At 39.5% G+C, this 132831-nt stretch overlaps 5 protein-coding genes across 12 annotated transcripts in view; 1 reads left to right on the forward strand and 4 right to left on the reverse strand.

The window, feature by feature from the left end:
- Window positions 1-45689, reverse strand: part of tanc2b (tetratricopeptide repeat, ankyrin repeat and coiled-coil containing 2b) — a 215130-nt gene extending 169441 nt beyond the window's left edge. For 5 of the 6 annotated variants that reach the window (XM_053639923.1, XM_053639925.1, XM_053639924.1 and 2 more), the window contains exon 1: window positions 45465-45689. The gene's annotated coding sequence lies outside the window, so the exon portion shown is untranslated. Of the gene's footprint in view, window positions 1-45196 lie in introns of all 6 variants that reach the window. The other variant, XM_053639922.1, reaches the window with a different exon arrangement.
- Window positions 45690-54681: 8992 nt separating this feature from the next.
- cntd1 (cyclin N-terminal domain containing 1) lies at window positions 54682-61479 on the reverse strand. 3 transcript variants are annotated; one of them, XM_053639368.1, is made up of 7 exons: window positions 60885-61479; window positions 60568-60643; window positions 60288-60468; window positions 59574-59736; window positions 59299-59443; window positions 58357-58453; window positions 54682-56022 (listed from the first exon to the last, which is right to left on the reverse strand). In XM_053639368.1, the coding sequence occupies exons 1-7, from the start codon at window positions 61081-61083 to the stop codon at window positions 55921-55923; spliced, it is 963 nt and encodes a 320-aa protein (XP_053495343.1). In that variant the 5' UTR covers window positions 61084-61479; the 3' UTR covers window positions 54682-55920. The 3 variants fall into 3 exon arrangements, with proteins under 3 accessions (XP_053495343.1, XP_053495345.1, XP_053495344.1); XM_053639370.1 differs by lacking the exon at window positions 54682-56022 and adding an exon at window positions 56412-56604; XM_053639369.1 differs by lacking the exon at window positions 54682-56022 and adding an exon at window positions 57013-57527.
- On the forward strand, window positions 61458-65503 carry LOC128616681 (cytochrome c oxidase assembly factor 3 homolog, mitochondrial). Its single transcript, XM_053639371.1, has 2 exons — window positions 61458-61704; window positions 64505-65503. Exons 1-2 carry the CDS (start codon window positions 61506-61508, stop codon window positions 64609-64611), a joined length of 306 nt encoding a protein of 101 aa, XP_053495346.1. The 5' UTR covers window positions 61458-61505; the 3' UTR covers window positions 64612-65503.
- A 1892-nt stretch (window positions 65504-67395) lies between these two features.
- Window positions 67396-119947, reverse strand: wnk4a (WNK lysine deficient protein kinase 4a). The gene is made up of 19 exons (XM_053640400.1): window positions 119043-119947; window positions 94611-94783; window positions 94293-94513; window positions 94020-94177; window positions 90936-91024; window positions 90262-90481; window positions 86104-86470; window positions 84193-84356; window positions 83951-84024; window positions 82597-82732; window positions 80145-80261; window positions 74630-74803; window positions 72887-72935; window positions 72659-72748; window positions 70231-71063; window positions 69954-70050; window positions 68666-69398; window positions 68353-68558; window positions 67396-67553 (listed from the first exon to the last, which is right to left on the reverse strand). The coding sequence occupies exons 1-19, from the start codon at window positions 119559-119561 to the stop codon at window positions 67417-67419; spliced, it is 4557 nt and encodes a 1518-aa protein (XP_053496375.1). The 5' UTR covers window positions 119562-119947; the 3' UTR covers window positions 67396-67416.
- Window positions 119948-127241: 7294 nt separating this feature from the next.
- The window catches only part of vps25 (vacuolar protein sorting 25 homolog), a 6924-nt gene continuing 1334 nt past the window's right edge, over window positions 127242-132831 (reverse strand). The window contains exons 3-6 of the mRNA XM_053640506.1: window positions 131310-131363; window positions 131087-131175; window positions 129489-129564; window positions 127242-128066 (exon numbers count right to left, since the gene is read on the reverse strand). Coding sequence (XP_053496481.1) covers window positions 127954-128066; window positions 129489-129564; window positions 131087-131175; window positions 131310-131363 — 332 coding nt within the window. The 3' untranslated portion in view covers window positions 127242-127953. The remainder of the gene's footprint in view (window positions 128067-129488; window positions 129565-131086; window positions 131176-131309; window positions 131364-132831) is intronic.

Raw genomic sequence — 132831 nt, forward strand, 5'->3', positions numbered from 1 at the left:
ATCGTCAAAGCTCTGTTGAGATTTATGAACCTCTGACTTCAGTTGAATCATCTTTGCTGCTAGGTCCTTAGAAACTTCTTTCTTGTTATTTTTCTGAGTTATCATTGGACTGGATGTGGGTGTTAGTGACTAGCAAGCTGTTTAGCCTGGGGGGCTTAAATCAGATTTTCAGGGATAAATCTGGCAGCTAGCTGAGCTCACTGTATTGGTACTGGCATCACTGCACCACAGGGGGTATCTTAGTCAGACATTGTGTCCTTACAGTGGTCAATGCTGATCCAGCCTCTGGCTTCCAAAGGTTTCGACACTAGATGCACAAGCGTGGGTCTTGCAACATCGATCGTTTGTCTGACTATTTCAGCTAACTTGATCAGCAGACTGATCAGAGAAACAGCGCATGACAGCCACAGAAGTGAAATGCTGAGATGAGACAACCCCAAGGTAGAAACCTACCCATCAGGGAGAACGAAAGGTTAGCGGAGAGAAAAAAAAGTACCCTGCAATTTCATAGAGATACCAAACATTGACGTAAGTCAATGAGTTCTGTAGCATGCTTGTAGTGTATAAAAATACACTCACCAAAGTAGGCAAGAGGAAATGAGAGGACACCTATCCCCATCTTTGGAGGAGAGCACACCTGTAACTCAGGCTGCTAAGAGGATAGAGCTATCCACATGTGGTCCGACACGTTTACAAGGTGAGAAGAAGAATGGGAAAGATGGCTGTATGACAGCAGCATTTATTGTAAATTTTGTGTCATACACCAGTAGTGAAAAACAGTATGTGTGAACACAGACAAGAAGGTATCCAAGTGAATCTCACTGCTCTTTCTTAGTTAGAAAAAGAGAAATAGAACTGAATTTTCAAGATGTCAAGAAAGTGGGCAAGTTGACAGAAAATGTAGTAGAAAAGCCAAAAAACTGTCTGAACATTACTTAAAAGTAATTTCTTTAATATAGTCAAATGCTTGCTCAGCATCTGGCACCAAAGCCAACATTTCGATTGTGAGAAGTGGTCTGATAGGCTGATTTACAAATAACAACCTATTTTGTTTTTGTGCCGAAAGGCAAGCAGACTGTCAGGCACAAGAGAAACTCTATAACATGATGCAACGAAACAGATTTTAATTCATCATACTTTACCTTTGTGATAATGATCCTTTGAACACAAACACAAATTTGAACACAAATCCAGTTCTAATTGAGACTGCAAAGATATTTGTCATATATAAACATCTTACTGTACATACTCAGCAAAAAAAAAAAAAAAAAGAACCGTCCTATCACATTCAACTGCTTTATTTACAGCAAATTTCTTAACATGTGTAAATATTTGTATTAACATAAACAGATTCAACAACTGAGACATAAACTGAACAAGTTGCACAAACATTTGACAAACAGAAATGGAATAATGAGTCCCTGAACAAAAGGGGGGTCTATAGTAAAAATAATTATCTGGTGTGGCCTCCAGCTGCTTTAAGTACTACAGTGCATGTCATCCTCATGGACTGCACCAGATTGGTCAGTTCTTGCTGTGAGATGTTACTCCACTCTTCCACCAAGGCATCTGCAAGTTCTCCATCACGTCTGGGGGGATACACACGGTTACATGTAATTTTCCCCTGCGAGGACGATCAGCTGTCCTCCTGTCTCCCTGTAGCACTGTCTTAGGCGTCTTACATTACAGACATTGCAGTTTATTGCTCTGGACACATCTGCAGTCCTCATGCCTCCCTGCAGCAGGCCTATGGCATGTTCACGCAGGTGAGCAGGAACGCTAGACATCTTTCTTCTGGTGTTTTTCAGAGTCAGCAGAAAGGTCTCTTTAGTGTCCTAACTTATTGTCACTGGGCCCATAATTGCCTACCCCCTTAAACTGTTAGTGTCTTAAGGACTGTTCCACAGGTGCATGTGCATAATTGTTTATGGTTTATTGTACAAGCATGGAAAACATCATTTAAACCCTTTCCAAAAAAGATCTGTAAAGCTTATTTAGATTTTACAAACTTATCTTTAAAATACAGTCTACTGAAAAGGGGACGTTTCTATTTCTGCAGAGTATATTAGCTGAAAACAAAGTATTGTTTACTGAAATCAGGTATATAATTCATCAAAGTCCAGCAACTGACTGAGATTGGAAATGTAACACATTGCAGGCAGAGGCTTGTGAATGTAATATTTATTCAGGCTTATCCAAGGCCCATGGTCATTTCCAGAGCAGATGAAAGATCACAGACCAACATGAACACATCTATAGTCAAAGTTAAAACAAGCTAGGAGGCTAGGGTCAAAATTAAGGAACCCCAGGCCCTCATGTACAAAATGTGGCATAGATTTCATTCCAAATCTTTGGATACGTTAAAAGAAAAGCACAAACTAAATCACACACACACACAAAAATCATGCTATGTCCTATGTACAGCTCCCTTCCTAAACCCCAGCAAGAATAAGGACATGACCACATGCACTAACTTTATGTCCTATCAAGTTTTGTCCCCATAATACTCTATTATAAATTAAAATGTATGCATGTAGACAAAGGTCATCTCATAACTCAAAGCAATGGTGTGAAAATGTTACTTTTTATTAAAAAAATAATAATAATAAAAAAAAAAGCAAATACATTCTTCCACAATGCCTCTATAGCAACATGACTGCAGTTGGTATGCACACTTCTTCAAATTTGCTCCTTAAAGTTCCTCATATACGGTACACAGTATGCATGGAAAATGATGTGTACTTTTCAGTTTTGTGCAAAAACAACATTTATACATTCAGCTTCTGGAGAAATTAGTAGATGGCTATGGACTGTGGTTTAAATAAGTGAGATTCTCATATGAAGGAGTATGTTTACACACAGATTAACAAATCACTGGCAATCATAATTCCATTATGGCCAAAAAAAAAAAAAAAAAAATGCTGGTGATTTTAGAACACATTGGTAGCATCAAAAACCAACTTTCATGCATTAAACTGTAGTCATGCTGCAATAGAAGCATTGTGCAAGAATTGACCTGCTTTTGATAAAAGGTAGCATTATCACACCATTGATGTACAAGAGATCTGTGATTCAGAACAGCTTTGAGGTATGAGATGGACTTTGTCCACATGCACATGTTTTAATTAATAATAGAGTATTATGGGGACAAAACTCAGTGGGATATAAAGTTAGTGCATGTGGTTATGTCCTTATTCTTGTTGGGGTTTAGGAAGGGAGCGCGTTTCTGAAAAGCTGCAATGATCTTGTCCAGTCACGTGTCTTGGTTTCCAGCAAAAGTAATTACTAAGATAATATAATTTAACTCATAAGTTTAACTCATAAGTCAAGCTATTTGGCTAGTTAAGTGCATTAATAGAGACTACTGGGTAGGGTTAGGTGATCTGGCAAGCATATATCATATCACAATTTTTGCAACCAAACTAAATTTCTCTATTGATGAGAACATAAACTCAAAGAAAAGAAATAAGGGTTATTCCATCTCAAGTGGTTCAGTGCAGGTTGGTCAATGTACGATTGTAATGTGCTCTAGAGATCAGTTTTTGTTCCAAGGAGCTAGGCCCATAAGATAACGAGGTTTCCGTAAACTGCTGTATAACAAAATTCTGTTTTGTGCCATGAGACAAAGATGGCCATCATAAAAAGAAAGAAAAAAAAAACTGGTGCTTTTGCATTATCAATATATAGAGGTAATCACTCAAAAAAAAAAGTGGAAAAATTAAAAAATGGTCAAGCAACCAACTTTGCAATCATTGGACCACTTGAGATGGAATGGCGGATAACAGAGACACCAATTATTTCTAAAATGTATATGGATGGCATATTTACAACTGCATTAAATGGAAAGGCGATTGACGTGTAAGTAAGTATTTCAATACACTACATGGACAAAAGTTTTTGGACACATGACCATCACACCCATATGTGCACCATCTCCAAAATATTGCCACAAAGTCTGAAGCACCCAAGTATCTAGAATGTATGCTGTAGCTTTAAGATTTTCCTTCAATGGAACTAAAGGGCCCAAAACCTGAGCACAAAAGTGCACAAAAGTGCCCAAAAGGGGTAGTGGTGGCTTGGCAGTTAAGGCTCTGGGTTACTGAGCGGAAGGTTGGGGGTTCAAGCCCAAGCACTGCCAAGCTGCCACTGTTGGGCCCTCTCTGCTCTAGGGGCGCTGTATCATGGCCGACCCTGCACTCTGACCCCAGCTTCCTAACATGCTGGGGTATGCGAAGAAAAGAATTTCACTGTACTCTAATGTATATGTGATCAATAAAGACTCATTATCATTATTAAAACCTGTGCACAAAGTGAGCTCCATGGTTTGCCAAAGCTGGTGTGGAAGAGTTCAGGCATGCACAGAGCCCTGACCTTAACCCCACTGAACACTTTTTGGATGAATTTGAATGCCAACTACATGCCAGGTCTTCATCAGTGCCTGACCTCACTAACAATCCTGTGGCTGAATGAGCACAAATCCGCACGCTCACAAATCTAGCGGAAAGTCTTCCCAGAAGAGTGGAGGTTATAATACAGCAAAGGCATACCCAACTTTGGAATTGGATGCAATAATATGCAACAAGCACATATGAGAGTGATTGTCAGGTGTCCACAAACATGTATCCATATATTGTATATTTAAATGTTCATATTTAACATTATTAAAATAAGTAATTCATGTTTCATTGTTTTAATTGCAGTTATCTCGAATTCTGTGTACAGCTGAGGAATGGCGGTGTTAGGACAATATTTCCAACTGAGAATGAGAATTTTTCCCAACGTTTTCTACCTAATTTATTTTTGGCCAATTCCTACCCACCAGTCAGGTCTCCTCTTTCATACAACTGCTACCAACTGGGGAGGGTGAAGGCTGTCACAGCCTCCTTCGAGACACAAGAAGCCAGCCAACCGCATCTTTTCAAACTGCTGCATCATGGGGCAGCATGACACACTTGGAGGAAAGTGCTATCCGCCCAATTCTGCATGCATGTGCTTACAGACGCCCACAATTTCCTAATGTTGCTGTGACTGACACTAGCCAATCGTATGTCTTCCTTCCCAGACCAGGGACAATTTTGCTCTCTTGGACTCCCAGCCACAGACAAACTCGCAATCTACTGACAATAGGGTAAAAATTTTCTGCTGTGCCACTTGGGAGCCAGATTTTGACTGTTTGGCTATTATATCATTGACCAGGTAGAATGTCACATCAGTGGTGTCTTTCCAGTGATACTTGTTTTCTCATTAGGAGTGCCTGTTTCAAATGTATCTGTTATTGTTGTTTCTGGCAGTGGTGCTGTGGCACGCACATGTGCTCCCAACTGTATGTTATCTGGTTATTTGGCACACTTTTTTTGGGTGCGTCCTTGGTGATTAAACATGTTTGTCATGTTTCCTCAACGTGCCAATCTTGCCTTTGCATATTTTGCAAACAACCGACGTTTGCACCATGTCAGTTGTGTAAAATAGAGAGTTTCCATATAATTGATTGAAATTTCTTAGGCACCAACTCCTCCATGCTGCTGTGTTAACAAACAAAATAAGGAAGAAACATAAGCTACAGAGCTGCCTACGGTTGGTTATTATTGGCGTGTTTGTGACCAATTTGTTTAATATTATGAGGGTGCTCATCTCTCTGTAAAATCATCTCATGGAGAAATTTTAATCGTTCCTGATCTAAAATTGTCATATCACCCAGCACTACTACCAGGTAAGAAACATAGTCTTGATGCTCTCCTAATAATGACCCTGATGTACCTGTAGCATATTATTATGGCATTTGGTTAACATTTCAGGAATGGGCTATGGTGTTCTCTCTTTGCATCACACATAAAAAAAGATGTCTTCTATTTGGCTTGTCATCCATCCATTTTCCATACCGCTTATCCAACCCAGGGTCACACACTACAAACAATTTGGAAATACCCTTCATTCTACCACATGTGTTTTTGGATTGGGGAGGAAACCAGAGTACCCAGAGGAAACCCCCAAAGCATAGGGAGAACATGCAAACTCTGCACATACAAGGCAAAGGAAGGGATTGAACCCCCAACCCCGGAGGTGTAAGACAAACATGCTAACCACTAGGCTACCGTGCCTCCCTAGTGGGAGGAGTGTACTATAACCCCAATTCCGAAAACGTTGTGACACTATGGAAAATGCTCATAAAAACAAAGAGGAGTGATTTGTAAATGTACTTTGACTTGTATTTAAACAAAAAATGTATCAAGACAAGGTATTTGATGTTTTACCTAATCAACTGCATAATTTTTTTTGAAGATTTATTTATTTAAAACATTTATTTTGAAATTGATGCATGCAACGTGTTCCAAAAAAGTTGGGACAGGGGCAATTTAGGACTAATAGCAGTGTGACAAGTTGAAATAAGAAGGTGATGTGAAAAAGGTGAGACAATCGTTTAATCATAGTATATAAGGAACCTCCAAAAAAGGCCTAGTCCTTCACGAGCAAGGATGGGTCGAGGCTCGCCAATCTGTCAACAGATGCGTCAGCGAATAATCCAACACTTTGAGAACAAAATGCGCGTGATCTTCGATCGCTCAGACGTCACTGTCTTAAAAACCGTCATGAGTCTGTAATGGATATCCTGACATGGGTTCGGAAATACTTTGGTAATCCTTTGTCAGTCAACACCATTCACCGCTGCATCCACAGATACAAGTTAAGGCTTTACTATGCAAAGCAGAAGCCATACATCAACACTGTCCAGAAGAAAACGTCGACTTCTTTGGGCTCGGTCTCATCTGAGATGGACAATAGCACAGTGGAATTGTGTTTTGTGGTCCGACGAGTCAACATTTCAAATAGTTTTTTCAAAACAGCCATCGTGTTCTCCAGACCAAAGAGGAAAAGGACCATCCCAGCTGTTAACAGTGTCAGGTCCAAAAGCCAACGTCTGTCATGGTATGGGGGCATGTCAGTGCACATGGCATGGGTAACTTGCACAACTGTGAGGGCAGCATTAATACAGAAAGATATGTACACATTTTGGAGCAGCATATGCTGCCATCCAGAGCAGGACAACAGTAAACCACATTCCCCCAGATTACAAGCTCATGGTCGTGTTAGCAGAGAATGCGGGTACTAGCATGGCCTGCTGCAGTCCTGACCTGTCTCTGATTGAGAATGTGTAGCGCATTATGAAGGGCAAAATAAGGCAACGAAGGTCTTGTACAGTTGTGCAGCTGAAGAAATGCATAATGGATGAATGGGGGAAAATTCTGCTTGCTAAACTTAACCAACTGGTGTCTTCAGTCCAAAAAACGCTTAATAAGTGTTATTGAAAGAAAAGGTGATGTTACACAGTGGTAAACAGTCTATTGTCCAAACTTTTTGGAGTGTGTTGCAGTCATCAGATTTGAAATGAGTGTATATTTTCAAAAATAAATTAAGTTCACAAAGTAAAACATCAAATAATGTGTTAATAATATGTTTTCAATATAGTACAGAGTGAACTGAATTTTCAAATGACTCTTTTTGTTGTTGTTGTTTTTGCATTTACCATACTGTCAACTTTTTTGGAATTGGGGTTGAACTACAAATAATGTTATAGAACAGTTTCACTGCAGTGCTTCATTCCGTTTCCTCTCTGTTTAAGCATCACAGCATGCTCATGATACTGGATTAAAAAAATAAATCAGTCAGTCATGCAAGCTGAGTAATCCGTCTCGTCAAAATAGCCCCCATCGATGTCCAGATTGTACCTCGGAAGATGTGTGAGAGTAAACAACGCTCGCCTAGTGAACCTACTTGCCCAGTCCAGGAGATGATGATTAATAATCTATTAGCCTGGACATGTTGTGGATTTCTCCACCACTTAAAACATAATAAAACTAATCAGAAGGAACATATGTAAGAGGAAGTAACCATGAGAATCAACCTTCTTGATTCCTCCTTGATTCCTTATCGATTCCTTGATCCTATGTCATAAACCAAAGACTAGGAGGCATACAGATCAAGAATACAAATGCATCCTACATAGAACTCTTATTTATTTTAGCAGAAGTCTTGCTTTAAAAATGGCCATATGAGTACTCATGTGATGAGGAGAATCTTGTTTAAGCTAAAACATCAACATTTAAGCATGTGATTCGCACGTGCAATACTGTTTTGTTTAATATTATTTCAGTGTAATCACAGATCACTAAATACGTTTTAGAGTGAGACTTCAGAGCGCAAGAACATCTTATTTCATAAATACATTTGTTGTTGATTCATCTTGTCCTCTGGTTTCTGTTCCTCACACCCCTTCCTTGCTTCCTCAGAGGAAGGAGCTAAGAAGCCTGACAGGGAAGCCAACAAAGGAAATAAGAAGGCGCAATTAAAGATTCTTTTTCATTATGTCTGGTTCTTAATATCAAGAACGTGGAGAACGGACTTGATTTCTTACCTCTTCAACAGTTTGATATTCCTAAATAATCAACAACTGCATTATCCAGTTACCTCTCCTAGTTTTTAAATGCGATATTTACTGAAAATAAAGATCTAAAACATGCAATGGTATGGAACAGGTTTGACAGGAAGCGTTCCATCACGATGTTGTGAATAAAAGATGCGTCAGCAAAAAATGCACCTTCATGTCTTAGATGAATCAAGAACACGTTTGAGTCATTCTCAGGACTACCGATCTTATCGTTAATATGAGAAGTATAAGGGAACACAAATTTATTTACAGTAAATGAGACATACAGAAAATTGGTGAAACTAAATGAAGATTTATTGTGCATAATACAGTGTTTATGTAATATTCTTTCCTGTTGCGGCCCCCATTTTCACCATGTCAGTGCAAATATCACACTTTGCATTCTCTGCTGTTGGCTGTGTAAAGTACTCCCAGAAGAGGGTTTGTTTTCTGTCCAGCCATCTAGCAGAATAAATAAAAGAAAATACCTTTCAGTTAAAATCTTTACAATTTGATTTTCAATTTGAATTGCATAATTAATTGGTGCTGCTTTAATCCAATAGCCATTGAATTGGCGTCATTGCATTGGATTGGATCTGATCAAAAGTTATTGGTGGTAGCTCAGTGGTTAAGACATTGGACTTCTGATCAGGTCATAAGTTCAAAACCCAGCACTGCCAAATGCTGGGCCCTTGAGCAAGGCTCTTAACCCTCAACTACTCAGTTGTACAAATAACATCAATGACACTCTGGAGAAGGGTGTCTGCCAAATGCCATAAATGTAAATTAATTAAAGACAAAAATAATATGTATACCACTTGAAGCATTCATTGTGTCGAACTATTTCAATTGCTTTTGTTTGATTTGTTCATCACAAACAGCTGAAAGTCTGTACATTTTGACAATAAACCTGATTTGCAATGGGGGTTGAATAATTTTGACTGCAACTGTACTTTAGCCAGTAACAGGTTAATTTACATTTTTAACTTAAGGATATTATATTTATTATATTATATATATATATATATATATATATATATATATATATATATATATATATATATATATATATATATATATATTATGATATTATATATTATTATGTTGATTTACATTTTTAACTTAAAGATTTATAGGATATTATTTATGTCTTTATGTATTATTAAAGCTTTATGTCTGTTGTGTTTTGCATGTCTGTCCCTTTGTAAAAATACTACAGTGATCGTATCGTTAATATGGGCAGTGGAAGTAATCATCCCATGAATGCACAAGAACAAACTAAAAATATATCTTGAGAAACAGTTGTGGTCATGTAAAATCCTCGCTTCATTTTCATTTCCATGACACACCAGGTGTGACCAATATGCAGAATGAATAAAATAAAGAGAATACAGGGAAGTGGATTTGATGGGCAAAGCCAGTGTGTTTCCTTTCATTCTGTTTCCCAGGAGCAAATTAGCTCATAGCGAGTGGTTCCACAGCTGCCTCCTGACTGCTGAGAGCTACAGCACTGACTGGGGTTCTCTCTGTGATGTTACAGATCATTTGAGGACGTGTGTGTGTGTGTGTGTGTGTACTGCTGAAGTTTTACACAATGGCCTTGTCTCCTAACAACTGTGTGGCAGGTCACGTACCTGTGAAAGCGTGTGCAAATGTGGGTTCAGGTGTCTGGGGGTATATGCGCTGATCCTAAACATCCTGTCAGTACCTGCTGAGTTAAACTGGGTCTGCAAGCCACAAAACATTCTCTCTCTCTCTCTCTCTCTCTCTCTCTCTCTCTCTCACACACACACACACACACACACACACACACACACACACCCTCTTCACTAGCTCCTGCAGTCTCAACGTCCTGTCACCAGCCATCCTGTCACAGATCAGTACGTACGTGTGTGTGTGTGTGTGTGTGTGTGTGTGTGTGTGTGTGCGTGAGAAAGAACACAGGTTCTTCCTCAGTATGTATTAATAGTGGCAAAAGTGCAAGTCATTAAGTCTCCCCTCGTCCCTTCCTTCCGTCTCTTTCTCTCTCTCTCTCTCTTTCTCTCTCTCTCTCTTTCTCTGAAGGGACTGGGTTTAATGGGCTTATACTTCCACTCCATTAGCCAAACACTGTCTTAAGAATTACTGTGTGTGTGCGTGTGTGTGTCTGCGTACATGTCTCAGCCACCGCTGTCACTCCACATTATGTCGCCTCTTCTTCTGCAGTCCAGCCAGACTTAAATTTAAGCAAGAGGACAGCTGATGTTGAATGGTGCAATCCTGATCCCTAACTGCATTCATATTGCAAACCAGAGCTTATGAAGCTATGAATGGCTATTATAAATCTCTATTATATTCACAACCACCACAATTCCTGCCTGCCTGCCTGCTGAGCCAAATCTGTCACTGCATATTCGTTTTCACCTCACTCATTTCTTCGGCTCAGATGGCTTGTTCTAAAATTCTTCTTCTATTATTTCTCACAATTTCTATAAATCATATTTTACAAGCAGCGTATTATTCCATCCTTTGTGCTAAAATTCTGGGCTATTTACATAACCCAATAGCAGGGTTGAGTGGGTTGGGTCATTTTGCTGGCTGATTTCCTCTAACGTTAACCCAACTTTTGATTACTTATGTAAGTAATGAAACACTTTGAGGTGTGCTATTATTGGAAAATAATCAGTGATTGAGTGGCCCAGTGTGACGCAGAATTACCCAGGAGTTTAATATTTTCCTATAACTGCAGCTACTGAAGTGTTTTATTCTCTTACACCACACCAATTTGTCAACGATTACAAATTTAACATCATACTTTTTATCCTTTTATATTTATATTTACTGTTAGCTAGTTCCTGTTATCATTTACAGTGATAAATAGCCGTACCGTCATCAAATGATTTCCTCTCTCTTGAAGCTAATAAGAGAAAAACGCAGCTGTCATGTTACTGAGAAAATAGAAAGCGCAACATTCTCTGTCCTGAAGACTCTCCTATGGTGAGAAACTCGCTGACCATTATATGTTGACACTGGAGACTCCTTCCATAAATGTTAAATAAATGTCTACGTAAAAAATAAGACTTCACCATATCGATAATTATATATTGTACATTTCAGGGTTTTTTTTGTTAAATAATAAATTTTTTCTGTTTGATATTAGTCTTAGGACGTTTTCACAACTGGCCCGTTTGGAGCGTTTGTTTCGGAACCTAGTGCGTTTTTTCTTATGGTTCGGTTCGATTAGACATACATGAACACAGCAATCGTGTTAAGATCGTCACCAAAACAATCAAGATGACCTCTTTCAGGCCCGATTGCAAACGTACTCTGGAGTGGTTCGCTTGTGGTGAGAAAGCAATCCAGTCCAATGGACCAACAAACCAACCTGTATAGCAATGCATGATGGGAACTGCGTTACATAAAAAGCATGTTTGTTTTGCTAATGGCTCACAACATGAATCATGGTTTAACTTGGACCAAAGATGCCTCATTGGAATTTGGTCTGACGAACATATTTCTTTTAAAAAATAAATAAATAAATAAATAAAAAAGTCTGGCCTGCTCCCTGAGAAGGGAAGGAGACGTTGTGTTTAGCATAACACTATGGGAGCGCATCTCACGCGCGACCAGCATCTGAAGCTTGTGTAAAATCATGCCTATTTATAGGCCTGCCATGATCAGGTGATGTGGCAATTAAGCGCATCGCGTGATATAAATATGGCACCTGTGAACCGCGCCATCAGCCTCTATTAACTGAAGCGAAGACACAATTCACAGGCCTGCCCTTGTATGATAAAGCTACACAATGTCTTGTTCCCTTCTCAGGGAACAGGGTTACATGCGTAACCCAGACGTTCCCTTTCAAAGGGAACTTCAACGTTGTGTTTAGCATAACACTATGGGAATGAGAATACCCACTCCATCATACCAAGGGTATGGGCTGTTCAAAAAGACCCAAGCCCGAGGGTCACTGCAAGACACTCAAGCCCGAGGTGGAATGAATATCCAGGCTGTAATAATGAATGAATGAATGTGTGTGGCGTAGACCACCCTGTAGCAGCACACACATCCTGTAAGGATACCACTTTGGACAAAGGCTTCGTGGAGGCGACCACCCTAGTGGAATGAGCCCTTATGCCCAGAGGCGTAGCGAGACCGCGCACCTCATAAGCAATAGAGATTGCTTCCACTATCCAATTAGAGATGCGCTGCTTTGACACAACATCACCTCTACTATCGCCGCTAAAGCAGACCAGCAGCTTCTCCAACTTACGCCACTGGCCAGAGCGGTGGACGTAAGTACAGAGGGCCCTTACTGGACACAGCAGGTGCATTCTCTCTTGTTCCGATGTGGGGAATGGAGGAGGGCAGAAAGCCTACAACACCACAGGGTGGGCAGCCAATGTAGGCACCTTAGGAATATAATCCGGCATAGGATGCAGGAAGGCCTTGACTAATCCAGGGGCAAAGTCAAGGCAGGAAGGGGCAACAGAGAGAGCTTGTAGATCTCCTGCTTGCTTGAGAGATGTCAGGGCCAGCAGACGAGCTACGTTTAGAGTCAGAAGCTTCTCAGAGGTTGACTCTAAGGGCTCAAATGGGGCCCCTGACAGACCTTCCAGGACCACAGAAATGTCCCAGGAAGGTATGCGTGGCCTACGGACCGGCCTCAGCCGCCTGACACCATGCATGAACCTCGAAGTTAGAGGATGTTGCCCCACAGAGGCTCCATCAACAAGGGCATGGCTGGCCGAAATGGCGGCCACGTAAACCCTGATTTTAGAAGGAGCCCACTCCGCTGAGAAATGTTCTTGTAACAACTCCAGGACTGTAGCTATTGCACAGTTCCCTGGGTCTAACTGATGTTCCTCACACCACAAGACAAAAAGCTGCCACTTGAGTGCATACAATTTCCTTGTGGATGGTGCTCTAGCGTTTAACATGGTCTCTACAACCTCAGTTGTGAGACCAGAATCTATGAGCTGGTGCCCCTCAGGGGCCAGACCCACAGTTTCCATAGTTCTGGCCGAGGGTGATAAATCAGCCCTCCTGCTTGAGACAGTAGATCCACTCTAAGGGCTCAAATGGGGCACCTGACAGACCTTCCAGGACCACAGAAAGGTTCCAGGAAAGTATGCGCGGCCTGCAGATGGGCCTCAGCTGCCTGACACGACGCATAAACCTCGAAGTTAGAGGATGTTGCCCCACAGATGCTCCATTAACAGGGGCGTGGCTGGCCGAAATGGCGGCCACGTAAACCCTGATTGTAGAAGGAGCCCACCCCACTGAGAAATGTTCTTGTAAGAACTCCAGGACTGTAGCTATTGCGCAGTTCACTAGGTCTACAGTGGATCCCTGCAGATGGGAATCTCCCAAGGAGTGCCATCTAGCAGGGATATTATCTCTGAGAACCATATTCAAGCTGGCCAATAAGGTGCTACTAGCAGCAGACATAGACTGTCTTGGCGAACTCTCGCTAGAACTTGTGGGAAAAGCGTACAGATGTGACCTCTGCCACATGTGCGCCATGGCGTCCAGCCCTAATTGTGCAGGAGGAGTGAGGGCGAACCATAGCGGGCCGTGTTTTGTCTCCTCGGAGGCGAACACATGCAGTCCCACTTGGCCAAACCTCACCATATGGACTCCACCACTTGTGGGTGGAGCCACCAATTCCTGGGCCTCAGCCCCTGCCTCAACAGGATGTCTGCCCCCATATTCCCAGAAGGTACATTGCACTCACTGACAAACTTTCCTTCTGAGCAGAGAAGAATTAGTTGCACCTGCCTGAACAGGGGGCACGGACATAATCCTCCCTGGTGGTCAATATATGACACCACCGGTGTGTTGTCTGTAAACACATGGTGACCTCTCAATTGAGGAAGAAGGAATTTCAGTGCTAGAAATATGGCCCGCATTTCTAGGCAATTTATGTGCCGCTCCAGATGAGGGCCGCACCAGGGACCGTGAGCTGGACAGCTGTCTAAGACCGCGTTCCAGCCCGTGAGGGAGGTGTCTGTCATTACCGTCTTGCGCTAAGGAGACACCCCTAGAGTGTGACCCAAGGCTAGAAACTGAGACTGATTATTCTCTGATTAGTCTCCCAAGATCCAGCTTTATCTTGCTCAGTGTTGATAGGATTGACCCTATGCATGTTGGGGATATAAATGCCTTCATCGTAGTAGAATCCTTATAACCCCTATAACAGTTGTCCACTGCACTAGGGAAAGCATGCTTTTCTGAGGTTCAACCTGAGCCCCAAGCTCTTCATGTGGGCGTGAACAACATCTCAATGTTAAACCACCAGTTCCCTGGATCATGCTAGAATTAGCCAGTCGTCCAGAGTGACATCCATGCACTTTGTGAAGGTGCGAGGGGATAAAGCTATCGTCACAAACCAGTCCTCAAACTGAATCTGTGGAACGATAAGTTTGTTTGTTTGCTTGCTTGCTTGGTTGGTTACTTAACAGCTTACTTACTTACTCGCACACTTTGAACCCAGTTTCACTCAGCTCAAGCTTCAGAGACCACTGGTAATGCTGTCCGCATGCACTTAATTGGCATGGTAGGCCGATAGTCATTAGTGTGAGAGACTGATTATGTTTTGCTAATCAGACTGAATCTTTGTCAGCAGTAGAATGATGAGATGATCCTTCTTCTATCACAGAAACAAAGTAATGAAAAATACAGAGTGATGTGTGTGGGAAGATACAGAGGAGGGGGAACAGGCCTCTTCTCAAGACAGACTCTTCTGTAATATCATGTAAAAAAAAAACATGCTTTCGGAGCACAGTGCAGTCATGACTGAGGTTCCTCATGTGGACAGAGGAATGATGGTGTTTCAGGAACATGTGACAGACGTTATCTGCGTTCACCCATACTGCACTGAGTCATTTCTCACTGAAGCCACCCAAACATCCAGTCATCACAACAGACGAGCAGCGAGAGAGGAACAGAGGTGGGGATGATTAAAAAGTGAAAAAAACTGCACGGATGCAGAACAAAGAAAAAAGCCTCTTGGTGCTACTTTGAGTCACTTCTTCCTGGAAAACCAGTCCTATGATCAATTACACACCACCAAATCTAAGGAATTAAAGCTCATCTAATCCCCGTAAAAAGAGATGTCACTAGTAACTCAATCACTAGCATTGCATATGTGGGTTAAAAAGCCATCGAATACTCGAGTTATAGCAATACACCATTTTTCCATATTACAGGCTTCCTCCGAGATGGATTTATTCATCTTCAGTAAGCATTTTATCCTGGCCATGGTCGCGGTTGATCCGATGCCTATCCTATGAATATCCTATGAATCCTATCCTGGGCTTGAAGCAGGGACACAACCTAGAGTATACACACGCACACACACACACACACACACACAAAATAGCATGTAGGTACAATTTTGCATAGTCAATCCACCTACTGGCATGTTTTTGTGAGAGGAAAATGGAGAACCCTGAGGAAGCCCACGCAAACACAGGGAGAACATGCTAACCTCTACAGAGGATCGAACCATGTGTCCTGGAGCCGTGAAGTGTGCTCCACTTTGGCGCTTTGGATTCCATAATAAAAAATCATGAACGTTTTTTTTTTTTAAAAGGTTTGTACATTTTATATATATTCTTTTAAACCCCCTCAAATATCATAGTAATACAAGTATTCAGACTATTTGGTATGACATCTCATTTCTGTTCGTCCTGGAAATGCTCACCTGTGGTAATTTAATAGAGTAAATTAGAAGTGTAATTAAAAGAGCACTTGAATTATTCAGGCTGCTTTAAAATATTTAGACAATTAGGCTTAAGCAATCCTATACACTGGTTAAACGACACAAACACAAGAAACAACTGAAAGAACATAGAACTAAACCGTACATCACAAAGATTATACACATCCTATCCGATATTTTTAATTTATCCTTTCATCATTATGACGGGATACAGCATTAATACAGTTTAATACAGTAATTAATACAGTAACAGCCTCTAAGTCATGTATGAATATTCTTTAATAATGTTAATAGCTAAGCATCCTGTTAACTCATTGTGTTTATACAATAAGTTTGAAAACCCTTCTGTATTTTTAATACAAAAGAAATGCACATATTGCGACATGTTTCACCTGTGTTGAAACACAAGTGTTCATAACTTAAATTAACAACTACTCTTATAGCATAAGCCACAGTCGTTGAATGAAACAACCTTTTGTGAGATCATCAACATCATACCCATTTGATTTTGATCATGTTGGGTCTAAGCAACTTGTTAGTTGTCCTAACTGTGAATTGCAATCTGTCCCAAATTTCTTTAATAACCTAAAGTTCAGGTTAACCTACATTTCATATAACAGATGAAAAGATTTATATTAATACTGCAAGTCATGATATTAATAAACCAAACGAGTTAAGATATTAATACCTACATAGTACCATTATTAATAGATCTTTCGATAGGACTCTGTTAATGTATCCTGTGTTTTCACTGATATCACTGCAATCTATGCAGTTACCCACAATGCAACACACTTGTAACTACTTGGCCATTTCGATTCCCTAGCTAAATACCTAATGGATTGGTCCTGTCATGCATGCATTTCTAAATATATTACATTTAATTATTTTTATTTTTTTTAAATAATCGTTCCATTTCCTTAATAAAACACAACATAAAATATCCATCACTCCAGGTGATCATTTAGAATCGGAATCATTTTATTCACCATAAACATTACTAGGAATTGTTCTTGGTGTTCGGTCACAAAATTATACATTCAACACAGTTTACAACATACACGTAACAGACGACACAACACAACACAATTACTAGCCTAAACCAAATATTGAACCTTAAGCAGAAACTGGTAGACTACGTTGTAATTTATATAACAGTTCGCATCTGAAAGCGGTTCAGAGTGCATTAAACAGGGTGGTACAATCGTGATAGTAAGTAACAATAGCAATGATGATATACAATCATGGGAAAAAGAACGTACACCCTGTTTCAATTACTATCAGGGTTTTTATTTAACAGGGCCTAAGTAATAATTGTGTTTCGGGGCCTAAATAACAATTGTCCTCACCAACTTCTATAAACAAACAAATAACCTCAGATGACAATGAATGAATAAATAAATAAATAAATAAATAAATAAAAATGCAACAGATTTCAGTATGTAGTCTTTTTCCCCCGCAAAAAAGTAAACCAACATTCATAAATCAGGTGGGGAAAAAATAAGTCCATCCTTCCGAGATGTGGAATTTGTGTAGGGAAATCAAAAGTGCACGTTTCTGGTATCACGTAAAAAAGGAAACACTATTATTTCCTTATGATAACGGATTAGTATATTATGTGTTAATGTATGTACTGTACATTCACCATCCTGGACAGTTGAAGACTGGAAAGAGACCAGGTGAGTTTTTTTCTAATCTTCAACTGTCCAGTTTAGACAGTCTGTGCCCATGATCGCCTCAGATTCACGGTTTTGGCTGACATTAGTGGAACCTCATATGGTCTTCTGCTGTTGTAGCATTCACGTCAAGGTTTGATGTTTCGTGCATGCTGAGATGCTTTTCTGCTCACCACGGTTGTAAAGAGTGAATATTTTAGTTACTATATCTTTCCTGGCAGCTTGAACCAATTTGGCCATTTTCCTTAGACCTCTCTCATCAGTAGGGCATTTCCACCCACAAAACCGCCCTTCTGGTACCAACAACCATGCCCCAGTTAAAAAGTCACAGAGATCACACTTTTTCCTCATTCTGATGTTTGATATGAACATTAACTGAAGCTCCTGACCTGCATCGACATGATTTTTTTTTTTGCATTGTGCTGCTGCCACATAACTGGCTGATTAGATAACAGCATGAACGTGCCGGTGTACAGGTGTTCCTAATAAACTGGACAGTAAGTGTATTATTTAATCATTATGAAATCAATGCTCAAATAATCAACAGTAAACCAGTTCTTAAAGCATGGTTGCTTGTGTAAGCTGAACAACACGATGATGATTTTGACTAACAAAAGAAATCCACAGGCTACAATAGGTCTATGCTTGTGAGCTTGACTATACGAGGGTGTGAAAAGTTTAAGTCAAGTCGATTTGACTTTCCATTGTGCAGGCTACTTGTTTAAAAACCTGCAGATATTTTATTTGCAAGTAAGGACATTGGAGAAAGAGCACAACAAACCCTATAGGCTCCATATATTTTTTTAATGTAGAACATTACATTATTCTTTTTTTTTCTCGGAGAGGAATTTCAGTGTGTGTCCAGGACATCAGCCCAAGAGGTTTACAATGCAGTATACTTGCAACACACAGATTTGCAAGGCAAATAATGATGAAATAAGCTCTGCTTGCCTGGGGCCATATTCACAAGCCACAACGGCATTGTAACTTATGATCTTATGAATGTATTCTTTATACTCCGTGTGGGGAAAAGACAGAGACGAAGAGTAAGATGGAATGTCACAGTTGGACAAAGACACCCTTCAAAACTCAACCCAAAGCTTAAATGCTGAAGCACCCATTAAGCCTACTCAGTAGTGTCTGAACACACACACACACACACACACACACACACACCCCCCATTTATTGTGCTCTTTTATGATGAGCTTCCAGAGGGACTTTCCCAGAGAGCCTTTTGTCTTGATAGTTGAGACAAGTTTATTGTCTGGCTATCCCCTAGCCAATGACTAAAGATAAATGATGACCGACTTCTTCTTGTGTGTGGTATTAATTGTATTAATGAAATTGCTAACTCCAAGTTGTGTACAAAGCTAACTTCTCCGTTCAGTTAGGTAGGGCAGTAGCTTATAGATGCATAGCTACCATAAGAGATGTGTACAATTGTGTTTGTACATTACATATTTTTATTCAGTATTTTAGTAGTGTTCTCTCATATCACACATTCATTATAAATAAATGAATAAATAAATAAATACATAAATTATGTAATCAACAGTATAATATGCTGTATATACTGACCATGTGGAGTGCAACAAAAAGTTTTTTTTCCTGCCCAGTTCACCCAAAGTTTATTCTGATACATTTGCCCTTTCTTGCTACAAACTATAGTTCATGAGCTCAGCAGTCAGAAATTTTTATGGATTATTAGTTCAAATGAATTACTGTGGACATTGTGTCCTCCGGCCTTCACTCAGCAGTCATAATGTCACCACTCCCATTCTTTGGGTACGTTTTTTACAAAGATGGTATTATAAGTTTGGTGGTTATATAGTTATATAGGGAGATTAAACCGGTCTAAGGTTCATTTATTATAAGAAAGAATGAACTGGTGATCTTAGGAACACCAAAAGTTTGGAAACACCACCGAAAAACAACTGTAGTGCATGACAGAAGAATGTTTTTCCTGGTGAAGAAAAACCATTTCACAACAGTTAGCTAAATCAAGAACACCCTTCAGGAGGTAGGTGTATCTGTATCAAAGTCAACAATCAAGAGAGTGCTTCACCAGAGTAAATACAGAGGGTTTTACCACAACACGTAAACCATTGGTATGCCTGAAAAACAGGAAGACCAGAATACAGTTTGCCAAAATATTTTCTTTAAAAAGACAAAGATCAACTGCAGCAGAATGAGGAGGAGAGAAGACTTTGGAGAAGAGAAAGAACTGCTCATGAACTGAAGCATAACACCTCATCTTACGGCATGGTCATGTATGGCTGCCAGTGGAACTGGTTCCTTTGAAGTGTAGTGAGCTATATAATCTGCTCAGATTCAGCCAAAAGCTTTAAAACTTATTGGATGGCACTTCACAGTGCAGATGGACTGAAGTATACTTCAAAAGCAACCCAAGTCTTTTTCAAGGCAAGAAGTGAAATATTCTGTAATGGCCAATCACAAAGTCAAACACCTGACCTGAATCCACCTGAGAATGCATTCCACTTGCTAAAGACAAAACTGAAGGCAAAAAGCCACAAGAACAAGCAGGAAGTGAAGACAGCTGTAGTTAAGGCCTTGGTAGAGCATCACCAGGGAAGAAACCCAGCACCTAGTGATGGTCTATGGTTTCCAGACTTCAGGCATCATTCCTGACTGCAAAGGATTTGCAATCAAAGTAATAAAAATGACAATTTAATTTATGATTATGTTATTTATCTGCCTGACTATATCAAATTTCTTCATCAAGTCTGTTGAAACATAGCAGGAGGGGTGGCATAGACTAGTCAACTATCACACACTCTCCACCGCTGCTAACCTGTCAGGTGGTATTAAAAAATGAAACAGATGGTAAAGAAATGCAGCTACTTTAATTGTTAGTCTGAAAATATTTCTGATTCTAGGGACAATTGCACAAGACTATGCTGGAAAAAGTATATAAATATATATTTTTTTAATTTGTTTTAATGGGCGGTTAACACTTTGCATGAAGTAGAGAGGTGTCCTGAGACAGGGGTTTTAAGAATTGGTGTATCCTTAAATAGTGTAACATAATATGATTTATAACTTTGCATATTTATTGCACTGATGTATTTACTTTCGTCATTAACAGTGTACAGTAAGTTCGGCGAATTCTTTGCTGCATGAATAAAACAACCTAACAATAGCGATGTCCTGAAAAGGTTTTTTCTATAACTATGGGACAACTAGTGGACTAAATTACTGGTTGACTAATACAATTGATAGTCATGCAACTCCTACATAGCAGTCAGTCTAAATAACAACCCTATCTATGTGGGTTTGGGGTTTCAGTGCAATCAATACAACTTGAAGGTCTTCATTCATTCATTCATTCATTCATTCACTGGTCAAGGTCGCAGTGGATCCCGGAGCCTATCCCAGGAAGACTTGGCCCAATGAAAGAATACACCCTGAATGGGACACCATCACTGAACACCATGCACACATATTGACACACTCATTCACAACTGTGGGCAATTCAGCATACAGGCAATTCAATCCACCTGAGAGCATGTTTTTGGGATGTGGAAGGAAACCGGCAAACCGAGTGGAATCCCACTCAGACATGTGGAGAGCATACATAAACTTGATCTGACCTGCAAATGCACAGAACAGACAGTAACCCAAGATCAGGATCAAACCAGGGACCCTGGAGCTGTTCTGCTGCACCACCATGTCACTCTGAAGGATCTTCAAACCACAATAAATGATGACTGATTATTATCCAGAAGTCAAATTAGTCATTAAAATGGTGTCTCACAGGCCCAAAATATTGCAGGAACAAATCATCAAAAACAGCATTCATACTTACAATGCAAGGGGGGGTTGTGGGGGGGCATAACTATTGATTTATTTGTTTGTATGAAATTTTCATTTATATCTTTCCTTCTGGCAGAAAAGCTGTTATGTATTATTGTTGGAGAGCCGTATAGATGAGTGAACACTATACGTGGATATGAACAGCTTTTCTCATCATATTTACATGACCAGAGAGGTGTGATACTCTGCAGCTTGACTTGTGATTTCCCTTTCACTGAACCATGCCTAAAGCCAAACACTTTCTCTCTCATTGCCCTGATTCTGTTTTTCAGTACATTTGTTACTGATTGAGGGCTTTTGTAGATTACATTTTTATGGATGATGTAAAAATAACCAGGAGACGCAAACAGTGATATTTCTACCTGACAGCCTGGCAATAATCCCAGGGGTCCATAGCTAGTCATTCCATTATTTTTACATTTTGGTACATTAGATATTGCAGTGGTTCTGTTATCAGATTTATTATATTTATTGAGTTGATATACTGTAATTATTAGCCTATTTGACTGCTCACTTAATGGATTTACTCCAAACCTCAGTAGTTCAAACGCAAGGTAGTTTATAAATAAAGTAGACCTAAAGGTAGGATAGGCAAAGCTTTTCATAAACATTTTTTGTTATACTGGTTGAAATTCTCTTCACATTCTGATAGTCATCCCTGCCTGCCCCTCAATCAACCACACCCTCACCGTACAACTTAGCTCAACAACACTCAAGCCAACGAGGACAGCCAGAAACCTTGGGGTGACTTTCGATGACAACTTGACCTTTACAGATCACATTTCAACACCTGCACGATCCAGTAGGTTCATTCTGTACAACATCAAGAAAATCAGACCCTATCTCACTGAACAAGCTACACAGCTACTAGTCCAGGCTCTTGTTATCTCAAAACTGTACTACTGCAATGCACTACTCCCATTTGATGGAGCTGGCTGGGAGGTAGCCAGCTCCATCAAAACCCTTCAGATGATACAGAATGCAGCTACATGCCTTCAACCAGACCAAAAGAACCCATGTCACACCCCTCTTCATCTCCCTCCACTGGCTTCCTGTAGCTGCTTCTCAATTATTACCCTGATGGTGGAAATGGGTATTTTCAATGCTTTTGCTATTTCCTTATAGACACTTCCCATTTTGTGAAGCTCAACAACCTTTTGCCGCACATCACAGCTATAGTCCTTGGTCTTACCCATTGTTAGGAATGGCTAAGGAAATTTGGTGTGTGTTACCTCAGATTTATACACCTGTGGAACAAGAAGTCATGATTGAACAATTTCCTGTTCCTAGTCACCAAAGTGTACTAAAAAATTTTAAATATCAATGGGAATATACTCCAAATATATTTTTCTCATATGAATTCATAGGGTTTCCAATAATTGTTGCACATCTATGAATTCATGTTTTATATATATATATATATATATATATATATATATATATATATATATATTTATATTTATATATATATATATATAAACCCGTGTTTTGTTTGCAATTGTTTGATATCCATGAGAGCAGAGTATTTTTGTGAATTGTTTAACAAAAGATCAAAAGGTTAAACAATACAGACAATTTTTCATACATTTGAAATCAAAATGTACAGAATTTCAGCTGTTTGCAATGAACAAATCATACAAAAGCAACTGAAATAATTCAACAAAATGATTGCTTCAAGTGGTTTCACCAAATTCAACTGAAAATGCAACTTTGAATGATTTCTCCAGTCTCAAAATTATTCAACCCTCTTCATGGCAAGCATCTTTAGTACTTAGTAGAACACCCTTTTGCTGTTATGACTTTCTGCAACCGAGATGCATAGCCAGACACCAGCTTCTGGCAGCTTTCCTGAGGAATCTTAGCCCATTCCTCATGAGCAATGGCCTCCAGTCCAGTAATATTCTTGGGTTTGCATGCTGCAACCGCCTTCTTCAAATCCCACCAGAGATTTTCTATGGGGTTCACGTCAGGTGACTGATGGCCCTGTAGAATCTTCCAGGACATTTTCTACAACCATGCCTTGGTGGAATTTGAGGTATGCTTGGGATCACTGTCCTGTCCAATGATGCCCAAGCTTCAGCTTCCTCACAGACGGCATGATGTTTTCTCCTAAGATTTCTTGATACTCCAGTGAATCCATCTCGCATTCCACACTCTGCAGGTTTCCAGTGTCAGAGGATGCAAAGCAGCCCCAGAGCATCACCGAGCCACCACCATGCTTGACTGTGGACAGAGTGTTCTTTCTTCATTATTCTTCCTCCAGACATACCGCTGGTCCATCATGCCGAAAAGTTAAATGTTTTGTTTCATCGCTCCACAGAACAGAATCCCAAAACTTCTGTGGCTTATTTATATAATTTGAACCAACTTTTCTTGTGCTTTTGGGTCAGTAGTGGTGTACGTCTTGGAGCTCTTGCATGGAAACCTTCTGTATTTAGTACGTGCCTTACTGTGCTCACTGAAACCTCAGTGCCTGTTGCCACAAAGTCTTGCTGCAGGTCTTTTGCAATCACTCAAGGGTTTTCACAACCTGCCTTCTCAGAATTCTGGTTGCAGCCGTTGTTAGCCGTTGTTAACCTGTCCAGGGTGTACCCCGCCTTGTGCCCGATGCTCCCTGGGATAGGCTCCAGGTTTCCCCGTGACCCTGAAAAGGATAAAGTGGTATAGAAGATGGATGGATGGATGGATGGATAATCTCTTTTCTTAACTTTTTGGACCATTCTTTTGACTTAGCCATATTTCTAACATATAGTCAAATGTGGCACTCAACAAACCCCTAGCCAGTTCAGGTATTTCATGTGTTCCTGCTCAAGCACACCTGGTGCAACTAATGAACCCTTGATTAGTTTAGCATCAGGTGTGCTTGCGACAATACCTGTTTTGCATATTTGTGCTGTTGTGAGGGATTCTATTCAGGGGGTTGAATAATTTTGAGACTAGAGAAATCATTATAAGTTGCATTTTCAGTTGAATTTGGGGAAACCACTTGAAGCATTCGTTGTGTTGAACTATTGCAATTGGTTTTGTTTGATTTGTTCATCGCAAACAGCTGAAAGTCTTTAAATTTTGACAAACCTGATTTGCAATGGGGGTTGAATAATTTTGATTGCAACTCTATTTACCAAGGGTGCCAATATTAGGGTACTTAACAATATTGGCAGGATGTTCACCAAAAGTAGCTCTGGATCACTTATTTACTTGCAACAACATTCTAGTTTTAGTCTCAGGAATTTTGCTTTTGCCATCTAATCTCATGAAGTCAAGATGCCATGCACTTTTAACAAGGTGTCGTTAATGCAATATAGTCACACATAAACAAACACACATCTATCAGTAGATTCAACAAACAGTGAATATTGTCTTCATTAGAGTCACTGTTGTACATAAATTAATCCCATGGTATTTGTTCGGTCAAAGAATTGTGCTGGAGATTTCACAATTCATAGACACATATTTACATTTGGAACCAAGATTTCTGTATAGTTCCAGATACAGCTAATCCATTCAGCATCTAAATTAATTCTACTGCCGTCTCAGCATAAGTAGTGTCAAGGGCCAAAGCTGAGGGCTGAGAACTTCTCTAACTTCTTCTTTGTCCTCTGGAACCCTAAAGGTTACTGCAGTAAACACAGCAAGCCATAAAAACTCAGACAAATGAGCCGATCTGACAAGCACTAAAACGCCCCTCTCCTCAGTGGTTAATCTGAACAGAACATCCAGAGCCTTTACAACATTTGCTGGACAAAGTAGGCATAGACCCATACATGTCTGAGCTGCAATTCAGTTAGAAGTGTTCGTAAAGGATGGAACACTGTGCAACACTAAATATACTTAAAATATATCCAGACTGGAGTGAAAAAACAATAACTTCAAGCATCTCTAAGGTTAGACCGTACACTACGTCTATCAAATCATCCTCTCATTCTAATAGAAACGATTTCACTCTTTCACCACAATGCTTTGATGAAAATTCAAATGAAGTCCGCCTGGTCCAGAAACATAACAATGAAATTATCAGAGACCACGAGGGTAATATATTCTCTTATTCTCTCTACCCTCCTATCACTCTCGCATGGGGAATTCAGTAGGAGATCAATTAGCAGCAATGGGCCATTGCACTCCATATCCTCTAACCTATCTCTACTGGCTGGCTGACACTTAACTTCATGAGGAGATACTGTGCAGCCCTAAAATAGACTATCCCTGAACTGAAATGTGCAAACTGGAGATAAAAACAACAGCAGTACTGTTCTTAAAAAGGGGCAGATGGTCAGTGTAGTGCACAGGTATTCAACTAAAATCTATGACGATCCAGTTACACAAAATTCCTTGCTTACCAAGGTATAAGCAGCTAACAAGACTGAATGGCAACAGTTTATTTTTATTTCTTAAACATTAATGGTTTATAGCTCTAAATAAAATATCCAGTAACTCTTTACAATAACAGTACATGAATAATCTTGCACTAATACCTGAATTAATACTTACTTTAATATGAACTAATGATGTAATTAAGGCATGTACTAATCACGAACCAATGAAGAGCTAACCTTAACTACTAAGTGAGTACTACTAAGTGAATAACGACCACCTTAAGTACCTTAGCACATGTTTGTTTGTTAATGTATTAATTAACATGTAGAGGTAAACTAAATCAAACATGCTCTATAAGAAAGAGTATGAATTAAATGTGCATAATTTCATATTGTTTATATAATTTGACATATACAGATGCATAAACAAATATAATTTTTTAGTGCTGGATCAATGTTAAAATCAATGAACAAATCACACTTATTTTACACTAACCATCTGTCTAAACAAGCAAGGAGTTAGAGAAATTCAATGCTGAAATACTGATTTTAGGAGGTGGGACGAAACCGGAGGACCCAGAGGAAATCCATGTGTACTTGAGGAGAATGTGTGAAACTGCACATAGACAGTAACCCAAGCTCAGGATTGAACCCAGGACCCTAGAGCCACTGTGCTGATTTGTTTATCATGTTGCAGTGTAATTAATTTTGAAACTAAAACCCACACACAAGCACATACTGTATCAGGCTTTTAAACATAATATGTAATGACGAGGAAGCACATAGTTTTAACATTTAATCTAGAGGAAGTGTGTGATCGACAGGGTTTCAAGCATTCAATTTGAGTGACTCAGACTGTCTGAAAGCAGTCGGGCTCTGTGGGTGGATAAGAACGCTAACCTGAACTCGTTTGTTTTACCTCCAAACTGCAAAAGCAGCTCCGTTTGACTCCACATCAGCTCTCCGACACTCTGCTGTTCACATGGCAGACTGACACCAAATGACTAAAAGCTAAAAGCAAAATCAACTCCTTTTTCAAAGGCAAGGATTATTATGCCGAGCAGTTCAGTCGTGCACCATCTGTAAAGCAGATGGATGCAATTGCCTCAGTGAGATGAGATTGCGAGCCTGATGTAGCACAGGTAAATAGCTGAGATGATGGCCGTTATCCCTACAGGCACACATTAAATTAGGGTGGAAAATACTTGAGCAACTGTACTTCGTATTATTTAGAGGTATTTACACTTTACTTGAATTTTAGAGAAATGGAATACAGTGGTGCTTGAAAGTTTGTGAACCCTTTAGAATTTTCCATATATCTGCATAAATATGACTGAAAAAAAAAGAGTTGTTAATGCTCATCAGGCTGGAAAAATGTTACAAAACCATCTCTAAAGATTTCGGACTCCACCAATCCACAGTCAGACAGATTGTATACAAATAGAAGACATTCAAGACCATTGTTACCCTCTCCAGGAGTGGTCAACCAACAAAGATCACTCCAAGAGCAAGACGTGTAATAGACCACGAGGTCACAAAGGAGCCAGGGTAACTTCTAAGCAACTAAAGGCCTCTCTCACATTGGCTAATGTTAATGTTTATGAGTCCACCATCAGGAGAATACTCAACAATAATGGTGTGCGTGGCAGGGTTGCAAGGAGAAAGTCAATGCTCCGGATGATACCAAAATAGAATTTTTGGTTTCAATGAGAAGGGCTATGTTTAGAGAAAAGAAAACACTGCATTCCAGCATAAGAAACTTATCCCATCTGTGAAACATGGTGGTGGTCTCATTGTTTGGGCCTGTTTTGCTGCATCTGGGACAGGACGACATGCCATCATTGATGGAACAACGAATTCTGAATTATACCAGTGAATTCTAAAGGAAAATGTCAGGATATCTGTCCATGAACTGAATCTCAAGAGAAAGTGGGTCATGCAGCAAGACAACGGCCCTGAACACACAAGTCGTTCTACCAAAGAACGGTTAAAGAAGAACAAAGTTAATGTTTTGGAATGGCCAAGTCAAAGTCCTGACCTTAATCCAATAGAAATGTTGTGGAAGAACCTGAAGCAAGCAGTTTATGTGAGGAAACCCACCAACATCTGAGAGTTGAAGCCGTTCTGTACTGAGGAACGGGCTAAAATTCCTCCAAGCCGATGTGCAGGACTGATCAACAGTTACCGGAAACATTAGTTACAGTTATTGCTGCACGAGGGGGTCACACCAGGTACTGAAAGCAAAGGTTCACATCTGTAGTGGCAAAAGTATATGTAATATTGGATCATTTTCCTCAATAAATAAATGTCCAAGTATAATATTTTTCTCCCATTTGTTTAATTGGGTTCTCTTTATCGACTGTGATTAGGACAATATCTGATGATCTTTTAGGTCCTCTTTATGCAGAAATGTATAAACTTCTAAAGGGTCCACAAACTTTCGAGCACCATTGTGCTTACATTTTATGCAGCTAATGACTGTATGCTACACATGAACAGAATGCGCTACCATGCATTTTATTTACCAATTTATCATCTGGTGTGAACTTCACTTGATATACAATTTAGTGAATCCTATAGACATAAAAGACTGCCATGTTGAACTTGAGGACAAGCACCCCTGGCCCTACCTCAGTAAAATGTTTCGGTATGATGGCCTTGCTATTTTTGAACTAAGTTCACATGTTTTATTTGCTAATGCCAGGTTAGACTAGCATTGATTCCAGCAGCTAATGTAATTGGATAGGCAGCAAGTCAAATTCTAATGGTAATAGTAAATGGCAAAATTGGTAATTTACAGGTTACATGGTATATTTTATTTCTGATTAATTCATTAGCAAACTACAGAGCATTAGTCACACATATGTCTAGCAAGCCTTGTTTTCGTGTTTGCCATTCTGAGATTTGACCTCTGTTTACTCTATTGACTTCGATTCTCTGCCCTGCCTAGTTTTGCGTGTTTGCCTGATCGCCTGGCCTCTGCCTGTTTTTTGACTACAGCTTTCTGCCTTGTCCTTGGACTTTGATGTTATTAAATCTGCCAAACCTGCACTTGCTTCCGTCTCAGCCTCCATTTCGTGACAGAATACTTTGCCGATAACATGGAAGCAGCAGGAAAGTGGAGGAGACGTCATGCTAGGAAGACCACACCATCCGTCCCAGCCCTGGATTCGATCCAATTTCCACAGTGGACTGTAGTAGATCTCCCAGAGCAGCATGATGGCTTGTCAGGCAATCCTGAATATTTTCTTGTGGACTGCCAGATATATTTTTCTAGCCTAGTGGACCCCAAACCCAGCGAGCCACAATGGATAAGGTTCATGTTGTCCCGTTTTTTTGGCTCAGCCCACTAGTGGCGAAGCGTCTAGCAGCCATGGGATACAGGGGATTGGAGAACGTAATTCAGTTTGTGAGACTATTCATGATGTTCGGTAGTCCAGAATCCAGGGCAGTCCTGGAGGATCTTTTGGGGGAGCCCTGCCTCAGAGATTAACCCGACGTGCCGTTCACTGCATATTATGGTCAGGCAAACTGGGTAACCTCCTACTCTAAGCCCCAACATGAGATTCACGAAGTGGTCTCACCTGCAGAGCTCCAGCCAGAGGTCAACATGGCGACCTCATCCCCAGAGCTCGAACCTGAGACCCACGAGGTGGTCTCACCTGCCGAGCTCCAGCCGGAGATCAACGTGGCGACCTTGGTCCCAGAGCTCCAGCCCGAGACCTACGAAGTGGTCTCACCTACAGAGCTCCGGCCACAGGTCAATGTGGTGACCTCCTCTCCAGAGCTCCAAACTGAGACCCATGAAGTGGTCTCATCTGCAGAGCTCCAACCAGAGGTCAATGTGGCAAACTCCTCTCCAGAGCTCCAAACTGAGACCCACGAAGTGGTCTCATCCCCACAGCTCCAGAATGAGACCCACGAGGTGCTCTCATCCCCATAGCTCCAGCATGAGACCCACGAGGTGTTCTCATCTCCAGAGCTCCAGCAGAAAGTCAAATTCCTGCTAGAGGTCAACAAGGTGACCTCCCAAGCCATGTTCCTGTTGGAGGTCGAAGTGACGACCTCTCAAGCCAAGTCCCTGTCCGAGGTCGAAGTGACGACCTCTCAAGCCAAGTCCCAGTCTGAGGTCGAAGAGATGACCTCCAACGCCAAGTCCCTGTCCAAGGTCGACGATGTGACCTCCCACGCCAAGTCCCTGTCTGAGGTCGAAGAGACGACCTCCCACACCAAGTCCCTGTCCGAGGTAGACGATGTGACCTTCCATGCCAAGTCCCTGTCTGAGGTCAACGATGTGACCTCCCATGCCAAGTTTCAGTCTGAAACTGATGCCACGACCACCCAAGTTCTCCTTATGCCTGAAACCGACGTCACGACCAACCAGGCTCTGCTCACGCTTGAAACCGACGTCACGACCAACCAAGTTTTGCCACACCCGAGTCTGCTGACACGGACGTCCGAGTTCTGCTCACGCCCGAGTCTGCTGACATGGACGACCAAGCTCTTCTCACACCCGAGTCTGATGACACGGACGACCAAGCTCTGATCAAGCTCGAGTCTGCTGACACGGACAACCACGCTCTGATCACGCCTGAATCTACTGACACGGGTGACCAAGCTCTGATCACTCCCGAGTCTACTGACACGGGTGACCAAGCTCTGATCAAGCCTGAGTCTGCTGACACGGACGACCGAGTTCAACCTGCAGAGTCGATGGAGGATGACGCTCCACCTTCTTGCTCCGCTGAGGACGACGCTCAGTCTCCTGGTTCATGTGAAAACATTTTGCCCAATGGGCCAGGACTGCCGGGGGAGGGAGTGTATTTTCGTGCTTCGGGGGGGTTTGTCACGTCACAGCAAACCAGTGACTACATTTCCCATCCTGCATTGCAGCCTACAAACATGACCGCCATGGACTACACTCTCCCCCCCCACACACACACACGTTCACCTTCTCCGGAACGCTAACGACACACACACCTGTACCCAATCTCACGCACAATCACAAACACAGCATATAAGAGACTTTGTGAACATTTAGACTTTGCGAAGTATATGTTCAGTGGCCTAGTCTCTGTCGTTGTCCAAGCCTTGTTTTCATGATGCCATTCTGAGATTTGACCTCTGTTTACTCTACTGACTTCAATTCTCTGCCCTGCCTAGTTTTGCCTGTTTGCCTGATCGCCTGACCTCTGTCTTTTTTTTGACTACGGATTTCTGCCTTGTCCTTGGACTTTGTTGTTATTAAATCTGCCAAACCTGCACTTTCTTCCGTCTCAGCCTCCATTTCGTGACAGCATTACTAAATTGCACCAGTTTACCTTTTTTTTTTAAACATTTTGTTTAGATGAATTTTTTTTAAACCTTTTTCTGTTTAATACTTTAGTACATTTGAAAGTAGCAACTTATTGCCTTTTACTCAAGTACATTTTTAATTGGATTCTTTTAATTGGGAACTTAAGCTTTTGACACATTATCTGTACTTTCATTTAAGTAGAATTCTCAGTACTTTTTTCCACACCTTTTCCATCAAATACAGATGACTCAGAATTGGCTACCTAGAGAAAAAAGTGCAATATTCCATGTGGAAATCATGACAACTACATAAATAATATTTATTCATCACATAATGAGAATAATGTAGATAGCATTTTAAACTAACTGGATTTTACAGTTTGTTTATCATGTGTGTATTCTCTCTGCTTAGGCCACGTTCTCAGAACCTGCTTCAGATTTGCTCATGCAAGGCACGTGCCAGACTGTACCATTCATAACAACTTACATCATTGTCCTGAATGGTTAACAGTGCCTATATTCTGACTCGCCTGAAACATTTATTCTGATTTTCTAATTCGCTAATTTTAGACTTTGCTGTGCAGGAGTTTGGGTTTGGACACATGACCATCACACCCATAGGTGGTTCTTCCTCAAATTGTTACCACAAAGCTGGAAGCACACAATTTTATAGAACGTCTTTGTATGCAGTAGCTTTACAGTGTCCCTTCACGGGAACTAAGAAGTCCAAACATTTTCCAGCATGATGATGCCCTGTGCACAAAGTGAGCTCCATGAAGACATGGTTTGCCAAGTTTGAAGTGAAGTCTCAAGTGTCCTGCACAGAGCCCTGACCTCAACCCCACTGAACACCTTTGGGGTCAACTCGAATGCCGACTGCACACCAAGCCTTCTCACTTCACACATCACTGCCAGATCTCACTAATGCTCCTGTGGCTGAATAAGCAGAAATCCCCATACCCACGCTTCAAATCTAGTGGAAAGCCTTTCCAGAAGAGTGGAGGTTATAATAGCAGTGTTAATGGTTTTGGAATGGGCACATTTGGGTGTGATGGCCAGATTTCCACATACCATTGGCCATATAACGTATATAATGATGTGAGCAACCACAACATTAAAATGAATGGAATTAATGATCTTCACTCACTTCAAGGGGTTAATTAAATAATTACTGTCAAGTTAAAGAAGACATTAACATTTCTAATAGATCCCTCACATGGCATACTTATAGGGCAATATTCCCATATCTCTCTTTCTACCCTTTCAACACTCCCTTCCCTAGGGGGTATTCAGCAGGAGATCAATTAGTAGCTCATTATGTATTGCATGACTATGTGTCCTCTATTTGCTATATCAAGCATTGAGAGACAGTGATGCTGGTTCCTGCAGTACAGAAGAGCAATAGTTTCAACCAACACCAAAAACAAAAGCATATGAAAGTGGGTTACTTGATCTGATAAAAATAAATGTAATAAAATCACCAGCTAAAAAAAATCTAAGCTAATATAAGATTTCTCAGAACTCCAAGTTTGTAGCAGAAGAAACTCGTCCTATTCAGGACTGATCTTGACTGAACAAAACTGGTGATCAGTGGAAAAACATCATGAAATATACAATATAAAATGCAGCAATAATGTCAGCTGCACCTCTAACCAGATCTCCAGGTAACTAGAAGCCAGATCAGGAGGTCAGAATGAAATCACATTGATCTAATGCATTAAAATGCACTCTCCACCTACCTACAGAATAATGCTGACGTGCTGGCCTCTCTCACTTTAAGGGCGGTTGAGTGGCCTGAGGGAAACCACAGGAGATTATGGTTCCTCCTCACCACACGACACCCACAACCCTCTTCCTCACATCAAATGGAACATTAAGAGATCCTAAAACGTGAAACCTTGCAAACGGAATACCTGAAAAGGGCATACAGACATTTCGCAGGAATATCAAACAAGGCAATGAGCGTGGTGACTGAGAAAATGTATTTTATATGGACTATATATGAACTATTACTGAAAAGTTGGTGCTAAAGAATGAAGAAAAGCAGTACTTTGGAAAGGAAAAAACAGTTAAGGATACAAGAAAATTGTACTCTTTGAGTGGGTGTGTGTGTGTGTGTGTTAAATAAACCAAATGTCTTATACATATGCTACATGCTGGTCAAAAGAAATATGATTCCATTTCACTCAGCCACTTCCAGAATAAACCATAATGGAAGACCATTAAATATGAGACCGGTATTGTAGGTTCTCCAGCTCTGAATGCTATGAACGATGGGAAACATAACTATGCACTGCATCTTTGATGATGGTTGTATACATCTACACATGCATAATATAATGACTGTATTTTAAATGTTGAATACACCTAAAGGTAGAAGTGGCATGGTTAAAAATATCAGTCATTTAACTGCATGTTATACAAGTCATTTGTTTTTATTAAATCCTAAAGAAACAAACCCCAGTTCAGCAGGTTATTAGATTTGTAGACTGAACACATTATTTACATGTTAACGTGCAATATAATATAGCACAGTCATTATGCCATCACCAGTTTCTTTCCTGCAGGATATTGCAATATAATTAAACAAAACAGTGCAATACAATTTTATTTCTACAGCTGAGGTCATAAGTTTACATACGCCTTGCAGAATCTGCAAAAATAAATAAATAAATAAGAGGAATCGTTAAATAGTTTTTTATTTAGTACTGCTCTGAATAAGCTATTTCACATAAGAGATGTTTACATATAGTCCACAAGACACAATAATAACAGAATTTACACAAATGAACCAGTTCAAAAGTTTACACACGCTTGATTCTTAATACTGTGTGTCGTTACCTGGATGATCAGCGACTGTGTTTATGTTTTGTGAGAGTTCTTCACGAGTCCCTTGTTTGTCCTGAGCAGTTAAACTGCCCACTGATCTTCAGAAAAATCCTCCAGGTCCTGCACATTCTTTACTTTTCCAGCATCTTCTGCATATTTGAGCCCTTTCCAACAGCGGCTATATGATGTTGAGATCCACCTTTTCACACTGAGGACGACTGAGGGACTCGTACACGACTATTACAAAAAGTGCAAACATTCACTGATGGTCCAGAAGGCAAGACGATACATTGAGAGCCAGGGGGGTGGAAACTTTTGAACAGGATGATCAGTGTAAATTGTTATTATTTGATAAAAGATACATAAATAAATCACTTTTTAAAAAACAGAGCTGAAATGAACCTGCCTGGAAGGCAACACATGTATTTGAGAAAGATAATTAGGGAGGCAAAATTTCAGTAAGGAGCACATCTGCAATTGATGCTATTCTGCAGATGATTATCATTTTTTTGGTCACAAAGTCTACAAATCTACAATTAGCCACCCTATTAGCCAAATCTACAATTAGCCACCCATCTACTTAGAAGGTCAGAAATGCTAGACCTTTTTGGCACCAAACACTCAAGGTGGATTTGCCACAAAGTATGATTCTACAGTAAACAACCTAATTCACAGTGTTAAGTATGGTGGAGGACGTGATGTGGCAGGAATGTTTTTCCTACAAAGGCCCTGGGAACCTTGCTAGGATGCATCTCAGTATGAACTCCATGAACTAACAAGGATTTAAATGAAATTCTGGCTGTCTCTGCCAAGAGGTTATAACTGAGTCATGTCTGGATCGTCCAGCAGAACAATGGACCAAAATATATATCAAAATCCCACAAAAAATGGTTCAGTGAGCACAGAATCAAGCTTTTGTCATGGTCATCCCAGTCCTCTGGCCTGAACCACACTAAATATCCATGGGGCAAGCTAAAGAAGAGACTCCACGAGAGAGGACTGAGGTCCCTGGAGGATCTGGAGAGATTGAAGAAAGTCTCAGATTCCTCACTCAATCTCATTATAGGAGAAGACTCCTGTACTAAATGCTAGGGTTCCGTAAATTCACTTCATTTAAATTTACTTCAGTGAAAGGTTTTGATTATATTTTCACTATGAGCTTAAGCTATTTAACTACAAAGGCATTTTTAATATATTTTTTGTAACCATCTTTACCAAAGGTGCTCATCATTTTGGAGCGGACTTCAAGTTGGCAAGACACTGCCTGAGGAAAAATGTACATTAAAAGTATATTCGCTAAAAAGAAGCGAACAGTGAGGACAGAACTATTCAGAGCAACATCCTCATATGTACAGACATTACCTTACCAACTTTAAAAATGATTAAAGAACAAATCCTCCCAGAACGATTTGTATATTCAGTGTTATAATCAACAAAATGTTTAATGGTGTCCAACATTTAGTTTTGTATTAAAATGGTTTAACGGTTTTCTATATTACCCACAATGCCATTCAACTAACTGCTGAACTGCACTGCACGAACAAACACTAACACAATTGTAGCTGCACTAGCAATTTTCCCGAGTGACAAAAAAGCAGCACACAACCGCAAATTTCTCACAGGAATAACAAAAATACAGCACCACCCAACAAATAAGCACCAGAAACCTTTAACACAAATTGTTATAAATTTGCAAGTGATAGATGATGTTCGGTTGGAGAACTTGCATACACGATGTAAACAACTGGCAAACCAATGGACAAAAAAAAGAACAACATGTACCAAAGTGAATAAAAGAGGAACGTCTGGAATAAAATAGGAACTGCTCGTGACTCAGAGTAAATCATGTGTGCATAAGTATGCTTGACACAAACACAAAGTGAACACCAGAAAGAAAAACATGTTCTTAACAAGTCAAACTAATCGCCAGCAAACAAGCAGAAACTAAACTAAACTTCCTGTATTATACGTATTAGAAGCCTGATAGAGCAAAAATCTGCTTTGTATGTCAGTTGCAGACTTCAGGAAGCAATTGACTGCAAAGAACAATTACTAAACAATACCAATTTTATTTCAATGATGTTAATTTGCCCGGTTGTTGATTCTTACATACTTCATGCAATACAAATATATACTGACTTGGAAAGAGGAAAGGACAGAAAGACGAAAGCAGGCCAACAAAAAAATTCAAGCTGGTATTATGCACTTCTCGATATTTTATTTCCAATCCAATGCGCTATATAAATTGAAAAGAACAAAACTTATTTCACTGTCCAAATACTTTGGACATTGCATTTTATCTTTATGAATAAAAATCCTCTACTATTTTAATGAAAAGTTAATTGCAACCAGGGCAATCTATATTCATACTGACACCCGAAGAAAATAACTTAATATATTTGTTTCAGATTTAGTTTCATGAAGAAGCAACTCATAAAATGTGTGTGAATCTTGTCAGGAACAGCTGGTAGACTTCAGCAAACCTGAGGTCACGGCAGTCAACGCTAGCACCATTGGGACAGAGTTCACCGACAGCTGCTGACAATCCTGAGACAACTTTGTCATGGAGTCTTCAGGCTCAGCCATGAGGAAAGCGGACCAAATGTGACTCGATTTCTATTCTTACTAAGTATTACGTAACACATTATTACAATTTTAGAAGCTGCCATCAATTCCTCAATGTTCATATTGCTGGATCAATCTAGAGTTCCGTGAGAATTTTCATTAATTCATTTATATTCAGTAACTGCTTTATTTTGGTCAGGGTCAAGGTGGATACAGAGCCTATCCCAGGATCTCTTGGCACAAGGCTGGAATATACCCTGAATTGGACACCAGTTGATTGCGCAGACCAATGCACACACATTCATTCAAATCTAGGGACAATTTAGAGCAGCCAGTCCACCTATTGCCATGTTTTAGGATGTGGGAAGAAACCAGAGAACCCAGAGAAAACCCATGCAGATACGGTGAAAACATACAAAACTCCACACAGTAACCCATGCTCAGAATTGAACCAGAGACCCTGCGGCTGTGAGTCAGCATTGATGCCCACTGCACCACCATACCACCCCTGCTAGATTCTACTATCCATTAATTTCCGATCCTACCTTTCAGAAAGGTTGTACCACAGCTAGCAACAACTTGTGAATTTCCGAAAACTGTTATTGTCCCTCTCGTCATGTCACTGTACACAGCTTCATCTCCATCGGCAACAGTCATCCAGTCACACTTCTTCTCTCAACACTGCTACCTCATAGAAACCATAAAGATAGCTGTGGATGTTCTTCCATTGATAGCCTCAGAAGTGCAACTGCTACGCACGGTTTTGCACTCAAGTCTCCATCATTGAACAGCTGACAACTTCAACACAATAGACTTCAAGCTAAAAGTATAATGAATTCAGAAATAACTCATGAGTTGCTCATAAGCTCACAGGCTCCTGTTTACACAACTGCACTTTTCGACTGTAGAGTATACAGTTAGTTATAGAAGAGAAATTATTTATAATCACACTATACCGTGTCACCCAGATGACGATGGCTTCCCTTCTAGTCTAGTCTTGTTGTTAAATGTCCATTGTTAAAAGCATTTTGCTTGTGGTTTTCTTTGTTCTCCATGCAAGAAACATGCACTTTATTCTGGACGGTTGGTGGAAAATCCAAGAAAACGCAGAGAGAACATACCACGCAGACAATAACGCAAGCTCAGGATCACAGGAACCCTGGAGCTGTGAAGTAGTAACACGACCTTCTTTTAGTTTTGTGATGTGCACTTTAAAAAAAAAATTTGACTTAAACAATTTTGGCATCCTTTTCCTTCAGTTTTGGTGGTGTGTGGTACTGCCACAAACCTACATCTCTGTTTTCTTGATTCCTTCTCTCCCATTTCATCACTGTGACTCATTTCTCTATATAAAGCAAGATTACTTTTCTCCTGAGAACATTTAGAATATCTGTTCAAAAAGGTGATGTGCAACCAGCATATTGTGATTAAAACTGGTCATTTTTGAGATTAGACTCCATTAAAACATTTGCTTCCTCCGCAGTAGCTCTTTGAGCACTCATGATGCAACAAAGTGGGCGTCAAAATAAAGTTCAGCGGGCTTAACGTCATGCAAATTAGAAGCAAGGGTAGCCACAGCAATAGCCTCACAAACAAAGTGACTGCACTCTGTTTCATATCTAAATAGGTATACAAATCAGGTCTAGTCAGCACTACATACTTTTGTGTATCACTATGCAAAAGTAATCCAACGAGGCATGGCTGTCACTGAAGTGTTCTCCACTAAATTTAAAATAAAAATGTTTTCTTTTTCTGTTTTTAAAAATTAAAAAAAAAAGAAAAAAAACAGCACAAATGTAAGTCAGCAAGAAAAAAGCTCCATTACTATCATTGGGCCTCATTTATCAAGATGGATACAACCAAATTTATTTGTAAGTTGTTTGCAGGAGCATTTATGCAAGAAATTTTGGTATTTATCAGCAAAGAAAAAACAAGTTTTGTATCCTACAAGAGCTCCTGGTTTTGTATATATTTACGTATAAGATAAACTCACTAATGTAAACCTCCATTGATAACTGCCATGAATTACTGAATTTTCATATATTTTCATACATCAATTGCCTACAAACGTTTTGTGAAAATGTGAAATTTGGGCATTTCATAGTAATGACTTGAAAGAAAGCAATCTAAAAGAAAGCCATGAATGAACACAAATAAGACTAACCATTCAATTATGAAAAAGAATAGAAATGGCACCCCATCACAAGAGGAAGTGTTAGTTTTTGTGTTAGCTGATGCCATGATTTGGAGGCACTTTTCCACTGTTGAGTTGTCCTTTTGACCTCTTTGTGAGCTTTTCATATTGCAACCATCTGTTTAAAAGGATTCAAGACAAGGATACATTTACATGTATGGCATTTGGCTGACGCCCTTATCCAGAGAAACTTACATTTAAGTCATTTTATACAACTGAGCCTTGCTCTAGAACCCAGCAGCGGCAGCTTGGCGGTGCTGGGATTTGAACTCACGACCCGCTGATCAGAAGTCCAACTGAACAGTAGTCTCTATGACAATTATTTGCGATAAGAATCAGACTGAATGAAAGTGATAAAATCATCACAGTAACATTGTGATGTAATGAGGGTCAGAAATTGCTCCTCACGCTCACCTGTAAACCTGAAGTGATATCACTCTAGCACTATTCTCTTTAAGGACTGATAAAGGTTACATAGCCAGCAGGCCAGATTCAGCCAGTATGTTTTAACTGGCATTTAAAATAAGAATACTCAATGTTCACACTTCATTTGGTTCTATTTTTCCTACATTTCATTATTTGACTGCTTGATGTTGCATGAATGTAATACCAATTTAATTTCGCTACAGAATATGTATTAGAGACAGGAAACCTGGGTCAAATTCACTGTGAATCCTGAGTGATCACCAAAGAGTGAACTGCAAAACACTGCTTTACAGATTTGCATCTCAATGAATAATTGTATCTTTCACATAAGCAAAATAACACATTAGTTTGCATGTTTGCCTTAATGAATATGCAATTTAGGGCATTTCTACCTAGAAGTGCAAAATACAAGCCAATCTCAATGAAACTGATTACATTAGCACCAGCAGTGTGATTTTATAAGCTTCTAATAAACTTCTAAGAAGTAAATCTTTGGAAGCCTGGTTCTGCCATTTGGAGACCAAATAAATGCACTATGGTATTAATTCATTCATTCATGATCATCTGTAACCTCTTTATCCTGATCAGGATCGAGGTGGCCTATCCCAGGAACATGGTTTTGGGAGGTGGGAGGAAACCAGAGAACATCGATATGCCCAGACACAAAGAGAACATGGATTCAGTTATTAATACTTCTTAAAAGGCCTCTATATCTATACTCATGGGGAAAAGTAGGTACATTCTCCTTCAATTCTATCAGTTTTATTTATCAGGGTCTAAATAACAATTGTGTGGTCCTAAAACAAACAAACAAATAATAAAAAAAAAAACACAGAACATATTTCAATATGTAGATATACATACACCCTATAATTCACCTTTAGCAACATTAACATGACGTAAATATTGTCCGTAGGAAATTATCAGTCTCTCACATCATTTTGTGAGTTTTGGCCCACACCTAATTACAACATTGCGTCAGTTCATTGATGTTTGAGGACATTAAATTTATGCACAGGGGTTGAGGTCTAGACTTTGACTTGGCCATTCCAACACCTTGATTTTTTTTTCTTCTTCTTTTAAATTCTAAATTAAAAATGTAGTTAATTAAAACATGGATCTGAAGGAGGGTGTGCTTTCTTTTTCCCCCATGACTGTAAATATAATGTTTCAAAACAACGACTTAATATTAATATGGTAAACGTGCCTAAAGTAAAGACAGCATATGAAAAATTAACAGAACATGTACTCATGTTGACACGCTTATTCTGCATTCATATTGTGCTTTGAGTAGTTTTTCAAAGCCTTACACCGCCCACAATCTGCATTGCAATTAAGCAGATGAGCAATTAAGCATACATGTGGTATGTTTAGAGTTAGACTTCTGGGAGATCACTTTTTTTTTTTTTGTGAGGTCTGAAATTGTCTAATGAGAACAATTAGCACATGCAAAAACCTCATTTAAATGTTATTTCCTTACCCAGGTTTGCATGTGCTGTCATGTACACAATGACTCTCACGCAATTATTGAGTAGCTGTGCACAATTAATCAAACTGCACACTCACAATTCCTTCAGCTTGTTTATTTTATTCATTTATTTTATTCTGACATGCACTTTTAGCTTTGAGCCTTTATATTGACAAGGCGTGTCTTTATAAAACATGTCAACTAAATTTACCACAGGTGAACCTTGATCAAACTCTTATAACAAAGAGTCTAAATACTTATGTAAATGATGTTTTAGTTTGAAATTTATTTTGTTTATGTTTTTTTTTTTTTTTTTTTGCAGATTGGTGAGAAAAACTTGAATTGAAACCATTTTAGAGTAAGGCTGTAATGTAACAACATGACACAAAATTCAAGGGGTCTGCATGTTTTCTGAATGCACTGTATAGGAATGTGGTGTTGAAGGTGTTTCTAAATCACAGTGACATTTATGGGGAATTAATTATTAAAGTAGAAGTCAGATTAAAAAAAAGAAAAGGAATAGAATAGACAGTGTCGAGTGTGGCAATGCAATTTGTGCTTTGTAAATAGATCTCGATCACACTCTCTCTAAAAGCAAAGCAATCTAAAAACACATCAAGACATATTTGCACCCTGACTTTCAAAATCAGTTCATATACCCAAGCATATAAAAAGCTAAAGCGCCCCCTGAGTGTGGCCTCTGATTGGCGGTTTATTTCGGCTTCCATTTCCAATACATCTAAAAAATATGACTTGGCAGCAGCCCACCTCTGCCTCCACTGCTGCCATTTTCTGACCATTTTTTCCTTCTGATAACATTTAGTTTGAGGCAGATGAAGGTAGTGGGAGGGAGAAGACTAAAATATAATGCAGAGGCAGGAAAAATAAAACAGTGAGAGACAGGAAACATGCATCTCTCAGAACAGCAGTCGCCTGTCGAAAGCGAAGCGATCCAGCCGAGTCTGCCACATCAAAGCTAGACCAAACACCATTCACCAAAACACGCATGGAAGGCCGTTTCATTTGAACAATTTACAGAAACAAAGCCAAAAAAAAAAAGCATTAAAAACACCAGTGATGGTGAAACATTTCAAAACAAATCATGATGTGTTCTGTATTACCCAACACCAAATGCCACTATAAAAAGGGACTGTTCACTGGCTATGCCCCCAACAAAATAAGTGTGTGTTATCACCTTGCAGCAGTTCCTGTGCAGTTCCTGTTTGTTTGATGGAATGAGCATGGAAACTAGGCCCAGCCTTACTTGTGTTAATAGATAAAGCTTAAAAGACAACATTCACAGTTGGACTACATATTATACCTACACATTATGGAAAGGTATTGGTGTGTGTGTGTGTGTGTGTTGGGGATATTTGGCTGGTCCCCACAAGGAAAACTACTTGGTTTGTTGGTGTTGGCGCTGTTGTTACTAAAACTGCAGTTTTTAGTAAAAGAAAAGAGCTTTTAAAGTTTTAATTGTCATGAATTAGCTGCATTAATGATTATGTCAATGGTGGTATAGCAAGACAAATGTGTATGGTGTGGTGTGTGTGTTAGAGAAAGAGGGAGTGTGAGAGAGAAGGAGGGATGGAGAGGGTGAGGGAGTGAATGTTGGTGGAAGAAGGGAACTAGATTAAAATGATACTCTTAATGTTAGAGATGGCACAATACCAGTTTTTCTTTTCTGATTGATACCAGTACTGAAACCTTGACTGTCAGATGATCGAGACATCACTTACACAAAACTGCAGCCAATTTAATTAAGTTAAACTCATTCACCCTGCTAAAAAAAAACAACAAAAAAAACAATAGAAACCATCACAGAAATTCTAACGTTTTCCACTACAAATACCATTACAAACACTTAGATAAAACATAGACATACAGTGAGGTAAATAAGTATTGGACGAGTCAAAAAAATTTTCAGTAAATATATTTCCAATGAGGTTATTCACATGAAATTTTCACCAGACATCAGTATTAACTCAAGAAATCCGGAAATATAAAGAATTCACAACATTAAAGTCCATAAATTAAGTTATGTGTAATAACGTGAATGACACGGGAAAAAAGTATTGAACATGTTAAATGAAATGTATTTAATACTTAGTGGAGAAGACTTTGTTTGTAATGAAGCTTCAAGACACTTCCTGTATGAAGAAATGAATGTTCCGAAGTATTCAGGTGTGATTTTGGCCCGTTCTTCTAAACATATTGTCTTTAAATCTTGTTCAATTGGATTCAAATCAGGTGATTGACTGGGCCATTCTAACACCTTTTTTTCTCTGAAACTAATTGAGAGTTATCTTTGTTGTATACTTTTGGATCGTTGTCCTGCTGGAAGGTCCATCCATGTCTCATCTTCATCATCCTGGTGGATGGCAGCAGATTCGTCTCAAGAATCTCCCGGTAAAGGGCTCCATTCATCGCTCCTTCAATTATATGAAGTCTGCCAGTATCATGTGATGAAAAACAGCCCCATATCATGATGCTTCCACGTCCAAACTTCACTGTTGTTATGGTGTTTTTATGGTGATGTGCAGTGCCATTTCTTCTCCAAACATGGTGTGTAGTATGACAGCCAAAAAGTTCAATTTTGCTCTCGTCTGACCAGACTACACTCTCCCAGTATTTCATAGACTTATCCAAATGAGTTGTAGCAAACTTTAAACAAGCTTCAACATGCCTTTTCTTTAGTAATGGAGTCTTGCGGGGTGAGCGTGAGCAGTGGAGAGCACTGCCTGTTGTTTTCTCTGTGACGATGGCACCTGCTGCCTCCAAGTGTTTCTGGAGCACTTTCCGAGTGGTCCTTGGCTCTTGGGCTACTCTTCTGACTATTCTTCTGACTCCCTGGTCAGAAATCTTGTGAGGAGCTCCTGTCTGTGGCCGGTTGATGATGGATGTTGCTTCCACTTGTGGATAATGACCCCAATGGTGCTTACTGGAGGATTCAGAAGTTTTGAAATACGTCTGTATCCGATTCCATCAATATGTTTTGCAACAATAAGGTTGCGAAGGTCTTGGGAGAGCTCTTTGCTTTTACCCATCATGAGATGTTTCTTGTGTGACACCTTGGTAACGAAAAGCCTTTTTATAGACCATCGATTTACTAACGCAGCTGATATTAATTTGCACAGATAAGGGTTATAATTACTTATGGATTTCAGCTGGTTCCTTGCCTTACCTTGCCTTGGAGAACTGCTTTTTCTTAGCATGTTCAATACTTTTTTCCTGTGTCATTCCATACATAACTTTATTTAAGGACTTTAATGTTGTGAATTCTATATATTCCGTGATTCCGTGAGTTAATACCAAAGTTTGGTGAAAATTTCATGTGAATAGCCTAATTGGAAATATATTTACTGAATAAAATGTTGACGCGTCCAATAATTATTTCCCCCACTGTAACATGTCACCAATAGAAGGCAATTAATTACCAGTAGAGAACCACAGGGACCATTACAGTTTCCATTAAAACCAATACAATTCTCATTATATCCATTAAAACCATTTCAAATTCTGTGAGGGTTTCTATTATTTTTTGTTTGTTGTTGGTTTGTTTGTTTGTTTCAGCAGGGCACTTAGACTTACAAATATAATAAAGTGTGTAAAGTATAAATAATGAAATCAACAAAAGTTTACATTTTCACAAAAATGTCAACATTTCCAGATCCGAAAAAAAAAAATGTTTTCCAAATCCAATTTTTTATTACAGTATCAGACTGAATGTCGTTGTTTTTGGCCTCCATTATCTGCTCCACCCTTTCTTGCTGGTAACGATCCTGAGTATCAGATCAGTGCCATCTCTCAATCTCTAATTATTGGTCTGGAGAGTAGAATCAAGATAATGTTGGCATCCCTATTTTCATACGACTCATACAGGAGCAGTCCAACCACCTCAATCAATCGGATCCTAATGCATTTAGTAACCATGAAAATCAATCTGATTTTTTTTTTTTTTTAAGAATAGTGTGTATATACTGGTAATGTTTTTGCCTCATGCATGTTAATAGAAGTATGTGTGAAAAGTTGGTTTTAATTGGTATTTCATTTGACCACTCAGATTTTAAAGACCCAAATAAATAAATACATTTCCTTTAACAAGGCAGACACATTACTTTACCGTCCTCCTCAATGATTACTGATCAATGATTACAGAACCTCCACAGTTATTTCATTTCCAATCTGTGTGTGTGTGTGTGTGTGTAATATATATATATATATATATATATATATATATATATATATATATATATATATATAATATCGTGCTTGTTAATAAATTTCCTGATAAATTCAGGGAGCCAAACGGATCTGTTTACCAGGTGTTTACATTCACCTGTTCAATTTTATAAACAAGCAGCATATTTCAACAGTACAGTCTCCTGCAGGCAGAGCTCGCCATTCACAGCAATTCCAACTCTGAAAAAATGAATTTATTAGACGTTAATCCTTGATAATAACTCACCGGGAAAATGACTCGGTATATGCTGAGATCAGACGGTGAAAGCAGATTCATTTCCTCACATTCACTGCAAAAACATCTGTGGTTTGTCATAGATTCACATCGGCTTTTGCTTTTTGTTGTCATCCCACTTTGACCCACGCTGACACTGTTTCAGACGTATGCGTATGCGTGTATGTGTGCGTGTGCGTGTGCGTGTATGTGTGCGTGTGCGAGTGCGTGTGCGAGTGCGTGTGCGTGTATGTGTGCGTGTGCATGGGGTATCACCTACCTTTCCTGTGTTATTTTTACTTCCTAATCGTCCTTGCTGCACCAGTCCTTCTTTACTGTATTTATGCTCTTCCTCGTCGTTTTCAGCTCCGGACACAGAAAGGCTACACTGTCATCTGCACAAAACCTACTTCGATTTACAATCAGTCCTCCAGATCTTTCTACTCCAGTGGCTTGAAAACGTTCGGTCTGTGTGCTTTAATGTGGTCCATAAATGGTCCATTAATAAAACTCGAAGACGCAGCACCACACACGGGCACGTAAAGCTCTGCCCAGACCGACTGTAAAGTCATGAATTATTCATCACGGATGGGCGGGGCTTGCGCGTTTTTAGCAGGAGGGGGCGGGTTCAAGGTCGATCTCAATCAGCAGTTTGTTGGGAAGGCTTTCAGAGCTCCAGTTGATGTGATTACACATGGACAGTGGCAGCTGGGTGCTGAGATTAGAGCTCAAGGGCCACTGGAGGGTTAAACTCTAATGCCTGTCAATAGGTCAACAATTAAACTACAGGGTGTCCCAAAAGTCTCCATACATGGGGGAAATTAAGACTGTTTAGCAAAACGACTTCACACATTTTTCATACTTAGTTAGCTTTTTTTGGGGGGGGGGTCAGATAACCTTTAAGAATCCTTCTCATCACTGGGGGGGGTATAGCTGTGGCAAGGTTGCGATGGACTTTAACAGGCAAACACAACACACACCACACTGTTAACAAACTTATAAACAAATTGAAAAAGACTGCAAGTGTTGAGGACCAACTGAGAAGTGGACGTCCACTGAAGAAGGCACAACCGATGTGATGCTGGCAAACATAGTCCCCTATGTATGGAGACTTTTGGGACACCATGTATCATGATTAATCAATACATTATATCCTGAGGTCTCATTGATAACACTACTACTACTACTACTACTACTACTACTACTACTACTACTACTAATAATAATAATAATAATAATAATAATAATAATAATAATAATAATCTATATAAGTCACTGTTGATAAGGGAATTTGTTATTTGTAAATAATATTGGGGCAAATGATCTCTCTCTCTCTCTCTCTCTCTCTCTCTCTCTCTCTCTCTCTCTCTCTCTCTTTCAAACACACACACACACACACACACACACACACACACTTCCTTAAAGAAGATCAGGAGCTGCATTAGTGATTTATAATTTATTGTATTTGTTAATTTTGTTTGTTTGTTTCAAGCCCATAATGCTCAGCTGGGTTCATTCTGCATTTCTTCTGAATAGCACACACTGTAAACAGAAAAGTTGTAGCCCATTCAGTCAAATCAAAAAAACACTAAACTCTGATTTCTGTCTATTTTCGTTCAAATGTGTTTATTTCATCTCTGATCACCAGTGTTTTTTAACACTGTTAACTAGTAACCGATTAAAACAACACTTAGACAATATCCATCCATTTCCTGTTCCGCTTACCCTACATAAGAGTCCTGGAATCCTGGAGCCTATCCCGGGAGACTTGGGGCATAAGGTAGGGGACATCCTGGATAGGGTGCCAACCCATCACGGGGCACAATCATACTCACACAACCATGAGGGCTTGAGTGGTGGCTTGGTGGTTAAGGCTCTGAGTTACTGATCGGAAGGTCAGGGGTTCAAGCCCCAGCACTGCCAAGCTGCCACTGTTGGGCCCTCGAGCCCTTAACCCTCTGTGCTCCAGGGGGCGCTGACCCTACACCCTCACCCCAACCTCCTAACATGCCGGAGTATGCGAAGAAAAAATTTCTCTATGCTGTAATGTATATGTGATCAATAAAGACTCATCATTATTCACACACTATGGACAATTTGGACATGCCAGTCAGCCTACCATGCATGACTTTGGACTGGGGGAGGAAACCAGAGTACCCGGAGGAAACCCACGGAGAACATCCAAACTCCATGCACAGAGGAGGCGGAATCAAACTCCCAACCCTGGAGGTGCTAGTCACTAGTCAGTAAAATTGAATCCTCAGTGTCTATTTTCAGTACAGTACTCAATACAGTTTTTTTGTGATTGTTGTGGCAAAAATTGCTTGATTTTTGTTGTGGTTTTTTTTTCTTCAAAATTTGTAATGCAAAATTTTACATTTTGCAAAAATGTAAAATGTTTTTACATTTTAAAATGTAAAATGTGTATGTATTTGGATGTTGAATTTGTAATGCAACTTCATGAGTTTTTTTGTGCTTTTTTTTTGCAGAAAAGTAGCTGAATTGGCGAAATTTCAATTCCACGAAATTGTCTTGAACAATCTTTCGCAGTGATGTCTGTTGGTAAATGAGACCTTGTAGCTGTACTCATGTTCAACGCACATGAATCGAAGAAGGCTTTGGCTGAATGCGCATTGTGATGACATCATATGACGCGTCTTGGCCCAAATCTGCTGAAGATCTGCAAGCTCCTCCGAATATTGCTGAGTAGGCTTGATCTTGTTTTAATTTCTGCGATCGCGAAATCCTGGAGGGACTGATTAAATACTGACTTGTTTGGGGGATTTTTTTTTTTTTTTTTTGCTAGTCAGTAGCGGGCATAGCACTCTTTAATTTACCACCAGTTGCCATGGTTTCATTGGTAGCAAGAGCTAAGATGTCTCACCAGTTTTGACTACAAATGAAATGTATTTATACTAAAAAATAAAAATGTACTCTGTTTAGTGTCACAGTCAATAAAAAGCATTCAAATGCTTTGCGACCTCTGCTGTCTTTTTTGAAGAACTGAAACTGCTTGATGAAGCCACAGATAGCCATGAAAAACACAGACACTGCCCTTTTTGGGTTCATAAAACGAACGAATACGTGGTACCAAACTAGCAGTAAGAGACTTCAGCTGTCAGAGAAAATCCACTATTTACTTAGTGAAGATTATGAGTTACATAATTCATTCAGTCCATCTGTTCATCCAGTCCCCCTTGTGATACAAACCATTAGCTCCTCTCTCATTAATAAGTATCAGGAATTTTTTTTCCCACTCCCTACTTATCTAGAGCTCAGAAATTAAATCCTCTGGTTGTCACAGACAAAATAAGGTAATCACTTAATCATGGCTGTCCAGGCTGTTGGGTATCACACGAGTGAATGTATCCACTTGGCCCTGAGAAAGATTACTCATTCAGACAGCTTCTGTCTAGCTTCACCTACTGAATGCTTAGTTGAAACTTTATTTTTTTTTTTTAGGAAAAACAGCATAAGTAGGCTGAAAGTAAATAGCTGATTTATGCAGTAATATTCAGATTTTGCAACGGCAGATTTCCCAACCTTCCTGTTCATCTGCTTATTGGGTCAAATACAGAAGTTCCACTATTTAATATAATTGAAGATGAGGAAAAACATCGATTGGTCTATTTTCCAACATTCAGCCTCAGATTTCTGCTCTTGGCTGACAGGAATGGAATTTGATGTGGTCCTCTACTGTTGTAGCTCTTCTGCCTCAAGATTTAACACACTGTTTGTTCTGAGATGCTTCTCTGCTCATTATCAGTGTAAAGAGTGGTAATTATACTTACCATAGTCGTTCTGACCTGTGTGTACAGGCATTCCCCAGCAATTTTATTAGGAACACCTGTACACCAGCTCATTCATTGTTCAAAGGTAGAAGCGGAAGCAATCGCAGATTTCAAACATTTAATAAACAAACAGCCAAAAAAACAAAGACACGATAACACGAGGCAAATACTGTGGCAAAACTAAACATCGACACGTGGACAAAAGCATGGCTAGACAATTACGTACGTACGTATATATATATATATATATATATATATATATATATATATATATATATATGAGTGCTCGTTAAACAAAAACGTGATACAGGTGCAGGTGGTCATGTGACAGTACTATGGTGCAGTGGCTGCTGGGACATGAAGTCCAGAGTTACCTCCTTGATATATGACATTCATGCAATGTTAGAATGGGGGGAAATGTGATCTCAGTGACTGGCATGGTTGTTGGTAAGAGGTTCACTGAAACTGGGAGGCTTAAAATTGGAAAAAGACCAGGCAATCTTCAACTGTCCAGTTTCAATGAACCCAGCAGGTAGGGGAATTAACATCATCATTTGTTAGTGAACTCATCTACCTGATTGATCCCCCCCCCCCTTTGAAAGCAGCCACCTCACATGATTCACATGAAATGTAGCTCAGCAGCTGAATTACACTCTTTTCTAGGATCTTGGAGACAAACAGGAGGTTTGAAATTGCCCTATAGTTTAACCATTCACATGGGTCAAGGTCAGGTTTCTTAATCAAGGCTTAGACAGCTGCTAATTTGAAAGATTTCGATACATTCCCAATGCTAAGGAATGAGTTTATTATTTGTTAACGTTTATTAAAATTGGTTTTCTTTAAAAAGAAAGAAAGAAAAAAACAACTGTGAGGAGATCAGTGAAATTAATTCATTATGTTGGAGTTGGGTTATGAATTATAATCCTTCCACTGCTGCAGTAATACCGGGCTCTATATAGTTACATACTGGGTTGTCTGACAGTATAGGCATACTCTGAGAGATATGCTGAGCTAGCAGCAGTGAGAGCTTTTTATATATATATATATATATATATATATATATATATATATATATAATTAATAAGGCTGTACTTCCATGCAAACAGTATTTATGTTCTAAATTTCAGGTGGTCTGTTTTAAAACAGGAATATAATAATTATACCAAGGTGCACACAATATATCATGATTAAGCCACAGTTCAAATGTGACGAGGCTGTGGTCTGAGATCATTTCAGAATGGGGTAGTGTGACTATGTTTTCAATACTGATAGCAAATGTTAGTGATAAATGGACGGTGAGCCCAGTTATATTTTTAGTAACACCCACTGAGCCTATTAAAGACACAAAAACTGTTCTCGGAGGATCTTGTGGATTATTTAAATGAATAGTTTAAAAATATTCAAGTTTGCAATTATTGCTTTTTTTCCACTTAAAACACTAGATTTGAGAAGAAATCTCAGAAGTCATATATAAATTCAGAAAAAGACCCTGGTGTTCTATAAATATTAATGACTGAAAATGCCTGCTTAAACTTCTTTTTGTGATTATGTCCATGAAGCTAATAAAAGGTATGTATGAAGATATGAAGATTTCTGGGTAATGCCTGCAGCATCATTATAAATAGCTGCAACGCCTCCTCCTCGGCCACTTAGACAAGGGTGCGGTATATAGCTGTATCGGGGGGGGTGTACTTATTTATAGTTATGTACTCATTTGGTCTAATCCAAGTCTCTGTTAGACACTGTACATTAAATCAGATTTAATATGTAGCAGCTTGAGCTTTAAAGTTGCTGGTAGTGTGTTAACATATTTTATTAAGTAGATTACTTCAACAAACTTTCTATGCTTTTCTGCAATTTTGTTTAACTCACAGTACAGGGACAGCGTTAATAATGTAGGACATGGATGATGCCTCAAGGCAGCTAGCAGATGGTCAGTTAACACAAACCACATCGTGGTGGCAATCACGCAGGTTTGTGGTATGTAACAACAGGTGGATTGTATCTATCAGAATATGCAACAGAATTTCTCATTCAGGAACTCATAATCTCACAACTCATGTGTTCTAACTCACTACTGTTCTAGTAAATCACAGAGGCAATGCATTTAGACTTCAACCAACTGAAATGTGTATACATGATGCCCCTCTTCATCTCACTCCAGTTGCCCCCTTGTAGTTCAAGTCTTTGATGCTTGCCTATAGAGTAACCAACAGAACTTCGCCTGTCTGCCTGCTGGTTTCAGTCTGTGAGTGAACAATCCTTAATGATAGAACTGCATGGTACTCTAAAACTAGACTCTTCCTACACATGCTTCCATAATGCTGAAACTTTTTTTTTTGCCCTGCATATTCCATCACGAGCTTCAAGAAACAATGCAGCTCCCCCAAGAGCACCTGAAAATTAACCGAAAACCGCACACACTCAATCACGGTTCTCTTTTTACCTTTTTAATATAAACCAATGTTCCTCATTGCTACCCATTATTGTTATCACTCTATCAGTGTGTATCAATAGATATCATTTTTAGTTTTTATGAATAATAATTGTAATATGTCTTGGTACTAGCATTTACAACTATAACCTATCATTATGTTATTGTGTTCAATTGTTCCTTTTGACTTTCCCATCTTGCACTTGGATCTTTAGTTCTGTCACATTTGAGTACTGATTGTATACTCTCTTGTTTCTTTGTAAAAAAGAGTCAAATAAATGTAAGTGTGACTACAATCAGATACAGCCTGAAGAAAATTGAGGACTTGCGTACAGTGGACTCTTAGTGTATTGGGATCTGAAAGTATACACAAATGTGCATGTGCATGTTCAAGCTCTTTTAACCCTATGATTTTGAGCTACAGGCTGATTACAGAGAGAAACCAGTGATACTGAGGGTATTTCCCAACCACCATTGAGTAGCATTATTCACACAGTGCTGAATGCCATAGTTTCTCTTGGTTCTCCCTGTGTGTTGGGGGTTTTCTCCGAGTACTCCGCTTTCCTTCCTCAGTTCAAAGACATGTGTTGTAGGCTGATTGGTCTTTCCAAACTGTCCTTAGTGTGTGAATGTGTGTGCAATTGTGCTCTGCGATGGGTTGGCACCCTGTCCAGAGTGTCCCCCGTCTTGTGCCCCAAATTCCCTGGGATAGGCTCCAGGCTCCCTCAAACCTGTGTAGGATAAGCGCTATGGAAAATGAATGGATGGATGGATGGAAATCCCAACTGTTTCTATTCTGTGAACATGCAGCTCATGTTCATGAAATTTATTGTTAATGTTCATAAATTTTATGAAAATGACATAAATATTAAACAGCACAGCTTAATAACTCTTTACTTTATTGAGCATAATCAAATTCTTTGCTTCCATCCATCCATCCATCCATCTTCTATACCGCTTATCCTTTTCAGGGTCACGGGGAACCTGGAGCCTGGAGTTTCACTGCTTACACTTAGGTGTATGAACTTTGTAAGCACTTTGGATAAATCCCAGTTTAATTGTGCATATGAGAACCCAAAATCTTATGCACAAGAAACAATTTAGAACGTTTTTAACACAATGTTGATAAATGAGGCCCTTGGTTTTCCTGGTGCAGTGGCCTTTTGATCCAAGCCATCCATCACTCTTTCCTATAGATAATATTATGTATTATCAAGTATATACGCTGTGTTGTGGCTTACAATTAGCAGGCAGTCTCTCAGGAAATTCTACTAGTTCTCCACATTCACGGTTTGGCAGGTGACAAACATCGCTGCCACTTGGCCCTGCTGCAAATGTCATTACACCACACTGTTATTTTATGTCTTCATCTGTGGAAGGAAATGAATGTCAATATGACAATTTATGGTATTCACTGTTTTTGAGCTACTCCCAGAACAGCTGTCTTCCTTCTCTTATTGCCATGGAAAAAACTGCAATATCTTCACATGCTGTTGTCTCTCAGTGGGTGGATATAACGTCAAATCCATTTTTAATCTGGTATATACTTGCTATAAAAAGGTGGCACATTCAGAAGAACTAACAGGGCACAGATAGTCAATGGTTATCATTCTCTGTAAAACATATGCGATTAATGAGGAGACGCTGTGGGCAGAGGCTGGTGTCCAGAACGTGATAAAATGTTTCAAGAGCCTGAATACCCACAAACCCTCCATGTCGCATTAACATGGCAACTGTGGCAACCTAGCAACCAGTTGCCGGGGAGAGGCAAGAGGCAGACCCCTGAAGAGCTGACTCGCTCATTTGGCAAGTGAGCCGTGCAAAAAAACAGAATTCCCCCATGACTCGGCAAAGGCCCCGGTTGCCATGGTAACGCATGGAAGTGATGGAGCATTTTTATTTTTTCCTGCCCCATGCTTGTGGGATTCCAATGTTATAGCACCCATGCACAGACAAACTGAGCTCACTTTATATGACGCAGACTTCATTGCGGCCTACCACGTATAAGCTGTTTGGTGTTTCATTTAGTCGAGATGTAAGATATTAACACTCTAGGCATTAATTCAGCACAGTTTATTATCCATCTGAATCTCCTCTTGCACCCAGCACCCTTGTACCATGTATACAGTACCACTAAAAGGTCTGCATCCAAAGACACTATATCAAGCATTCATTCATTATCTATCCCTCCTATCACAGAAACACTGGGCGTGAGGTGAGAATACACCCTGGATGGGACACCCAGTTCATCACAGGGCACCAAGCATGCACACATTTTGGGAGACAGAAGAAAACCAGAGTACCAGGAAACCCACACAGACACAGGGTGAATACGTGATACTCTGAGGCACTGTCTCCATGGTAACCAAGAGACATTGTGGGTAGGTGTAGGCTACACCTGAAAGTTTATAAAACATTTAATCTAAATACTGTATTTTTTAAAATTATTAAGACTTACCAAACCACTAGCTATACGTGAAGTGCAACTTTAATAAAGTGCTATAGCTGATCCTGCATAGTGTTGTCTAAGCAATGTTGCTCGAGTTAGTGTTTTAGGCTTTACCACTTTATACTAATTCAAATAATTTAGTTTAACCTGCTTAATGCTTTTTCATATAATAAAACAGTTTGCCAGCTAGTAGAGTTTCACTGCCTCGCATATGCATACCACGGGCGACTGCTTTAAGACTATATAGGAAGCTCAACCTCCCCATTTGTCATTCAAATGCAGCAATGAAATGTTTCACATATAAAATGTAGAAATGTGTCTGTATTATTCATCACTCTTGGTGAAATTCAATATGTTAGCGAATCAAATGATCAAATACCTCACTTGAATATCAAGCTGTTCATTCATTTATCACAAACTGTTTTCAGTGGACATCGTAGCCCGGGTGAAAATCTTGTTTAAAGTCCGTAAATGCCCTGCTGAGAGAACTCCATTGATCCACAGTGGGTTTTTTTTTTGTTTTGTTTTTCAGATTCAGTACACTGTGTTTTAATGGGAGCAAAGATTAAAGCTCATTGGACAACAGGCTTTTAATACCTAGTTTTGGGTCCTGCCCAGACACACAGCTTCACCGGGAGTCAGTAAGTAAATGGGAGGCTAAGTTTTGCATAGAAAAAAATATCTCGATGTTTATTGGACAGTGTGCGCTTCGCTTTTCCTGCTTGGGTGCATGGCTTCTCCATATGATGACTGGGAGAGCTCTCAAAGGGGCTGAACCTCGTAACTAACTGACAATCACTCAAAGGGTAATGACTGACATCCATCCATCTTCTATACCGCTTACTCCTTTTCAGGGTCATGGGGAACCTGGAGCCTATCCCAGGGAGCATCGGGCACAAGGCGGGGAACACCCTGGACAGGGTGCCAATCCATCGCAGGGCACAATCACATACACACTCACACACCCATTCATACACTACGGACAAATCTGGGTTTTAATCCACATATTTTTAATTTTTAATTTTTAATTTTAATCCACATTAAGTCCGATGCCTTTTTGTGAGTGACTACAAACCAAGGAAGAACCAAGCAGCCTTAAAGCTATAGACAAATGGCCCATAAAATAATTCTTATACCATGGTTGTGTATGTATGCTAGCCATGGGTTATGGTTTCAAATATATGTCTGTTCTTTGTGCAGGTGCTTAAGTGTCAGTGTGGAGCGTGGTAAAATGATTGTGACTGTAGATTTGGCTCACTTTGATGTAATGGAGTATCACTGTCACAGACCAGTTTAACACAATCTACAATTTTTGATTCATTGTGTGATTGGGTCATTAAACATTTTCAATTCTGAGGGCAGACTAATGCATCATGCTACTGCTAAATGAAAACACTGGTTTAAATAACAAAACAAAACAAAACAAAAAAAAAAAAAAACATGGACACTGACCCCTCTGGCACTCTGGCTGGACTTCAAGCTCAGCAAGCTCGAGTGAGGAAATGAGCCCAGTTAGGAGTTACCATGACAACAGTACTGTCCACTGATTTCAAATCACGGATCTAAAAATCTACTTGACCAATTTATTCAGCATGTAATTGAAAATTGTAACAATGCAGTGCAATATCATAAATCACCAAATAATAACAGATGGGAGCTCAAATTTTATCTATCAATATTTAAACTTTCCGTTCTAACTACGTTTGAGCTACTTTTTACACAATGATGGGACAGTGAGTTACTTTTTGCATTTCGAAAATAGCACAGTTATTTCTGTAGGAAATAGTCTCCTTCAAACACTACTGATCAAACACTACTGATCAAACACTACTGATCAAACACTACTGGCCAAACACTACTGATCAAACACTACTGGTCAAACACTACTGGTCAAACACTACTGGCCAAACACTACTGATCAAACACTACTGGTCAAACACTACTGGTCAAACACTACTGGCCAAACACTACTGGTCAAACACTACTGGTCAAACACTACTGATCAAACACTACTGATCAAACACTACTGGTCAAAGTTTTCTGATCAAATGTTTCATTAGGGTTATTTTACTTTGTTCTTGGTGATGTGCATGACGGTCACACGAGTAAAGTCCATGATGCTCTTTGCTGAGATACCAGTGATCAGAGTGAGCTCTTCCACTACCTAGAGTATAAATGCACATGCACATGTGGATTATAAATTTAGTCTGCAGTCCATACAGAATCCTAATACTAAACAAAATGTTGTAGCTTAATGTAATACTGCATGTTACTGTTGTAATGAGAGAAGTATTAATCAGTTTTAAAAATCAAGTATCAAAAATCTGTGTACCTATGGTCAGTCAGGTCCATAAGTATTTGACAGTGACACAATGTTCATAGTTTTGCCTCTGTACACCACCTCAATGGATTTGAAATGAAGTAATCAAGATGTGATGAAGTGCAGACTTTCAGCTTTAATTCAATGGGTTTAACAAAAATATTTCAGTAATGGTTTAGGAATTACAGGCATTTTTTTACATAGTCTCTCTATTTTAACAAGCACCAAAGTAATTGGACAAATGACTAATAAGCAGTTTCATGGCCAGGTGTGGCTTGTTTCACCGTTGTTAGATGACAAACTAAGGGGATAAAAGGTCTGGTGTTGATTTCAAGCAGTGAATTTGCATTTGGTAGCTGTTCATGGAAACTCTCAATATGTGGTCCAAAGACATGCTGATGCAGGTGAAGGAGGTCAGTCATTAGGCTGAAAAAACAAAACAGACCTATCAGAGAGATAGCAGAAACTTTAGGAGTGAATAAAAAAATTGGTAGATTCTTTAATAGAAGGAATGCACTGGTGAGCTCAGCAACACCAAAAGGCCTGGAAGACCACGGAAGACAACTAAAGTGGATGATCACCGAATTCACACCATGAACCCCTTCACACCATCTAGCCAAGTCAAGAACACTCTGGACGAGTAGGTGTATCGTTGTCAAAGATTACAATGAAGTGACAACTTCAAGAATGTAAATACAGTGGGTTTACCTCAAGATGCAAACTACTGGTAATACTCAAGGAAGAAAGAAAGAAAGAAAGACCAGATTAGACTTCGCTAGAAAACATCTAAAAAAAAGTTCTGGAACAGGATTCCTTGGACAGATTAAACCAGATTGATGGGAAGAGAAGGGTTTGGATAAGGAAAGGAATGGCTCATGATCCAAAGCATACCACATCATCTGTTAAACTTGGTGGAGGAAGTGTTATGGCATGGGCATGTAAGACTGCCAACGGAACTGGATCACTGGTGTTTATTGATGATGTGACTGCTGACATAAGTAAAAGGATGAATACTGAAGTGTATAGTGCTATACTTTAAATTATTCTTCAGCCAAATGCTGAATAAATTCAATCAAATGCTGCAAAATTAAATGGACAACGCTTTACCGTACAGATGGATAATGACCCAAAGCAGGCATAGAAATGGAATGTTCTTAAATGGGTTAGTCACCTGACCTCAACCCAATTAAGCATGCTTTTCACTTACTGAAGACAAAACTGAAGGTAGAAAGACGTAAAATCAAGCAGCAATGGAAGGCAGCTGCAGTAGAGGCCTGGCAAAGCATCTCAAAGAAGGAAACTCAGCATTTGGTAATGTCCATGGCTTCCAGACTTCAGGCAGTCATCGACTGCAAAGGATTTGCATCCAAGTATTAAAACTAACCCTTATACTTATAATTATATTAGTTTGTACAATTACTTTTGAGTCTGTGAAAATGGGGGTACTCTGAAATAAATGACTATAATTCCTAAACGATTAATGCGATATATTTTTAAACACCTTGAGTGAAACCTGAAAGTCTACACTTCAATCACATCTTAATTGATGCATTTCAAATCCAACACAAATGTTTGGTGAACAGATGCAAAATTACGCAAAAACGCTGACTCAATTCTTTACTTTATATAAGAACTGTTAAGAGGAATGCCATTATTGTTCATGTAGTGGGTAGGTCTAAGGGTCTAAGAACTTGTAGCTCCAGTTCCAGTTGGCCTATTGACATACAGATTAAAGCACATACCTCGCTTACAGACCCACCCAGCCATGAAAAATATATGCTAGGAACTGGGACAGAGCAAAAAATATTGATTGGCTGGGGGTCTCTGAGAGCTGTATTTGAAGGCACCACCTTAACTGTGGTTATATTCGCCCGTGTGCGCGCGTGTGTGTGTGTGTGTGAGCTAGAGAGAGATGGAAATCATAACCCAAAATTGCCATTTTTATATTCCACTTCCACTAATGAGCCTAAAACAATGCTTAAAACACAACAGAATTCCCAAGAGAATTTTTAGTTATTTTATCAAGAGTTTAGTTAGCAACAAAGAAAAAACGAACAACCTGAAACTCTTTAGAGATATTTTGCAAAACAATGTTTTGTCTTACAACATTTCATAAAGAAAACAGCAAACAATCTGTTTACCGAACATGGTCCGGTTGTAAGTGCAGTACAGACTTACCTTCTCCCAAGCAGATGTTTGGTAGATGAAAGCAGCCACAGCAATCACTCCAACCCCTAACAACATGCAATCTTCAGTCACAGGCACAAACTTGGCCCTGTTACACACAGAGGAAACAACCAATGAGAAGCAAGAGCATTCAGTGTGTGCCAATCAGTGGCACCTTGCTGTAGTGATGAGACCATGCTCTAAAACATTCTAAGCATGTGAACGAACAGAAAAACAATAGGTACAAGGGTGTATGTTCACTCTGCAGTGCAGTGGAAATATATTTGTAACACAACATGACTCCTACAGCCGTAAGTTGTATTTTTTATTTCACTTTTTATCATGTCTTAGTAGCAATTCTGAAATGCATGACGATTAAGAGTTCAAAAATCAATGCAGAATGCAGAAATCATGAGGCAATAAGAAACTATAAAGGGCATTCCTTTATATCCTGGAAAAAGACCCCTTTTCAGGCCCATCTTTCCTTCTTGGATTATAACCACACCCCTGAGTTTGACTTAGGGATGTGATTGGAGGGTGACTGTGTTTCAGTGTGGCATGACTGCAACATGCTGATGATAGTGAAATGCAGCTGGGATCTACATTTACTTCTGACATGAGTAGAGCATTTAATTCTTCTTCTTCTTTTTTTTTTTTTTTTAAAGCAAACAAAAAAAAGCAAGGCACTGCAAATTGTTTTTCACTGAAGTGCTCGAGTGATATAAGAGCAATGCAATGAATGTTTTGCGTTTCAGTGTGTAACGTTTTCTGCATGTCACAAATGTAAATAAATAAATAAATAAATAAATAAATAAATAAAGCAGTAGAATTTGTGTAGTGTATTTCACTTTTTTTCAGTGGCTTGACTGCATTTCGCTCTATCACAGAATCTTCAACACACACACACACACACACACACACACACACACACACACACACACACACTGTAGTTACCGTTGATCTGGAGAGGGGCTGAGACATCCAGTTACAGCCATGAGTAATGAGCTGTAGATTGACTCTCTCTGCAGGTAAACAAATTGAAGAACATACCTGCACAGGTGATGCAAGTGTACAACAGGTGTTGTCGGGTCATTGTGGCCTATAGGAAACACACAAGGCCATTTGATATACCACAGCAAAAGTATGACAAGCTGATCTGACCATAGTGAGCTCTCACTTAAAAGTAAGTCCAGCTTACAAGATAGTTTTACCAAAAACTTTAACTTTACCAAGAACTTCTAGGAGAGTCTCCGCATATGACAGAGGATTTGGAATGTTCACTTTGAAGTCCAAAGTTTTCAAGATGAGAAGTTCTGAGTCTAATATTTTCTGTTTGGGGCAGTCAGTACCAACCATCTGAAGGTATCTCAATGCAGAACTGTTCTCAATCACCTGTATTCGACATAGAATCTCATTATAACATACTAACAGTATAACTGATCACTTCCAACTTATCTTTATACTCTTACATTTAGAGGTCGACCGATAGTGGATTTTACAGATACCGAAGTCGGGCGGTACCTGCCGAAAACCGATTAATCAAACGAGTGATTTTAAAACTGATACTGAATGAAAACATACCACTCAAAATAAAATACTGCTGAACTTCATTACTAAAATAAACAGTACTGACTGTACCATGAACAGTTACATTACAAATAACTACACTACAAATAACACTACAAATAACAAGTAAAAATAGAGACATCGAAAATGAATCAAAAAACACTTCAAACAACACAACAAAATTGATCAGTGATAGTTTTTATTTCGCCTCTAGAGGCCGCTCTCGTACTGTATAACGACAGCAGACTCTTCTCAGCCGCTCACACAACCGGGAAAAACTATCGGTGTGGATTTTTGCAGATAACCGATAGTTCCAGCACTCAGTTATCAGTGTCGATTAATCGGCAAAACCGATCAATCGGTCGACCTCTACTTACATTGGTATGTAGGGTTACTTTGCTGGCGATTTGCACGCTTGAAATAATGAAGAGACAGAATTTGTCTCTCAGACTCTGAAAGACCAGCTCTTCGTAGGTTCCTCTGGCTGCACACACACTGCCGTCACACACCTCACTCTTCTGCTGAGATAATACATTCTCAATGTGCTTCAGCATAAATCTGAAGTAAGAAAATCAAGATTGTTAATGATTTTTGGGGGTGGGGGGGGTATGTCTGAGAAGTAAAATACAGCTATATGTAACCTGTTTTGTGACTTGCCTCTCTAGTATTTCAATGGCATGATAAGCCACTAAAGGGTCAAGTCTAAACTCCTCACAAATAAGGAATGCATGTTCTGTAAGTGCAAAAAAATATATATATATATGATAACAGTAGAGACATTTAGACTTGGGCAGTGATTAAAAGCAGTGTAACACTACAGCTCAGGGAAAACATGTGTATAGGAAAGGTCACTGTATGTGTTGTTCTCTGAAAGGAAATAGTTGGACTTAAAATTTGAAACGTAAAGTTAAAAACTACATCAAACATCCTCAACGTATCCTAAAATACACCAAGTGAAGTCGAATTTAACCCACCAACTACTCTTCTGTCTTTAAAATTCCCACACACACTTGAAACATTCTCCAAGCTCGACTTGTTTTGGTTGCTAAGGGTGCTCAGGAAGTCTGATAAAAGCTCAAAAGACGCTTCACCAAATCTTATGTTTCTCTGATGGTTCAGTGAAGATGTTGACAGTCTTTTGGCCAGTGTGGGCTTAAGTTTGAGGTTGTTCATAACTATAGCAACGATGTTTTCTCCAACTATATCACGGCTATATCACACTACCTCAACAGCACACTAGAGGGCGACCTTCTTCTTCTTCTTCTTCTTTAACCGTTTCAACCGGATCTTCCGGTTTTCTGACAACCGCTAGCGTGAAAGTAACGCATATGCACACGACTAAATAATAATAAATAAAAAAATTTAAAAAATAATAATAATAATAATAAAAACATTTAAAACATAAGCATGTCGTGTGACAAAATTATATAATAACACTGCACGTATGTTAATTATATTAAACTAAGCCGAGCTAGTATTTTGACATACTAACGCATTTAGTATGCGTTTCTAAAGCGCGGCCCCATTGCGCACATGTAACGCATCTTTGACTGTTTAAAATACACACAAGCACACACACGCGCGCTCGCAAAAGCATGGCTGACCAGGAAGGTAAAGGTAAACCTGAAGGCGAATTTGCCAGGAGGATAGATCCGACCAAGGACAATCTGACACGAGAACAGCTGCAATTCATCCGGCAAGCGGAACTTGCTAACTGGAAGAAGAAGAGCCAAAAACTCCGCACCCGAAATGTCATAACAGGACTCGCCATTGGAGCCCTGGTGATGGGGATCTGTATCCTTAACTACCATTACACAAGGTTATTGAGGCTAGTCAGCTAGCTAGTTAGCTATATTTATTAAATAGGAAATGTAATTTAGTTTCATTTATTGACAAGTCACTAAATAACGAGTTATGTTTGTTTGTTTGTTTGTTTGTTTGTTTGTTTTGGTAAACAACCCGTTAGTCTTATTTAAACTAGCTAAATCCAAGACAAGCGCACTTATACAGTGAGTAGGACGCGATTTGGGCTGCTATTATTATTATTATTATTATTATTATTATTATTATTATTATTATTACACTGCTATTAACGGGTTCATTTAGGATTTAGACAGGAGGGAAATCTAGGGGTATATATATAATATAAAATCAGAAGCAGTGTTGCTAATTCTTTTCGAGGAGAAGTAGCTGATGCATGCACGTTGAAGATGTCGTCATAGTGTTATTTGCATATTTTTTTGCGTTGTCATGGTCATATGCATATCAGAATGTGTTACATGGAGAAGGGGGAAAAAAAATTAGAAGACACTGTGAATATAATAGATTTATTTTTATTTGGACTTGAAAACAATAGATTACAACTCATTTCTTTGGTGTAAACAATCCACTTTAAGTCATTTGTTAACTGTAAATAATCTGACGAGCGTGCTGAATATGAAACGTTATATATTTATCTCTTAAAGACAGGACGGGTTAGCCCGGATTAGGGATGGGCGATATGGGTTTAAAACTATATCACGATATTTTCTGGTATTCATTGTGATAAGGATATCACTGACGATATAAATGTAGTACCGTGCGCCACTGTTTATGGCTACAAGTGATCACTGTGATCTTGAGAGCGTCAGAAACACAAACACGGATCTAAAAATAAAACTGATTTTCTGTAACCGAACCAGTTCCAGATTGTAGAGGTAACGGTAGCTCCTCGTTTAGCGATGAACTCCTCCTCAGCGTCACGTCCGCCTTCCGTCGTACTCGTTTCCGCTCTGCACGTGAGCTGCGGACGGGTCGCAGACCGTCGCTCACAGAAATACGTCATCGATTAGGTTTATCGTTATTATCGCGAGAAGACTCATTCTTATCGTGGGGAGAATTTCTACCGGTATATCACAAACGATAAGAAATCGCCCATCCTTAGCACGGGTGGCCCATTTATTATACCTGCCAGTCCTCTAAACGGGGTAGCAACGGTACAGTGTAATTTAATCTGTGTTCTGTTACACAAGACGTGTCTGGAGCCATGGAAACGAGAACTTTTGCAAACATTTCCCAGACCTTTTTCAGCAATAGGGAAAAGTCTAAGCTAGCAAAACAAAAAGACAATTTATGATTGAAATGTTCTGATTTATGAAGCACCATAATTACCAGTAATCCAATCATCAATATATTAGAAATAATTGTAATAAATATAATAATTATTACAAATATATGTGTGTTTGGTAAGTATTCAGACCCCTTATGGTTCTTGCACAGTTTATTGTATCACTTTAGATTTAAATGGATTAAATGGACCTTTTTTTTTTCTTTTCTTTTTTTTTTGGCCCTCAGTATACTGTACACGCAATAAACTATCATTTCAACTCGCAAACAAGTTTTTAGAAATGCTTGCAAATTTATGAAAAACCCAAACGTGAAATCTAATTTAGTTAAGCTGCAGTTATTCGAGTCTTCTTGTGTAAGCCTCTACCAGATTTGCAAACCTGGATTTGGGTGGTTTCTCACATTCCTCCTAGCAGATCCTCTTAAGCTCAATCAGATTGGATGGGGAGAGTCTGTGAATTGCTGTCTTCATGTCTCCCCACAGATGTTCCATGGGGTAAAGTCTGGGCTTTGCCTGGGCCACTCAAGAACATAAAATTTTTTTTTCCTCAAGCTACTCTACTAATATTCTTCAGTCAAGGACCTCTCTGTATTTGACATGATGACATTCATCCTTCCTTCAATTATGACCAGTCTCCCTATTCCTGCTGCTGAGAAGCACCCCAATGGCATAATGCTGCCACCATCATGCTTCACCATAAGGATGGTATTAACCAGTTGGTGAGCTGTACCTGGTTTTGCCAGATGTATTCTTGCCTTATCAAACCAGATGAGGTCTCATAGTCCTTGGCTTCCATCTAGCCACTCTGCCATAAAGGCCTGACTGATAGATTATTTCTGAGATGGTTCTCCTTCCAGCAGTTTCTCCCATCTCTGCGGAGGACTTCTGAAGCTTTGTTAAAGTGGGCATTGAGTACTTGGTCACTTCCCTGACCGAGGCCCTTTTAGCCTGGACTCGGTTTCTTGGACTTTATGGCTTGGCTTTTTGTCTGACATGCACTGTTATGCTGTTATGACCAGCTGCGAACGAGATGCAGAGTTTCTGGCAGCGTTCCTGAGGAGTCATGAGTAATGGCCTCCAGTTGAGTAATGTTCTTCGGTTTGAACTATTTCAATTGCTTTTGTTTGATTTATTCATTGCCAACAGTGGGAAGTCTGTCTGTTTTGACAATAAACCTGATTTGCAATGGGGGTTGAATCATTTTGATTACAACTGTACGTGAGTATAATTTGGAGTGGTGTAGCCAAGGGTCTAACGGATATATTTCAGTTTTTGATTTTTAATAAATTTGCAAACGTTAATGGCCAAAAAATGTAACCCAGTATATCAATGAAGCATGCAAGAAAGTGGAAGGGTCTGAATACTTTCCGAACCCGCTGTATAAATGCAGCGGTTTTACAATGAAAGCCTTTCTCTATAAATATACTGCATCGGAAGTACAGCTAGCAATTTTGTAAAAGTGTACAAGCCTTGACTAAGTCTCACCAGATGGGTATACGTTCTTCTCTGTGTCTCAAGAAAGGATCATGGATGAGATAGATGAAGAAGCAAAGGTGTCTGCCAGGATGCGAAACTCAAAGACCGGAGCAAACTAACTGGATTGGATGAACTGGATGCCAAAAGATGTTTTGTACTATGCTTTGCACCAGTGAAAGGAAATCGTGTTTTTGGTCTATTCTTAAACGGCTCTCTGCCTCGTCCATAAGTGAACTACACCGAGAATGAAATAATTCTGTTATCAGCGCTCCCATTACTTATTTCTGGAGACATGTTCCAGTACACTTGGCCCTAATATTCAGACGTCACATAAAGTGTTGATCAGCTGTGTTCTATTATAATGTAATCTAAACTAGATGTGTATACTAAACACTTGTGTAAAAACTAACGCGTGTACCATTCCTTGCCTACAAACTACACCATGGGTCTTTTAGTCTTGTCCACAAAGGGTCGATGTGGTTTTTCCATTCTAACCAAGCAAGAACACACTTTCTGGATAAGGTTGAAGACTCCTGAACTGATTATGTTATCTAATAAGAATATTAACTAGACGCATATTCTAGTGTTTGGGGTGCAGCGTAAAGTTCCTGGAGCAGAATAGGACAGCAATGAGCCAGTGCACGACTCTGTCCAGTATGGAGTCATTTAAGACTCCGTGGATTATTCAAGACTACCAGATGCTTCTCTGTTCGTTCATGAAGATTTCTACAAGAAAGCCACAGACTGGAAGAACAGTGCTGATGTGAACGAGAATTACAGTCAATAATTGTGAGGAATTGAATCAACGTGCCACAAGAGGGCACTGCTACACCTTATTCTCCACGGAAAGCGCGTGATCTCTGACACATGGGTTCAGCACTGCACAGACCTTTGGCCATGTAATGGAAAAACTGTTGATAATGTTTAAATGGTAAATAATTTTAAGCTGTAAAGGTTTTGATTTTTGCAACATAAATAAATGTCTGATATGTGCCATAGCCTTCAAATGCACATTCAAATGTTATTCATTTATATTTTTATTTATTTGTACAAATAAACATTTTTAGCATAAAGTATATTCAAATTCATCTTGGGTATAAAAAAAAAAAAAAGAAAGAGGAAAAAAAGTAAAGACAATGCATGGCAGTATAGCAGCTTTGCAAACAGGCATCACATTCTGTAAAACAATACATTTTTATCACGTATTTTTAATTCACTGCTTATTTAAAGGCAACATGTTATTTCACAGTTTGTGATTAATTATTAATAATATTTTTATTAATAGAGGGATGGTAAGGTAAACAAATAATTTCTATTAAATTTAAACAACCTCACGTAAGCTTTTTATCCCTTTAAAGTCATTTACGTATACACCTTTAGGTAAGAAATAGATTACAAAATATTTATTCATGAAACAATACTCTTTTTTTTTTTTCCTTTTTTTTTTTTTTTTTTTTACACCAGGCAACAATCTGGCTTTGATTTCCCAAGTAATACAGAAAGATCTTCAAACCAAAGTGCATCAAAGCAAAAGGAGCTAAAACATCATCAGAGAGATAACAAGTTATTTACCCTAGGCTCGGCTGTATAGTCTGCAACTTAAATCTGATCTGCTGAAGTGCTGTGTGCATTTTGGCTGATTAGTAGCCTCCGTATATCGTTATAAATCAGTGAATGTATGTCCAAAAAAGGCATTTCCATCTATGCACTCGAGCAAAGAGTAGAACTGAACTGCACTGCTTCAAGATCTTTCAAAAATATCTTAACTTACTATCATGCTTGTATAATGCACAATTCAGTTCAACTGTACATCCATCAGATCCGTGTCTCCAGTTTTGATTCACATTAATAATATAATAAAAAGTGAAAGGTAAAAAATAGACACGTGTAGCGGAACATATACCCTAGGAACTAAAATGCGCATTTACATAAAGTATACAGTATATCAGGCAGCAGTTTAATGTCATGTTAAATTGGTTTTCTTTGATCAGGATTATTAAGTCATGTCACATTTACTACAGCACAATATCAGGAAACATTCAGGAGAGATACACTGTCCAGTGGATTTTCTGTTACGCGCTCTCTCTCTCTCACTCACTCTCTCTCTCTCTCTCTCTCTCTCTCTCTCTCTCTCTCTCTCTCACACACTCTCTCTCTCTCTCTGTCTCACCACACAGCCAAAAGAATCACATGCCTGTTCAGCAGGTCTGACAGCTGCATCTACAGGCGGTTTATTTTAGAAAAGTGCAAAGGACATGGCCAGGCTTGAGTCATTAGTGAGCCACTGGTGAGCTATCAGAAATAGGCAGGTTACTCTCGTGTCACTGAGCTCACCGTAGAAACGACAGCGACAACGGCATCCTCACAGCAGCACAGTTTTTGCATGGCAGTAGTGGAAGTTCATTTTGCAGTTTGTCTGTTTGATTTGTAGGACTGTACACAACACCGAAGTCTATGCATGGTCTCATATATTAGTATTCAAGTACACAGTGTGTTTTACGCTCTGGAGTTAAGAATATGTTTTCCTTGGGTTGCAGACTAACAGTGGTGGAACACTGCTAGCATCATCAGGGACAGTGACTGTGATCCTATAACTGACAGAACAGGAAGTGCTGCTGACACACACTCGTCCGCCAGCAGCGAAAGGCTTTTATCGGTCTGTGTAAAGTCTTCTTTCCTCAGTAGGATGAGAAAGAGAACAGCAGGCATGCGCTGGATGAGGTAGTCTAATCTAGTTCTGCCAACAGGCTTGGTTATGGATGTTTACTGTGAAAGAAGAGAGAGTGGGGGGGACATGAAAGGTTTTTAAAAACATAAGGCACAAATGTGTTTGAAATGTTCATATATTATACTAGAATCTATTAGGACTAATGCTGGTGAAACTGCAAAGAGCTGAAGTTACCCTTGCATGGAACAGGCACTATTTAAGTGGAGCATACCATTCTGGTAAGGTCAGGAGTAAAGGTCGTCACCCCATTAGCAGATCGTTCCTGTGAACTGCTGCTGCTGCCGCTGCTGCTGCCGCTGCTGCTGCCACTTACAGAGGTCTTTCTTATTATCCCTGTGAAGCAATCAGAGCAACAGAAAACATTTGCTTTTTTTTTTTTATTCACTTCACTAAAGAGTATAGGGTTTCAGCGCCGGGACTGGGATCCTGTGGGAATCAAAACAACAAAGTCGTGAGAGTGTTTTTGCTCTAATGTGGGCAAGCGCGGTCGGGCGGATATGAGGCTTGTGGGACAAAGAAAGGCCACGTTCATTAACAGGAGAGTGTATTGGACATGGCACTCTACTTGCGCAGCTCTGTGCATGACATTTACTACGTTCATTCATCTACATTATCTGCTCATGGTTGGGGAATATCACAGGCTGGTATAAACAGAAATAGATGTAGAAGGTACGATTGGCCAAGAGTGTCTGCAGGAACATGAAGGTGTGGGATTTAAAAAAAAAAAAAAAAGTCCTGTGCACAATATTATCATATCATTCCTCAAAATTAATGAGTCTTTATTGGTCACATATACATATGCACAGTGAAATTGTTTTCTTCGCATACCCCAGCATGTCAGGAAATTGGGGTCAGAGCGCTGGGTCAGCCATGATACAGCGCCCCTGGAGCAGAGAGGGTTAAGGACCTTGCTCAAGGGCCCAACAGTGGCAGCTTGTCAGTGCTGGGGCTTGAACCCCCGACCTTCAGTAACCCAGAGCCTTAACCACCAAGCCACCACTGCCCCGGCATAACAACACAAATAACCAGATTGGTCTTTTTGTCTAATCTGTCACGTTCGTTATTTTGCTTATATAATGGCTGTGATCAAGATTTCAACGTAGGGATAATTTACTTCAACCCCAAGCTATACCTGTTATAGGGAGAATATCCAGTCTCTGAAGGCTGTCACGACGAGTTGAAGGAAAGCCTCCTCCCTTAGACAGCCGACGCTGTCGACTGGACAACATGGTTGCAGGCGAGAGGATGCACGGAGGAGGAACTTTCCCCATCCGCTCATAGAGCTCCTCAATTTCTCGCTTCTGTACCGCCTGCAGAGTCTGCACCTCAGACAAATGCCTGAGAGACAGAATGATAATCATTAGCGATCCTGTAAAACAATTCATGAGTAAATTAATTTGTTGATTTGTTGAATGTTTTTAACAGCAATCCAATCAGATGCTCACTTCTTCCTCAGCTCCTGCAGCTCATCCCACATCTCCTCGTCCTCACTTTCAGATTCGTCACTGCTCATGTAGGAACTGGTGCGTGTGTAGCTCATCCACATGTTGTGGTGAGGGACAGAACATTGAGGGCTGTCCATAATCCCGTCCCCGAGACCCCCATCGGGATCCATAATGACGCAAAGCCCGCTGTCTACTGATGTCCCAGTCAAAGACTGTACAGAACCAAGCCTTCGGGTTTTCTTCTTCCTCTGCTGCTGCTCCTCCTGGGCCTTGTCATCTTCGTCGGGCTCCTCGTCGCCACTCTGCTGTACCTCCGCTTTCTCCTCTTCTTTGGTCTCAGCAGTCCAGGTCATTTTAGCATCTTGTTGAGATTGTTCATGGAGGCAGAACGCATCATAAGGAGCCTCAGACAACAACTTCTGCTCAAGGTCCAATGATTGGCTTTGGTCATGAGTAGCATCCAAGAAGTGTTTAGCTTCAGGAACATCTATGTGGAGGTGCTGAGAGAAGGTGGCATTCAGGGTGGAAATTTTGTTTCTCTCTACCCCTGATTGCCCCTTAGTTTGATTATCATGTGAGGAACCAATGGAAATCTTGGTTAGAATGTCTGGTGAAACAGCAGGTGTCAGGGCCGGAGTAGTGTTGGGGCTTTTGATAGCAGGTGAAGAGGGAGGTGGGATCACCTTTGTAGGTGAAACCTGGAAGCGCCCGACTGTTACTACTGGTTTTGACTCTAAAGAAGAATACAAAATAGCATGATGAATAGACAAAAAAAAAGAGTAAAGTATTAAAAGCAGACATATAATGTACATACATATAGTATGTTCTTATTTGATCAAGTAGACCTTGTGATATTTTGTTACACCAGTGGTACCCTACCACATTAATATCAGTTACTGCATTACATAAACACATACGTAAGAAATGTGGGTACGATGGTTTGTAAAAAAAGCAAGGGCTTTTAGCTGCGTTGGTATGGTTTGGGCAGCACTCACACTTACAGGCTGTATTCCAGGGAACATTACAGCACATTGGTTATGGTTATGCAACACCTCTAAAGTCATAGCTAATGGCTGGTACTGTCTTCCAACACCAATATGGGCAAGCCAAGTCTACACAAAAGCACACTAACTTGCAGTGCTCAAGACAGAAAGAGAACCAGATTGCCTGTTACGTAATTACCTAACACCCATATGCAGTAAAGGCTTTTTTTTTTTTTAAATTACAAAATAGATGATGTCCCTTTATTGCTGTTTGTGTGCATGTGATGATCTCTAGACCGTCTTACCAGAGCTGACAGGAGATTCTCTGTGCTCACACAAATTACTGGTACTAGTGTCTGGTTCTGCTGATGGGGAAAGGGATCTTGGACTGGAGGAAGAAGCCTTATAAAAGATAAAAAATAAAAGCAAGAACATTAATATTAGTCTTGAATTACTAATCATGGAAGATTATTCTCTAACTGAGAATTGCAACAGGAATGCAACATGCAAGCATGAGTGGGCCACAATAATTCTAGCAGTAATTCTCTCACCAACCGCACTTTCACAGTCTGCAGGACTCACCATGCTCTCTGGACTAGGTCTTGGGGAAGATGACAATCCAGAGGAAGATGATCTGGAGAGGCTTGCTTGGCTCAGTGACGGTCTGGGAAAAGCTTCTGTATATCCTTGTGGGAGAGAATAGTTCGTAGGGTGGTGTTGGATGTGTGTAGGAAGACTACCCTGAACCCCTTTCTGTGGGACACTGCTGGACATTTGCTGCACATGAGTGTCTGTATGCGTGGGCATCCCAGGTGCATGTGTAAATGTGGAATGTGTCCTTTGAGCAAATCCATACACAGCATCCTGATTCAGATTCGGAGCATCTGGATTGTATGGTGGGTATATGCCATCTGCTTGCACAGGCAGTGTATAGTGGGGTGCATATGCCATAGGATACCCAGGCTGGGGTGGCATAGCATGGCTGAAGTGTGGTGGAAAGCCAGGAAGAGAAGGCAAGGGTGGCAGCATAGAGGCAGGCAGGTTAGGGGGAGGGATGAAGGACTGGGCCATGCTCATGGCCATGGAGAGCATGTTTGCCAAGGAGAAAAGCGGGGGTGTTTGTGGCGCCCATATGGTGGGCATGTGTGTGGTCATGGGATTACCATCAGCAGTGGCGCTTATGGAATCTGAGACATGAGGGCCAGAAGAGGCAGACGTGAGGTGGGAGGGGTTACTATGGACATGTGATCGTGAGGGATGAACAGTCTTGGGGGATCCAGGGTTTGGTGGGTACAGGTAGGGAAGTTGAGCAGAGCTGGTCATAATGGGCATCGGAAACTGCTGCATGTGGCCAAGATTTGAAAGGGACATGGTGGGATTGGATGGGTATGTGGTATGGAATGGGTGAGATGTTCCTGGAAGAGGAAACAATGAGCAAAAAAAAAAAATTAAATGAATGAAATACTAAAGTATGATCAGTTATTAAATTGTTTTGTATGAAGGTACCAAGGTTCATATGTTCAACATATCAACAGAAAAGCAAGCTTTTGTTGGAGGACAGAATAATATCTGAAGAACCTGTAGAAATACCAGTTCTTTGGGAATTGTTTAAAATGTTTAGATATCTAAAACAGTAATGCTAGATTTGAGCATCTTCCATATTTTTTCCCAATCCTCCACATTTGGTCACCTGCCAATTCCTAATCACCAGCCAGCTCTCACCTATAACACGACAACTACCAACCAGGTAGGGTGAAGGCTAACCTCCTTCTTTGCTTCCTTTAAGAAATGTGAAGGCAGCTGAACTCAGAGGAAAGCACTCTCCCTTCTTCCACATAACATGACAACACGGACAACCATGATTGGTTAGTGTTGCTGTGATTGACAGGAGAGATGGAGTATGTCATCCCTCTCACCCAGAGAGCACAATTAAATTTGCTCGCAGATGGATGTGGCATTTGGGGGATTTTAACTCATGTTCTTACGATTGGGTCAACACTTTTCTGGTGCACCCCACCATGTGAAAATATATTCCTTGGTTATGGAGGCAAAATAAAAGCAATACCTGATCAACAAAAATAAAGATATGTCACAACTTGAATCGAATGTCCTATCACTCATGCATTCACACGCTTCTTTAGGATTATCTTGTTTTCCACTGCTTTGTAACCTAGTAATGATAAATGACATTGTAATGACAGAGGCTTTATTCTCTGTGACATTCACCGAACAATAAAAGTATTTACCTTAACAGCTCTCTACCCCCACTCCAAACTTTAACTGAAACATAAAAGGCAGTCCTTGGCTACGCTGCAGTTACATAAAATTCAAATATTTTAATTGTATGAGAAAGTTTTACAACGAGTCTTAAGTTGTAAACCAGATGACTGCCTCTGGTTAAAGGAAAAATGGCAACTCGTGCTGAAACCACGCAAAAGCAAACAGTGGGGAAATATAACAGAGCTAACACGCCATAAAAGTGGTGTGGAGTGCCAGAAAGCAGCAGGACAGATTGCTCTATAAAAGGAAAAGAGCAGCTCTGACAATAGGAACAACAGGAAACCCAGAACACACTGAGGGGGTTCTGGTTTTCACAGGTTACCGGGTTTGGGAATTTTGGTTTATCGATTTACTCCACATTATTGCTGAGAAGAGGCATTCTTGGACAAATGAAGAGAAAGCATAAGGGACGTGATATTGGTCAACACATCGCCTTCCAGCTCTTTCTCTAATGGACGTCACACAGGCCACAAACAAGCAGCATTCAGGTGAGGTAATTACCCAGGTGGTTCTGGGACCGAATCCGACACACAAATACACAGTGAGGCTTTGAGCCCGGTTTGGGTAGCAGGCGCCAGCTAAAACTTAAATACAGTGGCTTGTGTGTTTTATTTTCTGCCAGTTGCTGCTACAGTGTGGAGGCAGAGCAGTAGCGAAGGCTATGGGAGAAATGATAGAATGTGTGCATAGATTGGAGGGATGGCTAAGGAGAGAAAGTGTGGCCACTCACCCAGTGTGTTATGGAAGGACTGTGAACGCAAGAGGGGTCGTACTGGTGATGTAATATCTCCGTTCTGCCCTGCCACGGAGCCATGGGACTCTGATTAGACACGCATATAGGAAGAAAAAAATGTTAGGTTTTATATAGTTTAATATAGCACTAATTATTTCATAGCACTAATGTTATAATTTATATAATTGTTCTTCAAACTGATGTTCTTACTGGGTTTATTCTTACCTGGCAGAGAGGAGGTGGAATGTGTCCGAGCAAGATTCTGCAGGTTTGGCTGCAAAGGAGAAAAGGGATCATTTCTATACATTTTCAACAAAAGCAAAGCGAATATGAAATTTTTTTTTTTTTTTTACATTTCCTCTAGCAAAGATTTATAATACATGCTTTATAGCTTGCCGTGTAGCAGTGCTTTCTTTTAAATCAAAGCTTAAATGGTTGACAGTTTAAGATAAATTCGAAAGGCGTGCGGTTACTGCACTACCTCTTAGTCACTACCGTAACGTCCTGTAATGGAGGACTCTTAAGGCTTGATTAAGATGGCTGTTGATGTCTCACTCATATACATACAAAAACACATTTGTTGGCACTTGCTCATTACAAGCGTTTGAGACTACTTAGGTCATCATTGCCAACACCTATAAAGAAGTCTCTAAGGCTGGGCGGGGAAGCGAAACGAGCTTTACCGAAGAAACACAAACACTGGTCAGTTCCTACGTGTACAAACAGACAGATGGGCGACAGCTTGCGCAGGCAACCCCAAACACAAACCCCTTAGTTCATTTAAATAAGCCCCACAAGGCTGGGGTTGGTCCTCGTATATCTCTTTCGGCCATGTTCTAATATAGAGGAGTGTCTGGTTCTAATCAGGCCCTGGGCTGAGACCAAGAGAGAACTCCTCAGCGTCCTGATAATAATTATGCAGCCCCCTGGGTGCCGTGTGTGTGTGTGTGTGTGTGTGTGTGTGTGTGTGTGTGTAAAACTGTGTTACAGATCTCTCATTCCAAATGAAATAGGCCATTGTTGTTCTCCACTACTCATTAAAGGATATACGAGAACAGTTGACCGAAGGACTGCGAAGAGAGAAGGCGGTGTTTTGTGTGTGGGGTTCGAACAGGACGTTACCTAGAGCAACAAAAACCAACAAAAATGAGTTTCTAATGCCAGTCGACCATGCTAATGAGGAAGGAAACAGAGACCGTTTTTACTGATCAGATGTGAAGGGCACGATGTGTAATGGTTATTACATCTAAATCCTGCGCTTTAACCATACAGCGTCATACATCACAGTCCCAAGCCAACGACGACATCAAATCTAAACAAGTTAGCCTTGTTTCTTGTTCAACTTCCACCAGACTATCTTATATCAGTCTAAGCACTATAACATGTAAAATACTTCTAAAATGTCGAAAGGGAACATACTATGGATGCAAAGTCTGTATGATGCAGAGTCTGGTACTTTATCTGTATCATTTTCTCTCATGAAATAAATTCACTAAAACACTAAAGCGCACAGGTGAGGACGAGACAGTCAGTGAACCTTATCGTTCAAAAATGAAAAACATGATGCCATGAAGCCAGTTGGGTTCATTACATTATTTTATGCTTAATCAAGCATAAAATAGCATGGTGCCCTGCCCAGCCCCTTCTAAACCTCCCTAAAGTTTAGGGGTCGTAAAAAAGAGCAGATTTACACCCTCACTCGCAACATACCATGAAGCTGATCAGCAACGGTGATAAATAAATACATTTTTAAACGGCTGAGAGAAAGGACCAAACCAGGCCTCGGGAAAGCACCAAATGGTCCAAAACATTTGTTTCGAGAGAAAAAAAGGAGGGGGGGCATCCTGCATGGGCCATAAAATCTGTAAGATCTGTGAATTTCTGTCCTCTTAAAAAGCTATGAGAGCTTTTCTACTACACCAGCACCTGCAATAAAGCCTCCTTTTCTACACTTCATGCAGACCGTACCTGCGATGAGGAAATGGTGCTGGCGGTGTTATGCTGTGGGAAATGCATGCCTTCTTGTTTGCCCTGCTGCCCAGCCAAATCTTTGCCCATTAGAGACTCTGCTCGCTTGATGATGTCACGTATCCGGTGAATAAAGCCGTCTCTCTCAGAGGGGAGGATGAACTCGTTGTGCACCTGGAAAAAAGAAAACAAGAAAGAAAAAGAAGAGAGAGAGAGAGTGACAGAGGTCATTGGACAGCGTGAAGGAAAAACAATATTATGGAATGAAAGTCCAGAGATAAGCAGTCGGGTCCAAAACCAATAACAGTTATCAACATTTTGTCAGATTATATTTGCATAATTACATAATTGTTCACTAATATAAATTAAAAGATTTTTATTATTATTATTATTACTCACAGAAAGCACAGACTAAGAAGATCCTACTGTATACCTGTTTTTTTTTTTTCTCAATTTTTCTATTCTTTCTATTTCCTATAGGATGCTGATATCAGAGCACTGTGTATCAGCCAATCTGATACCTACATCCTTATATAACTGGGAGACCCTCTACAAGCTTCTGTTCTCAAGGTTTGCCAAATCTCAGAGGTGTAACTGCATTTCATTGTCTCTGTACGTGTACACTTCACAGTGACAATGAAGTCGAATCTGAATCTAATTGCATTCTGCTTTAAAACAAAGGTGTGCACGGGAATGTTTTCTAATCCCTTTTCTTACCCATTCTCAAAGGAATTCGTTCCCACCCACTCCCGTACACAAACTCGGCCAATCCCGTCTACTCTTCCATACACTCTTGCCCAATCCTACCTGCGCTTGCACAAAGTTTGACCAATCTCCAACAAACATCATTGTGAAAGGTCGTGCAAACGATTTCATGCAATTGAATTTCGCCAATTCAAGTAGTTTGACTGAAAAAACAAAACCCTCTGCAAACTGCATGACAAAATCAAGCATTTACGGCCACAAAAACAAACAAAAACTCCGCAAAATCCTGAATGGACTGGATAAAGCAGTTACTGGTGATGAATGGATGAAAACAGTAATTGTGTCATGCAGTGCCACACAAGCCCCATAGGTCATGCTAATCAAGTTAATGATTGTAGCCTTCCTTTGTCCCAAAATATCTGTCTCCCTACAAGATTTGTGTCTCATGTTCACATGCATTATCACACGAGTTCATGGCATAAAATACACATACATAGATACACACACCGTAGACACTACGGGTTTCTGAACCTGTTATTTTAGGTTCGTTTTAAAGAAAGTATTCATGAAATGCATATAAACAGAACGTTTATGAACAGAAGGCAAGTGTTGCTAGTGCACTTCTGGAGTAGTAACGATATTGGTTTGAGGTGGTGCAATCCAGAATATTCTAAATCTCCACTATATATTCCTAGACATCCCAAATAAGAGTGCGGTTTGTGTATGAACTTGTTCAAACTTGTACACACTTTTAATAGCAGGACGGTTATTAATTCGGTTCATTCCCACTTTGTGCTCCTGTAACCCACTAATAGCTGTGGGTGTACACGGCGCAACCAATAACACTCAAGGAGGGACTCCATATTGCCAAGTCTCTCACACTGAACAAAGAGCTTCTGTATATCTGAGAGAGCAGGAGCAAACTCTCTACTGAACACACATGGCTGTAATACACACGTGCACGTGCCCACACAGCCACACACTCCTATATATGAGTATGGTCTAAAAGTCTTAGTCCACTACCAGGAACTGTATTCTAGGATTAATGAAATAGTTCACTCAGTTCACAGATACGATTTTTTGAATACATTTTAATGAAATAAATATCTTTGAGAAGCCCTGACATCAATGAAACATACAACATATTGACTCAACTAGTGCACTCTTTTAAGCATTAGTATTGCCCCCAATTGCTTTCCCGTAAAAATCAACAAGTACCTAACATTTTTAGGTTCTTTTTCTGAAATATACTTTGACAAAACTTTTTTTTTCTTCTTCATATTTCATTACATGAAAACAATTGTTAGTGCAGTTAGATGATGAGATACTATTATAAGCACATCTCACACATTCACCCACACACAGGCACAGATATGGGAACTATCAGAGAACATAAGATCACGTATTATTATGAACTTATTCGGAATCGGTGATTCATTTACTATGTACTTAAAGGTCTATGCCTATTTTTTGTCCATTTTGATACCTAGGTTTAAAAGTCATTAAGATGCTTTTATTACTATGGGTCATACACTGTATGTGTTGTTTTATGTCATTTTTCAGCACAGATAGGCCTGTCACTACTGTATTTTAAAGTGTGTCAGGAAAAACAACTGAATAAAGAAAAAAATCTAAAGATCTGGAAGACCCATTACTGCTACTGGGATAGAAACTTGACCTACCCATATGGTTTTTTAAACTCTTGGTGACTGAATGTTGCTGAATGTTGTATGCAAACTGTGGGCTAAAAACCGAGGCGCTAATAAATTAAAAATACAAAGCCTTGTTTATATTTATAAAAAAAAAAAAAAAAATCAATTGTATACTGCTTGATTTGCTATTTAAAGTAACTATTTATGACAAATAATTCCTAAACTGTTACACAATATCTAAGCTTGAGTCTGTAGATGGAATGAAATACATGGAGTCGCAGGAATAATTGCTTTATCAATGACATTGTCTAATAAATGGCTGGTATGGACACAAGAACTGATGAAGCTCAAAGAAGTTCCAAGTACTTCAGCGATATAAGCTAGATACGAAGATATGGCCAGATATGAAGTTTACAGGACGAAAAAGGCCACGTTTACTTAACATGGAAGCGTATTGGACACACACATTTATTTATATTTTCCTATCAAAAAGTAAAAAGTTAATTTTCTATTAGTGGTGTTAAACTAGAAACCTCAGAAAGCTACCTAGGTTCAGATGACATATAAACCTATAAACTTGTGATCTATTGAGGTTATCTAACAATTTTTTTGGATAACGAGCTCGTAATCTAAATATTTTGTTGGATTAACATGAAGGCACAAGTGTGTTAGCCATGACCTAGTGAATAGTGGTACGTTCCACCCAAGTGTTGATAGCCAATCAATTTTGTTCTGCCTTTGCCTTCAGGACTATACTGGCTGTTGATTCTGCACATGAGCTTATAGGTTTCTATTTGGCAAGATGACTGTCCATGACTGTAAAAATCAGTCAAATGTTGGGGTGTTGAGGTGTTTTTCAAGATAATTCTTGCATTCTTGTGTACTCAGTTGTGTACTCAATTGACATCATATTACACCCAAGTTCATTTCTAGTACATACCAAACAAGTACTGTGGATGTGTAATGTGATGGCTTAGTGGTCAAGGCTTTGGGCTACAGATCAGGTGTTCAAATCCTCGCAACACAAAGGTGCCGTTGTTGCATCCTTGAGCAAGACCCTTTACCCTTAACTTCTCAGTTGAATCATGTCTCAGTTGTACACTATATGACCAAAAGTATCGGGACCATCACATCTATTCATAAACCATGGGCAGAGTCCAGAGTCGCCCCCCCCCAATGGAACAAATTTGATGTGTTCCCACCATTTATTGATACTAGTTTTTGACACTTTACAAATCACAAATGTTTGATTCACATCTGAGCTTCTGTATCCAAACCAATTACACATTATTGAGTAAGCTCCTTTTTGGGGGATTAACTGTTCTTCGTCGTCTATGGTTCGAACTCCGCTTTCCACCATGCTTGTTCTCGTTGTACTTGTTAGATGCCCATGTTGTGGTGCAAAAACACATCATCAACTATATCGTGAGTATCACATGATGACAAATTCTTATCATGGGGAGGAGATCCTCTCTCTGATGAGTGAGCTGTACACAGTCCGCCATGTTTTACATGCTGGAACAGCTACAGTGACGAGAAGAATGTCTCAGCTTCATAAGCTTTGTAAGCGTTCTGTTGTTGGCTGTAAGGACGAACATAAGAGTCTTCCTGTACTCCCGGCATCAGAGCCACTGAAGATGCAGTGGAATAGTTTTATTTTTGAAGGAAATCTGCCCCCCAAAAAATAGCTAAATTCGTATTTGTTTGTGTGAATCGTTTTACACCAGACTGCTTTGTGAACGAGGGTCAATACAAATGAGGATTTGCTAAAAATTTGATTCTCAAACATGAATCAGTACCAACTGTTCATGATCCAGCTTTATATCCAGAAGATGTTAATATCGCACTTTATATTTTGTGAATGTTTGCCTTTTCCGAATGTGCTTGTTAGCAGATTCCACGGCTAATGCGACCAAAGTTACCACTGTCTCTGATTGTATTCACGGAGACCAGAGCTATGTCTTCATTTTTATTTTCAACCCGAAAACGCTCACTGTCTGCATGATTCATAACCACACCTTTATTATGCACAATACAATAAGGTGTTTGTCTTTTTGAAAACTCTGTCTTTTGTTCACCTCATTTTACACCAGGCTGTTTTTTTTTTTTTTGAATGAGCTTGTTAGCAGATTCCATGGCTAATGTAGTATCCGAAGCACGAGCTGTTCTCTTCCGGAAACGGGGCGGGGCGCAGCAGCTCATTTGCATTTAAAGAGACACACATAAAACCAACGTGTTTTTGCTTCCACCCAAAAAGGGGCATTTTCAGCATGGTATAATAAATGATCTGTGGGGTTTTTTGAGCTGAAACTTCACAGACACATTCTGGGGACACCTGAGACTTATATTACATCTTATAAAAAGGCTCAAAATAGGTGTCCTGTAATCGCCTGTAAACTGTTCGTGTCTTAAGGACTGTTCCACAGGTGCACGTGCAATAACTGTTTACGGTTCATTGAACAAGCATGAAAAACATCGCTTGAACCCTTTCCGATAATGGTCTTTAAAGCTTATTATGGATTTTAAAAATTTATCTTTAAAATACAGTCTCCTGAAAAAGGGATGTTTCTTTTTTTGCTGAGTATTTAATAATAACATATTCTCAGGTGACATACCTCCCATATCATTTTCTTACAGGTTAAACTGCATGCTTCATTTCGTGTATGCATTGCTGTTTGGATAAAATGCTATGCCTTATATATGATCCTTACTGGAGACTATCACACATCGTCAAAAAGTTTTCGTCATACTATATGTTTACCTATACTTATTATTCAAAAGTATTGACATTTTCCTCAGTGATGTGCAGGTCTTCAGTTTGGAGACAGTAGCAGCAGTAGTGTATTTCAGTGTCACTGAGAGACGGAGAGAACGTGGTGTTCGGGCCGCGGTGATAAGCGCTCTAAGAACAGTTATGTAAAGTCGTGACACATTTTTCATGAGTCGTATCAGGTGTTGTTTTACAGTCTGTACAAAGCGTTCTGTGAAGTTGCTGACAACATGTAGAATCTTTAGGCACAATGTATACATGAATGTATTCATAAAGTGTGTTCACAAATGTCATGTTCCTGGATATGTATACATGCATATGTGTGTGTGTGTATGTGTGTGTGTGTGTGTGTGTGTGTAAGATACTTAGAAGAGACTAAATGGCCTACCATAACGACAGCGATGTCTTCAGGGTTATCACCATCGAGGTCAAATTTGAAGGTGACCATTTTATCATTGTGTGTCTGAAGCTGACACTCCACCACCCGGTCCACTTTATCAGATAGCTGAAGAAGAAACACAAGCATTAGTACTCAGAACATGCTTATCTAATGTTTATTATGAATATCTGGTGGACTGTTCGGATTGTATCTGAGTGGAGATACATGCACGTGTAGGTCTCTGAGGTTGTGTTCTGAGTCCATATTCTTTATTTGTGTTTTGGATTCCCTAAGAATAAATGAGCATGAAGGCTCTGAGGTTCTATGTGGAAGACGAGCAATGTAGGATTAAGGACCTTCATTAACATGAGATCAAGCTGTCTTAAGAACATGATGAATACAACAGAGTGCAATACCAAGAACTGCTTGTATTTTGCCAGTAATTAAAAACTTTCACGCCGCTGAGAGTTCAAATGATTCAAGACGGCCTGCTGCATTCATACAGGCAAACAGGCAGTTGAGTCAAGCAATACTTGAGCAAGAGTGGCTGTGCGGCGAAATGAATACGAAGCCTTTATTTGTCACATATACGTTACAGTGAAATTCTTTTCTTCACATATCCCAGCTCGTTAGGAAGCTTTGGTCAGAGCTCGGGGTCAGTCATGATATAGCAGCCCTGAAGCAGAGAGGGTTAAGGGCCTTGCTCAGGTTCTCAACAGTGGCAGGTGGGGCTTGAACCCCCAACTTTCTGATCAATAACCCAGAGCCACCACTGCCCAAAACTGAAATTAACTCAGAGTTCATTTTATTAATATGTCTCTGGGCAAGGCACTGCATGACTGAGGACTGATAGTTACCCATGCTTCTAGCATCTCATGAAATGATAGCCCATGTTGTCCTTTGTGTGTACGTACCCACAAGGATATGAATATCCAACAGTTTTGACCATGTGGGGACATTTGGCTGGTCCCCACAAAGAAAAATGCTTTAAATGTTCATTATTATTTTTCAAAAACCTAAAAGAATCAAAATATTTCCTTTCTGAGGTTAAGGTTAGGATTAAAAAAACATAAGTACATAACTTTCTTAGCTTGCCTAATTATCCAAATTACTCCACAGTGCACTGTTTTAGTAAATATTGGTCATCATGGAAATGAGCCGATTTTTTTGAAAATGTATTACTTTATTTATTTATTTATTTATTTTAAGCTGCAGAGGTGTCTGAACCATGCAAACGGGTACCAGATCCTATTCCAGTATGATGAATATTAGTAAGTCAGACATGTAGGTAAGTTACAGTATATCTTTTCTACGAACTCAAGAGCTTTCCTGGCACATCCTTTTAAACGTTGTCTATATTTATAATGTAATATAGACAATACAGGAACGTTTATAATACAGGAACGTTTCCTGGAGTGTCTTTTATACTGAAGAAAAAGCATGAAACCTGTTTTCCCACAGGATGTCACTGAATCTGTACCAACATGTCAATTTGGACTGGCATATATTTCATCTGTGCTTACGTCTAGATGTCTTTTTTTTTTTTTTTTTTTTACCAGGTTAAAGATGGCATAATCTTTCTGGGTGTGGGAACACACAGTCAGTGATTTCGCAGCGATGTTTGTTGGTTAATGAGACTTTTTAGCTATACTCATTTTCGACGCACGTGAATCTTAGAGACCTTCGACTGAATGTGAGTTGTGATGATGTCACATGATGCATCTTGGGCCAAATCTCTGGAAAATCTGCTGTAATTTTGAAAAATTTCAAGCTCTTCCGATTATTGCGGAGTTTTGCGCTCGTTCCTGTGATCACAAAATTGCAAAATCCTGGAGGGACTGTTGAGACAGATGGTCTCCATTACAACTATCATGCTTCAATTTTCTGTTTGACACCATTACCTTCTGTACCAAATCATATAAGACATGAATTCAATATGCATGAATACCTTGCATTTCTTAACTGAAATGTATTCTTCCTATTTTGGAAAATTTTAACTGAGGTCTTTAAAACATGGTGTGAAACCCCTTGTAAAATATTCTGGCAGCCCATAGAGTGAAAACTGGTCTCCCTATTTAGAATCCCAGATGTGCATAGAATCCCAGATGTGCACTATATATATATATATATAGTGTAGAAGAAGAAATCCTACAAATATTTTAGTTGAAAGAAATTTTAATAGGTCTTCTTCCATGTGGTATGCCTTACCCGATGTGCCTTTCTAATATGATAAATTGGATTATGTTAGGGATTACCATCTGGAACTGCCAAGACATTACTAAAAAGGCTGTCAATTAAATACAAATACATGGATGACGCACAATCTTTTAACTGCCAGATCTTTTCACAACCAACTCAAATAGCTGTTAAAAAATCAAAAACAGGTCTTGGTACTAGACTCCCCGTTGAATGCGTGTTGCAATATCAATAATAAACTGACAAATAGACAGAAGACGTGTACCCCTGTAATGCGCAGACGGGACCTGGACCTTCTCTTGAACAGTCTCGTTGCTGTCCGCCGGGCAGCTGACTTACTGCCCGTCTCTGATTGGCCCTCGTAGCCGTCACTCAAACCCGAGGTCACGTCTGAGGCATAGCTGTAAAGATTAAAATTTTCAGTCAACGCAACTAAGACAGCACATTTTTCTGATATATATCTATGTCATATGCAAAACAAATATTATGAGTGATTATTGTTCAAAAGCAGTGCTTTAACCATTGGAGTAATTTTATGCCATGAGGAACAAAAAATGACCCTGTATGTACTGAATGGAGTTTTTGATGCTGGAGAAGGCGTGTAAGGCTTTAGACTTCCCTGATTGGTCCTTCTGCAACCCTATAGGGGCAAGGGCTAGAACACTGGGAATAAGCTAAAACTAAATCTGGAAAATCTGCAAACATTCAAGAGGTCCCACTATTCTTTACAGGCTCACTTGGGTAATATTAAGAGTTAAAGAAGCAATAAATTGGTATCATGCTTAAGACTTTAGCCGTTTATCTATAACATTTACTTGGCTTAGTCTTTGATTATTTCTCAGCCAAAATATTCTGACCACTGATCATTTATGATGCTGATTGTTGTATAGTTATTCAAACTTAGAACAAAGGTGTTTGAATTGACAATTGATATTATATATTTCCTTAAGCCCAAAAGAGCCCCAGTTTGTAGCCCTGAAGGATTGGGAGTATTCAATGTTTGTTTTGAAAGCAGTTCAGAAAGCTAATTGTGTCTCATACGTCTTTTGGCACACTGTACACTGCCAAGGCCTCACCCTCCAACTATGCTTTGAAACATTTACGAGAGGCCTACTGCTTGGCAAACTCAGTGCTTCAAAAATCTCAGCCCACTGAGGTACATGGTTGGAGGAGTGGGGAGGGGGCTAAGGGGAGTCTTTCTCGACGAAAGTGTTTACTGAATTTAACCAGCAGCAAGCAGCACATGAGAGGAATGTGCTCTGTTATGAAAGATGAGAGGAGAAGATGAAGCCCAGAGGACAATGTGAGTTCCTGCCAAGCCCACTGACTCGCACATTCGCACACACACACACACACACACTCACAGTTTTGCATGCATGCACAATGCACACAAATCATGCATCCCCTATGGATAGCAAAGCTCTTATTTTCCAAAACTCTGCGAGGAGCAAGCGTGCTCTCAGTATGTCTAAACACAAACCTCAAAACTGTATTGTAGGAGTATAAACAGAGACTTTGATATGTGTGGTTTAACTGTCCCAAATGTGAGTGTGTGTGTGTGTGTGTGTGTGTGTGCGCAGAGATAGCTAAGCCGAAGGACACACAGAGCAAGTTTTTACCTGTCCACAGATGAGGAGAAAGGACTAGGAGGCCCTGATACTTTTTTGTCGATATTATTACATACAGCAATGCTCTGGCAAGAGAGGATTAGAAAAGGATTTTAGACATTAAACATGACATGATTTACAATCATAGAAATCTATAAGTCAACAAAATCCTACTGTATATACTTGTGACAGCAGACTTGAGGTAAATTGAAGAAATTTTAAACAAAATCTCTGCAGTTATCAGAAGCACTCACCGAGGGAAAGCGGAGAAGCGGCATTGGTGGAGTTGAGGTGGGCGTGATGGGGGGTGTGGCCAAATTAGACGGTGGGGTAGAAGGGCTGCAAAGATTTCCTATAGCAGCATCAGGCCCATCTTGAAAGCCAGAGGGACTGAGATAGCCGTCTGTCTCACAATCGGCTGGAGAGAAGAACACACAAAGGAAAAAACAAATATTACATCGCTAAGGAAAAACACTGCTTAATCGCTATTGTAATATCCATCCATCTTCTATACCGCTTATCCTACTGGGTCACGGGGAACCTGGAACCTGGAACCTATCCCAGGGAGCATTGGGCACAAGACGGGGTACACCCTGGACAGGGTCACTATTGTAATATTTTTAACAAAAATATACATGATATATTGATTTGGATACTTGGCCTCATTTCTCAAGTTGGATACAAACTCATTTATTCAAAAATTGCTCACAGAAGTTCAGAAAAATGTTAGCATCCTACAAGATTTCCTGAGTAAATGTACATATCAGAAGACTGACTCACTTCAAATCATATAATTGGCCTTTGTTACTGCAATCTTATATACAGAAGATTATGTCGTTAATGAAAAACCAAAACAAACCCATAAATAAAGATAAATAAGACAAGCCGTTCAATTCGGACAAAAGTAATGGTGCTCTATAAAAGGAGAACGAGTTAGTGTGTGTGCACTGCAATGGCTGAGTTGCAGCAATCCGTTTTTAGGAGGCGCTTTTTCACCATTTTTTTTCACAGTTTTGTTAGTAAATTTAAATCAGCTGTACCATGGATGCACTTGGTAGTTTGCAGCCGACTGTCCTTTATCAACATACGCACATGAGTACGAAGACAATCAGTGTAAATGTGCAAATCTGTTCTTTTTTGGCCTACATTTACGTCCAACTTTATTAAAAGTCTGCAACTGCAGTGAGTATTGCCCAACCCCTCTGCTAAAAGCTTGGCATCGTACTGAAGCTAAAGCAACAAAGCAGCTAAATGTTACGTTTAAAAAAAATAAAAGCACAAAAATCAGAAAATGGTAGAACTAGTAACAATTGTGCATCTCAGTTATCATAATCATAAATTAACCCATGAAAAAAATGATCAAAACACTACTGGCGCCTTGGAGATGTCAGAATCTGAAAAAACAACTATCCATAAAGCTTAATACATGAAATGTTTGCACAGTATTGGGTTTGGTGTGCCCACTCAGTGTGATTGTTTGCTCATTCACACAAAGCTGTCTTACCTGTCTTAACCAATTTGAGAAGACATGCACACAATCAACACAGTGAAGCACATGACGCAATGCCTTGTGGGAGTGAATAACTGAGCTAATCTCCCAGTTCAGGTTTCCCTTTGCTCCTCCTGTCCAACCCTGCGTGACCCAGTAACTCAAAGCCCTGTCCAGCAGTGCAGACGAGCTGACGATTAAAATTAGTTTATGAGGTGAGGTCAGTCGACCACGGTGTAACTTTCCCAGTATTCAAGTTGTTGGACTTAACGCTCCATGAAGGGCACATCAAGAAAGTTTACACTTGCAGGCTTACTGTGCTACTGAAGCATGGTATAGTGAGAGGTGTTGCATGTGTATGACGTCATTTTTAGACATTTATTTTAGAGGCTTACTAGCTAAAGTCACTTGCCACATTTAAAACACTGTCATCTCTTCAGTTGACCGAAGGTTGGGAAATAATCGTTGATTTACTTAGGCAGTTTTGTTCTATAGACTCAATTTCTTGTTAATAATGTCTCTTTTTAGGTCATTTTAAAATGTTGTCGTCTGTACAGTGTGTGTAAATGCGTTTATTGGCTGATTTTTGGCTGTTTTCCGGAATGCAGACCAACTTCAGTGTTGTGAATGGTAAGATGAAATAAAACGAGGCTGAATGATATCTCAGCGTGCTCACATGCAACTGATGAATAGCTGGTGTGGCGGATGTGAAAGTGTTGGTCGGCCTCTGGTTCTTCTGGTTCTTGTAAAAAGCCCCCATTGATCCCTTCTGGGGAGATAACCGGAGAGACAGCAGGAGGGTCATGAAGTGGCAGAGTGGGTGGGATCTGCACTGGGGAAGAGGCGGGGCTATCCAGCACATGGCTAGTGAGCTTAGGCAAAGGTGACTCAGGTTCCTCCTCAATGGTCTCCTCCTGCTTCTTCTTCTCCTCCTCACGTATCCGACGCTGTCTCTCGCGCTGACGTTTGATGGCTGTTACTCGGTCCCGCATTGCCTTGGCAACCAATTTGTAGTCGGCCTCACACACAAATCCCAGCACCACCTGAGAACGAAGGAACACAATGAAAGCTCTGCGTGTGTATTTAACTTGAGAAAACACACCAGATATAAAATAAGCTAAAATAACACTAAAGAGCAAAATAAGCCTCAAGCGTGCTCAATGAGGATTTAATAACACTTAATAACAAATTCACACCTCTGACATTTCTACAGACATAGTTGAGGTGGAGTTCTCAGTTATACGTGATTTAAAACTTGAAATTAAGCGCCTTTTTGCTGTGTGAAATGCTGCTCGTGTGAGGAGTTAGTGCTTGCGTTTACAGTCAGTTATCTAGACAGTATTGAAGAACCCCATCTTGAAGGTTTCTACTCAAGAAAAATCTGCCAACGACAGGGGTGTACATGCAGATTTGCACACAGAATGGTGCACACAGAAAATCAACCTAAGCAGGTGCGTAACCTTCCTCTGAATATGTGCAAATTCCCCAGGTAAATATTGATGGAACTTTTAGACTTATATTGCCGACTCTGAATATGGCCCAATATCAATAACCCTGCAAACACATAGGCCTTCATTAACAAGTCAGTTGCATAATAATAAGAAATGTTGAAGTGCCTCAAATGAGTAACAGAACCAAAAAATCCTGTGACTTGACTTGCTACTACCATTTAATATATACAAAGAAAATATTTACAAAGAACCAAAAGTATGTGTACATGCATATGACATGCTTGTCTATTTGTCCTTTCCTTAGCGTCGGATACGTGAGGAGGAGAAGAAGAAGCAGGAGGAGACCATTGAGGAGGAACCTGAGTCACCTTTGTCTAAGCCCACTAGCCATGTTCTGGATAGCCCCGCCTCTTCCACAGTGCAGATCCCACCCACTCTGCCACATCATGACCCTCCTGCTGTCTCTGGTTATTCCTTACTGATTCCCAGTCCTTGTCTGCTATGGGTATTTAATCAGTGACTGAACTGAAATAGGTTGAATTAGGTTAGGTTGTATGGCCAATCAGTAAACTAAAAGTCTTAACATACTGAGTTTATCAGCCTAACTTGGATTGTATCATCTCTGGTTGCATTTCTTCCCAAACAATCTAAATTACATGTTCTGGACTGTCTATCACCATCTCAGCCAGCCAGATTAACGTTATAACCCAAAGCAGATCAGTAAATTTGTTCTTGATGAAAAGTGTATGGTGAGAGAAAGGAAGGATTGTGGAAGTCTGGCCTAATTAACAGAAGCTCTGGTCCTCTTAAATCCTCTGGATAAGAGAAATGCTGAGGGGGACTGTTTTGCAACACACCTCTAAAGCAATTCTATCATGAAGCATGTGACCTCCTCTTCCGCTTGTGTCCTGCATCTCGTATTACCGAAGTGATGAATAAGTTGCTGAGCCGTGTCCTTGAATGCTATTATGCAGCCAGGGACACGGCTGCATGGTTAAAGATGGCCTTGTGCCTATGCTCCAAAAGTTGTAAATGGTAATTATCTTATGAAGTACACTACTGAAGGAACATCTTACAGATTAACCTGAACATGTTCACTTTAATGACATTTGGACCTTAGGGTTAAAGTGTTCAAGAAGTGTCTCTTTTTTGTTAACACAGGAAGAGTTGGTAATCAGCACTCAGTGAAGACAAACAGACCATCTGGGTCACTGACATAAGATTCCAGAGACCAGTGAAAACAGAGCCTATTTTTACAAAACATCAAAGTCTGTGAAAAATATGAGCCATTATTAAATTAGTACAAAAAAGCTGTCATCCACAGCCAGACAGACTAGCTATCCAAATAGCTATCAAAGTATGACATTCACTATGTGAGGAAATCACTCTTAGCTAGCACTTTTTAAGGCAGACTGGCTGTTTTACCCAGTGCTCTCATTTCAGGGGAAAGTAGTTAATGCATGCCCAAAACCTAAAGTAACCAGATGATGCCATAGACTAATTTGCATATTCACTGAATCATTCATAATTTGCATATGAAAACATGTTACTTGAAGAAGGAAAACATTCTGAAGACACTTTCTGAAGCCCAAGCCATGGCACTACCGCCACCGTGCTTGGCCGATGAGCTTGTATGTTTTGGATCATGAGCAGATCCTTTCTTTCTGCACTCTTTGGCTTTTCCATCACTTTGGTAGAGGTTAATCTTGATTCTAGGGCTTTTGTGGCTCATCTCTGTATTTCGTTGTGAATTCCAATCTGGCTTTCTGACTCTTACTGCTGATGAGTGCTTTACATCTACTGGTATGGCTTTGATATTTCTGCTCTCAAAGTCTTCTTCGAATGGTGGCTTGTGATACCTTCACCCCTACCCTGTGGAGCTTGTTGGTGATGTCACTGACTGTTATTTTTGGGTTTTTCTTCACAGTTCTCACAATATTTCTGTAATCAACTGTTGTTGTTTTCCTTGGCCAACCTGTTTGATGTTTGGTTGTTAAAACACTAGTGGTTTCTTTCTTTTTCAGGACATTCCAAATTGTTATATGGCTCTGATCGATTTCCCCTCTTTTCTCCACTTCAAAATGGCTTGCTTTTCTCCCATAGACAGCTATCTGGTCTCCATGTTGGTGTATCCTTTTTAATAAGAAACGCAGTCTTCACATGCAAAACCTGGGGCTAAAACCAAGAGTAGACATTCAGAGCTATTAATTGTTTAATCTAACAGGGCATACCTGGGCAACACCTATAGCTTTAATTCTGATCTATTGTCTCATATTAATCTTTTGAACTCAAATCCAAATGTCTTTAGTGTACAGCAAAAACAACAGAATTGGCCTTGCCATTCCAATACTTTTGGAGGGGACTGTATATACACATCTATCAAATATGACAATTTCTATCTAGAATGCTAGCCAAGCGAAGCAGCGGTATGAAAGAAACAGTCACAGATGGAATAACTTGCTTTTATTACAAGTTAATATCACCTCGAAGAGAGTTTACAACAAAGAACACTGAACTATACAGGTGGGGCAAACAAAAGTGATCAGTGATTGGTCATTTGGAACAATGGTGATCAGTGCATTTATGCCATTCGGCTGATTCCCTTATCCAGAGCTACTTACATGTATCTCATTTATACAACTGAGCAGTTGAGGGTTAAGGGCCTTACTCAGGGGCCCAGTAGTGGCAGCTTGGCAGTGCTGGGATTTAAATTCACAACATTCTGGCCAGTAGTCCAATGTCTTGACCACTGAGCTACCACTTTCCCAATCAGTGACTGGTCGTTGGGAACAATGGTGATCAGTAATTGTTTGCTGGGAACAATGGTGATCAGTGATTGGTCATTAGGAACAATAGTGATCAGTGATTGGTCATTAGGAAAAATGGTGATCAGTGATTGGTTGTTGGGAAATAGTGGTGATTAGTGATTGCTTGTTGGGAAATAATGATGAGATAGGCTTGTACAAGTGTAACTCAGTCAGGCTTTACAGATTAGTGGTGAGTCAACCGAACCTGCTCTCTCAACTCAAGCAGTTGTGATGTAGATATAGATTTGTCACTATTTTCTGTTTTGAAATAAAGAGGTCTACACAATTGCCAAATCTAGCAACAAAGTTGATAAATTGATAACACTGTTTGTATCACTACAATTTTTGACTTTTTTTTGGACTGTTTGCCAGAATTCAGAGACAGCCATCCGACCACCACATACATATAATTGCTAAAGTGTTTTCCACAGTCTTTTAAACCGGCCTGGTTTGCTTCTTTTCATGTTTTTTTAGCCACACTGTCACCAAATGCAAGGACATGCATTCCTGAATTTGTTGCTCTGATTTCCTGATATTTAAACTTAATGTTCATCTACGAATCTTGCATTCACTCACCATCTCCTGTGCCACCTCTTCAGGCACGTCCTTGTAGAGCTCGAACAGGAACTCGATGGCATTGTTGTCCTTGTACTTGCCATGGAGCTTCTTGGTGCCATCCATCCGCAGCCAGAGCTTCAGGCTAGACTTCTCCATGTCATCCTCCTCTGCCAGCTCCACACGCACACCATTATGCTCCTGAAAGAATACGTGCTCCAGCAGGTCCTGAATGGTGTATCTGCCCATGGAGATGAATGGGAATTGATATATGTTGTTTAATTTCATTGGAAATCTATTTCACTGAAGCAGGCTATTGTTCTACACAAAAGAGAGCGTGTTTGGAGCCTGAACACTAGAGATGCTGCAAAATAACAAAGATTTCATTCATGTACAAAAATGATATGACAAATTTAATTAAAGCTCTTTTGTTAGACACAAAGATTATTATCTTCAATGCGAAACGCTAGATGCAATGAGTTTAAATAAATGAATCATGCTAATTAAATTGTACAATGACAATCCATATTTTAAAATAACCTCATTACTTAGTGATTAGCTTGAATAAAGAAATGTCTCTAATGGTTCCAGGCAAACAGTATTATCATTCACTCTCCAGGTATTAGAAAATACATCATGGAAAAGTACTTTTAACTAGAATTCAAACCTATGGCAGGGTAGAAATCATGAGTTACCGTTCATCTTTGTTCATACGTATGCATCCTTCTATAATCTCTTTCAGCTCTGGCACTTTCACTTTGTAGAAGCTGTCTGGTTTCATGCCCTGCGACACAAAAGAAGCCCTCATCAAATGTTTGAGGAAAACCGATCAAATGAAGTGACATAAGAGGTGATGTAATGTGTCAGTGGGGTTAAATTCACATAAAAAATGTACAGTAACTACCAGCAAAGCATGCAATTGCGAAGCATATGTATGATTTTTCCTTTCTCTCTAACAGTCATACAAAAGGTGACGAGGTTACATGCTGTATCACACTTACAGTCATGTGAAAAAAGAGGATCAAATGTTCGCTTGTCCAAATATGTCAAAAAAGGCAACAATTTCTCTGGGGTGTACTTATTTTTTCACATGACTGTATGTGATGTAGTTGTTATGGATCCAGGAAGTGTGTAGTGAGGGCTGGGTTTTGTAGATCATAGAGCTGAAAGGGAGGTATGTGAATGACTAAACACACTGGTATTAAAGCAACCCAAAATCTCTCCTTCCTCACGGAGCCAATATCAACACCCTGACTCCCAAAACAGATTGCACAACATACACACTAAATAGAGATAAAGATTTATATATTAGGATCCAAACATCCACTAGCAAGAACTGTTTTTATCACATCAGTTATTAACAAAAAGGACACCTTTTTGTCCACTTGTACTTTAATTACACTATCACATCATTCTGTACCAATATAACTTCAAGTTTAGCTTTGAATATGAATTATGAAATTTCTCAATTGTGGAAATCAGTTTGGAAATGCATTAGTTTCTGACGACTTATGAAATAAATACAGCTAATGATAGCTGAGATCACTAATGCAGATTACTAGCCTCCTACAACTGCACTGTTAATCATAGTTTTTAAGTATATAAATGACTCAAAATGTTTGTAAGATGTTGTCTATGTATATTTAGTAACAGAAGATTATCAAAATAATAAATGTATCACTCATGAACATCTCGTATACGCTTCAGTATGAGATAACATTTAAATCAAATCGCTGATGGGCTGTTATAGGTAAATAATTAACCATGGGGTGGTGTGATGTTGCCTGATGCAAAGTGAAGCAGTTTATAGTTATTTTTTAATGTTGTGGAACATCTGACGTTTAAGCTATTTTCTGGTATCCCTTATGATATACTAGCTAGAAACCGTTGTTCCCTCACCAGCCTCTTTTTTTTCTCTAACGCTCTTGCAAAACTTAAACCCCCTGTGAAGTGCCTTGAAATGCGTAGAGTTATTCGATGTGTTGACGCAATTTCCACTGAAACAGGAAGTCAGGGCGAGACATATTGAGTGGCTCCTCCCTCTCCACGCAATTCTAACATTAACACGTTTTGAAATCCAATGTATGTGGAGCGTCCGCTATAATTAACTGTTACTATAGAAAAGATAATGTATTCAAGCGAGTGCATTAATATCATCCTGTGATTTGGCTTGCAGCTGCCACTAGCGAGCTGCTGTTACAGAAACACCTACGGACCAATCACCATGGAGCACTCAACAGCACAACGGAATAACTGTGATTAACACCTCCCTATAAAATGTTATCATATCATTATAGATTTAAATTCGTTCCACATGTTTCCCATGAGGTTATGCATTGAACACATGCAGTGATGCAGTTAACCTGCCACTCGGCTTAAAGGAGGGCCGTTGCTAAGTCATTGCCTCACACCCTTTCCCTACGGCCCCATGATGTTTGTCGAGCCCCTGCAGATCACGCAGTTTTATGAAGTGCTGTATTCATGCATCACTGCAGATAGTGTCTCCACTTTACTCCAACCTTGGTTTTGTTGTTCACACTTTACAGCCCCAGACCTGGATAATGCACTCTCTTTTTATGCCCTTCGTTTTTAAACCAGTTCATTGCTACAGACACATGCATGAAGATGTAAACAGTCAGAAAGAGCTTTGTGTTTGGTAAGTTGACGTCCCACTTCTGTGTCAGTGGATGGCGTAATATGAGATGATTCATTTTATGAGTGCTTTTCCAACATGGCTAAATGTGCACCGTGTAAATATTTAGAAAATGAAAAATTGTTAGTTCTTTTGGCCCAGTACTGCAAGAGATTGGACTTAAAATGAACCACTAATGTGCAGAATGTCAGCTATAATTTAAGATAATTTGATTTAGTATCCTCAATTTAAAGCTGACATTCTGCACTTAACCTTATTGTTACTGTTTGATTTTTAAATCCAGAGTCTGGAGAACTGAGCCAAAAGAACCGCTGCAGTGCACTACTTCCACTTATGAAGCGTGGTAAATGTGATGCTGTCGTAATAAATTAGTAATAAGCCCAGTTTAAGTATGGACCTCTAAATCTGAATCTTTATGGATTTAGCAATCATAGAAATGCAGCTGGCTAAAATAAGCTCCTATCAAATTCTCCACAGAGACATATTCATAGGGAAATGTAACAGCAATAAAAGTAAGGTTTCTAAAATAAAAAGAATGCGGCTTTTGTTGTTTTTTTGTGTGTGCACACAAAATGGAGTTTCAATTTATCGCTGACAAACAGGTTGTTCGGTGATAGATGAGTTTGTGAAACTCTCTTCTTTTTTTTTTTTTTACAGTTACATAATCCCGAGGGTCGCCTGCAGTGTGTTTTCAAAAACACCCATGTAATGATGGGATCGTTGCAGGGGACATTCCAGAGTCCACGGCAGATCTAATGAACTCCAGCCACAAGAATTAAGTCTGTGCTCAAGGTCAGTCCTTGGAGAGCATTCAAGTGAGAGGAAATGAGGACAGAAATGGAAAAAAAGAGAGCGACATATATTGGAATGTTTAGTTCTTTTCCACGCTGGGTTAAGTTTGGATCTTGGGGCCTCCCATAGTTGGTCTGGATAAAGACTTCCAGATGGACGTGCCTATGGCGCTTATGTAACACTCATTCATGCTGGGCCACACATGGCATACATGAACAACAATAGAAGAGGTAACAATGATAGAAGCAAAAAATAGAATCCAATTGCTCAAGCCATACCAATGTTTTTGAAAGGAAACTCAAAAATCTAATGAATAACATAATTCCAAACTTACACTTGTGACTTTGCGGTAGATTTGTGCTGCGTTTTGGCATTCTGAGTATGGGTATTCTGATGTCGTCATCTCTAAGATGCACATCCCGAATGCGTATACATCGACAGCCTCATCATATTTCTCCTCATACATCTCTGGAGCCATAAACTCTGGTGTTCCTGGAAAACCGAAGATTCAGAAATTCAGACGTTTATACTACGAGAAAGTTTGGGCCTGTACATATATATAATTTATGAGCAATATCGTCAATATGTTCAGATTGTGAGAGCCTACCGATTACACTCTTAGCAAACGATGCTCTCTTGAGTGTAGCAAGACCGAGATCGCCAATTTTCACGCTCCCTGTGGGTCCCGTAATGAAGATGTTGTCACATTTCAGGTCTCTGTGGATGATAGGAGGCGTTCTAGTGTGCAGGAAATGGAGCCCTTTTAGTATCTGACGGCTCCAGCGCTGAAGAAGCTTAGGCTTCATTTCCTTAAAGCGTTTCAGGTACCTGTAGAGTGAGAGGAAAGAACATTTTTGACTTCAACAAGAAGAAAATCTCTCTCTACTCTCATTATTAACTCTCCGATCTTTAAAATCAAGCTTACGTTTTGAGGGTGCCGGAGGTCATAAGTTCCGTGACTAGGAGAACACACTTGTGTCCTTTCACTGTGGACTTCCAGGAGTCATAAAAGCGAACAATGTTTGGGTGCTGGAGGTTCTTCAGCATCTCCACCTCCTCGCTGAACCGCTGCCGCTCCACTTTAGTCAGTTTCCGTGTCTGAGGGAGAAATTAACAAATAAATTATAAGCAGGTAGCATAGTGGTGCAGCATTACTGCTCCAGGCTCTATGGTTCGATCCTGAGCTCAGGTTACTGACTCTGGAGCTTCCCATATTCTCCCTGTGTCCATGAGATTCCTCTCGCCTCTGAAAAACATGCCAGTAGGTGGACTGGCTATGGGTGTGAATGTGGCATCCATTCAGGGATAGACTCCAAATCCACTGTGATCCTTGATTAAATGTATTAAGATGTAATAAAATAAATACATCTGTAGGGCTGAACAAAAAAACACTTATCAGCTTCCAGATCAGCACCTCAATTTCATGCACATCTGCTTCAAATACTAGGATCCTAATCCAAATGGATAAAAAAAAAAAAAACATCAACTAAAGTACACACATCGGACCAAATTTAATCTTGTATTCTTTGTATTTTCCTTCGATTAACTTGTGTTACACTAATACAAATAAATATATTAAAACTTAAAAATAAAAAGGGATACATAATAGCTAAGCAAAAGAGAAACAACAACAACAACAAGGTGTACATGACGATGTTGCCACAGAAGCTGTGACACAAAGCTGAGAAACTGACATTATGGCTCCTGAGTGGCACAACAGAAAAGTGTTCACCCTATCGCTGAGAGATCCATCCATGACCAGGAATCCAAGAGAGTAAAACGGGTGGCCTGTTTGAGTGAGACAGATGGCATACTCCCCTGTCAATCACAGCAACAATAACCCAGCACGGGCTTTTGTGAGTTCTACGCTGCCCTGTGATGCAGTTTGTTGGCTTCATATGTCTCAAAGGAAGCATGTGTTCGCCCTAACTTGGTAGTTGTTGTAGGATGGGGATGGTTGGCTGGTGGGTAGGAATTAGCAGATGACCAAATTGGAGAGAAAATTGGAGAAAAATGTATCAATCTTTTCAGAAATTCTTAAATTTAGCAAAGCTAACTACCTTTGAATCCAGGAACTTCCAGATGCCAACTAATAATTACCACGTCAGACCATGATAAGTTCAAGCTGCCGAGCCATTTGGTGAAATCACAAGTTGCTCAAAAGTCTCTCCCAAACCATTTTTCTATGGAAGCAGTGAGAACGTATTGGTTTTCACTGGGAAAAAAAAATCTGGAAATAATACAACCCCAATTCCAAAAAAGTTGGGATGAAATGTGTAAAATGTAAATAAAAACAGAATGCAATGATTTGCAAATCACATAAACCCGTATGTTATGCACAATAGTACATAGAAAACATATCCAATGTTTAAACTGAGTAAATGTACCATTTTAAGAAAAAAATAAGGTAATTTTGAATTTGATGGCTGCAACACATCTCAAAAAAAGTTGGGACGGGGGCAACAAATTGCTGGAAAAGTAAGTGTTACTAAAAAGAAACAGCTGGAGGTTAATTGGCAACAGGTCAGTAACATGATTGGGTATTCCAATTAAATTCAATTACATTTTATTTGTATAGCGCTTTTAGCAACGGTCATTCTCTCAAAGTAGCTTTGCAGAAACATATAAACAGAGGGTACAGAGTTTAAGCGTGTGAATTTATCCCTATTGAGCAAGCCGGTGGTCACGGTGGCGAGGAAAAGCTCCCTAAAAGTATAAAAAGAGTTTCTTAACAAATCATTGCATTCTGTTTTTATTGACATTTTACACAGCGTCCCAGCTTTTTTGGAATCGGGGTTGTATTTTTGTGTCACCATTATTTACGCCAGTATTGCGTAACATTAACTGTATAAAATATGCCATAACTGTTTATCATCACACTACTGCTTCATAATTCAAAAGAGCATGCAGGCCATTTTAAAGCAGATTATAAAGCGTTTACAGTATTTACAGGACAGGGAAAAAAAATTATACTCTCATATGGAACATGGTGCATTGCTCTGCCCTTCATTTGTCTTAGCTCTTAAGATATCATACAACAATCTATGACAGTATTTGTCCTGGCTCATGATTTTCAATGGAGAGTTAAAGTCAAGCTAAATCCCGCTAAAAGCTGGTAAAGACCCGCGCAGCAGCTGTGATGCAAATGTGTTACATAATCATGTGAATACCTTGTTTAGAGCATGATCCAAAATGAGGAATCCCAGGAAACCACTAGGAACTGTCTGAAAGCATGAATTACTAGGCAACAAAACCTTTTTTGTTCTTAGGTGAGTTATGAAAGGCTTGATTTAGCTCAGGGCCTCTTGGCCCATGGCAGGATGGTGGAAAAAGTCTTCCCATGAGGCCAGAGCATGTACCATGAATCCTGCATTCAAGGAGTTCGTGGGGGGAAAAAAAAGGTATACGTGTATGTACAACTCTTGAACAACCAAATTGGAATGATGGAGACTTGTGCAATATGCCGCTTATAAGCTTTGTGTCAACACAAGAGAGACAAACACCTAAAGCCACTCTTCTGAGAGCAATCGAATATTGATACTGAAACAGCTACAGCAAGCATGGGTGTGTGTGTGTGTCTGTCTCTCTGTCTAGGTGTGTTATCTTTTCCCCTTTGCTGAGGTGATTGATGACCTGTGTGATGTTACTCACAGTTAAATCCAATAATATTATTTGTACCACAGCGTGGTTGGTATGGCAGATGCTCCGCATAAGCCAAGCCTAATACATTGATAAACATACTTTAAAAACGTTATTTAAAAGCTTGGTGAGGGAACCAAGTGATACGCAGATGTTCTACAACTTTTAAACAGATTGTGTTGTTCAATAATATATAAAAATCATATCTCTGGCAATGGTTTTGCAGTGGTATAAAACACTTTGGAATACGATGTTATAAAATAATAGGAACATGATAAACTTCAGGGTGGTACGAATACATAACTTCCACTTATTCCTAGTCTTTGAGGCTCGCACTGTGTTTCTGTGTGTGTGCGTAGTGGTGTGTGAGTTTTTGTGTGTATTTGTGACTCTGTTTTGAGTCTAGCCGCAATACAGATGGCATGTGCTTCTCTCTGAAGTTAATTTGAACAGAACCGTGAGCCAAATGAACAAATGTAAAGCACAATGTGAGAAATATTCCTAACTCTAAATTCCACAACCAGGAAACCCTTAACATTTTTCTCCCAATTTTAGGCTGATAAGAAAACCTGTATAGCTTGTTGTTTATTAAGTACACTAAAAAAATATGTATTAAAATTCTGATTACATGAAAAAGTTTTCTTAAGGTTTTGCACTAGGGCTGAATGATATGAAGATATGATATCAACACTGTGATACATTATCACAATATACTTCTATTATATATATAGATATTTTATTTCAATTGCAAACAATTGCAGACTGAAAGCAGATGCGAATTTCATTTTACGGAATCTTTCACTGTAATTGAATCTACGATCGTAAAATGTTGTTTCTTTTCCCTCATTTTCAGTGTTAAATCATTTCGTTTTTTGTAGACGTTAAATAAAAGCATCACTGATCTGAGTTTTTCACAAGTTATTTTAAATGCAAGTTTACTGTTTTGTTGGCAGTTTGTTATCAAATCTATATATTTTTACACATATCATGTGTCGTAGTAACGTAGCTGTAGTCTTCAGGTATCATGATTATGGTATTTTGTTATATTTTTCCTCCGTATTTTATACATACAGTGGGGGAAGTAAGTATTGAACACATCAACATTTTTTTCAGTAAATATATTTCCAATGAGGTTATTCACATGAAATTTTCACCAGACGTCAGTATTAACTCAAGAAATCTGGAAATATAAAGAATTCACAACATTAATGTCCTTAAATAAAGTTATGTGTAATAAAGTGGAATGACACGGGGAAAAAAGTATTGAACATACTAAGAATAAGCAGTTCTCCAAGGCAAGGTAAGGCAAGGAACCAGCTGAAATCCATAAGTAATTATACCCCCTATCTGTGCAAATTAATATCAGCTGGGTTAGTAAATTGATGGTCTATAAAAAGGCTTTTTGTTACCAAGGTGTCACACAAGAATGATGGGTAAAACTTGATGGGTAAAAGCAAAGAGCTCTCCCAAGACCTTCGCAACCTTATTGTTGCGAAACACATTGATGGAATCGGATACAGACGTATTTCAAAACTTCACTAAGCACCATTGGGGCCATTATCCGCAAGTGGAAGCAACATCACTCCGTCATCAACCGGCCACGCACAGGAGCTCCTCACAAGATTTCTGACCAGGGAATCAGAAGAATAGTCAGAAGAGTAGCCCAAGAGCCAAGGACCACTCGGAAAGCGCTCCAGAAACACTTGGAGGCAGCAGGTGCCATCGTCACAGAGAAAACAATAGGCAATGCTCTCCACTGCTCACGCTCACCACGCAAGACTCCATTATTAAAGAAAAGGCATGTCGAAGCTCGTTTAAAGTTTGCTACAACTCATTTGGACAAACCTATGAAATACTGGGAGAGTGTAGTCTGGTCAGACGAGAGCAAAATTGAACTTTTTGGCTGTCATACTACACACCATGTTTGGAGAAGAAATGGCACTGCACATAACCCTAAAAACACTACATCAACAGTGAAGTGTGGAGGTGGAAGCATCATGGTGTGGGGCTGTTTTTCATCACATGGTACTGGCAGACTTCATATAATTGAAGGAACGATGAATGGAGCCCTTTACCGGGACATTCTTGAGAAGAATCTGCTGCATCCACCAGGATGATGAAGATGAGACGTGGATGGACCTTCCAGCAGGACAACGATCCAAAGCGTACAGCAAAGGAAACTCTCCATTGGATTAAGAGAAAACAAATCAAGGTGTTAGAATGGTCCAGTCAATCACCTGACTCGAATCCAATTGAACAGGATTTAAAGACAATATGTTTAGAAGAACGGGCCAAAATCACACCTGAATACTGCGGCCCATTCATTTCTTCATACAGGAAGTGTCTTGAAACTGGCATTACAAACAAAGGCTTCTTCACTAAGTATTAAATAAATTTCAGTTAACGTGTTCAATACTTTTTTCCCCGTGTCATTCCACTTTATTACACATAACTTCATTTATGGACTTCAATGTTTGGATCTATTTATATGTGTGGATTTGCTGAGGTAATATGAAAGGCAGGTGAAAATTTCACATGAATAGCCTCATTGGAAATATATTTACTGAAAAAAATGTTGACACGTTCAATACTTATTTCCCCCACTGTATGTACACAAATGCACTCATGTTATTACTGAATTCAGACATCATGACTCAACTTCCAGTCAACAGCAGACTTGATTGTGTGCCAGTTTGTTCAGTTAACAGAGAAGACGACTGAACGTCCAGCTGCGCACATGAAACCATGTTAATCTCATTTCAACTCCAAACACACACATTTCCATCTCGCTGGCCCTAATGTGCTGTAATGCAAATAAACTGATTGTGTGGTTTCAGTATAAATGAATCACTTCTTAAACTGGTTATTTTTATGCCAATCTCTCTGAAAGACTGTACTACTGGAGAAAAACTCGGGTTGAGCGATATGATAAACTCGAGATATAATAACTACATATCCCATAAAAGACCATATAATACTAACTATGTTTCCAATTGGTCTAATGATCCATTAATAATCAGACTGATCGTTCAATCATAATAAAAAACCTTCTTGTGTACAGCTCAATAGGAACAGAGTAATCTGATTGAGGCCAGTCCAAATGAATTTCCTATTCAATCGAACGAGGTGGCTAATCCTTGGAATAATCCATTAAACATAAACCATGTAAACCTTTGTGTCTGAATACTTTCATTGGAACCTGTATGTGCAATAAAACAGTCATATAAAAAATGTTCATGATACACAAACTCCAATCATTTCTTGTGCAATTATTTAAAATACCCAAACAACGGCCTTTAATGCCTTATGGTAAAGTTGCCAGAAAACCCAAACCAGATATGCACATAATTTTAGATTACAAATACACCAATCAGCCATAACATTAAAACCATATACATACATACATACATACATACATACATACATACATCAGCCATAACATTAAAACCACTAACAAGTGACATGAATAACATTGATTATCTCATTACAATGGCACCTGTAAAGGGGTGGGATATATTAGGCAGCAAGTGAACAGTCAGTTCTAGAAGTTGATGTGTTAGAAGCAGGAAAAATGGGCAAGGGTAAGGATATGAGCAGCTTTGACAAGGGCCACATTGTCATGGCTAGATGACTGGGTCAGAGCTGGGTGTTCCCTGTATGCAGTGGTTAGTACCTACTAAAAGTGGTCCACCGATGGACAACCGGTGAACTGGCGATAGGGTCATGGGTACCCAAGGCATACAAACACTTAAAGTATTAGAATATTTGTCTAGAGAAACTTGTTAGGAGGATTACTATTCACTTTCATAGTCACATATATTTGATTTCCAGCTTTTTAAAAAATACTATAAAACTATATTACTATTTGTCAGCTGGCAGATACTGACACAAATACAGGTAAACAACCGCTTTATTTATAAATGTTGCAGACAGATCCAAAACATGATGTGCAAACAGCATAAACTGGGCTAGTAAAAGAGCAAAAACGAGAAAACGAGAAACTAGAACACGGACCAGAAGGACTATGAGACAATGCAAGGCTCGGTAACGACTAGTATGAAAATATAGAGCGTATACTTCACATTGAGTGAGTGGACTGAGAGTCCTTATATACTGTGGAGTGTGACTGTGTACAGGTGATTGTGTTCAGTAATCAGTTGAGTAGGAATATTTGTGATGGGCCATGTTTGTAGGCCACGTGGTGCTGTCGGTGTGTCTCAATCAGCTCCCCAGGTCGGGAATCAGTATATCATGTATACAAGTTAGGGCAGTGTTAAGAACCCTGGCTCACATTGTAACACTGATGATTCAATTTCCCGGCGACATGACCTTTTTTTTAAATTAATTAAATACTTAATAGTCATTAGACTCAAACAAACCGTATATAGAACGTCAAATAAACTTAAAAAACTTAATAAAATCGCTAACATAAGTAATCATTTGAGAGCTACGACAATGCTAACAAGCTACTTACATTTGTAGACGAAGTTTGAATTCGTCCGACATTCATCTTCGACCAGTAAAAGGAGCATAGTGAGCATCGATGCTTTGTGATTTTTGCGTTACACCGTGGGACTTTTTAGGGAGCGAACGTTCCAGTGCACTGGAAGGAATTTTGCGATTGAGACAGCCCTTAAAATGGCCGACTCCATGATCAGTGCCCTGACTACTGAACTTGGGAGCTGATTGAGACCCTGTGCACCCTGTGTTATGGGCTGCATTGCCCCTTAAGTTCTTGCAGTAGTGTGGTATGCCACATGAAATGACAATGAATAGTGGCAATTAGTAAAATACAGAGAATTATCATGTAAACCGTTATAAAAGTTTATCTATTATAATTTTACAGTATTTTAAAGTGGTGCATAACTTGAGGGAGGGAAAGCAGGTGAAGTACAGTAGTTTACCCTAACATGGGAAACACAGCACAGCCTTAGGACAAGTGAGGGTGTGTTTACAAAATGGCACATAAACCCTTTAATATTACAATTAACATGAAAGGCCTAAGGGCATTTTTTACAGTGTAGAGACCACATGTCAGAACTTGAAAATGCATTGTGGAAAAATAAAAAAGCCTAGGGAGTGTGGACTATATATGTATGGACGTCACATAAGCACTCAGAAAAGAGAGAACAAAACTGTGTGTGTCAATACAGTCCCAGCAGCGTACGTGTGCCTTGACATACTAATCATACACGCATCATTATTAATAGGGGAGAAGAAAAGTTCACATGGCTGTTATGAGAGTGTAACTACCGGCAATGTGCCTTGTTGTGACATTTATACCTTCGTTTAAACCCTTAATACATGAAGTATACATCAAAGCTAGCGCGTCCATGACCCCATGCCAGAACACCCAACTGGCAAGCGTTGATTTCTCAAGAGTACTTTCGAGGTTTATCTCAGGAGCAGTGGATAAACCATTTCAAAATAGAAGAACCCTTCATACAATAATGTTGAAGATAGACAATATTTTCTCTTCACCAGCAAACCACTGGCAAAATAGGACAAAATTTACTGTAATTATAATGGGGTAATAAAAGGAAGTGTTTAAAAATGTGTGTTTAGCAAATGCAGCTTTTAATTTCATCATTTTTTAATTAATTAAAAAATAACAATAACTAAATATAATTAAACAATATAACTGAATTAAAGTAACTACTAATAAAAGGGATAAAAGCCAAGAGGTTTCCTGTTGGTTACTGAGGTTAATGTTAGGATTAGATATAGGTGTAGGCATCGCACTAATTAGTTGCATTCATAATTATGTCAGTGAAAGGTCATCACAAGGATAGAAAGAAAAACGTGTGTGTGTGTGTGTGTGTGTGTGCGTGTGTGTGGAACAAATGTTTGTAAAGTAAGTGACAGAAAAACACGTTGAATCAATAGGGAGTGACGGGATGAATAGAAGTCCGAACAGACCGTTCTGAAAAGAACAACTTGTAGTATTTCTCTTTCTTTCTTGACAATTCAGTTACCATTCAAACTTTTCATCACGTGTACTTACAAAATCTATTCGTATATCATGGATGGTAAGAGGTAAACATGTTTAAAGAGCGGTCAGAGAACAGTAACGAATGTGAGATGCAAACCAGCAGACGTACAATGTCATATTACAGTAGTTCACGTGAAAGGTGAAGCTTAAATAAAAGCCGAAATACCTCCCACACACAGTCTCGCTACCATTTGCTGTGAGACACTCTGCCGCAGTGGGAGTATTTGACAGTACTGACCACAAGGATAGAATTTTCCAGAAAGTCTATTGCAGGAAACTATAGCCGTAAAATGAGAGAGCCAAACTTAGCTCTAATCCGTGCATTCTAAGGCAAAAGAACCGCAACACTTTTACTCGACAGGCCTGAATTTGCAGCTTTTTATGGATGATTCCCTTTTTACTAGGCAAGCAAAATAAAATATTGTTATGATGATACACATAGAAAAAATTCCTTAACTTAATTAATGTCGGAGCAGCTAAGCATCGATCTAAAGAACATGTGTCCACTGAGTTCATATATTACAGACAAAAATGATGAAGCTGTTTAGTTTCTCCTTTAGTTGCGCTGGTTACTGAAGTTACTGAATGCTTATGTATGTTCAGATAAATTGTACCTTATTTATATGTCAGCTTATATTTCTGATAATGGAAACGTTTTACAATAACATGAACTAACCATGGACCATGAAGAAAGAAAGAAAGAAAGAAAGAAAGAAAGAAAGAAATTCCCCTGCACTGACTAACATTTATTCAATACATGACTAAAAATAAGTCCACATAAACAAGCAGAAATCCCGTTGTAATTGTTAAGATTTCTTTTCAGCCCCAGTTCTGAATTTTGCCAACTAACAATCACGAATATGTTCATAAACGTGTTGGTCATTGTGGGGTTACTTTTATTCACTGATGATATGAACATTGGTTATTGCAGATGTTGATTATTTGTGTTATTGGTTTATCCATCCATCCATCCATCCATTTTCTGTACCGTTTATCCTACACAGGGTCACGGGGAGCCTGGAGTCTATCCCAGGGAACTCAGGGCACAAGGTGGGAGACCCATTGTACGGAGTGCCAATCCATTGCAGGGCAGAATCACACACACATGCACAGTACGGACCATTTGGAATTGACAATCAGCCTACAACGCATGGGGAGGGGGAAAGGAGGAGGAAACTGGAGTACCCAGAGGAAACCATCAACGCACAGGGAGAACATGCAAACTCCACACATGCAAGTCAGAGGCAGGATTCAAACCCCCGACCCTGGAGGTGCTAGGCAAACGTGCTAATCACTAAGCCACCCCTTTACTTAATCGATGAATACAAGTTCTGTTTACTATGTTAACATTACTTGTGTTTTAATGCTGAGCTTTATGGTTTGTTAATGTCAACTAATGCATACATGTTTAGTCATTTTGGCTGAGGATTTTTCCCAGAATGGAGCTAAATAATGATTTTGTGAGCAAGTGGAAATATGATCCTGTGGTGAGAGTGCTCTTTTTACTACTGTCTGCTCATACAGGTTCACCTCATTGGAGCAATTGTTTAGTAGAGGAGCGGGGAGAGTAGTTGGACAGGGGGTGGGGATAGTGGGTTGGGGGCGGCCCGTGTTGTAAATAGCAAGGGTCAGAAAGGAAATATCCTGATTGCATTCCAAGTGGCTTACATAAGTATGAATCCTAGATTCAAAAGGTCTTTCCTGGGAAGACATATCTACAACAGGTGGAGAAAGTGAGAATAAGCAAGATTCCACCCACCACCAGGAGCTATTTTCATTTCATCTAAAATGGATGCAAAATACAAACTCAGTTAGGATTGTATTATTCAATGATCTCTTCATTTATGAATAATACAATAAGATTGTATTATTCATAACTGAAGACATAAAAACACTTCTCGGTAGTAGACTCAGCCTTTTGATCCTTCTGTATATGAAAGAAAATTTGGGAGAATAGCCAATATCAGCATGCAGTGCTGGGGTTCCTTTAACGCTGGGTACAGAAGCACATTCCTCACGATTAAAGAACAGACAATAGCCAACATGAGCGTCAAGTGAACTCGAGAACATTTTCATATTCCACTCAAATTTGCAAAGTCAAGGAGAATTTTACTTTGGAAAAAAAAAAATTATTGTACTGATTGTACAGTCTTAGTATAGCAAAACTATCACATGAACTCAAGACCAACATGTGAATTCTCTCTGGGAACATTTAGTTTAGCATTAGGCAGCTTAGTCTGAAACAGAGACCAGTTTGCATGAAAAATTGGTAATGCAGACCAGGAAGCGCATCGCGGTCCTGAACCCGAGACTACCTGGAGGAGGTGGTCTGAGTTCGGTTCAACTGGAACTGAGCCGCAGTTCCCATGAACGTGTACACAACTCTCGCTTACTTCCACACAGGAAGTAAAGTAACCTGCGCCTGTGTTTTAACTGATGATGACATCATTCGCTTCTACAAAACACGTGCACCATGAGTCGCAGGGGAACACTGTGGGACACAGAAGAGCTCCACTGCTGCACCAGGGTTTGATAGAACCAAATGAGTGTGAAACCAGGCCAACGCAGCGGGGGGCGCCGGCAACAATCGCACTTAGATTCGGACCGCCGCAAACGTGCCCAGTGTGAAAACCACCTCTAAGGTAATGCTGCTGTGAAAGCTACACCTTATACAACTTATTTATAACCATCAAACATTTAATCCATGTATGTCCAGTTAAACCCTGCATAATATTCTATCTGATGCGCAAGATATGGTTTGATGATATGGGTTGCTTTACCTCATTTGCTTTTAAACATACTCTCAAAATGTTTAAAAATGTAAGGTTTAACTAAAACTAAAAAATGATGGCCGTTATAAGAAGCGTTTTGCCAAACTGGTAGCACTGCATTGCAGTGACAGATCGGGACTAGAGTGAATAGTAAAGTGTGGGGGTGTGAGAAGAAGCCTGGGGCTGTTTTGATATGCTTACAGCGTCTCCAAGTAACCACGCAGAAAGCCGTCGTTCACCTCATTCACAAGTTTAGAAACATTAGCAGCAAACGTATCGAGTCATCTCTGTGATGTGAGTACACGACTTACTCCATATTTCACACCTCACTAGGTAGCTGATCTGCAACTGCTACTCTACACATTAACACACAAGGCCACTTTATATGGCAGCAGAGGATTGTTGTCTGTGACTGTCAGTTATAATGTAGCTCTTTTCTTGCACTATTATACCTCTGTCCTAATACTGTCCTGTCACCACAATATTATTTATAATCATATGTTGCCGTTCTAAGCTGCACATACAATTGTAGAATTTACAGTATTCCATTGTTTCTATTTCATACATATTCTATATTTATATGTGTGTGTGTTATGGTGTGAAAAAAAGCTATCAGAAGTCGAAAGAGCTGATTTATGAGCGCCAAAATGTGAAGAAAAAAAGGTTTGGACCTAAATTGGGCTTTTCTGTTAGTCAGCCAGTCGAAGAAATGAACGCGAAATCAAGGAAACTCCGTAATATTCGCTTGCGACTTTTCAAAATTACCGCAGATTTTCCACAGATTTTAGCCAAGACACGTCATGTGACATCTTCACAACGTGCATTCAGCCCAAGACGTCTTTGATTCACGTGCGTACAGCTAAAAGGTCTCATTTACCAACAAACATCCCTGCAAAACACCGGGCAAAACAATTTCATGCAATTGCAATTCCGCCAATTCAAGTCGTTTTCCACAAACAACAAAATACTTTTTCTTTTTTTAAAAAAAAAAAAAAAAAAAAGCTGCTACAAAAAAAACATTAAATCACAAAAAAAGCTCTGGAAAAACCTGTACGGACTGGTCAGTAATATGCTTTGTCATCTATATTTTATGAAACCATAAATATATGATACTAAAACCATGTGGAAATGGCCATAAATATGTAGAAGCAGGCAGGAACTGAAATAAGATCTTTTTACCCCCTCTCCGCTACACCTATAACAACAAGAAATGCAAACCTAGCGACACTGTATTCATAAAATGACAATAAAGGTGTTCTATATATTTTTAATCACTGTTATCACTCGTTTGTCAGATTAAAGACCTGGACTGATTTGAAAAGAAGAAAAAAAAAAGTAAAGCATGCATTCACAAACTGCACAACAGTTTGGTTTAAATAACAGACAATGCATGGTGTGAATTTGAAACCGCTACAGTATATACTCTGTGTATAGCACTGCTTTGTGCCTCACTCAACTTTGCACGGTAGCAACGATCCTCTAAGAGGACCACTTATAGGACCTCTTATCTGTGTGTGCACATGTGTGCCTGGAGGCCAACCTTTTACAAAGATCAAGTGTTCGAGAAGGTGATGGGGTTTGACGGGATTTCTTCATGGAACCATGCATGTATTTTCATGTCACATAAAGAATGAAAACACACGTGAGTGTGTAGGAGGGTTGTGGGCAGAAAACACTCCACAATAAGTGAGCTTGGGAGCTGAAAACCATTGATTTTGTCCAGTTTTCCTTCCCAATTTTCTACTAGTAATACTAAGGGTTGACACATGAGCAGTTGGAATTCATCATGGTTACTAACAAGAACACATTGGAGCTGCAGCATGGATATTTTCATATCGTTCCAGCGCTGATAATGTTGCTATTTTAATATCTGACACGGAAGGGAGAAAGGCAGCAACAGGCTGGCTCTGTAGGTGGGGTTGTGTAATAAACTGTATAAGTGTCAAAATTCCCTTTAACTGTATTAATAATAGTTTCTTGAAATATTCATTCCTTCATCTTCGGTAACTGGTTTATCCAGAGCAGGGTTCCAGAGCCATTCCTGGCAACACTACGTGCAAGGAGAATTTCCCCCAGGGCAGGACACCAGTCCACCAATCTCACACACACACACACATTCACACACTCATCCATAACAAGGGAAAATTTTGCATAGCATCTACCTGCATGTTCTTTGATAGTGGGAGCAAACCGGAACCTGTAACCCCCAGGTCAGGATTGAACCCAGGACCCTGGAGCTGTGAGGCAGCAATGTAACCCAATGCATTACTCTAAATTGCCCCTTGGTGTGAATGGATGTGTAAATGTGTGTGTGCATGGTGCCCATTCAGGGTGTATTCCCACCTTACATCCAATGTTTCTGGGGATAGGCACTGGATCCATGTGATCATGACCAGGATAAGTTACTGAAGATGAATGAATGAATTAATGAAAGAATAAACATGCTATAAAACACAGATGACACTAATAACTTGGGATAATTCGACATCCGTCATTTTGATTCTGTCAATATATAATTCACACCAAAATCTAAGACCATTTATCATAACTGACCTCCATTTCTTTGGCTGGGCCAGTGAACTTGCTATAATCAGAAGTGGCATGCAGTCTTACTCACACTTCATTAGGGTATTTCCTAATTAATCACTTATTGTATTTGCGAGTAGGGCTGCACAATTAATCGGATATCGATCGCCATTACGATTTTGACTGCCCACGATTAAATGAACATGATCGACTGCGATATTAATGTTTAAAATTCGTCTTCCGCTCATAGAAAACTCCGCTGTTTTCTCCACTCAAATCAAGTGCTTCCTACACTTACAGCCAATCACCATAGAGCGGCGCAGGGATGACGTCATTTTGTAGAGGCAAAACCCCGAAACGGAATTAGCATTTTAGCCCTCGAGCTGCCAGCTTCGCTTCGAGCTCCAGCGCTTGCACGAGGGGAAATCATGATGCTAGCACGATGCTAAATGGCACTACAGAGGTTGTCAGGGACATTAAACGTCATCACGCCGAACAGGAAAAAACTTTGCAGATAAACTCAGGGCTCTACAGTGCGACCATTTCACTCGCATTTGCGACTGAAAAGTATTTTGTGCGACTGTGAGTAAATATTTATTCGCACCGGTGCGAGTGACCTGTTCGGAGTTGTATAATACAATCAGAATAAAAACTACAGGAAGTCCAAAATGCATCTACACCACGCAACAGTTACTTTCACACTGCTTTTCATCTCCTCAGTCAACCGAACAAGTGTGTAAATACTGCAGAGAAACCATTATGATGACAAGTAACTCTGCACATCATCTGCTTCTGCCAACTTCCCGATCTCACAACCGCCATCTTTTATTGATCCCACAAAATGACCGGAACTTGCACATGCTCTGTAGACACAGCGGCTTCAGGTGGAGTAAATGAATAATAATGCTAATGCTACAAGGTTGGTTTAATTCAAACTTCTTTATTAAAAAAATCCTCACCAATCATAATCAAGAGTAGCAAGTGTTCAGTCTGTAAACATACAGTACACTGCTGCTCTCCTTCACTAACTCTAATTCACTTCATTTAATCTCACGGTTGCCAGATATCACTAGAAAAGTCAACATCAGTTTCCATGTTTTCATTTAATCCCCCCAAAAACACAATATTATCAGCAGACATGGACACTGTACTGGGGAACCCATCTAAAACTGATAAACAAACAAAAATAAAACTACTAAAATGTAAAGACAGAAAATGTGCTTAGTTATAAATAAATCATTTAATATAAAAAAATAGATATTATAATAACTTCATAAAATATAAATAAAATGAGAAATGAAATAATGTTTAATTACTATGAGTTGCATTTAATATCAATTTGACATTAAGCTTAGTTCACTATTTCCTTAGAAAGCTATTAGCCTTTTTCCTAATGTGGATCATTTTTGTGTTAATCTACTTTTAATTAGGACTCTTTATTGTTTTTAAGATATTTAAGAATAAATATTTCATGCTTGTTTATTTATCAATTAACCAACAGTATTTCTCATTGCTATTATTTTAACTTATTTTAACAGTGACCATGAGCAGAGAGCTTACATTTAACTGTTTATGACAGACCTCCTGATTAAAGTTTAAACAAAAAAAGACTGGTATCTGGATCGGTTTCGGCTGTAAAAATCCTGATCGGAGCGTCAGTAATGAACACCATTAAACTAAAGCGCTTTGCATCTGACGGGTAAATGAACTCACCCAATCACATCCTATATGAGATTATTCAGATATATACAGAGAGCGGTTCGAGAACTGACTCCAGCCCAGAACCATGACAGTGGAAAATGTCTAATAGTGTAGCTTTAAATATATTTAAGAGGAGCAGACTTCAAAGACTGAACATTGATGTTTATTGTATTTGTTTACAAGGTGGAACAGGTTAACTGTTGTTTTTTGCATACAGTCTGTGAAATGAACTGAAAATATTAAATTTAGTTTATCAGAAGGTAAATTAATTTGTCATGGCTCACACTATGTTCCTAAATTCTGTCATAATTGACCAGCTCAAGTTTTCTCATGCCTACTTGTGTGTTATATTGTGGCATGAGGAAACTTAATAAATTTGAACGTGCAATAAAAATATGTTGTAACTAAAATCAATGAATAATCGTGATGAATAATCGAGATCTCAATATTGATCGAAATAATCGCGATTATCGTTTTGGCCATAATCATGCAGCCCTATTTTTGAGTATAAGTATTATTGTACGCTGGCTTATTGCCTCACCTTCCCATAAACTTGCACTACTGGGTTTTTAAAGCTAGCTAAAAGGAGAACAAATGGGTATGTTAAGGCAAAGAATTTAAATTGTGAAAGATTAAAAAGAAAAAACTGCAGACAAAGTCGCCTGATAGAGCCCAGTCTTTGTGGAGCCCCTGCACTGGAATAGACATCAGCTCAGTTAATAACAAGAGATTTGCATGTGAAATGGATGTTGAGATTAAATTTTGGAAAATGCAATACATGTAGTCAGGACAGAAAGGTTTTTGGAAAAGCTTTTTACTTTTTTAAGTAATTGTACTCAGAGCGGCTTTGCCCAAGGACAAAAAAAAAACAAAAAACAATGAGAAGTGCGCTCCTTTTGCTTACGTAAATCTCAAATGTTTTTGAAAAGGCAAATTCTAAGCAAAAACTTGGCAGAGCATTTTTGTGTTATTGATCATAGAGAATGAGTTTTCACCTGCTGGCTGCTCTGCGGTATGTGAAGTATATTTTATTTGTATTTGCTCATTTAATTGTTTCTACGTACGACTTTTCTACATATGTACTATTAAGTGGTATAAACATTAGGGGAAATATTTACCCTGTCTAGGATTCACTTGCTTACACGAGCATATTTTTGAGCCTTTCTTTTTTTTTTTTCTTCTTTTTTTTTTTTAATGGATTGCAATTACAGTTTGCAATTCTGCACCCAAACAGAAATCTTTATGTGAGACGTGCACATATTTCCATATCAGTAGCAGGATTTTTTTTCAGGCTTAAATTTTTTTACCATTTAAGCCTGCATTATATTTACTTTATGCATATTTTTATTTTACAATCATGTGATTTACAAAATCTAATGATATAACCTTGGTAACTCAATGACTCCTGTTACAATATTGTCGTTGTTTCAAATGACTTCATAGCAAATAATAGTGAGAATATAATAGAGAAATTGTGAACAGAGGTATTCAGACCACAGACATAACTACACATTTAAGCACTACTTAAAAGTTATGCAAGAGACACACGTTGGGTGGGTTTTGCCAAAACAGAGGCGTGTCTCTGTTGTGTGTGATTCTGGCCTAGAACGTAAACCCATTTTTCTTGAGTGATGAGCAGTATTACGTTCACTGCCACTGTCTGACAATTTGATGTAACAACAATATGTCAGGCTGAAATGTATGCCATGGGCTAAATACACTGAAACCTTGTGAGTGAATTAAAGTGAGCTGTTAAGCGTAGCAAATGAATGCTCGGTCAGTTTATCCTTTAAACCCTCAATAAATTTTCTTCACAGCTGAGAGCAACGAAGTAACAAAAACATTGGTATTATTTTATTAATCAGATCAATCAAATTAGAGAATTAAAAGCTTACTTAAAATAACCTACATACCTTGCACAGACTATGATAGCATGACCTTTACTTAGTATCTAATGCACAATGTAAAAAATTTAATCCAAAATAATAGGATGTGCTGGATCAAGTGCTTTTTTTTTTTATAAGCTCTTGAATAATAAGGACAGAAATCACACAGGATTAATTTTGACAGGACAAACATGACCTCTAAGTTTCAGTCTGTATTTTCTATCTCCTAATTGTTTTCAGGCTTAAAGGCAAGTGCTTGTATTTAAAGGTGGTGGTCTAGACGTTGTTAAGAAACCCTGTTTCAGACGCTTTTAGCCAAGAAAACTCTGGCAACCTCAGGGATAACCATGCTGGTAATTTTAATAATCTGAATGAGGCACCCTCAAAATTAACTGTATAACCCAACTCTGAATATGAGTAATGAGTATTGACGTAACTTTTGGACTTAAGTTGCCGACTTAATGTGCCAACTCTGAGTACAGCCAATGTTGAATATAGTCCTATAGGTTGTATGGCAAAATGGAACCAGATCCTTTCTATGCCTTCACACACATTTCTGTGAGTCATAACTGAAGCAGAGAGTGTATGCTCTGCATTATTTGTCCTTGCAGTGTTTGGTTAAACCAGGTTGCAATAACTGGATGTGCAGGGAGAACACTGACGTTATTTAGGACACATCTGGCACTGATTAAAGGCAGAATATCACCCAGTAACCATATGATATAATAAGGGAAACATGATAACACACCAAATCACAGTATGTAGTGCTTTATCCATCTCAGGCATTTTATAAGTCAGTTAGTAAGTCAGAAGAAAAGGCACTTACAAAGTAGTAAAAAGAAGAAAGCATATCTAGTTTACAATGAGATGAAGAGCAAGATATAACACAGAAATGCAAATAGTTGTCACAGAAAGACTCTGAAAACTGCTGTAATGTTGCTATAACAGATACACAAAGCAGTCCAGTGCTGTAAATGAAATAGTGCTGCAAGGAAGAAAACAAGTAAAAAAAAAAAAAGAAGAAGAAGAAGAAGCATTCCAAAGTACTTATCTCCATAAAGTAGCTAATAAATTCCCAGTTCAAATATCAAGGCTGCTAGAGAGCCACTGTTGAGCAAAACGTTTAATCCTCAGCTCTTTGCTTGGGTTTTTGTCTCAGCTGTAAGTCAATTTGGACAAAATTATCTGCCAAATAAATAAATATATATGTAGATACAAGTTAGTTTTATACAAAACCTCAAATTAATCACATGCTAGAGTGGGAGAAAATTTCAGACCAATTTTCAAATTTATAATTTGGAAGAGAAAAAAAAAAAAAAAGAAGACTTTGCTTATTCCCTTTTGGATTTATTGATATTTTATGTCATAATGTTTTCAGTAAGTAATCAGAATGACTCAGTCTACATTTACAGCCAAGACAGCAAAGAGAAGTGCATGAAAGCACAATAAGCCAATGGTCAGGAGCTGGTAGCACTTCATCTGACTCAAAAAGTTTGGAATCCAAATAGTCAAAATCTTTGTTCTCTGTAAGAAACTCCCTCAATGCTTCATTGGCCCTCGGGCACTTTAGTGTGCTTTTTTGGATTTTGCATTATGTATTCATCAATTAGGGCACTTTCTCCATTCATTTACTCCCTCATACCCATCCAAGAGGACTCATTGTTGCCATAACAATTAAGCCAGATGGAGTGGAAAACATTACGTGTGCTATATTTTATATATTATATGTGTTTTAAGAGAACATGATGTTCATTCATTCGTCTTCAATAAACACTTTATCCCACACAGGCTCATAGTGGTTCATAGCCTATCCCGGGAACCCTGGCATGAGGTGGGAGAATCCAAAGACAGATTCTCACCCTTGGAGAAACAGGAGGAAACCCATTCAAACACAAGGGAGATCAGTCGAAACTGCATACAGACAGTAACCTGAGCTCAAAATTTAATCAGTGTTTCTGTGATCCTGGAGCTGTGACCTGTGCCTTAGAAGATGATGTTTCATATGCTACTTCACACTTTCTAGAAATCTGAGAAACGTAAACTTTCATTCATGTGGAATTTAAATGTGTTTTTAATTAGAACTGTAATTCTAGATTTAAAAACATCCTTGTTAGAGTTCTTATCCGGGTACGATTACTGACCCATATGCTTAACAAAATGTACAAAAACAAATAGTTTTTGGCTTATTGGAATTTGTTGCTGAAGCTTAAACAGTCTGTGTAACGTGACTGGGAGGTTTCAATGGTCATGCTACAGAATTATGAAACAAACCCCTCCTCTTCCAGAGAAACGTATAGCCATTACTTATCTAAAATAAGGCAGTAGCTGATAAGACTGCAGGGGCATTTTTAAGCACGTCAATGTTGGTTGGGAGGGCACACTAGCTGTCAGGAAATAAATGCAAATTGTACATAATAATATCCACTAATAGGCAGTAAAATTTCCTTAAATTTCATGTTTTCATTCTAAAATTTTATTATTTCCTCAAACCTCACATTTCTTTGCACAACTATATTGATCTGGCTTAATTCTGAACTGTTATTAAAACCACAAGAGAATCAAGAAAAGATGGTCAAGAAACAATTCCCATATGTTATAGGGATGAATAAACATTAACCACTTGAAACAGAGATCAGTTTTACCGCATGCCCCATAACTCCCCCAAGTCTCATGCTTTCTTCGGGCTAATTTCCTGGGTATGATATGACCCTAACAACTGCTGCTGTAATCATAAAGACATCTTATCCCAGGAGTCCCAGGACTCGTATTCACAATATACTCATACTGAACATACTTTCAACTCACTTAGTACTGTCTGATTTTATAGCACACAGTTTTAAAGAGTATTTATCTACAATAATCTATAATCCAACTACCCTTTTGAGTCTGGTTCCTTTCAAGGTTTCTTCCTCATGTCATCACCGCACATTTTTCCTTGCCACAGACCGTAATCCTGTAAAGCAGCTTCGTGACAAGTTCTATTGTTCGAAGCACTATAGGAATAAAACTGAATTGAACTGAATAGAATAGAGATTGTCAGAACAGTGTTGATAGCGATGTTTGTTGAGGTGGGGCTGCAGGGTTGGTTTTCACACTGCAAAAAAAAAAAAAAAAAAGTGCTAAAGAATATAAATAAAGGAACGCTGTTATATCTTATAACTGCAGTCCATATGTTTACTAGTCTAACTGTTTAACCTGGTATTCATTCATCCACAGATTTGCGATTTGTAGATTTGGGATTTAGAGACAAATTATTGGCAGGACTTATTGAGCGACGATTTATCGGCAGGAGAAAGAACACCGGTCCTGGATGCAACCTGTACCTGTAGTGTACCTACAGTGACCGCAAAACAACTGCAAAAGGGACATGGCACAAAATTTCCTCAATCATGTATGATGCCTTGCAATTGTGAATAAATGTACAACTGTTCTGTAATTGTCACAATTAAAGGGATGGGAAGACCCAGAGGTGATTTGGCAACATCTGCTTTGAATGATTAGATTCATAACTGGCCAGCACTGCATTCGACCATGAACATTAACGATGTGTTCGGTGTTCCGTCGCCAGTGCCAAATACTGTTCAGCAAACAGTGGTTATGTTCTACTAAATCAAGGTATGACGCAGCTAACATTGAAATGACTTGCTGGATTAATTATAATTAGCAGTGCATTGAATATGCTACTGGCATCGTCAGACTGGAACACAGCGTACTCTGTGCATAGTATGCAAACTACACAATTGTTCTGAAGACAACCATTGTTCACTTGCACAAATCCAAACAACTGTTCTGTATGTAGAACGCAGGCGTACTATTCATCCATGCTGAATTTTAAACCACTTTAGTATTTCAGTAATTATTTTAAGTTTGAATTTTTTGACACCAATATGCAGTCTTCTCACTCTTTGACTGTTGCATGTCAGACGGCATCGCAACAAACTCCTACTGAAAAAAAAAAAATGTTAAAGTAGTAGTAAAAGGTTTTGGCTATTTTTTAGTGACTTAACTTATTTAGAAATAATTAGAAGTCTGGCTTGTGAGAATAGTGTTCATTAAATGGAAGTGAAAATCTAAGTGTATACTGAATCCAAAGATCCAGTTTATCACAATCTATCACAAAACTAGTTTAATGTACATTTCAGATTTAGGATTAAAATATAAGGGATGTTTTTTGTTTTTTTTTAACTTCCTTGTTTACTAGTATTCATAATGTAAACAAACTAACAGCTCAGTGAATCTACAGTAAAAATAAAAGTCCAATTTTTTTTTTAGATCCTTACAGTTTTTAAAGTCATTAAGTCATTACACAGACCCTCTCTGTGCCTTTAAATTCCATTGCATGCTGTCATCAGGCTGTTTGCAGGAATTTAGTATAACGTTGGCTGGTCCACCCAGTAAATCATCCTGGGCATTTGCAGACCAGGAGGAAATACAAGTGGAAAAGACGGATGACCAGGACACACGAGTTCGATCTTCTAACCAAAAAGGAGAAATTCTAACATTTTCTGAGGCTTCAGCTCAAGTTTCAACAGTCAATACAAGATCAGTTTACGTATTCATGAAGAGTCAACAATCTTCTTGGTGGGGGGGGGGGGGGGGGTGCATGCTTCAGAGGGTGTACGATCATGATAAACTCACAAAAGATACGAACCAGACCAGTGATTACTCACATTCAATACACTATCATGATGATGTCATCAAAGGCAAGCTGAAGTCTCAGTAGCAGCAGCAGTCGTCTTTAATCCTATTAGAGCTGATTAAGACTTTTAGCAGGACTCAAGCCTCTTTTGAACTGAAACCAAATGTTTAACCATTAAACCAGCTTTGGCAAGCTTCCTACTACTGCAGCAGAAATGACATCGGCCAGTTGCTCACTGAAGGTGAAGAGGAAAGCTGGTAAAATCAGGCATTGTGTTTTGTCCTAATATGATGCCAGACAAAGTGTCATGTATATAAAGGCCACTAGTGAATAAGGGAAAGATATTCTCATTTTACTCCTAAGTTATCTGTGTCAATTACACCTCAGTAATATTAAGATGTCTAATGCCCCCCCCACCCCACCCCCCCCCCCCAGCTCATCTCATGAAAAAACAGTTTTGAGCCCATATGATAAAAATATAAGGTTTTCTATTACATTAATAGTCCTGATAGATTATATGCATGTGAAGAGCCATAAGAATAAAAAAAAAGAAATAAAAAATAAAAAGCCCTTAAACTGTGGGTGTGTTGTTACAATCAACACAGGGTTATAATATCATACTGGTGATAGAATATTAGAACAAAGCTATTATGGCAAAATGCAATGTTTTAGAGAATATAATGTTTATTTTCATATCAGAAAAAAATCATTTACATTTAAACTAATGGTACTGACCTCAGAAGTGTGAGACATGGCAGTTCTAACCTGAATGAAGGTTCTGTAACCATCACTTTCCTGTGATGAGTTAATGTCCATTAATCAAATTGTTAATGCATGTGATAAATTGCGTAAGCTTGAAAATAACATTCCGTTGCCTGAGTGTGAATCTAGTAAATTCTAGTACTTCAGACTGTCTTCCAGTAACAGCAGCTGGCAGGCTCTCGACAATCTGTCTGCTAAGAGTCTTTAAAATTCAGAAAAAGAGCAATCAGGCGGTGGAGGGAGAGAGGAAATTTATTGAACAAGCTTAACCCCAGCATTTGCTCGTAGCCTACACGTGAATATAAGATGTCATGTCATCATGCCAATGTCATGCCAATACAGGTAATGAAGATGGTAAAGAAATCTGCATTTCCAGCAAGTTGCACAGAAAAGATCTGATCCAGATAAACAACAGGATTGAGAACATAGAAGGGAGTCCATCCAGTCGTCCATCCATTTTCCATACAGGTTATCCTACACAGGGTCACACAGAGCATGGCGCTTATCACAGGGAGCTCAGGGCAGAAGGCGAGGGGATGGGACGGGATGCCAAACCAACGCAGGGCACAATCTCACACACATTCACTCACCCATTCACACACTACAATCTGGAAATGCCAGTCAGCCTAACACAGAAGGGAGTGTGTAACTGAAGTCAAGGTTGGACTGAAATTAATATAATTATTAATAGTATATATATATAGAATCATATTTTGTGCCTGTAGTGTATGAGTGGATGTGTGAATGTGTATGTGATTGTGCCCTGTGATGGACTGACCATTCTCCCTGGGATAGGCTCCAGGTTCCCCACGACCCAGTAGCATAATCAGTATAGAAGATGAATGGATAGATAAAATCATTTTAAAGCAATATACATATACGATAAAATATATACTCGATGTTATATCCGTCCATTTTCTGTACCGCTTATCCTACAAGGTCGTGAGGAGCCCGGAGCCTGTCCCAGGGGACTCAGGGCACAAATCCGGAGACACCCTGGACACTCTGGATGGTGTGCAGGACACAATCTCGCACCCACTCACACACCCATTCACACACTACTGACACTACAGTTTAGACATGCCAATCAGTCGACAACACATGTCTTTGGACTGGGGGAGGAAACCGGAGTATCTGGAGGAAACCCCGAAGCATGCGGAGAACATGTAAACTCCATGCACACAGGGCGGAGGTGGGAATCGAACCCGCATATTATATAGTATAGTATAGATATTAGCACTGTTGTACATAGATATTAGTCATGTAAAACATATTTATGAAAATGGAGCACCTTCTCATGCTTTAGGGATCCTCCTGATGGCAGGTGCACACTAAATTCCCACTTCATCACAAAAGTCTTATCACTTTTATAACCCCTTCTTACTCTTATCAGTCGTTTAATCGTTTAAATTAGACCTGATCTAAGATAAGAGATGTTTACCTGCAGCTCGCACCACGCCACCTCCACTGTGGTCTCCGTGTCCAAACCTTTATAGACGGTCTTAAACGAGCCTCTGCCGATCTCCACGTTAAACTTCAGATATCGGCCATCGGGAGATGTGGCCACGGCTTTGGTCTCCACGTCCTCCTTTTCCTCTTGCTCCCATCGGCTTTCGAGTCTTTTGATCAACTTTTGGTTGCTTTTCGTGGGCTCGGGGTCCGAATCCGAGCTCGCCTCGTGCGCAACGGCCACCGGAACCGCGGCGTCCCACTGCGCTTTGGATGGTGAGGACTGCGGAGACGCCGGAGATGAAGGACTATCGACAGATTTTAATTCTTCTGTGCGTCTTTCGGTTAGGACATTTTGGTCGGACCATGATGGCGCGCTGTAGAACTGCGGCTCGAGCTCCAGTTTGTGAAGCACGTACGAGTTCCTCCTGGCGCTCAGCGCGTGCGCTCGAAGATCAACAGGTAAACTCGGAAAGCCGAGGCCAGACACCTCCACTTCTGCATGGGACATGCTGCGAATGAGTCCAAGCAAATAAACCTATTCTTCTTCTTCTTCTTCTTCTTCTTCTTCTTTACATCCTTTACATTACGTCATTGAGGACATCGCGTTCTGCTGGTGATTATTTGGAGTCAGTCGGTATTTCTGCTTCGCTGAGCTGGTAAAATGAAATCTGAGATTAGAAAAGTCGAATCAATAGAATTAGCAGCGAATTTATTCTCTACTTAGAATTAACAGAAGGTTTTGACTACTTTTTTTTTTAACACAAACAACTGAGACGGACGAATTGTTCCGCGGTTCATACGATGCACGCGCATTCGGTTTACTCTGCTTAATTAACGCGAGCTCTGCACAGCTTGTTCTGAACGCACGAGCGCGAGTCGAGCAGTCGCCGCTGTGTGTGCATGAGCCCCGCCTCCTCCTGTACCTGAGGCCAGCGTGCTGCTACATCCCACAGTCCATGACTGCCATATACACTGTGACCACCACTACTCCAACTTACAGTCCATGACTGCCATATACACTGTGACCACCACTACTCAACTTACAGTCCATGACTACCATATACACTGTGACCACCACTACTAACTTACAGTCAATGACTACCATATACACTGTGACCACCACTACTAACTTACAGTCAATGACTACCATATACACTGTGACCACCACTACTCAACTTACAGTCCATGACTGCCATATACACTGTGACCACCACTACTCAACTTACAGTCCATGACTACCATATACACTGTGACCACCACTACTCAACTTACAGTCCATGACTGCCATATACACTGTGACCACCACTACTCCAACCTACAGTCCATACTGCCATATACACTGTGACCACCACTACTAACTTACAGTCCATGACTACCATATACACTGTGACCACCACTACTAACTTACAGTCCATGACTACCATATACACTGTGACCACCACTACTCAACTTACAGTCCATGACTGCCATATACACTGTGACCACCACTACTCCAACCTACAGTCCATACTGCCATATACACTGTGACCACCACTACTCAACTTACAGTCCATGACTGCCATATACACTGTGACCACCACTACTCAACTTACAGTCCATGACTGCCATATACACTGTGACCACCACTACTCCAACCTACAGTCCATGACTGCCATATACACTGTGACCACCACTACTCAACTTACAGTCCATGACTGCCATATAGACTGTGACCACCACTACTCAACTTACAGTCCATGACTGCCATATAGACTGTGACCACCACTACTCCAACCTACAGTCCATACTGCCATATACACTGTGACTACCACTACTCCAACCTACAGTCCATGTCCAACATATACACTGTGACCACCACTACTCCAACCTACAGTCCATACTGCCATATACACTGTGACTACCACTACTCCAACCTACAGTCCATGTCTAACATATACACTGTGACCACCACTACTCCAACCTACAGTCCATACTGCCATATACACTGTGACCACCACTACTCAACTTACAGTCCATGACTGCCATATACACTGTGACCACCACTACTCAACTTACAGTCCATGACTGCCATATACACTGTGACCACCACTACTCCAACCTACAGTCCATGACTGCCATATACACTGTGACCACCACTACTCAACTTACAGTCCATGACTGCCATATAGACTGTGACCACCACTACTCAACTTACAGTCCATGACTGCCATATAGACTGTGACCACCACTACTCCAACCTACAGTCCATACTGCCATATACACTGTGACCACCACTACTCAACTTACAGTCCATGACTGCCATATACACTGTGACCACCACTACTCAACTTACAGTCCATGACTGCCATATACACTGTGACCACCACTACTCCAACCTACAGTCCATGACTGCCATATACACTGTGACCACCACTACTCAACTTACAGTCCATGACTACCATATACACTGTGACCACCACTACTCAACTTACAGTCCATGACTGCCATATACACTGTGACCACCACTACTCCAACCTACAGTCCATACTGCCATATACACTGTGACCACCACTACTAACTTACAGTCCATGACTACCATATACACTGTGACCACCACTACTAACTTACAGTCCATGACTACCATATACACTGTGACCACCACTACTCAACTTACAGTCCATGACTGCCATATACACTGTGACCACCACTACTCCAACCTACAGTCCATACTGCCATATACACTGTGACCACCACTACTCAACTTACAGTCCATGACTGCCATATACACTGTGACCACCACTACTCAACTTACAGTCCATGACTGCCATATACACTGTGACCACCACTACTCCAACCTACAGTCCATGACTGCCATATACACTGTGACCACCACTACTCAACTTACAGTCCATGACTGCCATATAGACTGTGACCACCACTACTCAACTTACAGTCCATGACTGCCATATAGACTGTGACCACCACTACTCCAACCTACAGTCCATACTGCCATATACACTGTGACTACCACTACTCCAACCTACAGTCCATGTCCAACATATACACTGTGACCACCACTACTCCAACCTACAGTCCATACTGCCATATACACTGTGACTACCACTACTCCAACCTACAGTCCATGTCTAACATATACACTGTGACCACCACTACTCCAACCTACAGTCCATACTGCCATATACACTGTGACCACCACTACTCAACTTACAGTCCATGACTGCCATATACACTGTGACCACCACTACTCAACTTACAGTCCATGACTGCCATATACACTGTGACCACCACTACTCCAACCTACAGTCCATGACTGCCATATACACTGTGACCACCACTACTCAACTTACAGTCCATGACTGCCATATAGACTGTGACCACCACTACTCAACTTACAGTCCATGACTGCCATATAGACTGTGACCACCACTACTCCAACCTACAGTCCATACTGCCATATACACTGTGACCACCACTACTCAACTTACAGTCCATGACTGCCATATACACTGTGACCACCACTACTCAACTTACAGTCCATGACTGCCATATACACTGTGACCACCACTACTCCAACCTACAGTCCATGACTGCCATATACACTGTGACCACCACTACTCAACTTACAGTCCATGACTACCATATACACTGTGACCACCACTACTCAACTTACAGTCCATGACTGCCATATAGACTGTGACCACCACTACTCCAACCTACAGTCCATGACTGCCATATACACTGTGACCACCACTACTCAACTTACAGTCCATGACTGCCATATAGACTGTGACCACCACTACTCAACTTACAGTCCATGACTGCCATATAGACTGTGACCACCACTACTCCAACCTACAGTCCATGACTGCCATATACACTGTGACCACCACTACTCAACTTACAGTCCATGACTGCCATATAGACTGTGACCACCACTACTCAACTTACAGTCCATGACTGCCATATAGACTGTGACCACCACTACTCCAACCTACAGTCCATACTGCCATATACACTGTGACTACCACTACTCCAACCTACAGTCCATGTCTAACATATACACTGTGACCACCACTACTCCAACCTACAGTCCATACTGCCATATACACTGTGACTACCACTACTCCAACCTACAGTCCATGTCTAACATATACACTGTGACCACCACTACTCCAACCTACAGTCCATGACTGCCATATAGACTGCCTAAAAGGTGGAGCCCAATATTAAAAATGTTAATGTAAATATTTCTCTGCTGGAGCCTAGTTAGGCTGGTGAATTAAAAATAAAAAGCTTTGAGCAATTATACACTACACGACCAAAAATATGTGGACATCTGACCATCACACCCATGCGTGTTTCTTCCTCTAACTGTTGCCACAATGTTTGAAGCACACAGTGTCTTTGTATGCTGTAGAGGCTCAAACCTGTTCCAGCATGACAATGCCCCTGTGCACAAAGCAAGATCTATACAGACATGGTGTGCCAAGGTTGGAGTACTTTTGCCAATGTAATGAATATACAATGGGTTGGGAAAGTATTCAGACCCCTTCCATTTTTGCACACTTTATTGTGTTACAGATGTAATTTACAATTGAGTAAATTCATTTTTTCAAGTTCTAGAGACATTTTAAGGTAATCAAAGCAAACAGGGTCCACCTGAGCTCAGTTCGGAGTGTCTGAATACTTACCTAAATGAGAGATTTTTGATTTTCATTAAATTTGCAAAAATTTGTACATTTCTGTTTTTTCCCCTGTCATCATTATGGATTATTTTCTGTAGTTTCATGGCCAAAAAAAAAAGGTACAGTAAATACATTTTAAATTAAATCTATATATAAAACGTGTGCAAAACAGAATACTTTCATAACCCACTGAACTTGAACCTACTGTCTGTCAACATCCTTGTCATCCTTGCCATTTAATTTCATCACCTTATATACAGCACTCCAGTACTTTCTCAAGCACAGTATGATAGATGATACCTTGCAGGCCTGAAGATAAAGTCAAAGTGTACATTTCAAGCTCAGAACTTTCCCAGAAGGCATTATATTCTGATGTAATTTGAAAAATCCACTCCTACGACCTTCCCCCTCGTGCTGCAAGAAACAACTTGTGACATAGTTCATGTGACTTCTAAATCTTAACATACACAGTAGTTCATCGCAGCATGTAACAGTATTGCGCTGATGTATTTATGACTATTTTGCATTAGCTGCGCTGCGCTGCGCTGCACGGGCAACTGCCATATTTAGAGATGGAAATGCCACAATTTGCGCAAAATGCCATGACTGTTCATTAAAAATATCATTCTAGTTAAATAATTCTAGCTGCAAGCAGCGATCTGCAGGGTCCAAGCACCCTTCTGAAACAGCGTCACCAGTGGCCAGTTCCTGCCAAGCTACATAGAACACTGAAGAGTCCATGGATGAACATTGCTGTTTTATATACTGTTAAATGCCTGCTATAAGCTAATTGGCAGATGGCAGCCATGTTTTTAAATAACCCAGCCATGCTTAGAAATATACTTACAGATAAACACAACGACAAATTCCAGCTGTATTGTCTTACAGATCCTGTGAAAGCTATTGGAACTTTACATCGTTCAGAGTTGTCTTGAACATGCCTTTACGTTTAACCCCACCACGAGCTACAGATGTAAATGAAACTAGATTTAATGGGCATGTGGTTGCCATATTGTTTACAAATCTCAGCTTGTTTTGATCAATATTGAGGTTCAGACGGTACTTAGTGTTTTGACACCAATTTTGTGTATATCAGCCAACAATTCCAGGACTGATTTGCAAATGTGGGTGTGGCTAAATGTCCCCAAAGAGTACAATTTATGGCTTGAGCCACTGAATCACTAGAAGAAAATCATTTTCACTGTATATCATATTTTACATGATATATGCTTGTTTTTACCTGCAACAACAGTAGCCTCCGTGGCCAATTTGTGGGAGGTTCCTTAGGTTCCTAGAAAGTACCTAGACTGTTATGCCATTTGTGTGCACTAAAAATATAAATCCAATACAATATAAATAATGTTATGTAAGACAGAGGCAAGCATATGTTTAGGATGCCTCTGTAGTGTTAAATCAGTGTATACCAGTGTCAAGTGCAGGTTTGTGTTTTTGTATTACATCTCCATGTACAACAGAGGGCGCCACCAGGAAACATTTTATCATGTAGAATATGACACTCTACATTTTCCAACCATGTACAACTCCTGGCAAAACTAATGGAATCACCTCACTTAGAGGATGTTCACCTGGATTTTTTACCTCATAGCAAATAAACAAATCACAGATATGAGACAAAACAATTTTTGTTTAATAAGTGAACATTCTGGCTTCGTGAAACATACCTCAAACAAATTAGATGAAATTACTTTAATTAATGGTATTTTTTTCCCCCAAATCAAGTAGAGGTAACAATTACGGAATCAATCAATGTTTAGGTGAACATTACGGAATCACCTTGTAATTTGCATTTCTAAAACAAACGCCAGCACAGTCTAAAAATGCACATTAGTCTGCAGTCAAAAGAGAGTGTTTACAGACCTTAAAAGAGTGCTTAGACCTTTTGAAAGGAAACATGGTCCCAACAAGAGAGTTGTCAGTTGAAACAATGGAAAGGATTATAAAACTCCTTCAAGAAGGAAATCCAGCACAGAGTGTGGCAAAAGATGTCGGTTGTTCCCAGTTAGCTAGGTGTAAAATTTGGTGCATACATACGGGTAGACCAAGAAGACGGCAAACGTCAGGATAGAAAACTCAAAGCAATATGCCTTGAAAATAGAGAATGCACAACAAAACAAATGAAAAACAAATGTGACAGAACTGTAAGAAGTCAGCTGACTGAAATGGGATTTACGTCTAGAAAAGCCACACAAAAACCAGCAGTAACACCTAAACAGAAGAAAACAAGGTTCCAGTGGGCTAAAGAGCAGCGATCATGGAGTGTGTACGATCGGATGAAAGAGATATTCAGTGATGAATCAGGATTCTAGGAGACGATGCTGGAACTTTTGTATGGTGCTGTTCTAATGAATCATATAAAGAAGACTGCCTGAAGTAAACAATCATATTTCCCCAATCATTTATGATATGGGGTTTCATGTCAGGTAACGGACCAGCAGTGTACAGAAGTGTTGGACACTTTTCTCATTCCATCGATAGAATATAGGTTTGGTGATGATCAAGTCATTGTTCAGGATAATAATGCATCTTACCACAGGGCAGAGAGTGTTAAAGCTTTTCTTCAGGAAAGGCAGATCAGCTCGATGACATGGCCAGCAAACAGTCCGGATCGCAATCCCATTAAAATTTATGGTGGAAATTTAAAAATATTTGTCCATGGCAAGGCTCCATCCCGCAAAGCTGATCTGTCAACCGCTATTTGAGAAAGTTGGAACCAGCTTGATGGAGAATATTGTTTTTCATTAGTGAAGTCCATGGCTCAAAGAATTCAGGCGGTCATAAAAGCCAGAGGAGGAGCAACAAAGTACTAATTGTGATTTTTTTTTGGTTGACGATTCCATAATTTTTTTTCCCTTAACTTGATCTGGAAAAAATATGCAGTTAATAAAAACTATTTAATTTAATTTGTTTGAGGTACATTTCATGAAGCCAGAATTTTCATCTATTAAACAAAAATTATTTTGTGTCAGGTATGTGATTTGTTTATTAAGTTAGATGTTTACAGAACAGCAGCATAGCTAGTGACTCAAATCCTGTTGGTATGCACATTAACCCAATGCTAGACATCAGTAGAAAATGAGATTTTTAAACCAATCATGCATCACTGAACTTGCTGTAACTTGTTCATTTTGATGAGACTGCAGTTGCGACGTCAACTAGGTGCTATCCATATCTTTACTTTAAATTTGGTCTTTTTTTTTTTTAATTTCTAATCCCATTTTTAGTTTTCAAATTGGGTTTATAGCCCTCAAGCTAAAACAAGAGGAAAAGGCAAATGCACTGTCATACACTAGAAAGAGATTTTAACTAAACATTTGGAACATGGAAAATGTAAACCAGAAAAATATTTTGAACATTAAAACACTAGGGAAAAACAAAAAAAAAAGAAAGAAAAAAGAAAAAAAAAGGTGACCCAAAGAAACACATTGGTGTCCCTGCTTATGATTATCAACCGGAAAAAAATAAAATAAAAACATGCACAAGAGAAAAGTAAACCACTCTTATTTATTTGTACAGTATTATCATGGTATAAAAGGTGGTTGGAGACAGACACAGACAAGAAGAATAATGCTACTGGAAAGTTTCAGCAACCAAACTGCCAGAACTGGCATAAGGACAATTGGTCTGTATCTTGGAAAGGAAGCATCAGGTGACTCCCAGTAAGAATTTTGGGTTTTGTGGTAGCACACACAGGAGATATTCAAGTAGAATGAGAGTCTGCCAGAATTTACAGCGCTAAAAGACAAAAGTCAAACTGACAATTTGACTCGTTAATAGATATATTTTTCTGATATGCCATAGCAGTTAACTGAACTTTCAGCCGTTTGCATCGCGAGTGAAATCCTATGTCAAACTGACTGAACAGGTTTGTAAGTCATCTCCAGTTTGCCAGGTGTAAAATCACCAATTCAGAATAGTTCCAACAAGGAAATTATTAACATACTTATTTATCTACACAATAATGACTTTCAATGCAACAATTAAGTAATGGAGTGCTATGATGCTTTGGGCTGGTTTTCCATTCACAGTTTAAGACTTTTACAGTATTCTATATTTGAAAATCCTACTTAATCTGTGTCAGGAAATCCAAACTCTAAAGCCCATCCACCAGAGCGCTGAGCCCAACAGATCAAAAAAAGATCAGACTGGGCTTAAAACATCTCGACACTGTCCGGAAAAAAAACGTGATTTCTTAAATTAGAAGAATTTGACTCCTTTTCCATCATCCATTGTGATGATCTCTGCTTTGCCATCAGCCTGCAGGGCCTGTAGTGCACGCAGCAGCATCCACTCCTCCAGCCCATGGAACTCTGGGAAATGAAGTGCACTGTCATTCACTTGCATGTCCTTCAGTACAGTACATCTAAAGCCATCTTTAGTAAATAAAATATTGTAACAGTTTGCCAATTGCTTTGGTATGAGATCACCTTGGGTGCTGTTATAGGAAAATATTCAACTTCAGGGTGGCAACGTGTTGGGCTGCATTACACCACCGCGTTGCTGATTGTTTTCCTATAACGGCACGCCCCCAAGTATTTTATTCCTTAATTAATACACTCACGCAAGTTAGTAAAACAAAAACATAGCTCGTCATGTTACCAACAAACCGTAATGCCCTTCAGCGTGGAGACTTTGCCTTGGTGGAAAACTTAAATGTAAAATCACACATTTTATAAATCCATCTTATTTGAAGCATCAACGTACAAGTCCCTATATAAAATGTTACTTTAGAAACAATGTATTAAAACAAGCTCATTAATATAAACCTGCGATTTGGCTTTTTTATTTTTATTTAAATAAATAAAATCTCGATTCACTAGCCATGATCTCCAGGCCCATCCCGTGCTCAATTCAGTCCATCCTGATCACTGTGGTCTGAATAAACAGCACCAGCTGAAACCACACCCAACCCAAACCGAACAGCGTACAGTGCACAGATTCCACTAAGAAATGTCTGCGGATTTGAAAGAGCACTTAAATCCTAATGCAGAAACCTTATTAAACCTCACCCTCTGAATTATGTTTATCTACACACTCTCTACTGCCATGCGGTTACCTTTTCAAGTGATTCATTAGATGTTTCTCATAGCTACTCTGTCCCTGTTACTATCGTGCATGACTACCACTCCTGCAAGTTAGTCTGCAACACTGTTGGGTTTCTGTGTGTAGAGTATCGCGAGTGTGTTTAGCTGCTGGTGAGCAGAGTGATGGGAAAGGGGAGGGTGTGAGCCCCCTGCTGGCCAAACAATTCACACCTCTCCACAATAACATTGGTACAGATATAAAACGAACAGCACACTAAAGCTTTTTTTTTTTTTTTTTTTATATTAAAACACTGTGTACAACTGCCACAATAAAATAATAACTTTTAAACCTAGTAGGCCAAGTAAAAAAAAGAAATACTTATGAAAAAACTGCTCATTCTTAATGCTCTGAGTGACTACCGTACTTTCATATGAGACATTAACCACTACTGTGGAGTGTGACATCACAAATAAATACAATGTTGAACTCAGGCCCGAAAACAAGCAGAAATTCCCATAAAAAAAAAAAAAAACTATTGTAACTATTAACCGAGTTAACTATTGTATACCAAGCAACACAATTCAGACAAACTGACAAGTAAACATTCTGTGTGTGTGTGTGTGTATATATATATATATATATATATATATATATATATATATATATATATATATATATAAACCATAGGTCACAAACAGCATACATACCTTCGCTTTCTGTGTCATCACCATTTGAAAGCTCATAAAGTGTAAACACTGTGTTGACCATGCCATTTTTAGACACCTAAGAAGAATAAAAAGACAATCCATTGGAATTATCAGCAGACAGCATGGTACTACAGAACATCCTTACAGCTTTGATCTTTTAAACAGGATGACTTTAAATCAGTCTGTACAGGATTTTACCGAGTTTTTTGTGATTGTTGCGGCCAAAAATGCTTGAGTTTGTGGAGGCTTTTTTTTTTTTTTCAAAATTTGCAATATAATTTGTGAGTTTTTTGTGCTTTTTTTTTTTTTTTGCGGAAAACTGCTTTAATTGTCGAAATTGCAATTGCAGAAAATTCTTTTGCATGGTCTTTCACTGTGATGTTTGTTGGCAAATGAGACCCCTTTTAGCTGTGCTCATGTTCGACACACGGGGATCAAAGAGGACTGTCTTTTAATGATATCACATGACATGTCTTGGCCCAAATCTGCAGAAGATCTGCGGTCATTTTGAAACATTGCAAGCTCCTCCTAATACTGCAGAGTTTCCGTGATTTCGCATTCATTTCTGTGATCGTGAAGTCCTGGAGGGACTATTAAATGCCATAAAACTCTACAGTAGCACAAGGAGTAAATTAGTTGTTGAAGCACTCATTAGGAGGTTTATACAGGTTGCCTAATTTAAAAAGTAGACCGTCCCATTTTTTTTTTTTTAACTGTGTCCCTTGAAACAAAGCTTTTGCAACATTTTCTACACTAGCGTACAATTAATAATATAATGTTCAAATTTCATATACATCACCACTCATCTAATGTCCATCCAGAAATAAATACAGCTGACACAACTATAACACCAGTACACTATTTGGCCAAAAGTTTGTGGACACCCGACCATCACACCCATACGTGGGTCTTCCATAAACTGTTGCCACAAATTTGAAAGTATACAATTGTATAGGACGTCTTTGTATGCTGTAGAATTAAGAAGACATGGTTTGTCAAGGTTGGCGTGGAAGAACTCAAGTGGCCTCCACACAACCCTGACCACAACCCCACTGAACACATCTGGGATGAACTGGAACTGGAGTCTCCTCTCCCGACATCAGTGCCCGACCTCACTAATGCTCTTGTGGCTGAATGAACACAAATCCCCACAGCCACGATCGAAAATAGAGCGGAAAGCCTTGAGAGTGTGATGGTCAGGTGTGGGTATATAATATATATATATATATATATATATATACACACACATACATACACACACACATACACACACTGTATATACACATAAAACTGTTCAGTAAAAATTAGCTAACGTGTAAAAGTAGTATATTAGACATGAGGGCACTTATATAATACTGTAACAAAAGCATTTCCACACAGTGTAAAATGACTAGTTAAAGAACTTTGTTCTTCAAGTTTTATCACAAAACCCTCGCTTGTGTCGGTGGAGTGATGGATCCATGATAACAGCATAAATAACAAACAGCACATTCTACTCTTTTTCCACCAGGTGTCTTTCGTATCGCTGTAATAACTGGTCAGAAACCGTAAATGTTGGCGCCTCTGAACGTTGCATGTAAACAGTATGCAGACCTCACCCATTGATAAATCAGCTTGCCCCATTCTTCAGGTCTTCGCCACATGATTAAACAGCGTGTTTTGTTTTTGTCCATCCATTCCAGGTTCCCTGTGGTCACAAGCAACAGTGACAGTGGTGTTTTAGAAACTCGCATGGACTGCAACCGCTGGACACTGCTGACATTAGACTGTGTTCGGAGGAAATGCAACAGTTCAAAAACGGATTACTGAGCTCCAGCTCACCTTTTTTCCTCAGTTCCTCGAAGACGACTTGTATGGCCTCAACAGAAAGTTTTCCTTAACAACTCAAGTCAAAGTGAATATGCAGAAAGGTTTCAGAAAGGCATTATTCAGACAGTACGAATTTCTATAACCGTCTTGTGATCTCTACACTGGCAGGCCTAATCTTGTTTTATCTTGTATGATCATTTCTGTTTAATATCACTGGCTTTGCTAACAGGATCCCCAGCGCATATAAGATTGACATAACCCTTTCAAATTCAATATACCCTCACTTGACAAAGTGCTGCCAATTTAGTGACTGTGTTTTATATTTAAAAAAAAGTTAGCGACTGTCCTGCACTGGAAATGTTCATTCTTCATTCTCTGAGGACAATTTCCATTCATATGACGTCACTGCTCGAGGGAACAGATGAAATCTGTCCCACATTGAAATAGTCGCTTGTCAACTGTATGATTGTTTTTGAGTATTTCCAACAGCCAGTTCTTCATTCTCATTAATAAATTAGAACGCGCTCTGACGCCAACTTCCTGGCATGCTGGGGTTTGCGAAGAAAAGACTTTCACTGTGCTGTACTGTATAGGTGACCAATAAAGACTCATTATCATTAAAGTATTGAGAGGACAATTCGGTTAGCCTGTTTTTATTTATATCTGTGTATTTCTGTAAATATGGTTCATTTTGTAGATTTGATGATTCACACAATATCACGATACTTCAGCTGATACAGTATCGTTAGATACGTTTATGATATGGTGACAACTCTCCTACACACGATGAGAAAAGATGAGTACAGGAAAGGTTTGTAGGAATGAGAGAAATGCTGGGACAAGTGTATCGCATCACAAGGAGAGTACTTGGAAGGGGATTAAACAAGAAATGGCGTAAGTTTTATAACACTTGTTAGGGCCCGAGCACCGATGGTGTGAGGCCCTATTGGATCTGCTCCGTTTCTTTTTCTCCATGTTTTCAAATGAATCGCATTTTAGAGGGCCTAAACATACCTGAAAACTCACGAAATTTTGCACACACACGTCAGAATGGATGCCAATTTACATCTGATAGGGGTTCCAGACTTGAGTGTTGCAAAATGGTTCAATAGCGCCACCTACAAAATTTCAACGATGTGCGCCTCACGCTACGTTTCACCTAGAAAACTCCTCCTAGAGATTTCATCGGATCGAGATCGTATTCGGTCCGTCTCATGTAAAGGCCTGGACGATGCAAAATTGCAAAGCTTTTGGGTTTTCGCCGCACGGCCTGGGCATGGCGCTCTCACAAATTTTGACGGTTCACCATGAAACAGGAAGTTATTATAACTCAAACATGCAATGTCCCATCTGCTCCACACTTCACATGTCTGAAAACATCTACATGCCAATATTCATGTCCAATCTGCTCCAGACTTCGTCTGAAGACATCTACATGCCAATATTCAGTTAAAGTCATTGCGCCACCTACTGGCAACCGGAAGTGTCATGTTTTACACTGTGATGCACTCTTATCAACATATTAAAATATGTC

This window comes from Ictalurus furcatus, chromosome 13 (genome assembly GCF_023375685.1).
Source record: "Ictalurus furcatus strain D&B chromosome 13, Billie_1.0, whole genome shotgun sequence".
In the NCBI taxonomy this organism is placed as follows: domain Eukaryota; kingdom Metazoa; phylum Chordata; class Actinopteri; order Siluriformes; family Ictaluridae; genus Ictalurus; species Ictalurus furcatus.

Bases quoted from the DNA above. Each gene is read 5' to 3' on its own strand.
- cntd1 (XM_053639368.1), bottom strand. From the start codon at position 61,083: ATGAACAACCTCAAACTTAAGCCCACACTGGCCAAAAGACTGTCAACA. The intron at 60,469-60,567 runs GCAAGTCACAAA...TTCTTACTTCAG, and splicing joins GCCATTGAAATACTAGAGAG to ATTTATGCTGAAGCACATTG. The intron at 59,737-60,287 runs GTAAGTAGAGGT...TGTCGAATACAG, and splicing joins AAGTAACCCTACATACCAAT to GTGATTGAGAACAGTTCTGC.
- wnk4a (XM_053640400.1), bottom strand. From the start codon at position 119,561: ATGTCCCATGCAGAAGTGGAGGTGTCTGGCCTCGGCTTTCCGAGTTTA. The intron at 84,025-84,192 runs GTGAGTGCTTCT...CTCTCTTGCCAG, and splicing joins CGCTTCTCCGCTTTCCCTCG to AGCATTGCTGTATGTAATAA. The intron at 70,051-70,230 runs GTGAGTCCTGCA...ATCTTTTATAAG, and splicing joins GACCTAGTCCAGAGAGCATG to GCTTCTTCCTCCAGTCCAAG.
- LOC128616681 (XM_053639371.1), top strand. From the start codon at position 61,506: ATGGCTGACCAGGAAGGTAAAGGTAAACCTGAAGGCGAATTTGCCAGG. The intron at 61,705-64,504 runs GTATCCTTAACT...AAGTCTCACCAG, and splicing joins AGCCCTGGTGATGGGGATCT to ATGGGTATACGTTCTTCTCT.